The sequence below is a fragment of the Leuresthes tenuis genome, unplaced genomic scaffold (genome assembly GCF_036924035.1).
Source record: "Leuresthes tenuis unplaced genomic scaffold, fLeuTen1.0.hap1 SCAF_23, whole genome shotgun sequence".
NCBI lineage: Eukaryota > Metazoa > Chordata > Actinopteri > Atheriniformes > Atherinopsidae > Leuresthes > Leuresthes tenuis.
This window is the reverse complement of record NW_027325377.1, coordinates 24904307-25046078: the sequence shown is the minus strand read 5'-3', so window position 1 is coordinate 25046078 and position 141772 is coordinate 24904307. Positions and strand designations below refer to the sequence as shown.

The following is a 141772-nucleotide window of genomic DNA, read 5'->3' as shown; positions in this document are numbered from 1 at the left end:
GCAAGATAATCGCACTCAGTGCAGTTTATTTATGGTAAAACTGTTCCCTCGCTGTAAGATAATCACACTCGGTACAGTTTATTTATGGTAAAACTGTTCCCACGCTGTAAGATAATCCCACTCGGTACAGTCTATTTATGGTAAAACTGTTCCCTCGCTGTCAAATAATCCCACTCGGTACAGTTTATTTATGGTAAAACTGTTCCCTCGCTGTCAAATAATCCCACTCGGTACAGTTAATTTATGGTAAAACTGTTCCCTCGCTGTCAAATAATCCCACTCGGTACAGTTTATTTATGGTAAAACTGTTCCATCGCTGTAAAATAATCACACTCGGTACAGTTTATTTATGGTAAAACTGTTCCCTCGCTGTAAGATAATCCCACTCGGTACAGTTTATTTATGGTAAAACTGTTCCCTCGCTTTCAAATAATCCCACTCGGTACAGTTTATTTATGGTAAAACTGTTCCCTCGGAGTAAGATAATTGCACTCAGTACAGTTTATTTATGGTAAAACTGTTCCCTCGCTGTCAAATAATCCCACTCGGTACAGTTTATTTATGGTAAAACTGTTCTCTCGCAGTAAGATAATCGCACTCAATACAGTTTATTTATGGTAAAACTGTTCCCTCGCTGTCAAATAATCCCACTCGGTACAGTTTATTTATGGTAAAACTGTTCCCTCGCTGTCAAATAATCCCACTCGGTACAGTTTATTTATGGTAAAACTGTTCCCTCGCTGTCAAATAATCCCACTCGGTACAGTTTATTTATGGTAAAACTGTTCCCTCGCTGTCAAATAATCCCACTCGGTACAGTTTATTTATGGTAAAACTGTTCCCTCGCTGTCAAATAATCCCACTCGGTACAGTCTATTTATGGTGAAACTGTTCCCTCACTGTAAAATAATCCCACTCGGTACAGTTTATTTATGGTAAAACTGTTCCCTCGCAGTAAGATAATCCCACTCGGTACAGTTTATTTATGGTAAAACTGTTCCCTCGCTTTCAAATAATCCCACTCGGTACAGTTTATTTATGGTAAAACTGTTCCCTCGGAGTAAGATAATCGCACTCAGTACAGTTTATTTATGGTAAAACTGTTCCCTCGCTGTCAAATGATCCCACTCGGTACAGTTTATTTATGGTAAAACTGTTCCCTCGCAGTAAGATAATCGCACTCAATACAGTTTATTTATGGTAAAACTGTTCCCTCGCTGTCAAATAATCCCACTCGGTACAGTTTATTTATGGTAAAACTGTTCCCTCGCTGTCAAATAATCCCACTCGGTACAGTTTATTTATGGTAAAACTGTTCCCTCGCTGTCAAATAATCCCACTCGGTACACTTTATTTATGGTAAAACTGTTCCCTCACTGTAAAATAATCACACTCGGTGCAGTTTATTTATGCTAAAACTATTACCACGCTGTAAAATAATCCCACTCGGTACAGTTTATTTATGGTAAAACTGTTCCCTCGCTGTCAAATAATCCCACTCGGTACAATTTATTTATGGTAAAACTGTTCCATCACTGTAAAATAATCACACTCGGTACAGTTTATTTATGGTAAAACTGTTCCCTCGCTGTCAGATAATCGCACTCAGTGCAGTTTATTTATGGTAAAACTGTTCCCTCGCTGTAAGATAATCCCACTCGGTACAGTCTATTTATGGTAAAACTGTTCCCTCGCTGTCAAATAATCCCACTCGGTACAGTTTATTTATGGTAAAACTGTTCCCTCGCTGTCAAATAATCCCACTCGGTACAGTTAATTTATGGTAAAACTGTTCCCTCGCTGTCAAATAATCCCACTCGGTACAGTTTATTTATGGTAAAACTGTTCCCTCGCTGTAAGATAATCCCACTCGGTACAGTTTATTTATGGTAAAACTGTTCCCTTGCTGTAAGATAATCCCACTCGGTACAATTTATTTATGGTAAAACTATTCCCTCGTTGTAAAATAATCCCACTCGGTACAGTTTATTTATGGTAAAACTGTTCCCTCGCTTTCAAATAATCCCACTCGGTACAGTTTATTTATGGTAAAACTGTTCCCTCGCTGTCAAATAATCCCACTCGGTACAGTTTATTTATGGTAAAACTGTTCCCTCGCTGTCAAATAATCCCACTCGGTACAGTTTATTTATGGTAAAACTGTTCCCTCGCAGTAAGATAATCGCACTCTATACAGTTTATTTATGGTAAAACTGTTCCCTCGCTTTCAAATAATCCCACTCGGTACAGTTTATTTATGGTAAAACTGTTCCCTCGGAGTAAGATAATCGCACTCAGTACAGTTTATTTATGGTAAAACTGTTCCCTCGCTGTCAAATAATCCCACTCGGTACAGTTTATTTATGGTAAAACTGTTCCCTCGCTGTCAAATAATCCCACTCGGTACAGTTTATTTATGGTAAAACTGTTCCCTCGCTGTCAAATAATCCCACTCGGTACAGTTTATTTATGGTAAAACTGTTCCCTCGCTGTAAGATAATCCCACTCGGTACAGTTTATTTATGGTAAAACTGTTCCCTTGCTGTAAAATAATCCCACTCGGTACAATTTATTTATGGTAAAACTATTCCCTCGCTGTAAAATAATCCCACTCGGTACAGTTTATTTATGGTAAAACTGTTCCCTCGCTTTCAAATAATCCCACTCGGTACAGTTTATTTATGGTAAAACTGTTCCCTCGGAGTAAGATAATCGCACTCAGTACAGTTTATTTATGGTAAAACTGTTCCCTCGCTGTCAAATAATCCCACTCGGTACAGTTTATTTATGGTAAAACTGTTCCCTCGCTTTCAAATAATCCCACTCGGTACAGTTTATTTATGGTAAAACTGTTCCCTCGGAGTAAGATAATCGCACTCAGTACAGTTTATTTATGGTAAAACTGTTCCCTCGCTGTCAAATAATCCCACTCGGTACAGTCTATTTATGGTAAAACTGTTCCCTCGCTGTAAAATAATCCCACTCGGTACAATTTATTTATGGTAAAACTATTCCCTCGCTGTCAAATAATCCCACTCGGTACAGTTTATTTATGGTAAAACTGTTCCCTCGCTGTCAACTAATCCCACTCGGTACAGTTTATTTATGGTAAAACTGTTCCCTCGCAGTAAGATAATCGCACTCAATACAGTTTATTTATGGTAAAACTGTTCCCTCGCTTTCAAATAATCCCACTCGGTACAGTTTATTTATGGTAAAACTGTTCCCTCGCTGTAAAATAATCCCACTCGGTACAATTTATTTATGGTAAAACTGTTCCCTCGCTGTCAAATAATCCCACTCGGTACAGTTTATTTATGGTAAAACTGTTCCCTCGCTGTCAAATAATCCCACTCGGTACAGTTTATTTATGGTAAAACTGTTCCCTCGCTTTCAAATAATCCCACTCGGTACAGTTTATTTATGGTAAAACTGTTCCCTCGCTGTAAAATAATCCCACTCGGTACAGTCTATTTATGGTAAAACTGTTCCCTCGCTGTCAAATAATCCCACTCGGTACAGTTTATTTATGGTAAAACTGTTCCCTCGCTGTCAAATAATCCCACTCGGTACAGTTAATTTATGGTAAAACTGTTCCCTCGCTGTCAAATAATCCCACTCGGTACAGTTTATTTATGGTAAAACTGTTCCATCGCTGTAAAATAATCACACTCGGTACAGTTTATTTATGGTAAAACTGTTCCCTCGCTGTAAGATAATCCCACTCGGTACAGTTTATTTATGGTAAAACTGTTCCCTTGCTGTAAGATAATCCCACTCGGTACAATTTATTTATGGTAAAACTATTCCCTCGCTGTAAAATAATCCCACTCGGTACAGTTTATTTATGGTAAAACTGTTCCCTCGCTTTCAAATAATCCCACTCGGTACAGTTTATTTATGGTAAAACTGTTCCCTCGGAGCAAGATAATCGCACTCAGTACAGTTTATTTATGGTAAAACTGTTCCCTCGCTGTCAAATAATCCCACTCGGTACAGTTAATTTATGGTAAAACTGTTCCCTCGCAGTAAGATAATCGCACTCAATACAGTTTATTTATGGTAAAACTGTTCCCTCGCTGTCAAATAATCCCACTCGGTACAGTTTATTTATGGTAAAACTGTTCCCTCGCTGTCAAATAATCCCACTCGGTACAGTTTATTTATGGTAAAACTGTTCCCTCGCTGTCAAATAATCCCACTCGGTACAGTTTATTTATGGTAAAACTGTTCCCTCGCTGTCAAATAATCCCACTCGGTACAGTTTATTTATGGTAAAACTGTTCCCTCGCTGTCAAATAATCCCACTCGGTACAGTCTATTTATGGTAAAACTGTTCCCTCACTGTAAAATAATCCCACTCGGTACAGTTTATTTATGGTAAAACTGTTCCCTCGCTTTCAAATAATCCCACTCGGTACAGTTTATTTATGGTAAAACTGTTCCCTCGGAGTAAGATAATCGCACTCAGTACAGTTTATTTATGGTAAAACTGTTCCCTCGCTGTCAAATAATCCCACTCGGTACAGTTTATTTATGGTAAAACTGTTCCCTCGCAGTAAGATAATCGCACTCAATACAGTTTATTTATGGTAAAACTGTTCCCTCGCTGTCAAATAATCCCACTCGGTACAGTTTATTTATGGTAAAACTGTTCCCTCGCTGTCAAATAATCCCACTCGGTACAGTTTATTTATGGTAAAACTGTTCCCTCGCTGTCAAATAATCCCACTCGGTACAGTTTATTTATGGTAAAACTGTTCCCTCGCTGTCAAATAATCCCACTCGGTACACTTTATATATGGTAAAACTGTTCCCTCACTGTAAAATAATCACACTCGGTGCAGTTTATTTATGCTAAAACTGTTCCCACGCTGTAAAATAATCCCACTCGGTACAGTTTATTTATGGTAAAACTGTTCCCTCGCTGTCAAATAATCCCACTCGGTACAATTTATTTATGGTAAAACTGTTCCATCACTGTAAAATAATCACACTCGGTACAGTTTATTTATGGTAAAACTGTTCCCTCGCTGTCAGATAATCGCACTCAGTGCAGTTTATTTATGGTAAAACTGTTCCCTCGCTGTAAGATGATCCCACTCGGTACAGTCTATTTATGGTAAAACTGTTCCCTCGCTGTCAAATAATCCCACTCGGTACAGTTTATTTATGGTAAAACTGTTCCCTCGCTGTCAAATAATCCCACTCGGTACAGTTTATTTATGGTAAAACTGTTCCATCGCTGTAAAATAATCACACTCGGTACAGTTTATTTATGGTAAAACTGTTCCCTCGCTGTAAGATAATCCCACTCGGTACAGTTTATTTATGGTAAAACTGTTCCCTTGCTGTAAAATAATCCCACTCGGTACAATTTATTTATGGTAAAACTATTCCCTCGCTGTAAAATAATCCCACTCGGTACAGTTTATTTATGGTAAAACTGTTCCCTCGCTGTAAGATAATCACACTCGGTGTAGTTTATTTATGGTAAAACTGTTCCCTCGCTGTAAAATAATCCCACTCGGTACAATTTATTTATGGTAAAACTGTTCCCTCGCTGTCAAATAATCCCACTCGGTACAGTTTATTTATGGTAAAACTGTTCCCTCGCTGTCAAATAATCCCACTCGGTACAGTTTATTTATGGTAAAACTGTTCCCTCGCTTTCAAATAATCCCACTCGGTACAGTTTATTTATGGTAAAACTGTTCCCTCGCTGTAAGATAATCCCACTCGGTACAGTCTATTTATGGTAAAACTGTTCCCTCGCTGTAGAATAATCCCACTCGGTACAGTTTATTTATGGTAAAACTGTTCCCTCGCTGTCAAATAATCCCACTCGGTACAGTTTATTTATGGTAAAACTGTTCCCTCGCTGTCAAATGATCCCACTCGGTACAGTTTATTTATGGTAAAACTGTTCCCTCGCAGTAAGATAATCGCACTCAATACAGTTTATTTATGGTAAAACTGTTCCCTCGCTGTCAAATAATCCCACTCGGTACAGTTTATTTATGGTAAAACTGTTCCCTCGCTGTCAAATAATCCCACTCGGTACAGTTTATTTATGGTAAAACTGTTCCCTCGCTGTCAAATAATCCCACTCGGTACACTTTATTTATGGTAAAACTGTTCCCTCACTGTAAAATAATCACACTCGGTGCAGTTTATTTATGCTAAAACTATTACCACGCTGTAAAATAATCCCACTCGGTACAGTTTATTTATGGTAAAACTGTTCCCTCGCTGTCAAATAATCCCACTCGGTACAATTTATTTATGGTAAAACTGTTCCATCACTGTAAAATAATCACACTCGGTACAGTTTATTTATGGTAAAACTGTTCCCTCGCTGTCAGATAATCGCACTCAGTGCAGTTTATTTATGGTAAAACTGTTCCCTCGCTGTAAGATAATCCCACTCGGTACAGTCTATTTATGGTAAAACTGTTCCCTCGCTGTCAAATAATCCCACTCGGTACAGTTTATTTATGGTAAAACTGTTCCCTCGCTGTCAAATAATCCCACTCGGTACAGTTAATTTATGGTAAAACTGTTCCCTCGCTGTCAAATAATCCCACTCGGTACAGTTTATTTATGGTAAAACTGTTCCCTCGCTGTAAGATAATCCCACTCGGTACAGTTTATTTATGGTAAAACTGTTCCCTTGCTGTAAGATAATCCCACTCGGTACAATTTATTTATGGTAAAACTATTCCCTCGTTGTAAAATAATCCCACTCGGTACAGTTTATTTATGGTAAAACTGTTCCCTCGCTTTCAAATAATCCCACTCGGTACAGTTTATTTATGGTAAAACTGTTCCCTCGCTGTCAAATAATCCCACTCGGTACAGTTTATTTATGGTAAAACTGTTCCCTCGCTGTCAAATAATCCCACTCGGTACAGTTTATTTATGGTAAAACTGTTCCCTCGCAGTAAGATAATCGCACTCTATACAGTTTATTTATGGTAAAACTGTTCCCTCGCTTTCAAATAATCCCACTCGGTACAGTTTATTTATGGTAAAACTGTTCCCTCGGAGTAAGATAATCGCACTCAGTACAGTTTATTTATGGTAAAACTGTTCCCTCGCTGTCAAATAATCCCACTCGGTACAGTTTATTTATGGTAAAACTGTTCCCTCGCTGTCAAATAATCCCACTCGGTACAGTTTATTTATGGTAAAACTGTTCCCTCGCTGTCAAATAATCCCACTCGGTACAGTTTATTTATGGTAAAACTGTTCCCTCGCTGTAAGATAATCCCACTCGGTACAGTTTATTTATGGTAAAACTGTTCCCTTGCTGTAAAATAATCCCACTCGGTACAATTTATTTATGGTAAAACTATTCCCTCGCTGTAAAATAATCCCACTCGGTACAGTTTATTTATGGTAAAACTGTTCCCTCGCTTTCAAATAATCCCACTCGGTACAGTTTATTTATGGTAAAACTGTTCCCTCGGAGTAAGATAATCGCACTCAGTACAGTTTATTTATGGTAAAACTGTTCCCTCGCTGTCAAATAATCCCACTCGGTACAGTTTATTTATGGTAAAACTGTTCCCTCGCTTTCAAATAATCCCACTCGGTACAGTTTATTTATGGTAAAACTGTTCCCTCGGAGTAAGATAATCGCACTCAGTACAGTTTATTTATGGTAAAACTGTTCCCTCGCTGTCAAATAATCCCACTCGGTACAGTCTATTTATGGTAAAACTGTTCCCTCGCTGTAAAATAATCCCACTCGGTACAATTTATTTATGGTAAAACTATTCCCTCGCTGTCAAATAATCCCACTCGGTACAGTTTATTTATGGTAAAACTGTTCCCTCGCTGTCAACTAATCCCACTCGGTACAGTTTATTTATGGTAAAACTGTTCCCTCGCAGTAAGATAATCGCACTCAATACAGTTTATTTATGGTAAAACTGTTCCCTCGCTTTCAAATAATCCCACTCGGTACAGTTTATTTATGGTAAAACTGTTCCCTCGCTGTCAAATAATCCCACTCGGTACAGTTTATTTATGGTAAAACTGTTCCCTCGCTTTCAAATAATCCCACTCGGTACAGTTTATTTATGGTAAAACTGTTCCCTCGCTGTAAAATAATCCCACTCGGTACAGTCTATTTATGGTAAAACTGTTCCCTCGCTGTCAAATAATCCCACTCGGTACAGTTTATTTATGGTAAAACTGTTCCCTCGCTGTCAAATAATCCCACTCGGTACAGTTAATTTATGGTAAAACTGTTCCCTCGCTGTCAAATAATCCCACTCGGTACAGTTTATTTATGGTAAAACTGTTCCATCGCTGTAAAATAATCACACTCGGTACAGTTTATTTATGGTAAAACTGTTCCCTCGCTGTAAGATAATCCCACTCGGTACAGTTTATTTATGGTAAAACTGTTCCCTTGCTGTAAGATAATCCCACTCGGTACAATTTATTTATGGTAAAACTATTCCCTCGCTGTAAAATAATCCCACTCGGTACAGTTTATTTATGGTAAAACTGTTCCCTCGCTTTCAAATAATCCCACTCGGTACAGTTTATTTATGGTAAAACTGTTCCCTCGGAGCAAGATAATCGCACTCAGTACAGTTTATTTATGGTAAAACTGTTCCCTCGCTGTCAAATAATCCCACTCGGTACAGTTAATTTATGGTAAAACTGTTCCCTCGCAGTAAGATAATCGCACTCAATACAGTTTATTTATGGTAAAACTGTTCCCTCGCTGTCAAATAATCCCACTCGGTACAGTTTATTTATGGTAAAACTGTTCCCTCGCTGTCAAATAATCCCACTCGGTACAGTTTATTTATGGTAAAACTGTTCCCTCGCTGTCAAATAATCCCACTCGGTACAGTTTATTTATGGTAAAACTGTTCCCTCGCTGTCAAATAATCCCACTCGGTACAGTTTATTTATGGTAAAACTGTTCCCTCGCTGTCAAATAATCCCACTCGGTACAGTCTATTTATGGTAAAACTGTTCCCTCACTGTAAAATAATCCCACTCGGTACAGTTTATTTATGGTAAAACTGTTCCCTCGCTTTCAAATAATCCCACTCGGTACAGTTTATTTATGGTAAAACTGTTCCCTCGGAGTAAGATAATCGCACTCAGTACAGTTTATTTATGGTAAAACTGTTCCCTCGCTGTCAAATAATCCCACTCGGTACAGTTTATTTATGGTAAAACTGTTCCCTCGCAGTAAGATAATCGCACTCAATACAGTTTATTTATGGTAAAACTGTTCCCTCGCTGTCAAATAATCCCACTCGGTACAGTTTATTTATGGTAAAACTGTTCCCTCGCTGTCAAATAATCCCACTCGGTACAGTTTATTTATGGTAAAACTGTTCCCTCGCTGTCAAATAATCCCACTCGGTACAGTTTATTTATGGTAAAACTGTTCCCTCGCTGTCAAATAATCCCACTCGGTACACTTTATATATGGTAAAACTGTTCCCTCACTGTAAAATAATCACACTCGGTGCAGTTTATTTATGCTAAAACTGTTCCCACGCTGTAAAATAATCCCACTCGGTACAGTTTATTTATGGTAAAACTGTTCCCTCGCTGTCAAATAATCCCACTCGGTACAATTTATTTATGGTAAAACTGTTCCATCACTGTAAAATAATCACACTCGGTACAGTTTATTTATGGTAAAACTGTTCCCTCGCTGTCAGATAATCGCACTCAGTGCAGTTTATTTATGGTAAAACTGTTCCCTCGCTGTAAGATGATCCCACTCGGTACAGTCTATTTATGGTAAAACTGTTCCCTCGCTGTCAAATAATCCCACTCGGTACAGTTTATTTATGGTAAAACTGTTCCCTCGCTGTCAAATAATCCCACTCGGTACAGTTTATTTATGGTAAAACTGTTCCATCGCTGTAAAATAATCACACTCGGTACAGTTTATTTATGGTAAAACTGTTCCCTCGCTGTAAGATAATCCCACTCGGTACAGTTTATTTATGGTAAAACTGTTCCCTTGCTGTAAAATAATCCCACTCGGTACAATTTATTTATGGTAAAACTATTCCCTCGCTGTAAAATAATCCCACTCGGTACAGTTTATTTATGGTAAAACTGTTCCCTCGCTGTCAAATAATCCCACTCGGTACAGTTTATTTATGGTAAAACTGTTCCCTCGCTTTCAAATAATCCCACTCGGTACAGTTTATTTATGGTAAAACTGTTCCCTCGCTGTAAGATAATCCCACTCGGTACAGTCTATTTATGGTAAAACTGTTCCCTCGCTGTAGAATAATCCCACTCGGTACAGTTTATTTATGGTAAAACTGTTCCCTCGCTGTCAAATAATCCCACTCGGTACAGTTAATTTATGGTAAAACTGTTCCCTCGCTGTCAAATAATCCCACTCGGTACAGTTTATTTATGGTAAAACTGTTCCATCGCTGTAAAATAATCACACTCGGTACAGTTTATTTATGGTAAAACTGTTCCCTCGCTGTAAGATAATCCCACTCGGTACAGTTTATTTATGGTAAAACTGTTCCCTTGCTGTAAAATAATCCCACTCGGTACAGTTTATTTATGGTAAAACTGTTCCCTCGCTTTCAAATAATCCCACTCGGTACAGTTTATTTATGGTAAAACTGTTCCCTCGGAGTAAGATAATCGCACTCAGTACAGTTTATTTATGGTAAAACTGTTCCCTCGCTGTCAAATAATCCCACTCGGTACAGTTTATTTATGGTAAAACTGTTCCCTCGCAGTAAGATAATCGCACTCAATACAGTTTATTTATGGTAAAACTGTTCCCTCGCTTTCAAATAATCCCACTCGGTACAGTTTATTTATGGTAAAACTGTTCCCTCGCTGTAAAATAATCCCACTCGGTACAATTTATTTATGGTAAAACTGTTCCCTCGCTGTCAAATAATCCCACTCGGTACAGTTTATTTATGGTAAAACTGTTCCCTCGCTTTCAAATAATCCCACTCGGTACAGTTTATTTATGGTAAAACTGTTCCCTCGCTGTAGAATAATCCCACTCGGTACAGTTTATTTATGGTAAAACTGTTCCCTCGCTGTCAAATAATCCCACTCGGTACAGATAATTTATGGTAAAACTGTTCCCTCGCTGTCAAATAATCCCACTCGGTACAGTTTATTTATGGTAAAACTGTTCCATCGCTGTAAAATAATCACACTCGGTACAGTTTATTTATGGTAAAACTGTTCCCTCGCTGTAAGATAATCCCACTCGGTACAGTTTATTTATGGTAAAACTGTTCCCTTGCTGTAAGATAATCCCACTCGGTACAGTTTATTTATGGTAAAACTGTTCCCTCGCTTTCAAATAATCCCACTCGGTACAGTTTATTTATGGTAAAACTGTTCCCTCGGAGTAAGATAATCGCACTCAGTACAGTTTATTTATGGTAAAACTGTTCCCTCGCTGTCAAATAATCCCACTCGGTACAGTTTATTTATGGTAAAACTGTTCCCTCGCAGTAAGATAATCGCACTCAATACAGTTTATTTATGGTAAAACTGTTCCCTCGCTTTCAAATAATCCCACTCGGTACAGTTTATTTATGGTAAAACTGTTCCCTCGCTGTAAAATAATCCCACTCGGTACAATTTATTTATGGTAAAACTGTTCCCTCGCTGTCAAATAATCCCACTCGGTACAGTTTATTTATGGTAAAACTGTTCCCTCGCAGTAAGATAATCGCACTCAGTACAGTTTATTTATGGTAAAACTGTTCCCTCGCTGTCAAATAATCCCACTTGGTACAGTTTATTTATGGTAAAACTGTTCCCTCGCTGTCAGATAATCCCACTCGGTACAGTTTATTTATGGTAAAACTGTTCCCTCGCTGTCAAATAATCCCACTCGGTACAGTTTATTTATGGTGAAACTGTTCCCTCGCTGTCAAATAATCCCACTTGGTACAGTTTATTTATGGTAAAACTGTTCCCTCGCTGTAAAATAATCCCACTCGGTACAGTTTATTTATGGTGAAACTGTTCCCTCGCAGTAAGATAATCCCACTCGGTACAATTTATTTATGGTAAAACTGTTCCCTCGCTGTAAAATAATCCCACTCGGTACAGTTTATTTATGGTAAAACTGTTCCCTCGCTGTAAAATAATCACACTCAGTGCAGTTTATTTATGGTAAAACTATTCCCTCGTTGTAAAATAATCCCACTCTATACAGTTTATTTATGGTAAAACTGTTCCCTCGCTGTCAAATAATCCTACTCGGTACAGTTTATTTATGGTAAAACTGTTCCCTCGCAGTAAGATAATCGCACTCGGTACAGTTTATTTATGGTAAAGCTGTTCCCTCGCTGTAAAATAATCCCACTCGGTACAGTTTATTTATGGTGAAACTGTTCCCTCGCAGTAAGATAATCCCACTCGGTACAATTTATTTATGGTAAAACTGTTCCCTCGCTGTGAAATAATCCCACTCGGTACAGTTTATTTATGGTAAAACTGTTCCCTCGCTGTAAAATAATCACACTCAGTGCAGTTTATTTATGGTAAAACTATTCCCTCGCTGTAAAATAATCCCACTCTATACAGTTTATTTATGGTAAAACTATTCCCTCGCTGTCAAATAATCCCACTCGGTACAGTTTATTTATGGTAAAACTGTTCCCTCGCTGTCAAATAATCCCACTCGGTACAGTTTATTTATGGTAAAACTGTTCCCTCGCAGTAAGATAATCGCACTCAGTACAGTTTATTTATGGTAAAACTGTTCCCTCGCTGTCAAATAATCCCACTTGGTACAGTTTATTTATGGTAAAACTGTTCCCTCGCTGTCAGATAATCCCACTCGGTACAGTTTATTTATGGTAAAACTGTTCCCTCGCTGTCAAATAATCCCACTCGGTACAGTTTATTTATGGTGAAACTGTTCCCTCGCTGTCAAATAATCCCACTTGGTACAGTTTATTTATGGTAAAACTGTTCCCTCGCTGTAAAATAATCCCACTCGGTACAGTTTATTTATGGTGAAACTGTTCCCTCGCAGTAAGATAATCCCACTCGGTACAATTTATTTATGGTAAAACTGTTCCCTCGCTGTAAAATAATCCCACTCGGTACAGTTTATTTATGGTAAAACTGTTCCCTCGCTGTAAAATAATCACACTCAGTGCAGTTTATTTATGGTAAAACTATTCCCTCGTTGTAAAATAATCCCACTCTATACAGTTTATTTATGGTAAAACTGTTCCCTCGCTGTCAAATAATCCTACTCGGTACAGTTTATTTATGGTAAAACTGTTCCCTCGCAGTAAGATAATCGCACTCGGTACAGTTTATTTATGGTAAAGCTGTTCCCTCGCTGTAAAATAATCCCACTCGGTGCAGTTTATTTATGGTAAAACTATTCCCTCGCTGTAAAATAATCCCACTCTATACAGTTTATTTATGGTAAAACTATTCCCTCACTGTAAAATAATCCCACTCGGTACAGTTTATTTATGGTGAAACTGTTCCCTCGCAGTAAGATAATCGCACTCGGTACAGTTTATTTATGGTAAAGCTGTTCCCTCGCTGTAAAATAATCCCACTCGGTACAGTTTATTTATGGTGAAACTGTTCCCTCGCAGTAAGATAATCCCACTCGGTACAATTTATTTATGGTAAAACTGTTCCCTCGCTGTAAAATAATCCCACTCGGTACAGTTTATTTATGGTAAAACTGTTCCCTCGCTGTAAAATAATCACACTCAGTGCAGTTTATTTATGGTAAAACTATTCCCTCGCTGTAAAATAATCCCACTCTATACAGTTTATTTATGGTAAAACTGTTCCCTCGCTGTCAAATAATCCTACTCGGTACAGTTTATTTATGGTAAAACTGTTCCCTCGCAGTAAGATAATCGCACTCGGTACAGTTTATTTATGGTAAAGCTGTTCCCTCGCTGTAAAATAATCCCACTCGGTACAGTTTATTTATGGTAAAACTGTTCCCTCGCTGTCAAATAATCCCACTCGGTACAGTTTATGTTAAAACTGTTCCCTCGCTGTCAAATAATCCCACTCGGTACAGTTTATTTATGGTGAAACTGTTCCCTCGCTGTCAAATAATCCCACTTGGTACAGTTTATTTATGGTAAAACTGTTCCCTCGCTGTACGATAATCACACTCCGTTCAGTTTATTTATGGTAAAACTGTTCCCTCGCTGTCAAATAATCCCACTCGGTACAGTTTATTTATGGTAAAACTGTTCCCTCGCTGTCAAATAATCCCACTCGGTACAGTTTATTTATGGTAAAACTGTTCCCTTGCTGTAAGATAATCCCACTCGGTACAATTTATTTATGGTAAAACTGTTCCCTCGCTGTAAAATAATCCCACTCGGTACAGTTTATTTATGGTAAAACTGTTCCCTCGCTGTAAAATAATCACACTCAGTGCAGTTTATTTATGGTAAAACTATTCCCTCGCTGTAAAATAATCCCACTCTATACAGTTTATTTATGGTAAAACTATTCCCTCGCTGTAAAATAATCCCACTCGGTACAGTTTATTTATGGTGAAACTGTTCCCTCGCAGTAAGATAATCGCACTCGGTACAGTTTATTTATGGTAAAGCTGTTCCCTCGCTGTAAAATAATCCCACTCAGTACAGTTTATTTATGGTGAAACTGTTCCCTCGCAGTAAGATAATCGCACTCGGTACAGTTTATTTATGGTAAAGCTGTTCCCTCGCTGTAAAATAATCCCACTCGGTACAGTTTATTTATGGTGAAACTGTTCCCTCGCAGTAAGATAATCCCACTCGGTACAATTTATTTATGGTAAAACTGTTCCCTCGCTGTGAAATAATCCCACTCGGTACAGTTTATTTATGGTAAAACTGTTCCCTCGCTGTAAAATAATCACACTCAGTGCAGTTTATTTATGGTAAAACTATTCCCTCGCTGTAAAATAATCCCACTCTATACAGTTTATTTATGGTAAAACTGTTCCCTCGCTGTCAAATAATCCTACTCGGTACAGTTAATTTATGGTAAAACTGTTCCCTCGCAGTAAGATAATCGCACTCGGTACAGTTTATTTATGGTAAAGCTGTTCCCTCGCTGTAAAATAATCCCACTCGGTACAGTTTATTTATGGTAAAACTGTTCCCTCGCTGTCAAATAATCCCACTCGGTACAGTTTATGTTAAAACTGTTCCCTCGCTGTCAAATAATCCCACTCGGTACAGTTTATTTATGGTGAAACTGTTCCTTCGCTGTCAAATAATCCCACTTGGTACAGTTTATTTATGGTAAAACTGTTCCCTCGCTGTACGATAATCACACTCAGTTCAGTTTATTTATGGTAAAACTGTTCCCTCGCTGTCAAATAATCCCACTCGGTACAGTTTATTTATGGTAAAACTGTTCCCTCGCTGTCAAATAATCCCACTCGGTACAGTTTATTTATGGTAAAACTGTTCCCTTGCTGTAAGATAATCCCACTCGGTACAATTTATTTATGGTAAAACTGTTCCCTCACAGTAAGATAATCGCACTCAGTACAGTTTATTTATGGTAAAACTGTTCCCTCGCTGTCAAATAATCCCACTCGGTACAGTTTATTTATGGTAAAACTGTTCCCTCGCAGTAAGATAATCGCACTCAGTACAGTTTATTTATGGTAAAACTGTTCCCTCGCTGTCAAATAATCCCACTTGGTACAGTTTATTTATGGTAAAACTGTTCCCTCGCTGTCAGATAATCCCACTCGGTACAGTTTATTTATGGTAAAACTGTTCCCTCGCTGTCAAATAATCCCACTCGGTACAGTTTATTTATGGTGAAACTGTTCCCTCGCTGTAAAATAATCCCACTCGGTACAGTTTATTTATGGTGAAACTGTTCCCTCGCAGTAAAATAATCCCACTCGGTACAATTTATTTATGGTAAAACTGTTCCCTCGCTGTAAAATAATCCCACTCGGTACAGTTTATTTATGGTAAAACTGTTCCCTCGCTGTAAAATAATCACACTCAGTGCAGTTTATTTATGGTAAAACTATTCCCTCGCTGTAAAATAATCCCACTCTATACAGTTTATTTATGGTAAAACTATTCCCTCGCTGTAAAATAATCCCACTCTGTACAGTTTATTTATGGTGAAACTGTTCCCTCGCAGTAAGATAATCGCACTCGGTACAGTTTATTTATGGTAAAGCTGTTCCCTCGCTGTAAAATAATCCCACTCGGTACAGTTTATTTATGGTAAAACTGTTCCCTCGCTGTAAAATAATCACACTCAGTGCAGTTTATTTATGGTAAAACTATTCCCTCGCTGTAAAATAATCCCACTCTATACAGTTTATTTATGGTAAAACTATTCCCTCGCTGTAAAATAATCCCACTCGGTACAGTTTATTTATGGTGAAACTGTTCCCTCGCAGTAAGATAATCGCACTCGGTACAGTTTATTTATGGTAAAGCTGTTCCCTCGCTGTAAAATAATCCCACTCGGTACAGTTTATTTATGGTGAAACTGTTCCCTCGCAGTAAGATAATCGCACTCGGTACAGTTTATTTATGGTAAAGCTGTTCCCTCGCTGTAAAATAATCCCACTCGGTACAGTTTATTTATGGTGAAACTGTTCCCTCGCAGTAAGATAATCCCACTCGGTACAATTTATTTATGGTAAAACTGTTCCCTCGCTGTGAAATAATCCCACTCGGTACAGTTTATTTATGGTAAAACTGTTCCCTCGCTGTAAAATAATCACACTCAGTGCAGTTTATTTATGGTAAAACTATTCCCTCGCTGTAAAATAATCCCACTCTATACAGTTTATTTATGGTAAAACTGTTCCCTCGCTGTCAAATAATCCTACTCGGTACAGTTTATTTATGGTAAAACTGTTCCCTCGCAGTAAGATAATCGCACTCGGTACAGTTTATTTATGGTAAAGCTGTTCCCTCGCTGTAAAATAATCCCATTCGGTACAGTTTATTTATGGTAAAACTGTTCCCTCGCTGTCAAATAATCCCACTCGGTACAGTTTATGTTAAAACTGTTCCCTCGCTGTCAAATAATCCCACTCGGTACAGTTTATTTATGGTGAAACTGTTCCTTCGCTGTCAAATAATCCCACTTGGTACAGTTTATTTATGGTAAAACTGTTCCCTCGCTGTACGATAATCACACTCAGTTCAGTTTATTTATGGTAAAACTGTTCCCTCGCTGTCAAATAATCCCACTCGGTACAGTTTATTTATGGTAAAACTGTTCCCTCGCTGTCAAATAATCCCACTCGGTACAGTTTATTTATGGTAAAACTGTTCCCTTGCTGTAAGATAATCCCACTCGGTACAATTTATTTATGGTAAAACTGTTCCCTCGCTGTCAAATAATCCCACTCGGTACAGTTTATTTATGGTAAAACTGTTCCCTCGCTGTAAAATAATCCCACTCGGTACAGTTTATTTATGGTAAAACTGTTCCCTCGCTGTAAAATAATCACACTCAGTGCAGTTTATTTATGGTAAAACTGTTCCCTCGCTGTAAGATAATCTCACTCGGTACAGTCTATTTATGGTAAAACTGTTCCCTCGCTGTCAAATAATCCCACTCGGTACAGTTTATTTATGGTAAAACTGTTCCCTCGCTGTCAAATAATCCCACTCGGTACAGTTTATTTATGGTAAAACTGTTCCCTCACAGTAAGATAATCGCACTCAGTACAGTTTATTTATGGTAAAACTGTTCCCTCGCTGTCAAATAATCCCACTCGGTACAGTTTATTTATGGTAAAACTGTTCCCTCGCTGTCAAATAATCCCACTCGGTACAGTTTATTTATGGTAAAACTGTTCCCTCGCAGTAAGATAATCGCACTCAGTACAGTTTATTTATGGTAAAACTGTTCCCTCGCTGTCAAATAATCCCACTTGGTACAGTTTATTTATGGTAAAACTGTTCCCTCGCTGTCAGATAATCCCACTCGGTACAGTTTATTTATGGTAAAACTGTTCCCTCGCTGTCAAATAATCCCACTCGGTACAGTTTATTTATGGTGAAACTGTTCCCTCGCTGTCAAATAATCCCACTTGGTACAGTTTATTTATGGTAAAACTGTTCCCTCGCTGTAAAATAATCCCACTCGGTACAGTTTATTTATGGTGAAACTGTTCCCTCGCAGTAAAATAATCCCACTCGGTACAATTTATTTATGGTAAAACTGTTCCCTCGCTGTAAAATAATCCCACTCGGTACAGTTTATTTATGGTAAAACTGTTCCCTCGCTGTAAAATAATCACACTCAGTGCAGTTTATTTATGGTAAAACTATTCCCTCGCTGTAAAATAATCCCACTCTATACAGTTTATTTATGGTAAAACTATTCCCTCGCTGTAAAATAATCCCACTCGGTACAGTTTATTTATGGTGAAACTGTTCCCTCGCAGTAAGATAATCGCACTCGGTACAGTTTATTTATGGTAAAGCTGTTCCCTTGCTGTAAAATAATCCCACTCGGTACAGTTTATTTATGGTAAAACTGTTCCCTCGCTGTAAAATAATCACACTCAGTGCAGTTTATTTATGGTAAAACTATTCCCTCGCTGTAAAATAATCCCACTCTATACAGTTTATTTATGGTAAAACTATTCCCTCGCTGTAAAATAATCCCACTCGGTACAGTTTATTTATGGTGAAACTGTTCCCTCGCAGTAAGATAATCGCACTCGGTACAGTTTATTTATGGTAAAGCTGTTCCCTCGCTGTAAAATAATCCCACTCGGTACAGTTTATTTATGGTGAAACTGTTCCCTCGCAGTAAGATAATCGCACTCGGTACAGTTTATTTATGGTAAAGCTGTTCCCTCGCTGTAAAATAATCCCACTCGGTACAGTTTATTTATGGTGAAACTGTTCCCTCGCAGTAAGATAATCCCACTCGGTACAATTTATTTATGGTAAAACTGTTCCCTCGCTGTGAAATAATCCCACTCGGTACAGTTTATTTATGGTAAAACTGTTCCTTCGCTGTAAAATAATCACACTCAGTGCAGTTTATTTATGGTAAAACTATTCCCTCGCTGTAAAATAATCCCACTCTATACAGTTTATTTATGGTAAAACTGTTCCCTCGCTGTCAAATAATCCTACTCGGTACAGTTTATTTATGGTAAAACTGTTCCCTCGCAGTAAGATAATCGCACTCGGTACAGTTTATTTATGGTAAAGCTGTTCCCTCGCTGTAAAATAATCCCACTCGGTACAGTTTATTTATGGTAAAACTGTTCCCTCGCTGTCAAATAATCCCACTCGGTACAGTTTATGTTAAAACTGTTCCCTCGCTGTCAAATAATCCCACTCGGTACAGTTTATTTATGGTGAAACTGTTCCTTCGCTGTCAAATAATCCCACTCGGTACAGTTTATTTATGGTAAAACTGTTCCCTCGCTGTACGATAATCACACTCAGTTCAGTTTATTTATGGTAAAACTGTTCCCTCGCTGTCAAATAATCCCACTCGGTACAGTTTATTTATGGTAAAACTGTTCCCTCGCTGTCAAATAATCCCACTCGGTACAGTTTATTTATGGTAAAACTGTTCCCTTGCTGTAAGATAATCCCACTCGGTACAATTTATTTATGGTAAAACTGTTCCCTCGCTGTCAAATAATCCCACTCGGTACAGTTTATTTATGGTAAAACTGTTCCCTCGCTGTAAAATAATCCCACTCGGTACAGTTTATTTATGGTAAAACTGTTCCCTCGCTGTCAAATAATCCCACTCGGTACAGTTTATTTATGGTAAAACTGTTCCCTCGCTGTAAAATAATCCCACTCGGTACAGTTTATTTATGGTAAAACTGTTCCCTCGCTGTAAAATAATCACACTCAGTGCAGTTTATTTATGGTAAAACTGTTCCCTCGCTGTAAGATAATCTCACTCGGTACAGTCTATTTATGGTAAAACTGTTCCCTCGCTGTCAAATAATCCCACTCGGTACAGTTTATTTATGGTAAAACTGTTCCCTCGCTGTCAAATAATCCCACTCGGTACAGTTTATTTATGGTAAAACTGTTCCCTCACAGTAAGATAATCGCACTCAGTACAGTTTATTTATGGTAAAACTGTTCCCTCGCTGTCAAATAATCCCACTCGGTACAGTTTATTTATGGTAAAACTGTTCCCTCGCTGTCAAATAATCCCACTCGGTACAGTTTATTTATGGTAAAACTGTTCCCTCGCAGTAAGATAATCGCACTCAGTACAGTTTATTTATGGTAAAACTGTTCCCTCGCTGTCAAATAATCCCACTTGGTACAGTTTATTTATGGTAAAACTGTTCCCTCGCTGTCAGATAATCCCACTCGGTACAGTTTATTTATGGTAAAACTGTTCCCTCGCTGTCAAATAATCCCACTCGGTACAGTTTATTTATGGTGAAACTGTTCCCTCGCTGTCAAATAATCCCACTTGGTACAGTTTATTTATGGTAAAACTGTTCCCTCGCTGTAAAATAATCCCACTCGGTACAGTTTATTTATGGTGAAACTGTTCCCTCGCAGTAAGATAATCCCACTCGGTACAATTTATTTATGGTAAAACTGTTCCCTCGCTGTAAAATAATCCCACTCGGTACAGTTTATTTATGGTAAAACTGTTCCCTCGCTGTAAAATAATCACACTCAGTGCAGTTTATTTATGGTAAAACTATTCCCTCGTTGTAAAATAATCCCACTCTATACAGTTTATTTATGGTAAAACTGTTCCCTCGCTGTCAAATAATCCTACTCGGTACAGTTTATTTATGGTAAAACTGTTCCCTCGCAGTAAGATAATCGCACTCGGTACAGTTTATTTATGGTAAAGCTGTTCCCTCGCTGTAAAATAATCCCACTCGGTGCAGTTTATTTATGGTAAAACTATTCCCTCGCTGTAAAATAATCCCACTCTATACAGTTTATTTATGGTAAAACTATTCCCTCACTGTAAAATAATCCCACTCGGTACAGTTTATTTATGGTGAAACTGTTCCCTCGCAGTAAGATAATCGCACTCGGTACAGTTTATTTATGGTAAAGCTGTTCCCTCGCTGTAAAATAATCCCACTCGGTACAGTTTATTTATGGTGAAACTGTTCCCTCGCAGTAAGATAATCCCACTCGGTACAATTTATTTATGGTAAAACTGTTCCCTCGCTGTAAAATAATCCCACTCGGTACAGTTTATTTATGGTAAAACTGTTCCCTCGCTGTAAAATAATCACACTCAGTGCAGTTTATTTATGGTAAAACTATTCCCTCGCTGTAAAATAATCCCACTCTATACAGTTTATTTATGGTAAAACTGTTCCCTCGCTGTCAAATAATCCTACTCGGTACAGTTTATTTATGGTAAAACTGTTCCCTCGCAGTAAGATAATCGCACTCGGTACAGTTTATTTATGGTAAAGCTGTTCCCTCGCTGTAAAATAATCCCACTCGGTACAGTTTATTTATGGTAAAACTGTTCCCTCGCTGTCAAATAATCCCACTCGGTACAGTTTATTTATGGTGAAACTGTTCCCTCGCTGTCAAATAATCCCACTTGGTACAGTTTATTTATGGTAAAGCTGTTCCCTCGCTGTAAAATAATCCCACTCGGTACAGTTTATTTATGGTGAAACTGTTCCCTCGCAGTAAGATAATCCCACTCGGTACAATTTATTTATGGTAAAACTGTTCCCTCGCTGTAAAATAATCCCACTCGGTACAGTTTATTTATGGTAAAACTGTTCCCTCGCTGTAAAATAATCACACTCGGTACAGTTTATTTATGGTAAAACTGTTCCCTCGCTGTAAAATAATCACACTCAGTGCAGTTTATTTATGGTAAAACTATTCCCTCGCTGTAAAATAATCCCACTCTATACAGTTTATTTATGGTAAAACTATTCCCTCACTGTAAAATAATCCCACTCGGTACAGTTTATTTATGGTGAAACTGTTCCCTCGCAGTAAGATAATCGCACTCGGTACAGTTTATTTATGGTAAAGCTGTTCCCTCGCTGTAAAATAATCCCACTCGGTACAGTTTATTTATGGTGAAACTGTTCCCTCGCAGTAAGATAATCCCACTCGGTACAATTTATTTATGGTAAAACTGTTCCCTCGCTGTAAAATAATCCCACTCGGTACAGTTTATTTATGGTAAAACTGTTCCCTCGCTGTAAAATAATCACACTCAGTGCAGTTTATTTATGGTAAAACTATTCCCTCGCTGTAAAATAATCCCACTCTATACAGTTTATTTATGGTAAAACTGTTCCCTCGCTGTCAAATAATCCTACTCGGTACAGTTTATTTATGGTAAAACTGTTCCCTCGCAGTAAGATAATCGCACTCGGTACAGTTTATTTATGGTAAAGCTGTTCCCTCGCTGTAAAATAATCCCACTCGGTACAGTTTATTTATGGTAAAACTGTTCCCTCGCTGTCAAATAATCCCACTCGGTACAGTTTATGTTAAAACTGTTCCCTCGCTGTCAAATAATCCCACTCGGTACAGTTTATTTATGGTGAAACTGTTCCCTCGCTGTCAAATAATCCCACTTGGTACAGTTTATTTATGGTAAAACTGTTCCCTCGCTGTACGATAATCACACTCAGTTCAGTTTATTTATGGTAAAACTGTTCCCTCGCTGTCAAATAATCCCACTCGGTACAGTTTATTTATGGTAAAACTGTTCCCTCGCTGTCAAATAATCCCACTCGGTACAGTTTATTTATGGTAAAACTGTTCCCTTGCTGTAAGATAATCCCACTCGGTACAATTTATTTATGGTAAAACTGTTCCCTCGCTGTAAAATAATCCCACTCGGTACAGTTTATTTATGGTAAAACTGTTCCCTCGCTGTAAAATAATCACACTCAGTGCAGTTTATTTATGGTAAAACTATTCCCTCGCTGTAAAATAATCCCACTCGGTACAGTTTATTTATGGTGAAACTGTTCCCTCGCTGTAAAATAATCCCACTCGGTACAGTTTATTTATGGTAAAACTGTTCCCTCGCTGTAAAATAATCACACTCAGTGCAGTTTATTTATGGTAAAACTATTCCCTCGCTGTAAAATAATCCCACTCTATACAGTTTATTTATGGTAAAACTGTTCCCTCGCTGTCAAATAATCCTACTCGGTACAGTTTATTTATGGTAAAACTGTTCCCTCGCAGTAAGATAATCGCACTCGGTACAGTTTATTTATGGTAAAGCTGTTCCCTCGCTGTAAAATAATCCCACTCGGTACAGTTTATTTATGGTAAAACTGTTCCCTCGCTGTCAAATAATCCCACTCGGTACAGTTTATTTATGGTGAAACTGTTCCCTCGCTGTCAAATAATCCCACTTGGTACAGTTTATTTATGGTAAAGCTGTTCCCTCGCTGTAAAATAATCCCACTCGGTACAGTTTATTTATGGTGAAACTGTTCCCTCGCAGTAAGATAATCCCACTCGGTACAATTTATTTATGGTAAAACTGTTCCCTCGCTGTAAAATAATCCCACTCGGTACAGTTTATTTATGGTAAAACTGTTCCCTCGCTGTAAAATAATCACACTCGGTACAGTTTATTTATGGTAAAACTGTTCCCTCGCTGTAAAATAATCACACTCAGTGCAGTTTATTTATGGTAAAACTATTCCCTCGCTGTAAAATAATCCCACTCTATACAGTTTATTTATGGTAAAACTATTCCCTCACTGTAAAATAATCCCACTCGGTACAGTTTATTTATGGTGAAACTGTTCCCTCGCAGTAAGATAATCGCACTCGGTACAGTTTATTTATGGTAAAGCTGTTCCCTCGCTGTAAAATAATCCCACTCGGTACAGTTTATTTATGGTGAAACTGTTCCCTCGCAGTAAGATAATCCCACTCGGTACAATTTATTTATGGTAAAACTGTTCCCTCGCTGTAAAATAATCCCACTCGGTACAGTTTATTTATGGTAAAACTGTTCCCTCGCTGTAAAATAATCACACTCAGTGCAGTTTATTTATGCTAAAACTATTCCCTCGCTGTAAAATAATCCCACTCTATACAGTTTATTTATGGTAAAACTGTTCCCTCGCTGTCAAATAATCCTACTCGGTACAGTTTATTTATGGTAAAACTGTTCCCTCGCAGTAAGATAATCGCACTCGGTACAGTTTATTTATGGTAAAGCTGTTCCCTCGCTGTAAAATAATCCCACTCGGTACAGTTTATTTATGGTAAAACTGTTCCCTCGCTGTCAAATAATCCCACTCGGTACAGTTTATGTTAAAACTGTTCCCTCGCTGTCAAATAATCCCACTCGGTACAGTTTATTTATGGTGAAACTGTTCCCTCGCTGTCAAATAATCCCACTTGGTACAGTTTATTTATGGTAAAACTGTTCCCTCGCTGTACGATAATCACACTCAGTTCAGTTTATTTATGGTAAAACTGTTCCCTCGCTGTCAAATAATCCCACTCGGTACAGTTTATTTATGGTAAAACTGTTCCCTCGCTGTCAAATAATCCCACTCGGTACAGTTTATTTATGGTAAAACTGTTCCCTTGCTGTAAGATAATCCCACTCGGTACAATTTATTTATGGTAAAACTGTTCCCTCGCTGTAAAATAATCCCACTCGGTACAGTTTATTTATGGTAAAACTGTTCCCTCGCTGTAAAATAATCACACTCAGTGCAGTTTATTTATGGTAAAACTATTCCCTCGCTGTAAAATAATCCCACTCTATACAGTTTATTTATGGTAAAACTATTCCCTCGCTGTAAAATAATCCCACTCGGTACAGTTTATTTATGGTGAAACTGTTCCCTCGCAGTAAGATAATCGCACTCGGTACAGTTTATTTATGGTAAAGCTGTTCCCTCGCTGTAAAATAATCCCACTCGGTACAGTTTATTTATGGTGAAACTGTTCCCTCGCAGTAAGATAATCGCACTCGGTACAGTTTATTTATGGTAAAGCTGTTCCCTCGCTGTAAAATAATCCCACTCGGTACAGTTTATTTATGGTGAAACTGTTCCCTCGCAGTAAGATAATCCCACTCGGTACAATTTATTTATGGTAAAACTGTTCCCTCGCTGTGAAATAATCCCACTCGGTACAGTTTATTTATGGTAAAACTGTTCCCTCGCTGTAAAATAATCACACTCAGTGCAGTTTATTTATGGTAAAACTGTTCCCTCGCAGTAAGATAATCGCACTCGGTACAGTTTATTTATGGTAAAGCTGTTCCCTCGCTGTAAAATAATCCCACTCGGTACAGTTTATTTATGGTAAAACTGTTCCCTCGCAGTAAGATAATCGCACTCGGTACAGTTTATTTATGGTAAAGCTGTTCCCTCGCTGTAAAATAATCCCACTCGGTACAGTTTATTTATGGTAAAACTGTTCCCTCGCTGTAAAATAATCACACTCAGTGCAGTTTATTTATGGTAAAACTATTCCCTCACTGTAAAATAATCCCACTCGGTACAGTTTATTTATGGTGAAACTGTTCCCTCGCAGTAAGATAATCGCACTCGGTACAGTTTATTTATGGTAAAGCTGTTCCCTCGCTGTAAAATAATCCCACTCGGTACAGTTTATTTATGGTGAAACTGTTCCCTCGCAGTAAGATAATCCCACTCGGTACGATTTATTTATGGTAAAACTGTTCCCTCGCTGTAAAATAATCCCACTCGGTACAGTTTATTTATGGTAAAACTGTTCCCTCGCTGTAAAATAATCACACTCAGTGCAGTTTATTTATGGTAAAACTGTTCCCTCGCTGTCAAATAATCCTACTCAGTACAGTTTATTTATGGTAAAACTGTTCCCTCGCAGTAAGATAATCGCACTCGGTAGTTTATTTATGGTAAAGCTGTTCCCTCGCTGTAAAATAATCCCACTCGGTACAGTTTATTTATGGTAAAACTGTTCCCTCGCTGTCAAATAATCACACTCGGTGCAGTTTATTTATGCTAAAACTGTTCCCTCGCTGTAAAATAATCCCACTCGGTACAGTTTATTTATGGTAAGACGTTTTATTCAAAAGTTGTATCAACATGGCAGCAGCACATTTACGGAAGCAAGTACAGATGGAAAAAAGACAAAAACAATTAGATATCATGGTGTTTCACAGAGTCCAAGATGAACAAAGAGGTTTAAAGCTCAGACATTTTAAGCATGATAACTGGGCTGATTTCATTTCGGACAGATTCAGAGCAGAAAGTCTAGACTTTTCTGGAAGAACGAGTCGTTATCCCAAAAAAGTCAAAGTGAAAAGTTCTCAGCTGCTACAGAAAGTTTCCACCGAGCAGGAAAAGTGCCCAAACTTTCACTTCTGTCCTTTCTTTTCCTCTTTTATCACAATGAAACTGGGGAAAAGGAGGATTAATGTGAAAAGGTGTCAAAAAGAAGTCACTTTAATGATCAAAAATCAAGCGTGAAGCATAAACTGAAAGGTCTGATCAGATTTTCCTGTTTTTTGGAGGAAAGTCGCAGCATCACTGATAACATGAGCACAAACAGGCACAAAACAGTCACTTCGTACAAAAACAACCTACTTTTTTACAAATAAAAGCCTCTAAATTAACATGGTAGGTATCTCCAGTGGATTCTTATGGCTTCGTCAAAGTAAAAGAAAGAAAAAGGTAGAAACCAGGAACATTTAAATCGTCAAACTGTTCATAATAAAGTTATGGTCCACGTCTCCAGCAGTTCACACTGAAAAAAAAAACTAATTACTGTGTCAGTTTGACCAAAACTGGACGTAAACACGTTTAATCCGACTGAAATCGAAGCTCTGCGCTCTCTGGATGGGCTCCAGCTTCCTTCTGTATTAAAACAGCCTGAATCCCAACAAAGCTGCTCTTTATACATTCTTAATTTCTTCTTCAAATTCTGCCTGAAAACCAGCTCCGAAGACTCTGTTCAGATCATTTAAAACAGACAGAACACTCATAATCACAAAAGGTCTGATGTTTACAGTCATTTTTGGTCTCTTTATTCGTATTTACAGCTTTATTCAGCAACTAGTTCTTCAAACTGTGTCTCAAAGTGATTGATTTTTACATCTATGGTAAGAAAAACTAGCTGTGTCACACTGCGTGTCCTTCAGAGTTAGAAACCTCGTTTTTCTGATACCATCACTGGCACTTTCTGAATAAAGGGACTATTTTACTGTAGTTATGAACCGACTCCCTGGAAACAGGCAGGACTGTGTTTGCAGTTTGAGGGCAAAACCCGAAAAATATTGATTTTCTCAATCCAACACTGCGAAAACGACACGGACACGCTGTAAAAACATGGCTGAACGGACTCCTCACCACATGAACCTCTGCGTGGCCGTGCTGTCTGGCCACTGGAAGGTCTTGGCGATGAAGACGTAAACGGTGGCAGCGTTTACAGCCGAGTACAGCAGGAACTCCACCATGAGCCTCGGAAGAGAGGGCAGAGGCATGTGCAGCCGGTACATCAGATACGGAACAATGAAGTACCTGAACTCCAGCAGCTTCTGGGGCACTGTGGCGGCCAGGAGACACGCCAAGTAGGCCAGGCTCCAGAAGAGCGAGCGCGACTTGAAGGAGTCCAGGAAATTCCAGCCGGCGAAGACGTAAGCGGGAACGAAGAAGAAGCGCACGAGCTCGTGCCTCTGGAAGAGTTTTTTCCAAACGTAGAAGGGGAAGTGGCGGTTGTCTGCCAGAAGGTACTTGTGGACAAACGTAAACTTCCACACCAGGAGCAAAGAGACGGCTGTGACGAAGAGGAAGAAGAAGGGCTGTTTTTTCAGGGCCTGCAGGAAGCGAAGGACGCGGTGGTAGCACAGCGAGACGGGAGCCGAGAAAAACAGGGCGAAGGAGAAGAAGTAGAAGAGCTGAGGGAAGTTCAGGCAGGCCTCGTGGCTCGTCCTGTCGCCGACCACGATGCCGTCATTCAACACCACGAACACCAGGAAACCTACGCCAACCGCCGCGTAAGGCCACGCCACCAGGAGCACGGCCTTCACCTGACTGGGCGAGGTGAGGAACTCCAGAGAGAAAAGCATCACCTTCTTCGCGCCGCTAAAGGACAGAGGGACCTGGGAGGGCGGGGACTTCTCATCCCTCTTCTTCGTGTGCTCCACCCTCCAGGCCTCGTCCATTTTGGCGGCAACGAGAGTGCCGGCGCAAAAGGCCACCCAGATGATGTTGGTCTGGCGGAAGAGCACAGAGCAGACGCCGAGGAGCGCCGAGGCCTTGTGGCAGCCGTAGAGCGTCATGAGGTAGGTGAAGAGGATGAAGAAAGTAGATCCGGCGTCGGTGTAGTAGAGGAAGTTGAAGAAGTAGAGCACGGGGAAGGTGGACAGAGACAGCGCCGACAGGACTCGGCGGGAGGCGGTTCGTGTCTGGAACAGAAGCAACATGGCGTCAGACCACAACAAACCCAAACACGCTGCCTCATCATCCTCTGCGCTTACCTTCTCCCTGAGGTGCAGCTTGCACATGAGCAGGTAGATCAGGTAGAGGTTGCCGCAGTTGAAAAGCAGGTTGATGAAGCGCAGCATGGCCGTGGAACACACCACGGCGCCCGTCAGGTCGGCGAGCCACACCACGGGCTTAATGACGCCCACGGAGACCAGGTAAAGGCCCGGGAGGGTGGTGATCATTGGGTCCCACTGCACGAATAAAACACAGCGTCACCGGGTTAGAAGTTCTGTTCTGCAGAGACTTATTTAAGACGTGATCCAGCTGAACTTCATCATTCCCGAGTCTTCATGGCTCTTTTGCTCCTTTTCAGGGTCTTTTTATCAATATTTCTCATATTTTCTGTGTATTTGTCGTCTTTTGGGCCTGAATATATCCAGTTATATGTAATATGATTAATGTGCACAGTTTTAACAGTGAAATCCAGCTGATATAGATCAGTTAGTCAAACTTTATTGTTAATGTAGTCAGTCAGGGTTTAAAAAAGGTCTTTTAGGCTCCACTTTACTGGAAACCTTCCTGGTAAAAACTGAGCTACTGGAAAAGTGAAATACATTTAGCCAGACAGCCCCCGCTAATCCCGCTATATATGTCCGACATAGAGATTAAAACCTCGACAAGCTGCCACATCATTTTAGTTAAATGAGTAAAGCCCCGCTGCAGGCTAACCTTAATCCGCCTCACAATGGCAAAAACCCACTTTCATGGCAACAATTACAGCGAGAAACCGGGTTTACCTCGTTGAACTTTCCGTGGCAGTATTTCTGAGCAAGTGGAACATGAAAAATCTCGTCCATGTACGGCTCCCTTTGCTCCCGTGTGATTCTGGAGAACAGCAGGCATGATATCAAGAAGTTGGTGCTGCAGAGGGCGGTGAAAATGTAGCCTTCAAATTTCTCCATTTCCGACGAGGAAGCACCGCGTTAAAAGTAAATTCGGAGCTAAACTAACTGTTAAATTGTCTGATAAAACACATAGTGACGATATCTGAGAATTTAAACCGCAAAAACAACCTCAGCTCGGAGTTTTATGGGATGAAATGCATTTAGTGTCGATAAACGGAAGAGTTTTGATATTTGACTGCTGGAGGTCCGCCTCAGAAATTAGCTCGATCGCAAAACGCTTATGATTATTTGTTCCTACCTTACGGTAAAAATGCAGTATCGGAAATGTTTTAAAAGGTAGTTGGCATAAAATGCATATTATATATTTATTTAAAGATAAGGTAACTCCATTTCTTATTTTTTATTGTTACTGTATCCTCAAAGGTGGATGTTTCCTCTCCAGCGGTGTCACAGTATTATGGTTCCGTCGGCGTGCGGACCGTTTTCACGTGAAACACGATGATAATTGTCAATTGCTAGAAACTTCGCTCAAATTCGCTCAAACATGCACCATACCCAGGAGTTAGAGCTATTCCCGGACTACAGGGTGACTCAGATGCTTTTTAAAGAAGTAAAAAATGCGGCAGAGTTGAGACAAAATGCTGTGGAGGGAAAAATAAACGCAGCTTTGATCAACCCGACGATGGTGAGGCTAATATTCGTTGGTTTTAGCAACATTGAGTCCAAGTTTAATGTACTTATGTGTATACATTTAATGTAGCATATTTACTAGTTAAAAGTGGCGCCACACATTGATATTCAAGATATGATTAATTATCATTTCCAGCTGGTGAATCATTTCCAAGTGCTGGTGGCCGCCAACAAAGCTCTTCATTTACAGATCATTGGAAAAATGAAAACAAGATCTTTAAACTCGGAGATAATCTTCAACCTGTCACCTGCTAATAAAGTGAGTTATATGACCTTTCTATGTCAGTAAAAGGGATGAATTGTTTCATCATGTGAGTGAAAACATTTCTGATGCAGATCTCAGAGGCCTTTAAGAGTTTTGGGATCTCAGGAGCCGATGACTCTGTCCTGGTGGTCGTGGTTCACAACAAAGACGAGACGCAGCTTCTGTCGGACATCACAGCCAAAGTGGACGGACGACAGGTTCCAGTGGACGATATCTCCTCCTTATCAGATACTGCAAAGATCAAAAAGGTTTCCTAAAGCTTTACGTGTTCTAACTTACTGTGTGGATGAAGAATATTAAAGAAGAGAGAGGAGAGGTGCATCATGGGAGCTCCCCCAGCAGGCTGGGCCTGTAGCAGCAGAACTATGGGATGTTTCAGGCTCACCTGAGCCATCCCTAACTATAAGCTTTATCAGAAAGGAAAGTTTCAGCCTGATCTTAAAGGTAGAGAGGGTGTCTGCTTCCTGAAGCCAAACTGGCAGCTGGTTCCACAGAGAGGGGCCTGATAACTGAAGGCTCTGCCTCCCATTCTGCTTTTAGGGGCCTGATAACTGAAGGCTCTGCCTCCCATTCTGCTTTTAGGGGCCTGATAACCGAAGGCTCTGCCTCCCATTCTGCTTTTAGGGGCCTGATAACTGAAGGCTCTGCCTCCCATTCTGCTTTTAGGGGCCTGATAACTGAAGGCTCTGCCTCCCATTCTGCTTTTAGGGGCCTGATAACTGAAGGCTCTGCCTCCCATTCTGCTTTTAGGGGCCTGATAACTGAAGGCTCTGCCTCCCATTCTGCTTTTAGGGGCCTGATAACTGAAGGCTCTGCCTCCCATTCTGCTTTTAGGGGCCTGATAACTGAAGGCTCTGCCTCCCATTCTGCTGTTAGGGGCCTGATAACTGAAGGCTCTGCCTCCCATTCTGCTTTTAGGGGCCTGATAACTGAAGGCTCTGCCTCCCATTCTGCTTTTAGGGGCCTGATAACTGAAGGCTCTGCCTCCCATTCTGCTTTTAGGGGCCTGATAACTGAAGGCTCTGCCTCCCATTCTGCTTTTAGAAACTCTGGGAACCACAAGGAAACCTGCAGCCTGAGAGCAAAGTGCTCTGTTGGGGAAATATCCAACTATGAGATCTTTAAGATGTGATGGAGCTCGGTCATTAAGAGCTTTATATGTGAGGAGAAGAATCTTAAATTCTATTCTGAATTTAACAGGGAGCCAATGAAGAGAAGCTAAAACTGGAGAAACATGATCTCTGCTGTTAGATCTCAGCAGAACTCTGGCTGCAGGGTTTTGGATCAGCTGGAGGCTTTTCAGAGAATCTGTGGGACAGAACAATAATAAGGAATTACAGTAGTTCAGTCCTGAAGGAACAGATGCATGGAGCAGTTTCTCTGCATCATTCTGTCCTCATATTTAAGTCTTAAGGTTACAAATGACAGCAGATGTTTATTAAAAACTGCTTCTAAGTCATTTAAAACTTAATTTAGTGAAATGACATAAACACGCTGTGTTGGACATGAAAGGAACAAGGCTGAAAACAGCGACATCTTCAGCTCTCTCTGTGGATTTCACCGTATGTCAAACTGTGGTCAGGGAGCTGAAGTCCAAACTCCAGATATTATCTGATGCATTCGCTTGTTGATGGTTTGTTGATTTAATAAGAAGCATTAATGCACACGAGTTCTTCATTCTGTCGCGTTACATTTAGCCTCACAGGCTAACATCAGAAGGCTAAACGATGCTAAAGCACATTTTTAGTCGGTGGAACAAAACATGAAAAGATTGTGACGTTAAACTGAAATCGAACATCCAACATCTCACTTTGGAGCGAAACATTGACAGAGTTGTTAAAATAAGATGATGCAGGACCTTTCCAGAACATTTTGATCCATTTAGACCTAAATGAAGGATTGAAATGATTTGCATTCAGCAGATTTTTGCACCTTTAACACGTTTTGACCCGACTGTTGTCACATCCTGATGGATTTCTGTTGCATTTTATCACTAATATTCTTGTTTTTTTCCTTCCAGCTGTACAAAATCACTCCTCAGGAGGAGAAGTGTCTGCTTGATGCTGTCGTCTGCAGAATGGCCACCAAGGACGTGATGTAGCTACAGGACACGGTTATTAACTGGGTTTATTTCTGTCATTTGAGATGTTAAAAAGGCTTTCAGCTGCAGAAGAGTCTCACTGAACCATAAACTATAAAGTCTTTCAAAGGTGGTGTCTTTATTCCAGCTCTCTGGATCTGTTGTGTGTCGTGCAGTGAAACCGGCAGCAGCCACTTCTTTCTCCTCTGAGGTCCTTTGAACCTGAAGGTGGACTCAGCAGGAGACAGAAACCTGTTGAATAATGGATCCAAAGCGCTGTGAGCTGTGACTCAAATATCAGCCTCTGGAGGATTTAGATAAAAAACTGCAGATCTGCAGCTCCAACATGAAAGAGTTAAAACTCTCGGCCTGAGAGTCAAATCAAAACACGCATCAGCTGGATTTTTTTTATTTAAATACTTCTCAGGAGAATTTGCTCAAAGGAAACCATTTATTTATTCATTTTAACCGACTATCAGGACGATAAAGACGAGCTTTCAGTCTGGAAAGTTGGCGAGCTCGTCCTTTCCCATGTTCCCTCCGCTGAGGATGCACACGACGCTCCTCCCCTCCAGGTCGGGTATCTTGTTGTTAACGATGGCGGCGAACGCAGCGGCGCCCGACGGTTCCACCACCAGCCCGGCCCTGTACAGCGTGGACACCGCCGCTTTGATCTCCCCGTCGCTCACCAGGACGATGCCCTCAACGTAGCGCCGGCACAGCTCGAACGGGAGCCGACCTGAGCCAAAGAGAAGGATTCTTTCTTTTGATTGGTCGACAGGAGGAAGGCGGCAGTTAAAAACCAGAAGTGAGAAAATGGCCGACCTGCAGAAGGAGGCGCCAGCCCAGAGGCGACGCTCTTGGTGTCCATCCCCACCGGCTTGTTTTCAATCAAGCTTCTGTACATGGTGCAGGCTGAGAGACACACACACACACACACACACACACACACACACACACACACACACACACACAGAGACACACACACACACACTCAGGCTCAAATCCAACCTCTGCTGCTTCAGCAGGCGACACATTTCTCAGCCTTTACCTCCCTCTGGTTCCACGCCGTAGATCCTGCTCTTATCACAGCCCGACAGTTTGATGGCGGCGGCCACTCCGGCCAGCAGGCCTCCTCCCCCGCAGCACACCACCACCACGTCGGGCCGGGGCAGCACCTCCAGCACCTCCAGGCCCAGGCTGCACACACACAGGTCAGCGTGACTGAAAATGAGACGTGGAAAGCTGCAGCGGGCTGTCAGCCCACCTGGCGTGTCCAGCGATCAGATCCAGGTCGTCGTAGGAGTGCAGGAAGGTCATGTTGTCCTCCTGCACGCAGCGGTTGACCACGGTCATCAGACAGGATGTAGGAACCCGCTCCACCTCCACGCCAAAACTCTGAGGACGAGACGCAGAAGCACCGCCAAAGCTGCTTATTTCCAAAAACAAGTGATCTGTCCCACTTTATCTCACTGTCAGCTGCGCTCTGACCTGGATGAGGAGGGACCGGGACTCCGGGGCCGTCTCCGGCATGACCACCTTTCCCTTCGTCCCATAATGCTTTGAGGCGAATGCGAAAGACTTCCCGTAGTTCCCTGCAGACATTGTGACAAAATGGCCACCCGCCTGTCTCCTGGCAAACTGATTGGCCACGCCCCTGATCTTAAAGGATCCTGTTAATAACAACAAGGTAAGAATCAGCAAATCAGCGCAGACGTGCACGAAAACACTGACCGGTTGTCTGCATGTTTTCCAGTTTGATTTGGATCCTGCAGCTGGCGCTCGGGGGCAGAGTTGTCTGGCACCAGGGGATCATGGGAGTGTTGATGACCCCCAGAGGGCTGCTCCTCACCGTCTCTCTGGCCTCTCTCAGGAGATCCAAAGTGACGGAGTCTGCAGACGCCTGATCCATCTGAGACAGTGACACACAAATATGGAAACTCTGGATTATTAAGACTGCCTCAGTGAAATTAGAGTTTAAGGCTCTAAAGAGCGTGAAAACAGCGTGGGTTCAAGGATTAAAACGATCATAAAGTTTCTTTATGAGGCCTTAAGAAGCGAGAGTCAAACTAATGGGAGCAGCTGCAGCCTCTGAAATGAGTAGTTTGGTGTTTTCTGCTTCCTCTAAAGTCAGCCGGAGCCAGATAGAAGCAGGTGAGAGGGGACAAAACTGAAAGAAAACATCTCATGCTGTGCTTATCAACTTGATTTCAGCATCAGTTTCTGCATTTCAGGCCTACAACATGTTCCACAAAGGTTGGGATGGGGGATGAGGTCTTATTTGGTAGAAAAGCAGCATCCATGAGAGGTTCAGTCTTTGATTTGTCCACAAATGTGAAGGAAAGACTGGAAGGGACCTGCATATTTCTGCCTCTACAGAGCAGAATATCATTAAAGCATCCAAGGAATCTGGAGGAGTTTCAGTGGAAAGCCTAAGCTGGACCCCGTGACCTCTGACCCCTCAGACGCTGCATCAAGAACCGTCATTCATCAGCAGCTGATAGAAGCACATGGACAAGGGATTACTGTGGAAACCTTTGTCAAGCACCACAATACAGAGTTCCATCCACAAGCTTTACTGTGCAGGAAAGAAGCCTGATGTTAACCTCGTCCACTTCTCTGGGCTCGGAGGCGTCTGGGATGGACCGTCACACGGTGGAAACGTGGGCTGTGGTCAGACCCATCAGTATTCCACATCTTTGTTGGAAGAAATGGAGCAAAGAGCAAAAGCAGCATCCAGCCTGCTGTCAGCAACCAGTCCCTGCAGCCAGGCTCTGTGATGGTATGGGGTTGGATCAGGGGGCAAAGCTCATTTCCACTTCTGTGACGGCAGCATTAATGCAGAAAAGTTCACTGAGATTTTACAGCAACATATGCTGCCTTCAAGGCCACATCTTTTCCTGGGACGTCCCAGCATTGTTCAAGCAGACCATGGAAAACCACATTCTGCCACATTCCAAAGGCCTGGCTGAGGAAGAAGAGGTACGGGTGCTGGACTGGCTGCCTGCAGTCCTGACCTGTCCCCAGCAGAGAAACAACCACCCCCCCGCCCTGCTGCACACCTTAAGACCTGTTTAAGGAAGAATGGGACAAAATAACAGCTGGAACTCTGCATCACCTGGTTTCCTCAGAGTCAGAGCGGCTTTAAGTGTTGGCAGAAGGACACAAAGTGGGAAAAGGTTCACTGACTTTATGGGATGTTGCAGGTCTGGGGTGTAAAAATTGAGTAAAGTCAAAGTAAATGTAAGAATCTGTGAATTCTTCTTTATTTTTCTCATTTGTAGCAGTAAAAAAATAAATAATGCAAGCTATATAACCCTCGAAAATAATAATGATGATTAAAAAGAAAAGATGTCTCAAATCCTGATGGGCTTCATGGATCCTGGAAGTCTGACGAATCTTATCTTTAATGAATTCATCTGTAACTTCTCATTCAAATATTTGTCGTTTTATTATCTAAAAATTATGAAAAAGAAAGAAAAATATCTTAAATCCGTTTTTAATTCATAATTCTGCATGATAAAAGCACCTTTTAATCAGTTACTTAAGTCGTTTTTCTGGATTTTCTGATCTTTACCTTCAACGCTTCAGTTAGTTTTCAGAAGAAGAAGAAGAGTTCTGCTGAGTTGAAGCTGAAATATGTCAGTGATGCTGGTGGAAACTGTGCATTTCTCTGGAAAAGCTGCTGGAGGCTGAATAACAAACCGCACTTTTGATGAGAAAACCCTTAAATTGACCACAGAAATCCCGTGTAGCGGCTCACATTCGCTCCTACCTTCATGTCTGTGCTCCCTCGGCAGCTGACCGGTGTTACACTTCCACCGTCTGCTCGATGTTTCCGGCTCAGAACGTGTTTCAGGTCGGACACATTTGCGTCCGGGACCTTTAAACATGGCGGCTCCCGAAAGCGGCGGAGAGGCGCAGTTCGCTGCATTTTTATAGTTACGCAAGCAATAAATGAGTTTTTTGACCGCGTTTGGAGGGGAAACGACATGGGGATGTTAAGACACGTCGTGTGCGCCATGTCCGGCGGAGTGGACAGCTCTGTGGCGGCTTTATTACTGAAGAGGAGAGGTGAGGAAAGACGTTAAATACCCCAGAAACACGCTGAACGGGGATGAATGTATGTTGGTTCGGCTCCGGTTGAAGCCACTTTGCTCTCTGCTGTGTGAAGGCTACAAGGTGACGGGGGTTTTCATGAAGAACTGGGACTCTCTGGATGAGAAGGGGGTCTGTGCCTCAGAGAAAGACTGCGAGGACGCCTACAGAGTCTGCCAGATCCTGGACATCCCCTTCCACCAAGTGTCCTATGTCAAGGAGTACTGGCACGATGTGTTCAGGTAACGCGCCTGCCGTCGGAAACGCGTCTTTCTAAATGTTCTCATTGCTGTTTTAATGTCCTCTCCATTCATTTGCAGCAACCTTCTGAAGGAGTATGAGAAGGGCAGGACCCCCAACCCTGATATACTCTGCAACAAGTACATCAAGTTCAACCATTTCCACAAATACGCCCTCAACACTCTGGGTATGTGCTGGTGTTCTCCACCTCGCTTAAACGCCCCAAATAGACCTTTTGATGCATTTTGTTGGATGTTTAGTTTAGTTTGACCTGCAGGTGAAAATAAATCGAAGATTAAAACCATCTCTGCATGAAAATGTGGAGATTTGGCTTCACTTTGGTCAAAGATGGTTATTTTCACTTCATTTTCTCAGCCTAAAACCATAATTTTTCAGATTTGAGCCTCCTCTGATCCCCCAAACTTCCCGAGACCGACTGCTGTCTGCAGACTTCATGTCAGGACTCTAAATTTAAGATAAAACCGCATGTGGAAGCAGTCCAGCTGCATCGGGCCACCTGATGTCTTTCGTTCCCAAAGAGAAGAAGAAGAAAGCAACGGGGCTCGTTCAGCTGTGAAATGTGTGATGAAGGCAGTCCTGGTTCATAAAACTCTGTGTTTTAGGTGCTGATGCCATGGCAACGGGTCACTACGCCAGGACGTCGCAGGAGGACGAAGAGGTTTTCCAGCAGTCGCACGTGGCGCCGAACACGACGCTTTTCAGAGATCGCTTTGAGATCAGAAATCGTAAGTGTTCGATCAGACCTGCAGAAAAAAAGTGAACGCTGCCTCTCTGTGTTCGCTTCTGCCTCAGGGAGCAGCGAGCAGGCGGGATCCTGGCGGCCTAAAGGTCAAAGGTAAAGATCAGGAAGCAGTCAGAGCTTCGGAGACTGACAGCGGCACTTTAAAGTCAGGTTTATGCAGACAGGAAGTAGAGATCTGACCCACTTTCTGTGAGTTCTGATGGACAGAAGTCAGATAAATCCGCTGAGACGTCAGTCCTTTAAAGCTCGGTGTGTTCTGTAGGGATAAAAGTCACTTTTTCTAGCTGAATGCAGACTTTTAATCTGGATTATTTCACTTTTGACTGAAGGAAATTCTGCTCCTTCCAGTCCTGGTGGAACTTTGGGGAACTTTAGCTCGCTCAGACATGTATTCCGACACAAAGTAGTCCCTGTCAAACCAGTTCAAACTGCCCTCCAGCTGATTTTCCAGTTGATCTCTGGCCTCCTGGTGTGTCTGTTTCACTGGAAGTTAAACGCTGTTCTGTTTCTCCCGCAGCCGTCCGCCTGTTCAAAGGAGCCGACCTCATCAAAGACCAGACCTTCTTCCTCAGTCAGATCTCTCAGGATGCTGTGAGGCAAACCATGTTCCCGCTCGCTGGGCTCACCAAAGACTTTGTGAAGAAGATGGCCGCTGAGGCGGGCTTCCAGCATGTGCTGAAGAAGAAAGAGGTGCTGGGCAGGGAGTAGAGGTGTGGCACAGCTGGGTGTGTTTAGACTGTGTGACTGAACGCTGTGTGTCGTTGTTCCGGCAGAGCATGGGCATCTGCTTCATCGGGGAGAGGAACTTTGAGCAGTTTATTCTGGAGGTGAGGAGAGCTTCTTTTCTTTCAGCTTTGCAGCTGAAACTCCAGGTAAACGTCTCCGATTTGCTTCCTTTTCAGTATCTGGAGCCCAAACCAGGAAACTTGGTGTCCATCGAGGACGGGAGCGTCATGGGAACGCACAGAGGTCTGTTTCCTGCTCTATGGACGCATTCTGGCTCGGTTCGGGTCCAATTAAACGTTTTCTCTGCATCCATCCAGGCTGGTTCACGCTGACGCTGGGCCAGAGGGCGAGAATCGGCGGGCTGAGGGACGCCTGGTTCGTGGTGGACAAAGACATCGCCACTGGAGACGTGTTTGTGGTCAGAAAAGCTCTTTTTAAACTCTTTATTTGGAGATGGTTTTAGTTCAGGAAGGTTTAGTTTTTCACCTTTTTGGAGTGGAAGCACCAACAGAAAAGCTCTCTTAGATCAGACCGGAGCTGCTTACTTCAGCTCCAGCTCGTCTTTATCTGTTTGACTTCTCTGTGAAATGCTAACGATCCGACCCAGAACTCCCTGGAGGGAACAGAACTTGTGTGTTGCTCGCTGAAAACACGCCTGCCTTCATGCCTGAAACCCCTCCTGTCGCAGGCTCCCACCACCAACCATTCGTCCCTCTTCCGTGACACGGTGCGGACCGACCGCTTCCACTGGGTGGCGGCTGACCCGCCCGCTGAGCTCGCCAGAACCCAGATGTTAGAATGCCAGTTCCGCTTCATCCACCAGATGCCGCTCGGTGAGTTCTGTGTGTTCTGTGAGGACGGAGGAGGTGAAACGGACCTTAACTCGGCTGACTCTGTGCTCTGCAGTTCCCTGCACGGTGACCCTGAACATGGACGGTTCTGTTTGGATCTCGCTGTCGCAGCCCGTCAGGGCGCTGACGCCGGGGCAGGTAACAGCTGACACCATGCCGTCCCGAGCTCAGGCGTGTGCACGTGCAGCTGCTAACGTCTGTGCTCCTCTGTGCTCCAGTTCGCAGTTCTCTACAAAGGCGACGAGTGTCTGGGCAGCGGGAAGATCGTGCAGCTCGGCCCCAGCGAGTTCACGCTGCAGAAGGGCCGCGAGCGCTTCGTCGCAGGCGTGCAGAAGAAAGAGCCGCCTGAAGCGGGCCGGCCCGCCCCCGAGCCGGCCGCCCCGGAGCCGGCCGCCTGAAGCGGGCCGCCTGAAACCGCCCCGGTGGAAACGCAGGCCGCCTGAAACGGACCGGTTGACACGGGCCGGTTTCCCGGTGGAAACGCAGGCCGCCTGAAACGGACCGGTTGACACGGGCCGGTTTCCCGGTGGAAACGCAGGCCGCCTGAAACGGACCGGTTGACACGGGCCGGTTTCCCGGTGGAAACGCAGGCCGCCGCGGGTTGCAAATGTTTTTAAAAGCTGTCTTTGATCCTTTTTCAAAGCTAAAGTTTGCTGCTACGCGCTCCGTTAAACCGCCGCAGGACAGACGGACAGACGGACCGCAGATCTGCAGCTGAGCTGCTGAAACCAACAGAACACGTTCTGATTAAAGCCCATTTAACTCGGGGGGAACAGCTTCCATTTCTTTTATGACTTTCTGCAGTGAAACCAGCAGCAGTGGTGGAGAAATCCAGTGAAACGGATCTTTTCTTCCCATTCGGGCTGCGGTTCTGTCCCTGTGGCCTCTGAGGCTTTTTATTGGAACAATCCAGCTGTTTTCACCAGGATCCGCTGTCTGTATTCACACCAGCTCCTCCTTTGGGTGTTTGGAGCGTCTCCTGAGGCAGAAATGACTCCCTCCGATGTTCTGAGACTTTGGACCGGCTGGAATATCTAAAGTTTGGGTTCTCAGGTGGAGAAATGCACTAATCTTTTTATCCTTATCTGTGTAAAAGTGTCTGATCACTGCTTCCTTTGTCATGTTAAAGACTTTGTCTCCTTTTCCCGTCACTTCTGTGTTTAAGGTACAGATTCATCAGCTCTGCCTGATCTAAGTTAAAAGGAAACTTCCCTCATTCTGCCTTTATTTAACTTTTACAGACCATTAAACACTCGTTAGATGCAGAAACTGGACCTGATCTCATAGGAAAAGTGTTTAAAACTGACTTTTAAAGATGAAATGAGTGCCTTTTTATTTCTGGATTAAAGGGATAAACTCTGCTGCTTTTCCTGAACTGTGAACTGAAGACTAAATAAACCCAATGATTGCTGTGTGAACTTCCTGTTTTCATCTTTATTTCTGCGCTCATCTGACCACGCGGTGGCGCTGTTACACAGTTTGAGCTGAAAGGTGAACCTGCTGCTGAGCACGAGCCTCCACCAACAATAAAAACTGTTCACTGATCAGATCCACTTTAAACAAAGCAACTCAAACATGTTTCCTGTCACTTTGAGACTGAAATAAAACGAATTTATTCGGAAAAAACTGAACATTTCTCTGAAAGCACCGAAAATAATGTGATTATTGACTGAAAATATTCCAAAAACTAATCTGCTGAGGAGGAGAAACTGTTGGATGTGACATTTACTTTAGATTTAGTTTATTTTTTTATAACTTATCTGTAAAAAGTGGTTATTTTGCGTCAAACTTCGATTTAAATGACGCAAAAACCCTTGAAAGGGTCACTTTGAAGCACATAATGATCCGTTTTTACAGCTGGGATGTTTGAACGTCTTTGTGGAAGTTATTCAAACGCAATAAAAGTTACTCAGCTCGACCTTTTATGACATTTGCAGAGGACAGAACCAGTGAGACGGTTTGGAAACGCGTCGTATTCCCAAACTGCGCTCTTCGGATGTTATTCAACTCGTTTTGTTTCCAGCCTCTGAACTCAAAGAGAAGCGACTTTCACGCACTCCTCGGGAATTTTCCCCAACTGTCGCTGCATTGTAATGACAATGCACTTGCGCGCACTGCGCACCCGGCCAGTGGCATCTCCATAAGAAGAAAAAAAGCCCACTCCACCCTCGCGAAGGCGTCCCAGAGGGGGAACACAGCAGGTTTATGGAAATAAGCCTCCAAGGAGGAGGAGGAGGAGAGTCGCGGAGCCATTTTGTACTCATTTTAAACTCAGTGTGGGTCCGTGCAGCCGCCGCGCGCCGTGGACACGGACACGATGGATCCCGCGCGTCTTTTCCCACGTTAAAACCCCACGATGAAGGACAAAAGTGAAGCGCGCTGCCGGGAGAGGGAGAGTTAATGAGCGCGTGAGTTTGGGTGGAATCCGGCAGGTTTACAAGCATGGAGTCAGCGATGTGTTGGGTTCGGCTCTGGGTCCTGCTCGCCGTGCCGCTCGCGGGATGTTTGGATTTGCACCTTTCGGACACTTTGCAGCCCGGGAGCCTGTTGGCGAACCTGTCGCTCGGACCCGGATGGACTCACAGAATTGACAGGACTTTATCTCCCAAATTTCTTCAGAGCTTTTTCCAAGTGGAGCGGCACGACGGCGCGATCCGCCTGTCCCACAGAGTGAGGTGTGCGCGCACACCGAGGAACCCGGCGCCCGTGTATTTCCGAACAGGTTCCTCCGTGTCTGGAGACGTTGTTCTCACGCATTTTAACGTGTTTGTTCACGGCCAGGACTGCTTCATTAAATACAGGAGAAAGGAGGCGGCGGGTAAGCCAGACATCCACATTAAACACGCTTTAAAACTGGAAGCGACTTCCTGCTTCCCCGCAGGGAAACTCCTGCTGAATGTAACAGAACTTTTGCCGGCGCTCGCGCGCGACGCTGCGCTTTTGGACGCGGAATGTGTTGGAAAAGACTCGTTGGCCCTGTTCAGACACGGGGATCTGTTCCTGCTCAGCGACTGGTGTCTGGAGCCCGGAGCGCAGCCCGGGGTGACGCTGCGCTGCGCCCTGCGCAGCTCCCGGAGCGGCCGACTCTCTCTGCAGCTGAGCCTCACTCTGCCAAAAGTGTTGGAGCGACGCGGATCAGAAGCCACCCAGAAGCTGGTTTACAGGGCAAAGCGGCAGACAAACACGTCTCCACAGTTCCAGCTGCCCAACTACCAGGTGTCTGTGCCGGAGAACGAGCCCGCGGGAACCAGGGTCATCACCCTGAAAGCAAATGACTCTGATGATGGGGAGGCGGGCAGGCTGGAGTACAGCATCGAGGCGTTGTTTGACAAGAGGTCGGATGACTTTTTTGCGATTGACACGCAGACGGGGAGCATCACAACCACCCAGGCGCTGGACAGAGAGGTCAAGGACACCCATGTCTTCAAAGTGACTGTGACGGACAACGGGAACCCCAAAAGATCCGCCACCTCCTACCTCACCGTCACCGTGAGCGACACCAACGACCACACGCCGGTTTTTGAGCAAAACGATTACCGCGTCAGCATCAGGGAGAACATGGAAGTCGGCTTTGAGGTGATGACCATCCGCGCCACCGACGGCGACGCGCCCTCCAACGCCAACATGGTTTATAAGATCGTGCACGACGGTGAAATCAACAACGTGTTTGAAATCGACCCGCGGAACGGGCTGGTGAGGATCGGAGAGCGGCCCGACCGGGAGACCCGGGCCAGGTACAAGCTGACCGTGGAGGCCAACGACCAGGGCAGGGACCCGGGGCCCCGCACCGCCACCGCCACCGTGCACATCTCTGTGGAGGACGAAAACGACAACTACCCCCAGTTCAGCGAGAAGAGGTACGTTGTGCAGATCCCCGAGAACGTGGCAGTCAACACCAAAGTCATCCAGGTGGAGGCGACCGACAGAGATGCGGGAAACAACGCCAAGGTGCACTTCAGCATCATCAGTGGCAACGTGAAAGGCCAGTTCTACATCCACTCCCCCACGGGCGTGATCGACGTCATCAACCCGCTGGACTACGAGATGATCCGGGAGTACAACCTGCGGATTAAGGCTCAGGATGGGGGCAGGCCCCCCCTGATAAACGGCACCGGGATGGTGGTGGTGCAGGTGGTGGATGTCAATGACAACGCCCCCATGTTCGTCAGCACGCCCTTCCAGGCCACCGTGCTGGAGAACGTGGCCCTCGGTTACTCTGTGATCCACATCCAGGCCATAGATGGCGACTCGGGGGAGAACGCGCGGCTGGAGTATCGGCTCACCGACACCTCGCCCGGTTTCCCGTTCACCATCAACAACAGCACCGGCTGGATCACGGTGAGCGTGGAGCTGGACAGAGAAACCACGGATTTCTACTCGTTTGGCGTGGAGGCGCGAGACCACGGGATCCCGGCCATGTCCTCCTCGGCCAGCGTCAGCATCACGGTGCTGGACGTCAACGACAACGTGCCCACCTTCACGGAGAAGACCTACTCCCTGAAGATCAACGAGGACGCTGTGGTGGGCACCAGCGTGCTCACGGTGACGGCCGTGGACAGGGACGTCAACAGCGTGGTGACGTACCAGATCTCCAGCGGCAACACCAGGAACCGCTTCGCCATCACGAGCCAGAGCGGCGGCGGCCTCATCACCCTGGCCCTGCCGCTGGACTACAAGCAGGAGCGCCAGTACGTGCTGACGGTCACCGCGAGCGACGGCACGCGCTACGACTCGGCGCAGGTGTTCATCAACGTGACTGACGCCAACACCCACCGGCCCGTCTTCCAGAGCTCCAACTACCAGACCACCCTCAGCGAGGAGAAGCCCGTGGGCCACACGGTGATGGTGATCAGCGCCACGGACGAGGACACGGGGGAGAACGCGCGCATCACCTACGTGATGGAGGACAACGTGCCCCAGTTTAAAATCGACCCGGACACGGGCGCCATCACCACGCAGATGGAGATCGACTACGAGGACCTGGCGTCCTACACTCTGGCCATCGTCGCCAGAGACAACGGCATCCCGCAGAAGTCTGACACCACCTACGTGGAGATCATCATCATGGACGCCAATGACAACACCCCCCACTTCCTCCGGGACATGTACCAGGGCTCCGTGCTGGAGGACGCGCCGCTCTACACCAGCGTGCTGCAGATCTCCGCCTCGGACAGGGACTCCGGCTCCAACGGCCGGGTCAGCTACACCTTCCAGGGTGGAGATGACGGGGAGGGGGACTTCCAGATAGAGCCCTACTCTGGCATCATCAGAACTGCTCGCAAACTGGACCGGGAGAACGTTCCGGTGTACAACCTCCGGGCCTTCGCGGTGGACAGGGGGGTCCCTCCGCTGAAAGCGGCCGTGTCCGTGCACGTCGTGGTCCAAGACATAAACGACAACGCCCCCGTGTTCGAGAGGGACGAGCTGTTCATCGACGTGGAGGAGAACCGCCCGGTGGGGTCCGTAGTGGCCCACATCACCGCCACCGACCCGGACGAGGGCACCAACGCGCAGATCATGTACCAGATAGTGGAGGGGAATGTTCCGGAGGTCTTCCAGCTGGACATCTTCAACGGCGAGCTCACCGCGCTCACGGACCTGGACTACGAGGCCAGGACCAAGTACGTCATAGTGGTCCAGGCCACGTCGGCGCCGCTCGTGAGCCGGGCCACCGTGCACATCCGCCTCGTGGACATGAACGACAACGAACCGGTGCTGCAGAACTTTGAGATTATCTTCAACAACTACGTCACCAACAAGTCCAACAGCTTCCCGTCGGGAGTCATAGGGAGGGTTCCGGCGCGCGACCCGGACGTGTCGGATAGGCTGCAGTACAAGTTCGAGTCTGGGAACGAGCTCAGTCTGCTGCTGCTGAACGAGGACAGCGGGGAGCTGCGGCTGAGCAGGGACCTGGACAACAACCGGCCCCTGGAGGCCCCCATGACCATCTCCGTCTCAGGTGAGCGCACTTCCGCCTTCTCCACGCGCCCCACAGCAGCTGGTGAAGGTGGGGGCCTGGAGTTTGTGTTGAGCTCAGGGTTGGCTGCAGGCTGAGTGCAGGAGCCGGTTGGGCCGCTTTTGGCTGCTAAATGTATTGTGTGCAAGTGGTTGGTTTGGGTAATAAAACGGTGCTTTTAGCGGGGAACCTTCACTACTTTGGCTTTCTGTGAACAGAAGAAACTTATTTCTTGTCCCCAGTTTGTGGCGAACTGCAGGAAGGCTGATGGACATCGGGTGGATGTTTCCATTAGATTTTGGCTGAAATAGAGCTTTGGTGTCTTTGGTTCTGGAGCCATTTGTGCTGAAAGAATCTGTTTTTCTCCCCAAGACAGAGGCAGACTTTGTTCTTTAAAGTTAAAGATTAGTCAGGTTCAAACATTCTCACTTTAACTGCAGGATGACGGCGGCTCCAGGCCAACGTGCACGCTCACTGTGCACGAAAACCCTTTGATATGCCGATAAATCTAACTCCCCAGCAGAGTAACTGCCCTCTCACCTATTGAAAGCTGGTTTGTTCGGTTTCCTCTGGCTTTCTTTCCGATTTTCTCGCCCTTTTTCTGTTTTTTTTTTTAATCTCACAGAGTAAATTCAGCTCTAAAATGGGCAAAGACCTGTTGGTGTCTCTTCCCGTCATGTCTCCCAGCTCAGGAATGTGAGCATATGACACAAACCGAGCCCCAGATCAGGCTGAAACCAGCATTTTTAGCCCTTTTTTTTGTCTGTTAGATGATTTCAGTCTTCAAGGCCTTCTCTCCAGGTCCTGAGCTGCACTTTTGTCTTCCTCCTGCATAAAAAGGCATAAAAACCCCCCCTCCTCACCAGGTAATGGGCCCTGTTGCCCTCAGTAATGGCTGACAGGATGAAGGTTGTCAAGGATACACAAAAACCTAATTATCAGCGGCCTCTTGAATCTGGAAGCATGGGCTCGTGCACAGTTTGATGAAGAAACCCCCCCCCCCTCCTGTTTTCAGGGTTCAGCCTGGTGTCAGGTGTTTGGTAACCAGCACCTGGGGTCCTGACCTCTTGACATTGGGCTCCAGGGAGAGGAAGGACCGAGGGGATTGGCAGCAATCAGCTCCTTAACAAGCACCCAGAGACACTGATTGTGTCTCAGAGTCTCCCCTCTGGCGACCCTGGTCAAGTATTTTGCCTTTTCGTGTGGTTATTGTTCTGACCTTTCCTCCCTCGCTGTCTGCTGCAGAAACACCGATCTGAGCTCACCGTGTTCCACTTTCTTCTCCCGCCTGTTTGACCTATTTTCCGCCTACTTTTAAAGGCACAATCTGAGGTCAGAATCTCGCTCGATCAGCGGAACAAACGTTCATTGATTGTTGAATTAAAATGAGAATTGATTTGTTCCAGCAGCATCTGTCACAAGGAATTTTACTCTCTCTCTTCATCCTCCTTTCTCCAAACTCTCCTTAAAGCAGGAAGTGGTGCTTTTATTGCTTTGGACAGAAGCTCTGAGTGAGTCGAGCTGAAACACAAGATAACTCCAGTTGTTTCACACATCTGTCCTGCCTCTGTGGCTCAGGAGCTGAGGGCTGTGTGGAAGAGCTCCGATAAACAGGAGAATCTCTCATCTGCAGAAGGTTTTTTATGTAAAATATGGATGTAAAAGCAGCGTTTGAACCCTCTGAGACCAGCTTTCTGTCATTTCTTTAAGGAGTCTTCAGGAATAGTTCTCCAGGCTTCTTGAAGGACATCCCAAAGCTCTTCTTTGGATGTGGGCTGCCTTTTGTTCCGTTCTCTGTCAGATGATCCCACACTGCTTCAATAATGTTGAGGTCCGGGCTCTGGGAAGGATTCATCCCTCCATAAGACCTGTTGCCACTGATTTTCAGTCCACTTCTTGTGTCATTTGGCACAGCTCAGCCTTTTCTCCCTGTTTCCCTTCCTTAAGAACGGCTTCTTGACAGCCACCCTTCCATGGAGACCATTTCTGATGAGGCTTGGGCCAACAGTAGATGGATCAGCTGAAGGTCCAGATGCATCTCTCAGGTCCTGTCAGGTCACAGCTGGATTTTTTCCTCTTTCTTAAGGACATCACTTTCAGATCCTGTTCATCTGCTGGAGATAGTTTTTTAGGCCTGACACTTCTTCTTTTGTCCTCCACTTGTCCAGTTTCCTCAAATGTTTTAAGGACACACTGCACACCATGCTGAGATATGCCAAGTTTTCAGCTAATAGCTCTTTGGGAATCACCTTGTTGCTGCAGAAATCCTATTTTCTGTCTGTCAAACTGTGTTTTCTTTGCTGTTTTTCATAGATGCAGCTAAAGAAATGGGAACAAATGATGTGTCTTTGTGACAAAGTGCCTAAAGATCCAGTTTAAAATGGCTTCTTTGCTAAGTTGTCTGTTCTGTGTCGACACAACACTGGTTCATCCCTTGAGTTAGGAGCCTTTTTTCTGCCTGAATGCTTCAATAGCTCAGAGTTAAGTGGCTGAACAAAGAAAAAACTGGACTGAAAATGAGAGAAAAAGCAGAAAATGTCCAAAGAAAAACTCAGAAAGAGCTTCAGAAAGCTGGAGAACACTTTAAAGATGAAAGAAAGTCTGGCTGCTTGGAGGGAAAATGTGAAGAAATGAGTTGTGGAAGTTTTTCAGCTCGTTGCTCTTCAGATTTTAAGTGTAAATAACAAGTGCTTCTCATGAAGTGTTTTTGTAGCGGCTGAAATAGAAGTTAATCTGAACTTTGACCTCTGCAGGAATCTCAGTTTCTGTGGCAGCGAGTCGCCTCCTTTCAGGTTCCTCCCAGCTTGCTGCTTCCTGATAAAGCACCAAACAGCTTCTGTTTCTAACGTGCACGCGCACGGCTTCTGTTTCTAACGTGCACGCGCACGGCTTTCTGTTGGAACGTGCACGCGCACGGCTTCTGTTGGAACGTGCACGCGCACGGCTTCTGTTTCTAACGTGCACGCGCACGGCTTCTGTTGGAACGTGCACGCGCACGGCTTCTGTTGGAACGTGCACACGCACGGCTTCTGTTGGAACGTGCACGCGCACGGCTTCTGTTGGAACGTGCACAGCTTCTGTTGGAACGTGCACGCGCACGGCTTCTGTTTCTACCGTGCACGCGCACGGCTTCTGTTGGAACGTGCACGCGCACTGCTTCTGTTGGAACGTGCATACGCACGGCTTCTGTTGGAACGTGCACACGCACGGCTTCTGTTGGAACGTGCACACGCACGGCTTCTGTTGGAACGTGCACGCGCACAGCTTCTGTTGGAACGTGCACAGCTTCTGTTGGAACGTGCACACGCACGGCTTCTGTTTCTAACGTGCACGCGCACGGCTTCTGTTGGAACGTGCACACGCACGGCTTCTGTTGGAACGTGCACACGCACGGCTTCTGTTGGAACGTGCACACGCACGGCTTCTGTTGGAACGTGCACGCGCACAGCTTCTGTTGGAACGTGCACACGCACGGCTTCTGTTGGAACGTGCACACGCACGGCTTCTGTTGGAACGTGCACGCGCACAGCTTCTGTTGGAACGTGCACAGCTTCTGTTGGAACGTGCACGCGCACGGCTTCTGTTTCTAACGTGCACGCGCACGGCTTCTGTTGGAACGTGCACGCGCACGGCTTCTGTTGGAACATGCACACGCACGGCTTCTGTTGGAACGTGCACACGCACGGCTTCTGTTGGAACGTGCACAGCTTCTGTTGGAACGTGCACAGCTTCTGTTGGAACGTGCACAGCTTCTGTTGGAACGTGCACAGCTTCTGTTGGAACGTGCACGGCTTCTGTTGGAACGTGCACAGCTTCTGTTGGAACGTGCACAGCTTCTGTTGGAACGTGCACACGCACGGCTTCTGTTGGAACGTGCACACGCACGGCTTCTGTTGGAACGTGCACAGCTTCTGTTGGAACGTGCACAGCTTCTGTTGGAACGTGCACGCGCACGGCTTCTGTTGGAACATGCACACGCACGGCTTCTGTTGGAACGTGCACAGCTTCTGTTGGAACGTGCACAGCTTCTGTTGGAACGTGCACAGCTTCTGTTGGAACGTGCACAGCTTCTGTTGGAACGTGCACAGCTTCTGTTGGAACGTGCACGGCTTCTGTTGGAACGTGCACGGCTTCTGTTGGAACGTGCACAGCTTCTGTTGGAACGTGCACACGCACGGCTTCTGTTGGAACGTGCACACGCACGGCTTCTGTTGGAACGTGCACAGCTTCTGTTGGAACGTGCACAGCTTCTGTTGGAACGTGCACACGCACGGCTTCTGTTGGAACGTGCACAGGCTGCAGGTGGAGCTTCATTAATCTGCAGCACAGCAGATTGTTACTTAAACGATTAGGAATGATTGATGCCACATCGTCCTTTTCCACCCGAGTTCTGCTCTCCTGCCTCCATGAGTGAGATGGCATGACGCTACATGCACTCCCTCCCCTCCCTCGTCCTTCCTCCCCCCTCTTTCTTCCCCATGGGGCTTTTGCTGAGCTTCCCTGCATTGGGTTCGGCCCTTAATCCCATTGGAGGAGTTGCATAGCTCAGCTTTTTCACATTTCTGCTCCCGCCCCCCCCTCCAAGGCACTTTCTCCACTTTCTCTCGGCCCCCTTCGTCTCATGTGCATAATTAGATTTTTCACAGGAACTTCAGCTTCGAGCTTATTTAATCCCAAAGGACAGACGAGTGCAATAAGGCTCGTTCATGTCATGCAAACTCTGTGCAGTTTGGAAGGTTTAGTCTATGATCAGCTGTTATAAAAGTGGTTATAAATGTCCTCTCTGGTGGTTTCACAGCTTGAATCCACTTTGTCATTGAATTCAAATGATAAAAGGGTGTATTTGGTGCTGAATTATCACCTGAAAACACTGAAAACAACCCTCTCACTTTGCTTTTCTGCACATTATGCTGCATTCACTGCAAAGCTCTCATCTGGAGTTGCACCAAACGCTGAAGAATCGAGTCCTGAGGGAGCAGAGCTGTGGGCTGAGCTCAGAAAAGCTTTAACTTCGACTCTGACGCCAGAATACGTCCGAGTTCGTGGGCGCAGGCGACTGCAGCCTGACTGCAGGTGACTGCAGCCTGACTGCAGGCGACTGCAGCCTGACTGCAGGTGACTGCAGGTGACTGCAGCCTGACTGCAGCCTGACTGCAGCCTGACTGCAGGTGACTGCAGCCTGACTGCAGCCTGACTGCAGGTGACTGCAGCCTGACTGCAGCCTGACTGCAGGTGACTGCAGCCTGACTGCAGCCTGACTGCAGGTGACTGCAGCCTGACTGCAGCCTGACTGCAGGTGACTGCAGCCTGACTGCAGCCTGACTGCAGGTGACTGCAGCCTGACTGCAGCCTGACTGCAGGTGACTGCAGCCTGACTGCAGGTGACTGCAGCCTGACTGCAGCCTGACTGCAGGTGACTGCAGCCTGACTGCAGCCTGACTGCAGCCTGACTGCAGCCTGACTGCAGGTGACTGCAGGTGACTGACTGCAGCCTGACTGCAGCCTGACTGCAGGTGACTGCAGCCTGACTGCAGCCTGACTGCAGGTGACTGCAGCCTGACTGCAGCCTGACTGCAGGTGACTGCAGCCTGACTGCAGCCTGACTGCAGGTGACTGCAGCCTGACTGCAGGTGACTGCAGCCTGACTGCAGCCTGACTGCAGCCTGACTGCAGCCTGACTGCAGCCTGACTGCAGGTGACTGCAGGTGACTGACTGCAGCCTGACTGCAGCCTGACTGCAGGGGACTGCAGGAGGCTGCAGCCTGACTGCAGCCTGACTGCAGCCTGACTGCAGGAGGCTGCAGCCTGACTGCAGGTGACTGCAGCCTGACTGCAGGAGGCTGCAGCCTGACTGCAGGAGACTGCAGGCTGACTGCAGGCGACTGACTGCAGGAGGCTGCAGCCTGACTGCAGCCTGACTGCAGCCTGACTGCAGGAGGCTGCAGCCTGACTGCAGGAGACTGCAGGCTGACTGCAGGCGACTGACTGCAGGAGGCTGCAGGTGACTGCAGGCGGCTGCATGGAGGAAACAGCTGGAGCCATGAAACCAAAGTAGAGCAACAAACTGAAACAAAGCTCTGATAGTTGTGGTTATGTTGGCACTTTGGGGATGACCTTTTGACCTTTGGCTCCACTGATGCTGGGAAACCTTCTCTTTGCTTAGATATCTCTCTTCCCGTCTCCATCTGAGTCGCTGCCCTTCCCTCTCGGCCTTATTCGCCTCCCAGCTCGCTCTCTCCTGTCTTAAAAGCGTTTTCTCTTTGCTTTGTCTCATGTATTTGTCTCCTGCCGCCTGGCTGCTGAGGCTAAATCTGTCCAGAGTGGTTAGAAATACTTCTGAAATTACTCCCGACGCTTCTCTTGTCAGAGCTTCTGTCGGTTAGTTTGTGTTTGGCCAAAAAAGCCGAAATGGTGACGTTGTCAGGTGACTCTGTGGTAATAAAATCAGGCTTTCATCTGGGAAACAGCCGCCTTTAATGGACGGATTCTCCGACAAAGGAAATGAGAACAGCTTTATTGGGAATTCAGCTGCATAAACTGCACATAAACCGCTGTTTTTACTGTAAATGCATAAAGTGAGTTCAGCATTTACAGGTGGAGGTAAATCAAACCACATCTGGATTATCTGGGCACGTTAGTCTGGTTTGGAGAAGTAAATGTGGTCAGATGAGCGTGTTTCTATGTACTCTGAAGTCTTGGTTTGAGTTGGACTGACACAGCTCAAAAAGTCCACTTTAAAATCTTTATTTTTGAGTGTTTCTATGATTCTTACAGCTCCTTAACTTCCTATTTTAAGTGTTTTGTTGAAACACCAGAAAAGAAGACTAATAGCCATTTATTTTTCCAATTTTGCCTTTCAGATCACGATAAAATACTTATTTTCACTGCTTTTGGCATATAATCCTGACTGAAATCAGCTGTAATAACTGCCATAGTTCATATTTTGTAGAAATACATGAGCTCGTGTCCACGTTTCTCCCAGTTTGAACTTATTTAAGCCCAGTTTTCCTCTAAGAATGAGTCCTTGGTGAAGCTTTTGTTAAATAAAGTTCTGTAAACCTCTTTAAGTCCAAGTCGTACAGGATTATTAACACCTTTTAAAGGTGGATCTGACTCTCTTCTGCCTGTTTATTTGCTCAGTGAGTGAGAAAAGGATCTAATCTCTGCTCCGTGCTTTAACACGTGCACGTATTTGTGTGTGTTTGTTCTGTAAATCGAGCATGAGGGCGTCTCCAGGCTGCAGTCTGGAGTTTGAAGTGTAAATACCAGGATGAAGACTGCTCACTCATGTCTGAACGCTCACTTTCAGGCCAAAGACAGTTTGGGGTGTTTCAGGACCTGAGATTGAGTGGGAAGCTCCCAGTTTTACTGAAGCCAAGCCTGACCTTTGGCTTGTGATTAAATATGACAGAAAAGTCACTTAAAGGCTCATTTTATCCTCAGAAACGTCTGTTTTCCTGGAGAACTCTTGCAGTTTGGTAACCTGCCGTCTTCCTCCCGCTCACTGCTCAGAGTTTCGTCTCCAGCAGGAAATCTCTGGAAGCGGGACGCTGGTTTCTGTCGCTGTCTTCCCAGCATGCAACAGTGTTTGCTCTGGAGGTTTCAAAGAGGGGTTGTTTGTTTGCAAACACCTCTGCCCGGGGGGGCTGGGGTGAGTGGCTTTGTTATTCTGAGTGGTGTGTGATGCTACTTTGGCTGATTTCTGTAACTTTGTGTGCTTTAAAGTTCATCCAATCATATCCTCCGTTACAAACCCACATTATCTCTTATTTACATGCTGCAGGACAGTGGGGGGGGGTCGTCCCTGATTGTAACCGGACACACCTCTGAGTCTTTCCTCCTTTTTCTTTCTCTCTCACTCAGACGACACAATGCTCGTCTTTGTCTCTCTCACCGGGGGGCAAGGCGAGCTTCGCAGCTCGCCAACGGCTCACGAGTGTGACATTACATGCGTCACAATGTCCAGGGACCAGCTGCTGGAATGTTAAGTGGTGCTGATGGGTGGGGGGTCCAGGGTGGAGATACAGTAGAGCTTCACCTTGGCCAGTTTTCAGCCTGCAGGGCTTCTTGCTCGGTTGCTAATTCTGGCTCATGTGCCGTTTTTGTGGGATAAAAACTCTGAATGGTGTGATAATGAAAGCCATTTGGCTTTATCTTTTGTGTCTTTTATCCGGCACCGATCACCTGAACGGTGCAAACCACCAAAACGTCCTGCAGCCTTCTTTATCAGTTGGTTCAGTTGGAGTTGATGTTGCTGTCCCATCAGATCTGATGGAAGATGTGCTGCAAACACTGAAGGACCTGAACATCTGAAAGAACATCTGCTCTGTCCATTTCTGAGTGAACACCCAAGTATCTGCTGTCCTCCATCAGCTCCACCTCTTATCTCAGGACAGAAATAGCCTTTGGCTTATTCCTGCTTCTCTTACAATCCACGTCCATCTCCCTTCTCTTATCTGCATTTAAAACAAGACGATTGGTTCCACAAAGTGGTCGAAAGTTCCCTGAACTCAGCCTGTCGTCCGTCACTGATCCAGCCAACAACTGCAGAGTCCTCTGAGCATTTCTGGAGTTTACAGGACTCTGAGTTGAACTGGAAATCTGAGACTGAAGCTGGCACCCTGTGGTGCTCCGGTGCTGCTCACCTTCTCAGACCCAGAGCCTCGATAATCGGGGAGTTGTAGAGGCACCAACCTCTATTTTCTTGAGTTTCTCACATGACGGTGCAGGTAGTTGTGGATAGATCCCACATGCCTTTTAAGCCGGGCCTGATAGGCTTTCTTTATATTTCCTGTGTGAAAGTACAGAGGCAGCATGGAGGTTTGAAGCTGATTTGCCTCTAAACTGTGGCGGGCAGTCGGTTTCGCTTCTGTCTGACGTGTGAATTACCAAAGAGGAGCAGCTGTCTTTTCTTTGCTGTTAAACCACAATCAATAACTGAAAAGAGCTCAAAGAACATGATCCTCACGGTCCAGATGACAGAGGGTCCAGCCCAGGACGATAAACAAACTGCAGTAGGTCCTGCAAAGTGTTCACTGACCTGCTGAGATGAATAGTCTCTACAGGACTTTCATCATATGGTAGCTGGTTTATTGTCGTTTTTTAGGGACCAGAACAGGGCAGGATGTCTTCTGCGGTGCTGGAAGTTTCTCCTGACTTAGACCAAGGTTGAAGAGGTGCTTTTGAATCCCACAAAGCTTTTCTGAACAGGCTTTCAGGACCCTGGTGATCTGTGGAGATCCACGACTGAGGTGCAGGATGAAAATGTAGAGGATACAGAAGCCCAGTTTTCATCTGCAGTGTCTCTACAATCATGAAAAAGCTTAGCTTTAGCCTGAGGAGCTAAAGCCATTTAACCTGCTGAGTGCCTCTTGAAAACCACAACTTGACATACTTAAAGCCAACAAAAGACAGAGTTCAGGAGCTGTTTTCCCTTCCTGAATCGATCATACATGCACAAAACAATGCTTTTATGCTACATTTTTTAATGTTCAGTAGCAAAGTTAATCATTTATTTACATTTTTAACTGACTTTATAGCTTTAGCTTGATAGCTTAACTGTAAAGTCATGATGTGGTTGTAAGTAAATCCACTAAATATTCAAGATGAAAGGGTAGTTTAATGCATAAAACCTGCCATGAAATGATTTCACACTTTCAGCTTGTTGTTTTTAAGGTTCACCAGAATAGCTTTAGATGCTTCACGGTACAAAACAACAGTTGTTTTCAACTTGTTGCTAAATTTGGCTGCTTTACAGACACCTTCAGCTACTTTTTGGACAAACCTCGACGGATTCTGAGCGACTTTTAAGCTGACCTAAGGCATTAAAAACCGTGTGCAACACAGAGAAAAAGCAAAGCCACTTGTTGTCAGATGTTGAGCTGAGATTTAATTTAAGTTTTCTGTTGAAGAGAATTTAAAGAGAGTTTTTACAACAACCTGCACAATACTTTGCTGCTAATTCTTCTATTTTCTGAACCTGCATCCTGAACCTATTTCTATTTCCCACTTAGTGTTACTTCATATCTTGGCCATTACTAAGGAACATCTCCAGCTGCCTTTGTTGTGGTCCTACAGGCAGTGCAGTTGGCTGTCGGTGTCGGTAAGACTTGGCATCAGCACTGACAATACAGGTATTAGGATGAAATGTCAAACGGCTTAAATGGATTGAGTTCACTGGCACCAACAGACCAATATCTGCCTCATTGCTTAATTCAGGGATAAACTAAAACATACTATTATGCTGAAATCCAATCCACTAGTATATGATATAACTAACCAAGTATAGAGAATATCCTCTTATTAAATAGATTAAACGAGAGCTTGTTTGATGAGAACATTCCACACATCAGCCTGAAAACTGACACCTTCCCACAACAGTTTGGGAGAAAAAATCATTGATTTGGACTTAATACTAATCCTGAGTGTTGATATTGGACTCCACAGAAAGACTTAATGCCAGTTTGTGTTCATAGAGGTGTCAGTTTTAGTCATTTCCCTCTCGAATGAGCAGATGACGGGCGTAATCTTGACAGGAAAGCTTGTGTGTTAGCTTGTTGACGCAGGTTTGACACCTAAATTGTTGTAAAGTGCAATCTAACTCGACAGTAATTTTATTCGGCTTACTGTCTGTCAGATCGTACCTGAATTTGAAAGGTTTCCCAAAATGATTGTTGGGTTTAAGAGATGTAGATAATTTTTTTCTGCCTACATATATATCTGACAGTTGGCTACTTCAGCAATATAGCTTTAAGCTACATTACTACACATGTTAATGTCCCAATCAGTTAGCTTTAGCTACTATATTTAGCCAAAGGACATGTTAAACACACCTGCCCTAAACCAGCTAGCATGTTTTTTAGCTAACACTTAGCTCACAGCTCAGCTAGCTTTAAAGTCTCACATGGCTGCTAGCATTTCTGTAGATGTTTCTTGCCCTTTCAACTTGAAAAAGTCCATACACCATACCGATGTTTGCAAGTTTTGCATCATATTTGTACGTTTTAGCATGTTGCGCTGGGCCCATAATGCAGAAGTACATTCATGCCTTGTCCAGAACAATCAAAATGAGCTAATTTAGCCTGCAGTTCAAGCACGTTAGCTAACTATCGGCTAATAGCATTTCCACCAAAATAAGACCGCTAATCTTTATACATCGTGTCTTATACATCGTCAAAAACTACTTTGCTTGCTGCACAGCTTTATGAGAACCAAAAGATAGGAGTAAGCCCCCCCCCCCCCCCCCCCCCCATCACAAAAACCTTTATTCTTGCAGCTTTTCTCATAGTATAACTATCTAATTTTTATAACATTTCTGTCCTGTTTATGCTATGAATAAAAAAAAAAAGGACGAAACATTGTAAAAACTCTTCATCTGGTACAAATATCATTTTAAACCTTTAACATTAAAATCTTCCACTGATCGCACAGGAGCGAAAAACCCATTTATTGTATTTACGGGAAAATTCTCTTATGTCACCATTTCCACCTGACGACCAACCGCTTAATCACTCACTCAGTGTCAAAGGTCGCATTCAGGGTCAAAGGTCACACTCAGTGTCAAAGGTCGCACAGTTGATTTAGATGAATAGTGATGAAAATATCTGATTAATAAACATATTAAATGGCTATTTAATGGAAAAAAATGAAAAATAAGAGTAAATTAAATCAATAATAATGGATTAGTAAATGAATGAGTAAAAAAAACAATTAGAATTAATGAAATAAATGAATAATGAGTGAATAAATTAGAGTTATTGCAGCTCTTCCAGTCCAGTTTGGTCCCTGGTTTTGCAGTCGTCTGTTTCTGGCTTCAGTCCGGTTGGGTCTGGAACTGCGAACCTGTCTTTGAAGAAGAGATTTCGAACACTTCACTTCCAGGAAGCTCAGCTCAGCCTCTGCTATAAAGCTTTGATGAACCTTTTGCAACATGCGGATATTTGCACCATCCTGATGGAGATGTTTTGTGAAGAAACGTACGATATTCTCACTAATCTGAGTCATTAGGATTCGCTTTGTGCTGCTTTTTAAAGTGATATTTGCACTTTATGGGCCCTCAGATTAACATCTTGCTCTCAGACCCTTCAGCGGCCCGGATGGAGACCGTAACGAGGGGAGCTGAACCCTGACTCCAGCCTTGTGCTGTCAGTTCTGGTGTCACCTGTCCACCTTTCCATGGCTGGTACATCAGCTCTTTCCTGTCAAGGTGAAGCAGAGAAAGCCAGTGGAAGTGGAGCATTCGTAGCACACCTCACACCCAGGCTTTGCTCTTCCAGGCGGAGCAGCTCAGGCCTCTGTAAGCATTTCAAAGGAAACTCTAAGACGGGCGGCTTTCCTCCAGCCCCTCAGGCGCTGTCTTTTAACTGAGAGATGAAGACAGAAGGAGCTCCGAGGTATGCTGGGTTTTCTTTGCCTTTTGAGAGCTTGTCAGGATCCTTTGAACTGAGACGTCCTCCTGTTACATTCTGGATAAGGTGACCCGGAACATATCTGTAAACTGTATATTTAGACGCTGGTTTCTGCCTTGATCCAGATCACTCAGCAGCTTGCTGAGCAGCTACAGCCAAGCTGTCCTCCTCCAGCGTTCGGGCCAAGTTTCACACAAAGATCGCTTCCACCGTTCCTGCAGCACAAAGCTTCCTCAGCAGCACAAATGTCTTCGGTTACCTCGTATCAGAGGGAAGCTTGTTCTACAAATCACACGTTAGCTTTGAAGGAAAACCGGCCAAAGTTTCCAGTGAATGTTTCGTTTCAGGTGTGAAATATTCTGGATATTTTCTGCTGTGCAGGGCAGTGGGAGCTTTTTATTTAAATAAATCCCCGTCATTAGATGAAGTCTAAATGCAGCTGGTTACAGATCAGCACACATAAGGATGAGTTAAAAGTGCTAAAGTTGTTCAAATCAAAAGAAAACAGCTTCAGAAGCAACAGGAGTGAGAAACTAAGTGAACCCCTGATCCAGCAGCTTCAGCAGCAGTGAGTGTAAAACTAAGTGAACCCCTGATCCAGCAGCTTCAGCAGCAGTGAGTAAAACTAAGTGAACCCCTGATCCAGCAGCTTCAGCAGCAGTGAGTGTAAAACTAAGTGAACCCCTGATCCAGCAGCTTCAGCAGCAGTGAGCTGCAGTGATGGTTTCCTGTGGGACGTTATCAGTCTCTCTCCTGGTTCTGGAGGAATATCGGCCCTCTTCTCTCCAGCGCTGCTTCAGCTCTTTGAGGTTTGCAGCTTTGGTTTCTGCACAGCTCTCTTAAGGTCCCACCACAGCATTTCAGTCAGGCTGAGGTCTGGACTCTGACTGGACCATTGCAACACCTTGATTCTCTTCTTTTTCCCACATTCTGCTGTAGATCTGCTGCTGTGTTTGGGATCTTTGTCCTGTTGATGAGCCAGTTTCAGCCCAGCTTTAGCTGTGGGACAGATGGCCTCACATCTGACTCTAGAATACTTTGGTATCCAGAGGAGTTCATGGTGGACTCAATGACTGCAAGGTGCCCAGGTCCTGTGGCTGCAGAACCAGCCCAGATCATCAGCCCTCCACCACCGTGCTTGACAGCTGGTATGAGGTGTTTGTGCTGATATGCTGTGTTTGGTTTCCTCCAAACGTGCTGCTGTGCATTAGGACCAAACATCTCCACGTTGCTCTGGTCTGTCCAAAGGACATTGTTCCAGAAGTCTTGAGCTTTGTTCAGATGCAGCTTTGCAAACCTAAGCTGTGCTGCCATATTCTTTTTAGAGAGAAGAGGCTTTCTCCTGCAGCCCTTCCAAACAAGCCATCCTTGTTCAGTCTTTTTCTAACTGTGCTGTCATGACCTTTAACCTTTAACATGCTGACTGAGGCCTGTAGAGTCTGAGATGTATGACCTTTAACCTTTAACTGAGGCCTGTAGAGTCTGAGATGTAGCTCTGGGCTTCTTCACCTTGGGGTGAACTTGCTGGGACGTCCACTCCTGGGAATGTTTTTCTAATTATGTCCAGACATATAAAACTGAGGTTTTACTCTTAAAACTTTCCTCCATTCTTTCATAATGTACCCAAAGGTACAATATTTGCCATGAAATTTCGCCAGTTTCTCATATTTAGGAGCCGCTGCTCACAGGTGACCATGGAAGTGATGCCTTTCTTATGAAATGAGTATTAGATTTGCAGCATTCCTGGCTTCCATGTGGCGACGCAGAACAAGAAACCACAAAGCCTCTCTGTGTCTGTCCTGGCCCCATGTGATGGTAGAAAATAACATACATGCTGCTGTCTACCTTCAGCGCCTCCTTATCAAATTACAGCTCGGGTTACAGTGAGGAGTTGTGTGTTTGTCAGAGGGTGGGTGATCAGAAAAGGGCTGTTAATGCACAGAATTACCTCTGACTTGTTCCTTATGTGTCTGAAGTGAGAAGAAGTCTGAGATGGAAAGGTTTTAAATGAGAGCAGCAACTTAAAGTCTGGCCTCCTGCCAACGCTTCCCTCTCTCTGTGAGACTCTGACCTCAGATGCTCATCTCCACGAAGCCTTAACCCAATTGATTTTCCAACTCATTGTGGTGTTTTGATTGAAGCCATTCCCTAAGAAGGGCTTCTTGACAGCCACCCTCGTCTCTCTGCGTCTGACACAATCTTCGCCCAAAAACTTGAGAAATGATTCTCCGTATTGAAGGCAAACAGTGTTGCTTTTGAAGGAATGACTCATCGTTTTTACTGCATTTCCTCACTGTGTTTCTGAGCTTTTTCTTCCTGCTGCTCGTTTCAGCCGAGCGACAGATTCTGACCGACTGGAGGCATCGTATCTGTTGTCCAGGGAAGACTTATTTGGTCGAAATAAAATGAATTCAGCAGCTTGTAATATGGAATTCCGGCAGTGACTTGATAATGTAATACAGCAGGAAGAGTAATATTGGTGAGATATCCCTCATTTCTTTATGAACTGCCAAGGAAATTGAAAATAGCTGCAATGTGCAAACACACACATGGAAATACGGTGAATAAGGCAGAGCTTTAAAGTGAATCTCTGGTCTGAGCTCCTTTATTCTCCAACTCAGCCTGAACCCTCTGAGACAAGCTTTCTGTCATTTCTTTAAGGAGTCTTCAGGAATAGTTCTCCAGGCTTCTTGAAGGACATCCCAAAGCTCTTCTTTGGATGTGGGCTGCCTTTTGTTCCGTTCTCTGTCAGATGATCCCACACTGCTTCAATAATGTTGAGGTCCGGGCTCTGGGGAGGATTCATCCCTCCATAAGACCTGTTGCCACTGATTTTCAGTCCACTTCTTGTGTCATTTGGCACAGCTCAGCCTTTTCTCCCTGTTTCCCTTCCTTAAGAACGGCTTCTTGACAGCCACCCTTCCATGGAGACCATTTCTGATGAGGCTTGGGCCAACAGTAGATGGATCAGCTGAAGGTCCAGATGCATCTCTCAGGTCCTGTCAGGTCACAGCTGGATTTTTTCCTCTTTCTTAAGGACATCACTTTCAGATCCTGTTCATCTGCTGTAGATAGTTTTTTAGGCCTGACACTTCTTCTTTTGTCCTCCACTTGTCCAGTTTCCTCAAATGTTTTAAGGACACACTGCACACCATGCTGAGATATGCCAAGTTTTCAGCTAATAGCTCTTTGGGAATCACCTTGTTGCTGCAGAAATCCTATTTTCTGTCTGTCAAACTGTGTTTTCTTTGCTGTTTTTCATTGTGTTTGATTGAAAAGCAGCGCAGTCGGAGGATAAAACGCAGAAAGAGCAGCGGGTGAAATGCAGGCCTCGCTCATGTTTGCTCTGTGCTTGGCGCCTGCTTTCTGTCAGGCTTTCAAACGACCCGATGAGGCGGCATTCTTGACCTCGGTTATGGTCGGGTTCAGGTCCGCTGCTGCTGCAGCTCGGGGCTCCAGAGGCTCGTCTTATCTGAGCAGACTTGCTGCAGGGTCACCTGGACGCCGGCTTCTCCCTCTGTGCGTCACAGAAGGTGTCGGGTTTCTTTTGGGATGCTCAGAAAACGAAAGAATTCTTTTCAGAGCAACAAGCTGCTCATCACGGAGCTCACCAAACCAGTTAATGGTTAGACCGATATAATTACACATCAGAATAATGATGTACAGGCCTGTGTCTCGCGTGTGAGGGAATTCAGGCCGTTTTTATCTGAGATCTGTACCAGATAAAGACTGTGAAGCCAAGCCAGGTAGCGCCCAAAGCTTCAGACGAAACAAAAGATCCCAGAGCCGCGATTCCAGAGTCTGACCTTCAGATTTCAGAGGAAACAGCGTCTTCTTGGCCCAAAGTGTGGCTGTGAGTGCCTTTAAATGTCCTGAACCCAGGAGCATTGTTTTCTACGTGTGAAGCGTCAGAAGTCACGCTTCCTGTGGTGGAATCACAAGGTTTGCATTTGAATAGGAGAGCTTCAATGGCCGCCTGCTTTTTGTCTTCCAAAGGGATCGGGTTGTCCTCAGATGCTCTTTTTTAAATCTGCGCTGAGGTGACTTTCAGGGAGCGTTTTCTCAGCTCAGGGAGATTGAAACGAACATTCAGCTGAATCTTTCCACTCGTGATGCTGAGAGTTTGCTGAAGATGTCACAGAAATGCTCAAAAAAGGCAGTTTTCACCACCTCTGCTGGTGCTTTCCCTCAGGCGTGGCCGTGCCACTTTCTCCGGTTTATGACGAAAACCGTGGCTTTTAGGAGGTTTTCTGGGTTCTCATTAAGCTCTGAGGGTTACGAGGGCCGGGGATGTCCCCCGAAAGACAAAATAACAGCTTCTGGCTGCAGAAACGACTCATAGAGCAGAGTTTTTCAGAGTTTTTGGGGGCTAACTTGAAGAAGTGGGATCAGATGAAGTTCTTTGGATGTAAAAGCTTCATGAATTCCACGGATGGTGTTTCAGGTCGTCCTCAGCTGTCCATCTGATCCCACACGAGCGTTTTCTGGACCACGCTGAGGAGATAAAGCTGAGGAACCCGAACAGAAGAGCCCTCAGCTATGTGAATGATGTGAGGAATGAGTTTCCTCTGTGAAGGTTCGGGCCGACAGCTGCCTGCTGAAGCTGCTCCTGATGGGCAAAACAGGCTTTATGTCGCTTAAAAAGTGGGATTTGAGAGGTTAAACTACAGGTTATGAAGTTGAGCAGTGTCTTTATTCTGACTTCTTTTTAAAGGCTCCTCCAAGTCTGAAAGGGAGCAACACGGCAGCCTTTTAAGCTTGAATTCTCCTCATTATAATGAATCTTCATTAACTGATGAAGTGGCTTTGATGGGCCTTCTTCTCTTAATTCTCAGAGTTTCTGGATTGCAGCTGTCAAAATGCTCCAGTCTTGAGTGGATGAAGTTTTATGAGGCTTATAAGTATGTAAATAATCATGTTTTCTGTCATTATTCAGCTCCACTGTGCAGAAATCTGCGTTTTCTACGGTTTGTGTTCAGTTCTTCTTCTGAAGCTGAAAGCTGAAAGTTACGAGGCCACAGGGTGCATGTTGGGGCAAACCTACACCTGAGCATTTCCTCCACCTTCCTGACACATGCACAGCGAGCACAAGGCCGTCTGTGTGTTTACGACGCATGCCCCCCCCCCCCCACATGATGTAATCTGAAGAGGCTGTGACTCAGTCTCCTGAGACGGTTTCCATAAAATGACAGAGGAGAGCTGTGGTTAGTTGTTGTGGTTTTGCTTCGGGGGGGAATCTGGTTTGCAGCTGCGCAGATCATCATTTGCCACACACACTCACTCACATGCACACACTCACGTGCACAGATGAGGGGTCCAGAAGGCTGGGGGGCTGATAAAGTGGAAATAGGCTGTTATTACTGCAGCGATGACAGCAGCTGTGGGCAGGTATCACTCCGGCATACCTTTGGATGAGAGTAAGCTCTGACTCCACATCAGTCACAGTTGGACGGAAAGTCTTTAATCCAAACATGTCTCCTCTTTGTGTTCATTCATTAAGCTGAAACTTCTGATTCCTGTGGCAGGAGGGGGACATATTAACCCAGAATCTGAGGCAGAACCAGAGTTTTTTATCAGTTCTGAGCAGCTTTAAAGTGAATCTCTGGTCTGAGCTCCTTTATTCTCCAACACAGCCTGAACCCTCTGAGACGAGCTTTCTGTCATTTCTTTAAGGAGTCTTCAGGAATAGTTCTCCAGGCTTCTTGAAGGACATCCCAAAGCTCTTCTTTGGATGTGGGCTGCCTTTTGTTCCGTTCTCTGTCAGATGATCCCACACTGCTTCAATAATGTTGAGGTCCGGGCTCTGGGGAGGATTCATCCCTCCATAAGACCTGTTGCCACTGATTTTCAGTCCACTTCTTGTGTCATTTGGCACAGCTCAGCCTTTTCTCCCTGTTTCCCTTCCTTAAGAACGGCTTCTTGACAGCCACCCTTCCATGGAGACCATTTCTGATGAGGCTTGGGCCAACAGTAGATGGATCAGCTGAAGGTCCAGATGCATCTCTCAGGTCCTGTCAGGTCACAGCTGGATTTTTTCCTCTTTCTTAAGGACATCACTTTCAGATCCTGTTCATCTGCTGTAGATAGTTTTTTAGGCCTGACACTTCTTCTTTTGTCCTCCACTTGTCCAGTTTCCTCAAATGTTTTAAGGACACACTGCACACCATGCTGAGAAAAGCCAAGTTTTCAGCTAATAGCTCTTTGGGAATCACCTTGTTGCTGCAGAAATCCTATTTTCTGTCTGTCAAACTGTGTTTTCTTTGCTGTTTTTCATAGATGCAGCTAAAGAAATGGGAACAAATGATGTGTCTTTGTGACAGGCTGCTGGTAACAAAGAGCCTAAAGATCCAGTTTAAAATGGCTTCTTTGCTAAGTTGTCTGTTCTGTGTCGACACAACACTGGTTCATCCCTTGAGTTAGGAGCCTTTTTCCTGCCTGAATGGGTCAAAGGTCAGAGTTAAGTGGCTGAACAAAGAAAAAACTGGACTGAAAATGAGAGAAAAAGCAGAAAATGTCCAAAGAAAAACTCTGAAAGACCTTCAGAAAGCTGGAGAACACTTTAAAGATGAAAGAAAGTCTGTCTGCTTGGAGGGAAAATGCAAAGAAACGCCTCAGAAACTCAGCATCATGTCTTTGTCTTTAAACCTGCTGGGTTAAGGATGTGTATCTGTGTACGAATAAGTGAAAAATATGTCTGAGTCTGAGAGTCCTCCACAGTTAAAGTATCCAAAAACACATCATGGCTGCGGTTTTTCTTCTTCTTCTCCAGAAAAGTGCCACACGTGGAGGATTAATACCACATCCTGGCACATTTGTTTGTCTCGTTCAGAGTTGTGTTTTGGAGTTTTTAATGGCGTCAGCATTCCAGCGTGGACCACAGGAATGACTTCACCTGACAGCAGAAACACGAAGAATCCTCATCATTTCCCTGAGAGCTGCTTGTGTGTGCGTGTGCAGTCACGCTCCTCTGGTTGGCCGAGCTCCGGATGAAAGATCCTCAAATATGCGCTCATACATTCATAAAACTATGGCCAATAAATCGTCTGAGGCGCCTCAGACGTTCCCATCCTCCTCTTCTTATCAGCAGCTTTAACACTTATTCACCGATGTGCAGAACCAGAAGAACCTGGGGTCCTTGCTTTTATTGCCGTGACCAGACTCCACAGTCGGTTCCCCACGACTTCTTAGATCATCAAACATGTAGCGGCACAACCCAAAAATCCCTCTAACCTTCGTTTCTCCGGGGGTGCTGATGTTCTGGGACAATTGCGGGGGAGTGTTGAAACCATAATTCATCCCACGATTGAAATTTGTCTCTTTGGGGGTCGACAGATTTGCTCTCTGATGTTGGGGCGTTTCCCTGCAGGTGCAGCCAAAGTCATAATTCACCGTTTCCAGCTTTTAGAATTAAAAGCTTCGATTCCAGGAGACTCTGGCAGAGGATAAAGAGGGAGAGAAAGTATCTAACGGGGACAGTTGCTCGCAATCTGATCTTAACAGGAACTTTCAACGCTGATTTGCAGACTTTCTGATGTCAGCTGCTGAGGACAAAGTCGACTCAACCTTAAAACTAAATGCTGTGTCTTTAGTTGTTTTGTATTTTCAGGGGAAAGAGCAACAGTTTGGAAGTTCCTGTTCACAGAAGCTTGTCACAGCTTGAGGTTTTCTACTCCTCATTTAATTTCAATTCAATTTTAGTTAAGTTTTATTTATGTAAAATCACAATAAATGTCACCTCAAGGCACTTACAATCCAGTTAATTAAATTCAACATTAGTATAATTCATACTCCTTTGCTCCTCTACTATCCCTGTAATGCTAGCTTAGCTTAGCTTAGCTTAGCTATTCCAGCAAATATGCTAATTACTCATATGTCTACTTAAAAAAATAAAAGAATAACCAAAAGAAGCGACATCTTTTGCAAAAATTACCAAAAAAAATGCTTAAAATTGAAACAGAAGTAGAGATCGTAGCGTTAAATTCGTGTCCTTCCTCTGGAGCGCTTCCTGTTGTGTGAAGGGGTCGTTTTCTCAGTAGTGACACCTGCTGTTCAGGACTGGGACTGCATCGAGTTAAATCCGCCCCTGATGGGAACGGTTATTAGGGCTGCCACAAACGATTATTTTAATAGACGACTAATAGGATCATACGTATATTGAATGTAAAACATGCATCTTATCGCACCAGGATGCAGCTGCTCTTATATAACCATCATTAGCTTTCAGCTTGGAGTGTTTAAGGTAGATGCTAACTAAAAGACAATTAATATCATAGTTCATTAACCCTTTAATGAAATATGCAGCTTGTTGCAACAAACAATTATTTAACTGTGTAGCAAACACACAAAAATAAATGCTTAAGGCTTTTGGGTTTTTAAGGTTTTTCTTTCCTTCATTTGTCTCTGGCCTCAAACATATATAGCATATTTATATATATATATACATTATAAACAAATATAGCTGCATTTAAATCAAACGAGGCAGGCTGAAACTAAGGAATTATTCACAAAACGTTTTGGTCTCACTGACTCAACACCACCATGTTCAGTTTGGACTCTGTCAGGACATTTTCTTGCTGAGGTGTGCATGTAGCTAGCTTTGAAACAAAGCCGTCCACTGAAGATGAGCGTACTTTTTTAGCTTTAGAAAACATTAGCGTTCCTATTCAAACACATCGCTGTTATAACGTTACAGAAAACACATGAAATATGTGTGCTAAGGCTAATTAATCACATCGTCATCGCTAATGTTAACGTTTACAGCTATTAATATGAGTAAGCAGCAAGCTAACTCTCTGTTTACGCTAATTTTAGCCGCTAACTAGCCTGTTAGCTTACCAAGACGACGGTCCCTCTTTACAATCAGCCACAACAACATGCTTCCTTTTCAGGTGCTCTGCATCATCGTTGTGCTGCCGTGGAAACCAAGCTCTGCCTTACAGATATAGCATTGCACACATTTGTCTTTAGTTTTCTTAAAATGCTCCCACACCTTTGAGCCATGATACCAGATCCCATCTGGTTTAACTTCCTGTGACATCACGGCTGAGCCCCGGTTACCACTACTGTGCATGTGTGTCAGGGACAGAAAGCTTTGAGAGAAAAACAAAGTTTGAAAACAACGCATCGACTGTTAAATTAGTCGTTAATAAATTTAATAGCCCTAATGGTTATCGCGTTACAATAAACCGTGAAGAAGAAAAGTTAATTAATGCAGCTTCTGTCAACAAATGGGACAAAATTCAGTGTTTAGACTGCCTCCATCACACTTCATCCATGTGCTGCTTCTCACCAAAACTAACAGTAATAACCACAACTAATGAGTGTTTTCAGTGGCAAAAGCTTGATGCTGACGCCTCCTGTGGTGTGAAACCTGTGAAAGTCCAAGAGCAGGGAAGCTTCACTGATGAAAGCGTTCGATGGTCAGAAACTGATACACCTTTCTGCCTCCCCTTCTCCTCTTTCTTCAGACTGAGTCATTATCAGGCAACATTCTTGTCATCCGTGTCACCAGGAACAATGCAGTGACATTTAACCGACCCTGTGAAGGAGCAGACGAGGGGGAAAGGAGGGCAAGGAGGGAAGGAAACATGGGAGAAGGAGGGGAGTTACACCTCTGAAAGGAGCTGAAGGGAGGAGAGAGAAAAAAGGAGGGTGTTGGGTTGGGGTCCAGTCGCTCTTTTTTCTACCCTCACATTCTCTGCTTTTCTTACATCAAAGAAACTCCCGGTGAGAAGGAATTATTCCCCTCCGCTCAACCGTGGGGCTTTGTAGCCGACGTCCTCTGCAACCCCCCAATGACCACGTTTTCTTATTGCCTCCACCAACAATAGTGATGTAAATGTGATGTTAAGAACCTTATTGAGAAGCTTCTGGAGGCTTCTATAGCCGATGTATTGAGGGTTTTCTCCTTCGTCCACCGCGCTGCTGCTTGTTTTCTCTCTGGGCTCGAAGGCTGAGATTTCGACCATTTATTTGGATTTCTTTGTCTTAAATTTCCACTCAGAGGATTAGCCGGGTCGTGATGAAGAGCCTGACATGTGGAGCAGCCTGTGGGCCAGAAGGTGCATGAAACGTCTTCATGAAAGGCTCTTAAATAAAGATGTGAGGTGTTCCAGATGTGGCTTGTTCTGGCCCCGGAGGATAGAAGCACCAAGCTGGGAGCCAAGCGGCACCGGGACATGTCGGCCTGCTGGCTGGGGTTCTCCATGACCAACTGATTGACTGAATGCTTGAACGAATCAGTGAATTTGACCGCTTCACTAGCTGCCTGCTGACGCTGAGTTCATGCACCACCGACTCATTGATTGAGCGAAATGTTTGGCTCGGACAGCAGCTGGCCGGTGACATCCGAACAGCTGATGTGTGACATGTTAATCCCAGTCGGGGCAGTTAGGCAAACGGACTCTTTACAGTCAGGGCTGGATTTGCATTTTGGTTTCCAGTTAAGAAGCCTTGAAATGTATGTAAATCTGACAGCTCAAGACTTGCAGAGCAGTGTTGGGATAATTGTTGGCTTTCAGCTTTTCTCTGACGGCCTCAAAGATCCGGCTAATGCATTAACAGTTTACAGCGTTGCTCTAGACTTCCTGAAGTTGACAGCAGGTCTGTAAGCCAGCCTCCAGGCCTTGAATACTCCACAGGAGCACAGAAGGTGAGGCAAGTGGGGGAGTTTTGCCGTGGCTAATTAGGAATGGAAGCCAACAATTACTATGTGAACCACTTTATTCTTTTGCTTTTTCTAGGTTGACGGCAGACATAAAATGAGGAATGGAAGGTATTCTTTTAATTCCTGTAACAAGCTGGGGGGTGTGTCTGTGTAGTTGGTGACAAAGGGGGAGGTCATGTCTGTTATCGAGTGGTTTCAGTCGTACGGTTTGAATCAAAGCCTTTTAACTTTGCTGCTTCAAAGGCGTATTATCAGTGGAATTTTAATTAAGGGAAGTTACAGTTGGAAAACTAAGATCCTTACTTTAAAACTGATATCAAAGGAGTTATTTCAAATGTTTCGTTGGACATGTACAGTCTAAGGGAGGAGTTTTTAAAGCAGGGGGGAGACGTGGAGCACCAACGGTGGAATAATCCATCCGATTGTGGCCGGAAGCAGGATAAGATAGAGGTCCAAAGGCCGAATTGGGATCTTCTTGTTCCTAACTGTCCTTTAAGTTATTAAGCTTGTGTTTGAAAGGGGGCGGAGCCTGGCAGAGACCCACTTAAATGTCAGCAGGGGTGGAGGCGGGATGGAGGGGGGTGCACAGCAGGCATTCAGCAGGTGGCGATGGGGCGTTCAGGGGCGTCAGATGGGTCACTGTCTCTGTACACGACAACGCACTTGAACACACACAAATCCCTCAAACATTTGCCCTATTTACATGGACACAAGTCCGAGGGTTTCCCAAGGCGACCCCCTCCTCTTTCTCTTCTTTGTTGAAAAGAGCCAATCGTGCGTCAGCTGGTAACTAGGCACCCTATTTATCAGTAACCAGCACCAACAATAAGTGCAACCCGACACCTCCTCTGAGGGAAACAGCCGGTGGAAAGCAGAGTTGGAATGAGACGAAGTGAAAAGGAAGCAGAAAGGGAGGAATTTCCAAAAATATAGAGCCAAAAAAGTCAAAAACACCCCTTTTATTTCTTTTTTTGGTTCATGCTTTTGGTTATATTTTAATACAACCTGTTGCTCTTTTTAACCAGTTCAAAGTGTTGGATTTTTACCAAAAACAGCGTTCGTAATCGAAGAAAAAATGATTTAAAAGTGCAGAAAGAGAGCAGAGACGAGGCTGCGACTAACGACAGAGGCAGGGAGAAAGATCTAGTGTCGGGTAATGGATACTCGGGCTCTATTAGGCCATTCATGGCTGGTTAGCTCTTAAGAGGATGGTGCGGGCCGACCTGTGAGGAGGCTTTTGATCAGCGTCCACCCTCCTCCAAACCAACTATTTGTCCACAGTTAGCTTATCAAATGCGATCAATGCCAGATTAGAGCAGAGAAGGAGAAGCTTTGTGCCTGCCTGACTGTAAATATGTGTGTTTAAGTGGATGTTAGAGGACATGATGGGTGAACTGAAACGTGACAGCTTGTGTTTGGGTATTGTTCGACCAGCTGTTGATGACCACGTTGCATTGAGATAATGTGTGTGAGCATTCCTGGTTATAGTTGAGTGAGTCCTGCCTCCAAAGCAGAGAAAGACCCGTTTGACTCTTCACCCGACTGATCAGTTCAATTCAGACTGAGTGATGATCTAAAACTGCTAATAGCACAAACAGCAGCTGAGAGGACTCCCACGGTGACTTCTTTTAGAGCAGGGATGTCAAACTCTGGTCCTCGGGGGCCGTTTTCCTGCAGGTTTTAGATGTTTTCCTGCTCCAACACACCTGATTCAGATCAATGCCTCATTAGCTGGTTTGTGCAGAATGTAACAATCTTTAATTTGATCCATTTAATCTGAATCAGGTGCGTTAAAGCAGGGAAACGTCTAAAACCTGCAGGACAGCGGCCCTCCTAAATCCCTGATTTAGGTGCACATTTCTGTATATTTCTACCTTCAACCCCCAACATCTGCAGTTTAAGTTGCTTGAAGCTTTATTTAACAAACACAAGTCCAACAAAGCTGGGAAAGAGGCTCGTTTCAGACTCCTCAGAGGGATAGAGGCTCCTAAACTGTCACCTCTAAGTCACACTGACTCAGAGATGCGACCCACACATTGTTTTACTGTCGTGATGCCTTCACTGACACGTTTACTGACGTGTTTTTAAACCCCTTTATCTGCCAACACGTGCAGAAAATACCTCCTGGAACCCTTGAATTGAGAGAATTATCGGTATGTTTAACCCAACTTAACTTTGAATGGTCTTGCTGGTCCATCTTGGCCTCTTCTCTCTCTCTGTGATTGGTTAGCAATCGGTGAGTTAAACCGAGCATCGCCATTGGTTACTCAGCAGGAGGGTGCTGCCCGAGGGCCTGAAGGTTTCAGTCCTCTAACGTTGGTTTCCAGAGAATCTTTTTGGAACTTATTGATGGTTCTCAGAGTTTGGAACAACCAAACCTTGTTGGAAAGACTAAAAGATGCTCCTTTTATGCCCAATCCTGACACCCTCACCTGTCACCAGGTAATCCTCTGATTGGACAATCCTCCTGGACGCTGTTCTCTATCAGTTTGATCAGTCAACACACTAAAGTTATTTATTAAATAAAGGTTAAAACGTAACAACAAACAACAGATTTAAGCTTCTTTTCTTCCTCAGTAACTGTATTTTGTTGCCTTCACACTTGCAAGACGAGGACAAAAAAAGGATTTTGGGATCTCAGAGCCCTCTTAGGATGAAATTAGTCACTGCAGTGAACTTTGACCAGAGCTAACTTAGTTGTGTTTTCTCAAGTCTCTGCTCTGACAAGCCGTAATGATGCTCATTATGGTTTTTACACGATGTCAGGAGCTACCGACTGGAGGTAAATTACAGTCGTGTTTGGACTTGTGCGTTGAGGTCGTCTCCAGCTCATGTGATCCAAGCCAAGTTTGTCTAAGTTACTTCTTTTTATACTTTATGTCAAGAGAAAATATGCCAATAATGGTTAAACCAAAAAGTTACCTATAATTACAGGCATCCTGTAAAGTCGCATAGTTTAACTTTACTGTGTAACTCATTTAATGTTTGAAAAACACACAATGAGTTCAAGTTTTTGCATCAGATCCTCACAGATGGACATGAAAGCTTTCTTTTAAGGTTCAGGTGAGGGAGTAAGATCCAAATCTGACAGCATTTATCACAGAAAATAACTTAAGAGGCGCAGAGGGGAGAGATTTTAAGGTTTAATTGTAAGATTTGACTTTGGTTCCCTTCGTTTTTAGTATTTTATGCTTCCAAAGAGCTGAAACTAAAAGGTGAATCTGGCGCGTTTTTATCGGTTTGAACTAGTTTGAAGTGAGTTAGCTGGATAGTATAGCGCACTATAGAGGGTGGCGGTCCAGGCTGCGGTTCAGGTCCAGGCTGCGGTTCAGGCCCAGGCTGCGGTTCAGGCTGTGGTCCAGGCTGTGGTTCAGGTCCAGGCTGCGGTTCAGGCTGTGGTCCAGGCTGTGGTTCAGGTCCAGGCTGTGGTTCAGGTCCAGGCTGCGGTTCAGGCTGTGGTTCAGGTCCAGGCTGCGGTTCAGGTCCAGGCTGCGGTTCAGGCTGTGGTCCAGGCTGCGGTTCAGGTTGTGGTTCAGGTCCAGGCTGCGGTTCAGGCTGTGGTTCAGGTCCAGGCTGCGGTTCAGGCCCAGGCTGCGGTTCAGGCTGTGGTTCAGGTCCAGGCTGCGGTTCAGGCCCAGGCTGCGGTTCAGGCTGTGGTTCAGGCTGCGGTTCAGGTCCAGGCTGCGGTTCAGGCTGTGGTCCAGGCTGTGGTTCAGGTCCAGGCTGCGGTTCAGGCTGCGGTTCAGGTCCAGGCTGTGGTTCAGGTCCAGGCTGCGGTTCAGGTCCAGGCTGCGGTCCAGGCTGTGGTTCAGGTCCAGGCTGCGGTTCAGGCCCAGGCTGCGGTTCAGGCTGTGGTCCAGGCTGTGGTTCAGGTCCAGGCTGCGGTTCAGGTTCAGGCTGCGGTTCAGGTTGTGGTTCAGGTCCAGGCTGCGGTTCAGGCTGCGGTTCAGGTCCAGGCTGTGGTTCAGGTCCAGGCTGCGGTTCAGGTCCAGGCTGTGGTTCAGGTCCAGGCTGCGGTTCAGGTTCAGGCTGCAGTTCAGGCTGTGGTTCAGGTCCAGGCTGCGGTTCAGGTCCAGGCTGCGGTTCAGGTCCAGGCTGCGGTTCAGGTCCAGGCTGCGGTTCAGGTCCAGGCTGCGGTTCAGATTCAGGCTGTGGTTCAGGTCCAGGCTGCGGTTCAGGTCCAGGCTGTGGTTCAGGTCCAGGCTGCGGTTCAGGTCCAGGCTGCGGTTCAGGTCCAGGCTGCGGTTCAGGCCCAGGCTGCGGTTCAGATTCAGGCTGTGGTTCAGGTCCAGGCTGCGGTTCAGGTCCAGGCTGCGGTTCAGGTCCAGGCTGCGGTCCAGGCTGTGGTTCAGGTCCAGGCTGCGGTTCAGGCCCAGGCTGCGGTTCAGGCTGTGGTCCAGGCTGTGGTTCAGGTCCAGGCTGCGGTTCAGGTTCAGGCTGCGGTTCAGGTTGTGGTTCAGGTCCAGGCTGCGGTTCAGGCTGCGGTTCAGGTCCAGGCTGTGGTTCAGGTCCAGGCTGCGGTTCAGGTCCAGGCTGTGGTTCAGGTCCAGGCTGCGGTTCAGGTTCAGGCTGCAGTTCAGGCTGTGGTTCAGGTCCAGGCTGCGGTTCAGGTCCAGGCTGCGGTTCAGGTCCAGGCTGCGGTTCAGGTCCAGGCTGCGGTTCAGATTCAGGCTGTGGTTCAGGTCCAGGCTGCGGTTCAGGTCCAGGCTGTGGTTCAGGTCCAGGCTGCGGTTCAGGTCCAGGCTGTGGTGCTCGTGGTTCTATGTCAGTAGAAATATTTGACATAATCAGAAACAGAACTTGAGGTAAAACAAACCAAGCTTGTGAACTCCTTTTTTACTCTTAATATTTCTGTCTAGTTTTTCTTTTTCTCTAAATGGGGAAAATACAGGCGTCTGACTTCCATCTTTATCGTGTTCTGGCACCGATGTGTTTTAAACTGTTACCGTGTTGTTTTCAGGTTGATTTCTTTCATTGATCAACAGCTGCTGGTTAAACTGTCTCTGGAGTTGGTTCCCACAGCGTTTGTCAGTCTGGTTTATTTAAAAATGCCCAGCGCCGTCTCCTGAAGGCTTTTCTGTTGGCCGCTGTGTCACCTTGTGAAAACCAGCCCCTGTGACACCTGGAAACTGTGAACTCTGACCCATTAATAAGAGGAAGCGGAGGGTTTTGTGTGAACGGGACACTGGGATCTGAAAAGTGTTCCAGTGAAACTGCTAAGTGGATTTAACAGCGTTTAAAATCAGTTTGGAAAGAACAGCTGCAGTCGGAGGGATCTGATGGTGCCTTTGATTGGCTCCATGTTCAGCGAGCTAATGGTGCTCTCAGGCCTGATGTTGTGCAACACCAGCGGTGTTTTGCTCTGAAATGTTCTAATTGAGTTTGTGTGAGTCCATTAAACCAAGCGTCGCATGACACTCGCCTAATTTAGAAGACAAAGAATGTATTCCTCATTGATTTGCACAGGATGCTTTAATTTGTTTTCCCACAAAGTTCCCCTTTCTCTTGCTTTTTCTGCCCAAACCGTGTTTTCTCCATCACAAACTGCAGCTGATGTTTTCCTGCTTTCACTTTGATTAACTGCTGCAAACATGGTGCAGAAATGCCAGTCAACCGATGGGCACCGAAGGAGCCGTTCCACATTGTCTGGCCTCCCCATCCGGGCCCGGTTAGTATTGTCTGAGCAGGAACAGTGCCTCCATTCTTCCACCGCGCTCTCAGGGATCCTAAATGGGACGTAGATATTCAAGCTGGGTCGGTTTTGGCCGGGCACTCGATGCCCCTGAGTGCTCTGCTTAAGTACAGCCACTAAGGATACTTGTGGAAGGCCTGTGAAAGTCCTTTCTGTTTCAGGGTGAGGGTGGAGGAGAAGTCGAGGTTTGATTCCTCGTGTGCCAAGTGGAATCAAACTGCTGTGTCACAGTGCAGGGAGGGTCGCTTTAGCCGTACAGCTGTGTGCAAAACTGCCAAAATCTGGCTCTTTAAAAGCCTCTTTATCTGAAAAGTTCAGCCAATTCAGCTGAAATCTGCAGCCAGCAGGGAGGAATCCTCCGGGTTCATGATCTGAAATATAAATAAATGTGTTTGATTTGATGTTTGCTGCTTCAAGCTATTTTCCACACGCTTTTCACTGACTTTGGGAGTTAATAAGAACGGTTTATTCACGGAGTGTGAGCTGCCGCCGCTGTGCAGATGCTGTGCAGATGCTTACAGATGCTTACAGATGCTGTGCAGATGCTTACAGATGCTGTGCAGATGCTTGCAGATGCTGTGCAGATGCTTGCAGATGCTTACAGATGCTTACAGATGCTTACAGATGCTTACAGATGCTGTGCAGATGCTTACAGATGCTTACAGATGCTTACAGATGCTGTGCAGATGCTTGCAGATGCTTACAGATGCTTACAGATGCTTACAGATGCTTACAGATGCTGTGCAGATGCTTACAGATGCTTACAGATGCTTACAGATGCTTACAGATGCTGTGCAGATGCTTACAGATGCTGTGCAGATGCTTGCAGATGCTTACAGATGCTTACAGATGCTTACAGATGCTGTGCAGATGCTTACAGATGCTTACAGATGCTTTACAGATGCTTTACAGATGCTTTACAGATGCTTACAGATGCTGTGCAGATGCTTACAGATGCTGTGCAGATGCTTACAGATGCTGTGCAGATGCTTACAGATGCTTACAGATGCTGTGCAGATGCTTACAGATGCTGTGCAGATGCTTACAGATGCTTACAGATGCTTACAGATGCTTACAGATGCTGTGCAGATGCTTACAGATGCTGTGCAGATGCTTACAGATGCTGTGCAGATGCTTACAGATGCTGTGCAGATGCTTACAGATGCTTACAGATGCTGTGCTGATGCTTTACAGATGCTTACAGATGCTGTGCAGATGCTTACAGATGCTAACAGATGCTTACAGATGCTGTGCAGATGCTTACAGATGCTCAGCGTCTTCTCTTTGTGTCTCCCACTCAGTCTCAGAGCCGCTGGATGAGGCACTGTGGTTGGTAACCGTGTTTCTTTAAAGGAAACGTCGTCTGTGGCCACTTTTCAAGCCCTGAGCGTTCCTGTTAACATCTGTCGCAGCTGGATGCAGATCGAACCATTTCACCTAAAAGCCAAATGTTAGCAGGTTTAAGAAGGTTTTGACTAGTTTACTGGACCTTCCTTCCATTCTGAAGTTCAGATTTTCAGCTGTCAGACCTCAGAAACTTTGGAGAATCGAGTTTGAGCAATAAGACGGTGACCTGGATGTTGCTATGCAGACATCCTGCTGTTTAGAAACTGTCGTGACAAAGAAAAGTGTAAAAATCCACCACATATCTCTCACTTCAACTGAAAGGTTTGAGGTTTCGGTTGTTTTAAATGGTTCCCTCTGATTAGCCTTTAGCTTAGCTCGTCCATCTGGATTCGGTTCTGAAACAGAAGCTGAAAGAAAAGTCTGAAACAGAAGCTGGGATCGAGTCGTTGGTGTCGAAGTGGCGTTTTGAACAGTTTGAACAGACCCGAAAACAAAGTTTTGAATGTGAAGATAATTCCTCACTGATGGGAGGATGTATTTAGGGTTTATGGCGTTCATCACAAGCATTTCCTGGGTTTTTAATCTTGGAGAGAGAGAGAGAGAGCCAGACAGCTTCTTTCTGTCTCTCGCAGGAAAGAAGCTCTAATTTAAGATGTCTACATTTGTGTTTTGCAGCCCTAAAGTTGAGGCTCGGTGGGCTGCCGTCCCACCTGTTAGCGCCGCTGTTTGATTGGCTCGTTGACTGCTCCTGGTTCAGTCGGCGGGCCTGTGTGTAATCCCACCTGTTCTCCGGCTGTGGTCGGGATGTTATCCGTCTGACAGCCGCCCAGCGCCCCCCCGCCCTCACCCTCACCCCTCTTTACCTCTCAGTCCTGAGGAGAAAGAAATCTTTTGTGCTCCTTCTCCAACTTTTTCATCTTCGAAAGCTTAAAGGGAAAATGGGAAAAGGGGGAGCTAATCCTGCCGGTGTGGTCACTGCAGCGAGTGGAGGTCGAGGAGAAAAAGAAAAGAAGCGGGGGAGAAAAGCTGCTTTGGCCTCCCTGAGAGCTGCAGGTGTTGGTGGGAAATTAGCCTGCAACAGCTGAGTGTCTGAGTCACGGCTCGATGACAAACGGTCTCACACTCTGCAGCTTTTCCTGGTTATTTGTTGCTGTTTTCAGCCTCTTATTGGGAGGCTTTCCTCCCATTTCTAAGATTTAACCACAATCTGACTCCCCGCCGGTCTGCATGTGTGTCAACTTTATCTCCACGTGAGCGTTCAAAGCCCTCCGTCCTCAACTCTTTGATCAGACGGTGAGATGGGCGTACCTGAGAAAAAATATGGCCGACAGCTTGTGGAGGGAGATGAGTGGGGCTTTCGCTGAGTGCTTCCAGATATGTGCTCGCACACAAATGCATAATCAGGCAAGTGACTGCAGAAAGAAGCTCTTGGGTCCAGAGTGTAATCTAACAGGTCGCAGTCGGTGTTTTAAACTGTGATGTCAGCAGGAGAAAGGTGTCCTTGGCTATAACTGTGCAAAGTGCTGGCTGAAAATGTTAGTTTTATACGTCATAAAATGAAGCAGAGTGGGAGTTTTGCCTCACAGTTTCCTTTCTGAGAACCCATAAATCCTGCCTCTCTGTTTGAGTCTGTAAACCTGCCATCTCTGGCATTCCTGTGGTTAACCATCTACTCCTGAGGAGCCCACGTCTGCATCTGAACCTCCACAGAGTAATGATTAAAGCCAGAAAATGAATGATGTTTTCCTTCAAACATAACCGATAACCTATTCAGGCATGTGGACTTGCAACAATAAGTGTTTAAAAGTATGCATTGTTTGGGAAATTGGCTCATTTACATCAGAGTTTCCTGAAAAAAAGATTAAATATCTTTCCAGTAAGTGACTATTTTGCTCTGATCAGATATAATGATAATATGTGTTTTCAAGCATATATTTGACGTTACAGCCAATAAAAGAACCCTTCAATTGTCAGTTTTTGGTGTCTGATGTGCTATGATGCTATGCTAGTTTGGACTCTGGCGTTTCATCTTTGCAAACATAAATAATAAATAAATAATGTCTGTATCTGTCTGCATAAATATCTGGAACGTGAGATACAATCATAAGCAGTGATTCAAGACAGGTGAAGAGGTGGGAAGTGCTGCACAGAAGCCATACAGTTAGCAGCCTGTTAGCTTCTTTAGCTTAACATGTTAGCTGTGAGCAAAAGTTAGCAAAAACAAGTAGATACGGTTGTTGTTTGTTTCCATTTTTCACTGTTTGTTTGGATTAAAGGTCTTTAGATAGAATATGAACCTACCTCAGGTTTATAAGAGCTGGTTGGCTGGTTTGTTTTATACTAAAAAAGATCAAGAGAGCTGTTTTCCCCATTTCTTCTCTTTATGCTAACTTGTCTGTAGCTAATTTTGACATTTTTCCAAATAAATATACAGTTTATTTGACACATTTTCGCCAACGAGGACGTTTTGTTGCCAGATTTAAATCCTTTTACCAACTTTTTTTCTTTAAAAAGCTACTAGCAACAGATCTAGCTAATTTTAGGGCAGACATCCTCGGCGTTGCTCCTGAAGTGCTCAAATGTCTCTGAGCTGCCTGCACAGTTTTGTCCTTGTGTGGACTTCAGAGAGATCATTGTTCATGTAAATGGAGCCAAAATCACCGAACAGACGTTAACTTTAACTAAAGTAAAAGCTTCGATGATGACTGCAGGCTGACACCTCGTCTAGCAACATTCAGAGACTTTAGCTTTGGCTACATTCAAATCTTTGACTGGAATCAGTCTTCTCACTCGAAGGAAAATTAATAAAATTATTTTGAAATTGTGAACTGCTTCCTCAGAACCATAAGAAACATATTTTTACTGTTTTTACTGCCACTGAAAGAAGCTAACAGCTCGTAGCTCTGGTGGTTCGAATTAGCTCGTAGCTGTTAGCTTCGGGGCTTACCAGCTAACACCCCATAGCTTTGGAAAGTTCCTGTCAGTGAATCACTTCAACATTCTCACTTTTGCTCTGCTGCTTTCCATTTCCAGAGAAATTTCTCTCCCATTTCCTGTCCACCTTTTATTTTTGCCGAGCTGGCTTTACATCTTTTGATTGACGATGTCTTGACTGAGTTACTATCGGTGGGATTTCTTTCTCGGGATGATTTCCCTCTGCATTCAGCAAACAGGATGTCTGCAGCCTGCTGATATATGATATGATGATGGTGCTGGATGGCATGAGAGGGAAGCTGGGGAAAGGAGATGGAAAAACATGGGTGTTAGGGGGGTTTCGTGGGTTAGAGAGAAGAGAAGAACAAATGTTGTCATTAAACAGTCTTCAGGTGTGTCCAAAAGGAGGAGGGTCTGTCATTTGATTTCCTGCTCTGTGATTGGCTGGAAGCCTCTCTGGTGTTGATTCAAATATTCAAAACTTCAAAGGAGGAGGCGGAGAGAGTTTCCTTTACCTGAAGGACCTGAGGGGACTTTTCATGGACTGCTCCGCTGTAAAACTTTAACTGAGCTGTAAAAATGGCCGGCAACATTTCTAAGCTCTCATTACTGTTGTCGTAAGTCATTCTAAATGTCAGCAGGATGACGTCCGTTTCACCTTCAGCAGAGAGAGATGTGCTGTGTTTTCCAGTCTGAGGTGAACGCTCTGGTTGGATTTTAGACTTCAGGAATGAAACCTGCTGCTGAGGCTACAGGTGCCCCGTTTGGCTTTTGTTGTTTGACTAAACAAGGTTGATTTGACCTTGATGAGCTTCAGGGGGGGTCGCCACCAGAGTAGAAACTGACTGAAACTCTTCCATTATCAGTTGTATTTCAGCCGTGTTGTGGCTGGTGATAATAGCGCAGCTTTCCTCTGATTCCCTGCAGCTTTCAGCCCATGTGGCGGCCGTAAAGCCTCCCTTTAGCGCACACTTTGTCCATCTGTGTTGTGCATGTTTGTGGGCTGTTAGAATCTGTGTGTGCTTGTCACCCTCAGTGACAGCTGGCAGCAGTGTGTCAGCGCTCTGCCTTAAACTCCACATCGACACATTTATTAGCTTTTTGTGTGTCCTGTGGTCACTTGTCCTGAAACGCAAACACAAGCGTGTCATCGGAGCTTCACCTCTGCTGCCCTCACCGCCTGCAAGCCAAGGCCTCACCATGTGTGGCCCCTTGATATCTCCACTTTTGTCCTTATTTCAAGCTAATTCGAACCACCAGAGTGAGGAAATCCCTCACTTTGAGCTGGCTAATTCCAACTGAAGTGCTTACAATAAGTCTACCACCAGTGCAGCATAGCATGGGGATGTTTGATGCCCACAGCCTGGTTTTAATTATTACTCTCTAAAGTTTTGAGTCCTGTTAAACCCGTGTGTTTGCGTCTGTTTGTCAGCGGCTGTGCGTATTTGTGTGGAGGCATGCTTAAACACACAGGACGCTGTTTTCCGTGGCGTCTGCCCCTGACACACCCTTTCCAGGACCCGGCCCATCCTCTACACGTGTGTGTGTGATCCCATGCTAGCAGCTGGTGGGCTCTATAAATACTGTGGGTTGGGATGCCCTGAAAAGAGAGGGGAAAAAGACACAAATATCTAGACTGGACTATAATATGTATTCAGAAAGCCTGTTATGCCTCATAAATCCTACTTAATCATTGTTCTGACAACTCTGGAGGCTCTGGCAGCGTTTCCAGGTCCACGGAGACCAAGTCAGAGAGCTAAATCAATCCTGTGAAAGGAAGTTTGTTCAGTTTAAAAGACACAGAACACAATCTGGATGTAATATATCTGAAGATGTGCTGACTTTATTGGTTAATTCTCACCTCTGAGGTGTTCAGAAGCAGATTTTAGTGGATGATTGAGGAGAAAGAAGAGATTTATTAGGTATTTTCCTCATAAAATGGTTGTTAAGCGCAGTTCATAAAGTGGAAGCCGAATACTCAAACCTGATTGGCTTGAAGAAGCTAAAAAAGTAGATAAAATGATATAAAAATGGTATTCCAGAAATCAATTTTGTGGTTTTTATTTGTATATTTCCTCATTTATCTCCTTTTTATTCTGTTTATGTTTATGCATTTGGCAGAAATGCATTCAGAAACATCTAAAAGCTTATTTATGTCCTCTTCTTCTTCAGTTTTATTCCGTAGAACTGTCCTGGGAGCTTTGGCGAGCTGGTAACAGATTGTTGCAGGACCTACTTGGTTACATAGCAATTAGATTAGGCCGTTACAGTGTTTTGACTTGGCACAGAGAGCGTGCATGTGTCCATATGTGCGCGAAACATCAAGCCATCGAGGTGCAATTCGACTTCCTGACGGAGTCCGTGCAGGATGTGTGTCTTAAAGAGCGCCAGGTGATGGATCCCTGGCGGTAAGTGGGATAACGTTGGATCCCCAGGCACACAGAAGGAGACAGGTGTGGGCCGCTCTGCAGCCAGGAGATATTCTGTCTGTGAGCGCCACATTACAGCGGCTCAGAGTCCCAGCTGCTGCTTAATGTCACCGTGCTGCAGAGGGACTTCTTCATGAGAAGCGAACTGACATCAGGCTGCTTTATTCTGAGGAGTTATTTCTCCAAACTTGAGTTATGGGGTTCGGAGAAGTGATCTCATCTATGATGTTGGCCGAGCCTCAACCCAGACGCACACATGACACACTCATGTGCGGGAAAGCTGTGCAGCTTGACCCTTCTCCCCATGTCGCTTCAACAGTATCACCCCCCCCCCTGTGAATCTCATCTGGCCTCACCACCTGTCATCAGCTGTATGTCACTCTGCAGCTAAACCAGAAGTGGGTGTGAGAACAGACACAAGAACCCTGAAGAATTCAGTTCTACAGCGATCTGATTACTCCCTCTCCAGGCTCCAATCAGATTAAATCCACTTAATTCAGGAAAGCTGCCGTCCCACCTTTTTATTTCATGTTTTTAAAGCAATAGAAGGAAGTCACGAGAAACCTTGACATGAAATATCAACCAGCTGAGACCGGCTAATGATTGCTTCTTAAATCTGTCCATCGTTTTACTTTATGAAAGCTTTATTGTTCCAGAAATTATCATAAATTCAGAGGTTTTTCAAGTAAAAAAAAGACTTTTCAACATTTGAAGTTGAAAAGTTATCTGATTTAATCTTATTTAAGATTCGGTTTCACATACAGAGGAAGTATTTATGCAGCCTTTTATCACGCAGAGTGTCTAAGAAAGCCCTGAATTTGACTTGTCTGCCTTTTGATGGCTCGTTTTCATTAAATTTTTGGAAAACTGATTTGTTTTTGCTATCCGAACGCTTACTTTTGCTTCAGTTGCCGCTGTTTTACCGGCACTTATTCACACCCCGTGTCCTGTGTTTCTCCCAGATGGCGTCCATCGTTTTAGTTTATGAAAGCTTTATTGTTCCAGAAATGATCATAAATCTAGAGGTTTTTCGAGTAGAAAAAAGACTTTTCAACACTTGAAGTTTGAGGTAAAATGAATGGGTGTAGATTTTTGATTTAATCTTATTTAAGATTCGGTTTCACATACAGAGGAAGTATTTATGCAGCCTTTTATCACACAGAGTGTCTAAGAAAGCCCTGAATTTGACTTGTCTTCCTTTGATGGTTCTTTTCCATAAAACTTTTGGAAAATTGATTTGTTTTTGCTGTCCGAACGCTTACTTTTGCTTCAGTTGCCGCTGTTTTACCGGCACTTATTCACACCCCGTGTCCTGTGTTTCTCCCAGATGGCGTCCATCGTGTGGTCGCGCTCTGCACGCTGCGTGTCACCATCATCACTGACGACATGTTGACCAACAGCATCACAGTACGGCTGGAGAACATGTCCCAGGAGCGCTTCCTCTCTCCCTTCCTCAGCCTCTTCCTGGAGGGCGTGGCGGCTGTGCTGTCCACCAGGCGGGAGGCGGTGTTTGTGTTCAACATCCAAAACGACACCGATGTGCAGGGCTCCATCCTGAACGTCACCTTTTCGGCGCTGCAGCCCGGCGCCATTCAGGGTAAAGGGACGTTTTTCCCTTCCGAGGAGCTGCAGGAGCAGATCTACCTCAACAGGACGCTGCTCAGGCTGATATCTTCTCAAGAGGTGAAAACTCAAATTAGCACTTTAAATTAGCACTTTAAAACTACATTATTTTAAAGGTGACATATTATGCCCTTTTACAAATAGTTTAGCAGTGCTCAGCTGAAGCGAGGGGTGTGTTATTGTGTTTCCCTGCGTTACCTGTCATCAGCACCTGGACACCTGCTGTGATTTAATGCAGAAACACAGACAGAATGAAGCTGTTCCTCCAGTCAGAAACACTCCAGCTCTGTATGTAGATACAGATAGTTACTGTATGGATCCCAGAGGGAAACAGGTTAGCAGTTAGCTGTAAGTTAGCAGTTAGCTGTAAGTTAGCAGTTAGCTGTAAGTTAGCAGCAGATGCTAGCAAACAATGCTTTCTCATCAACAGTAATGGACCAAGCCGGAGATTTGGGTTTCAGGTTGAGTCACAGAACAGAATCGTTCAACCAGAAAGCTTCAGCTAACAAAGTAATGTGGGAACAATAATGTTCATCTTTCAGAAAGGAACAGCAGTAACTCCTTAGAAGTTGGTGTACGTCATCTTCATTAGCTAAGCTGTTAGCGTTAGCTGCTGCTAAAGGAAGAAATAAATCTGTAAATAAACCATGAGGAGTTATTTCATTAGCTAAGCTGTTAGCGTTAGCTGCTGCTAAAGGAAGAAATAAATCAGTAAATAAACCATGTGGAGTTATTTCATTAGCTAAGCTGTTAGCGTTAGCTGCTGCTAAAGGAAGAAATAAATCAATAAATAAACCATGAGGAGTTATTTCTCAGATGCTTCCATTTCCCTGCTCTGAAGTTCAGGCTCTGAGAGTTGGAACTGATCCTCTTTGTGGCTCAGTTCCTTCAGTCCAGCGTTGAACTGGACCAAGTTGTTAAAACAGTGGGATGAAAAGTGTTTGCTGCACATTCAGTCTTTAGCCAACTCTGCTGGAACATTAGCCTCAGATATAGTTTATCCACTGGGCTCTTATATCCTCTGAGGCTGCTGCTGGATGGAAGATGCATGCTCCTCAGTGCAGCTGACAGCAGAACATTTCCACCAGAAGCTGGCTTCATCCGTCCAGCAGGGTGGATGTGAGTGGGCGGGGCTTAGCAGAGGAGGCGGAGCCAATCAGAACAGCTAATATAACACTAATATATGCTCCCAGGAACAGAAAAAGGGGATTTTGGGTTGTGTTTTGGGGAGTTTTACAGCTGCTGGTGACTTCAGACGCCCTGATATCGGTTCCCAGGAGCAGGAAGAAGAGATTTTACCCAATATGTCATCTTTAATGTGAAGTTAATCTTCTCTCCAGGTGTTGCCGTTTGATGACAACATCTGCCTGCGGGAGCCCTGTGAGAACTATATGAAGTGTGTGTCGGTGCTGAAGTTTGACAGCTCCCCTCCCTTCATCGCCTCTGACACGGTTCTGTTCCGGCCCATCCACCCCATCAACGGGCTGCGGTGCCGCTGTCCGGTCGGTTTCACCGGGGACAACTGCGAGACCGAGATCGACCTCTGCTATTCGGGGCCCTGCAAGAACAACGGCAGGTGCCGCAGCCGAGAGGGCGGATACATCTGCGAGTGCCTGGAAGACTTCACAGGTGAGTGAGTTCAAATCAAACCCATTAGATTTAGAAATGGTCACTTTACAAAATCACTTCATCGTCATTCGGTTGAAATGAATGAGGTCCAGTCATTGAAGCCACTGTCAGAATAAGACAGTGGCTTCAATGACTGGAACAAAGCTGATGTGTTATAAAAGCCTTCACCACCTGCAGCAGATTCCTTCCTGTAATTCACATTTAACCCATTTAATGAAACCACATTATGCTTGAAGTTCATGACCATTTGTAACACAGTGTTCTGCCTTCAGAAACACTTTGATTTAGCATGTGGTTCTGATGGAGGCTCATTACGTATGCGTGCCCTGGTCCAAGCTGTTTTAGATGTACCTTTACACCTGTAGCTCCCCCCCGACTCCAACATGCTAACAATTAGCATGTAGCGGGTTAGCGAGTAATGTGCTGCTAACCCATTACAACAGGGGAGTCAAACTCAAATACACAGTAGGCCAAAATTTTAAACTGAACAAAGCCGAGGTTGAACAAATGAACCTTTTAATATGGAACCCAACAAGTTTAGATTTAACAATGAATACTGAACAAGGCTTATATAACTTTAAAGTCCAGGGGTGCGAAATTGAGTTGCTAATAATAATAATAAAAACATATCAATGGCATATTAAATTAAATTTAAATAAAAATGCCTCCTTTCTGTTTGCAGCCTTCTGATTTATGTCAAAATTAGCTTCTTACACAGGCTAATAAATGTGAAAATAAAATAACATAAACCTCTTTTCATCTCCTTTACTTTCTGGCTCCTTTGAGCTGAGTCCAGGTCCTTATATTTGTCCAGGTGTTTCGTTTCATTGTGTCGTCTGATATTGTCCTCCTTAGTTACTCCTTAGTTACTCCTTAGTTACTCCTTAGTTACTGACGCGTTGGCTCCACAAACAAGACAAACAGGTCTGTCTTTTACATAAACAGATATTCTGTCTCCCACCTGTCCAGAAAAGTTCTATTTTCTGCCTTTCTTTTGGCCATTTTTTGGTAGGTAACAGTGACAGCTGTGGTTTGAGGTCTGGGGGAGAGGCGGGGTGCACAAGAAGACCGCTAGCATAGATGCTACTGACACAGAGGAGGGGCGTGTCTGCCTCTGTCCTAATTGACGCGCCAAAACAATAGCAGAGCATTATGGGATTAGTAGTATAAGCAGTGAATGCGCTGCCGCCGTATAATACTGGCGGGCCAGCTCTAATATTAATTTGAAATTGCCTCTGGCCAAATATAATTACACTGCGGGCCAAATCTGGCCCACGGGCCAGAGTTTGACACCTATGCTTTACAAGCTCTTACCAGCTAGCTTAATTAGCTCATGCTACGTCCTCACACCCGTAAAACCCCGACCCGGTCGTGTTAACTGGGTTTAAAACTCGATGATTTAAGAAAAAGGAAAGATTAACCCTGATTTTGGCCTGGAAGCTGCCAGTTATAGTTACTCACGTGGCAGATGAGCTGTGGGAAGCTTTCGTTGTTCCCACTGAAATCACTTTTTGAGATATTTCCCGATGTCACTGATCTTCCTCCCATATCCCCCCCCCCCGTATATCTGATACCTGCCTGTCTGGCCCTAATAGAGCCCAGTGGGACTGCGACCGCCCTCATGCCTCCTCTCCATCCGTCTCTTCCAACACTCTCCTGTCTTTCTCTTCCTCTGCCTTATCTGATGTAATTACCTGATTATACCTGCCTTTGTCGCTCTCAGGGCTTCTCGCCTCCACCGACCATGTCCATCTTTTCTGCTCACCCATCATATTTCCCTTCCCTGCATCTCAGTGTCCCCTCTTTGAAGGTCACAGTTCAACTCTAGATAGTCATGGCCCATCAGGGACCATTATGTCCCTGATGACAGCCGGGGCCCATTCTGTCCTCCTTGGGTTTCCTACATTACAGGGAAATAGATCCTTATAATTCCCCCTCGGAAAAAAGGATTATGTCGAGGAGAGAAGGGCCATTAGCTGGTTCCAAGCTGTGATGTTGGGGGTCTATCTGTGCCCTGGATTGAGAAATCTTGTCTGGATTGTAGGTTGACACACAACCCTGCACGGGACACAGAGGCACCTATAGCAATGTCAGAAAAAGCTCTGAGGAATTTGAATAAGCTGGAAGTTGATTTTGGACACATCTACATCCACACGGTCATTAAAGAGGAATTTTTCATGCCGAGACCCACTGCTGACAGGAAAGCAAATGAAATAATGTAATATAATACAACCCCAGCTCCAGAGAAGATGGGAACCTGTGCGAAATGCAAAGACGATTGAATTTACTCACAATTTAACATAGAAAACATCAAATTTACTCAATTAGCTTATTTAGAATTTGAATTTCCAGGAAAACGTCTCAAAAAAGTTTGGATGACAGCAGCAAAGGCAGGAAAAGAGACTAAAAAGAAGAACATGTTGCAGCCGTCGGGGATAAATTGTCACCTTAAAGAGGTAGAAACTCTCAGAAATAAAGATGCTGCTTCTACAAATGTTGGAGCAATTTCAGAACAATGTTCCTTTAGAATATTAAACATGTTGACCAGGTTTCATCCACCAGGATTGGGTTTAGCTTTGAAATCCCAGTGATTTCTGTGATTTTTGCATGATTTAAAGAGTCTTTCATATTTACAGCTGTTTATGTGATGTAAACATGAAGCGATGAGGGCTAAAAGTCTGAATTTAGCCGAAGACACTCACGGATATGAGGGAGTTGCACCTAAAGCCATCAGCAGAATCACATTCACAGCTTCCTGGGAAGTTGGGTGTTATTCTGGATAATGGTGGCTGAAACCCTGGCTACTTGAGGCAGATGTAGAAGTGTGTGAGGTGAGGTGGGTTCAGGTTAAGTCAAAACTAATCAGAAATAAATGTAGGAATTTCGTTTATTCATTGAAGTCAGGAGTGATACTAAGAGGTTTTATCAGCTCAAGCTCAGCCATGGACTCGACTTAATGCAGGAATGTTTGAGCCTGTTTCATTGCTTTTCTTTCTTTCTCATCCCATCTCTCCATTTATGGTCAAGTCACTTTGTGGTTAGGATCCACTCCCCTTAAAAGGCCTATAAACAGGCTTTTGTTAGTGTTGCAAATGTTTAAATGGAGATAAGTCTTTGTTCTTTTGTTTTGAGAAGAACCTCGGAAGCAGACGGCCTATGTTTAATCTGCAGAAGCAGCAGGAGAAGGCATGAAATAGTTGTATAAATCAGCTCAGAAACATCTTATTTGAACAACTGAATTCCTGACATATGAAGTCTGCATTTCAGTCAGCTGAGGACCACATGCATCACAGATTAGCTGCAATATTTAGCTAATTTAGGACTTTAATTTCACTGCTGTTAGCGAGCTACACATCAGCTTGCTATATGGATCATAGTAATATGGTGTTGTGCTTGTATTGTTAAAAATAACTTAGGACCTTTAGCCTGAGTTGTATGTTAGTTTCATTTCATAGCTATTTAGTTCATTTTAAGGAGCTTTTTATCAGGTTTTTATTTTTAAGTAGGTTGGAAACAATAAAAAGTTTTCAGTCATTGAGCTTAAATGAGCTTATTTAACAGCCGTTAGCAAGGAAGTTCAAAATTAGCTCAAGCTATTAGCTGCAATATTTAGCTAACTTAGGACTTTTAGCCTGAGTTGTATGTTAGTTTCATTTCATAGCTATTTAATTCCTTTTAAAGAGCTTTTTATCAATTATTTAGTCCTTAAAATTAGCTCAAGCTACTAGCTGCAATATTTAGCTAACTTAGGTAATTTCTTGTTAAAACTAAACTTTGTGTACATTTTTAAGTCCCAAAAGGCTTTTCGAGTCTGTAGAAATCTTTGTCCTTAGCTATAAATAGCTAACTTAGTCTGAGCTGTATGTTAGTATAATTACATGGCTATCCAGTTTCTTTTTAATTGCCTTTTATTAAGTGTTTAGTTTTAAGTAATTTGGAAACATTAAGAGCGAAGCAGAGAGAGATAATATTAGCTCATTCAATTACTGTTAACAAGCTACTTTAATTTGACACTTTATTAGGTGTACCTGTTCAATTGCTTGTTAAAGGATATATCTAATTAGCCAATAAAATGGCAAAGACTGAGTGCATTTCAGTGTTCTGACACGTTTAAGCTACAGAATGACAAAGAAAGAGAATTGATAATAGTTCAAAATGTGTCTTGAATGTTGATGCCAGACAGACTGGTTTGATTATTTAAGGCTAATTTATTCTGATTTTTATCTCTACAGATTACAAAGTGTGGTTAAAACAAAAAACATTCATTGAGGGGCGATCCTCTAGGCACAACTGCTCTGAAACTGTTCAACTCTCCTTTTCTTCTCCTTGCAGGCGAGCATTGTGAGGTGAATGCATCTTCAGGCCGGTGTGTTCCCGGCGTCTGTAAAAATGGCGGCAAGTGCGTCAACCGGCTTGCTGGTGGTTTCATGTGCCAGTGTCCACCGGGGGAGTTCGACAAGCCCTTCTGTGAGATGACCACCCGCAGCTTCCCTGGACAGTCGTTCATCACCTTCAGAGGCCTGCGGCAAAGGTTCCACTTCACCGTCTCACTCATGTAAGCAGTTTCTCTTCTTCCCTTCTGGTTTATTGTGTGAAAAGTACTGATATGAAGCTCAGATTTCCTCCTCATATGTAAAGTGTGTCCTTGTGAACAGACTAAGGTGGACAGAAGCAGCATATAGAGTGCATACGTTGGTTGTAAAGAGTGTTTGAGTGACCACTTCCTTTCTATCGGCTCAAACAAGTCTGGCTATTGTTCTCTGATCTCTGCCATCAATCATTCTTTCCTGCCCAGAGGATCGCCCCTCAATGAATGTTTTTTTTTAACCACACTTTGTAATCTGTGGAGATAAAAATCAGAGTAAATTAGCCTCTGTTTGGCATCAACATTCAAGACACATTTTGAACTATTATCAATTCTCTTTCTTTGTCATTCTGTAGCTTAAACGTGTCAGAACACTGAAATGCACTCAGTCTTTGCCATTTTATTGGCTAATTAGATATATCCTTTAACAAGCAATTGAACAGGTACACCTAATAAAGTGTCAAATTAAAGTAGCTTGTTAACAGTAATTGAATGAGCTAATATTATCTCAATGGCTGAAAACATCTCTGCTTCGCTCTTAATGTTTCCAAATTACTTAAAACTAAACACTTAATAAAAGGCTATTAAAAAGAAACTGGATAGCCATGTAATTATACTAACATACAGCTCAGACTAAGTTAGCTATTTATAGCTAAGGACAAAGGTTTCTACAGACTTGAAAAGCCTTTTGGGACTCGTATAACGTGTGCTGTTTTAAAAATGTGCACAAAGTTTAGTTTTAACAAAAAATTACCTAAATTAGCTAAATATTGCAGCTAATAGCTTGAGCTAATTTTAAAGACTAAATAATTGATAAAAAGCTATTTTAAAAGGAACTAAATAGCTATGAAATGAAACTAACATACAACTCAGGCTAAAAGTCCTAAGTTAGCTAAATATTGCAGCTAATAGCTTGAGCTAATTTTGAACTGGCTTGCTAACGACTGTTAAATAAGCTAATTTAAGCTCAATGACTCAAACTTTTTATTGTTTCCAACCTACTTAAAAATAAAAACTTGATTTAAAAGCTCTTTAAAAGTAACTAAATAGCTATGAAATGATACTAACATACATCTCGAGCTAAAAGTCTTGAGTTAGCTAAATATTGCAGCTAACATCTTGACCTAATAGTTGAACTTCCTTGCTAACGGCAGTTACATAAGCTAACTTAAGCTCAATGGATGAAAACTTTTTGTTGTTTCCAACAAACTCAAAACAAAACTCTTGAAGAAAGCCTTTAAAAGCCTTTTAAAGAGGGGCTATAGAGATACAAACGTGATATTAACATGTGACTCAGACTAAAATTAGCTAACTTCTTTAACATGCTAATTACTGCAGCTAAGACATGCTAAAGAGTAACTTCTGGAGGCAGTTTAAAGTGTATCACTACTGAGAATGGAGTAGCTTTTGGGACTTTATTACTCACATGAAGGGTATATTTTTTACTTAATACAGTTTTAATTCTTGCAACAGGAACATGACACTATTGCTGTGACACGTGCAGTGAAATGTGATTTAAACACAGTTGAGTTCAGTGAGCTAAAGTGTGTCAGCTGGGGCGTGCCGAGACATGTTCACACTTTCCCATTGTGTCTCTGTTCCCTCCTTTCAATAGAAGAAGAACACTCACACAACAGCGCATGTTCGAGCACATTTTCAAGAGAAAACTTTAATTGCATTTAAAAAAAAAAAGTCTGGCGAACAAAATCATCAACAGCATGACGGTGAGAAAGGATTGCGGTGAGGTGAAAACAGGAAAGGCTGTGTGATGAGTATCCCTTATCAGTGTTTGGATACAGCCATCCTGACTTCCTGCCTTCCTGGCCTCACTGGCATCTGTCGGCTGACTCTGATGCCCTCACCTTACACTCAGTGGCACAAGCAGCCACTCATCTGAGCTTTGTCTTATGTGTGTTATGAGTCTTATGTGAAACATAATGAGGTAGGTAGGCTCAGAAAGTGTTTCTCATGCATCTTTTAAGGCAGCGAAATGGTTTCCTACATCCTTTCCACTCTTTCCTTGGCAGGAGCTCTTCAGTCTTGTATCATAAAGCTATCTGCGAGGTCCTCGACCTTTTGCTCACGGCCTGTTTGAGTTGGAAATGTGGCAGGAAACGTGCGCTCAGAGCAGGGAAAAACACACGAAGTTCGCTCAACATCTGAATGTTTGCGTGTTCAAGCGTCTTTTATCGATTTAAAATGTCTGTAATCCGTGTGTTTCTGCAGGTTTGCCACCAGAGAAAGAAACGCTCTGCTTCTCTACAACGGCAGATTCAACGAGAAGCACGACTTCGTTGCCTTGGAGATTGTCGATGAACAAATTCAGCTCACCTTCTCTGGAGGTTAGGCCCGTAAATGTGCCTTTGAAGTGATTGTTGTTGGTCCGCCTCATTGTACGCAGATTACTCCAGGTGTGAATGCACTTTAGATAAAGAGCTGGTTTCTTATCAGTGTTTGCTTTCTTTTGACCAGGGTGTGTTTTTGTGTGTTTGTAGGCATCCAAATGTGTGTGTAAACAGTCATTAGAATAAGGTTTTTTAGGTTTTATCTATCAGAACATTCAAGAAAAAATATCCCAGGTTGGGTTTTTGTAACTCTAATAGCCGGTTTCATTATTTTTCACTTTGTATTTCTGTGTTCTGGAAGCAGCTGTAAGTAAAACAGACAAATATGTGGCCGAAAAACCCTCGACGACACACAAAAAGCTGGAGATTTTACATCCACAGGAGATCAAACACACATTCGTTGGGCTGGCTACTGTTGTTTTCAGACTCGGCCCGTTTTCCCATGGCACCATGCAGGGAGGAATCCAGTTTGATGTGATTATGTTGGGTGAGGCTGGTTTGGGAGGGAGGCCAACTCCTTGTGCCCCACTTCAAAACCGTTAAAAGGCTAAATATTAAATGCATGAATCATCCAAAGCCGCAGCCTCTTTGCATGCAGCCTTTATATTTTGTTGCTATTCTTGTGCGAAGTTGCAAGTCAGCACTCTGTGATTTAAAATAGCAGCCAATGTTTCAGCTGTGTTTAATCGTTGTTTCAGGGGCGTTTCAGCGGAATTTCAGCTGTGTTTCAGTGGAGTTTTAGGGTTGTTTCAGGGGTGTTTCAGCAGGGTTTTAGGGGTGTTTCAGCAGGGTTTTAGTGGTGTTTTAGGGTTATTTCAGCAGGGTTTCAGGGGTGTTTTAGGGGTGTTTCAGCAGGGTTTCAGGGGCGTTTCAGCGGAATTTCAGCTGTGTTTCAGTGGAGTTTCAGGGGTGTTTTAGGGGTGTTTCAGCAGGGTTTTAGGGGTGTTTCAGCAGGATTTTAGTGGTGTTTTAGGGTTATTTCAGCAGGGTTTCAGGGGTGTTTCAGCAGGGTTTTAGGGTTGTTTCAGCAGGGTTTTAGTGGTGTTTTAGGGTTGTTTCAGCTGTGTTTCAGCAGGGTTTCAGGGGTGTTTCAGCAGGGTTTCAGTGGAGTTTTAGGGTTATTTCAGCAGGGTTTCAGGGGTGTTTCAGCAGGGTTTCAGCAGGGTTTTAGGGTTGTTTCAGCAGGGTTTTAGTGGTGTTTTAGGGTTGTTTCAGCTGTGTTTCAGCAGGGTTTCAGCAGGGTTTCAGGGGTGTTTCAGCAGGGTTTCAGCAGGGTTTTAGGGTTGTTTCAGCTGTGTTTCAGCAGGGTTTCAGGAGTGTTTCAGCAGGGTTTCAGCAGGGTTTTAGGGTTGTTTCACCAGGGTTTTAGTGGTGTTTTAGGGTTGTTTCAGCTGTGTTTCAGCAGGGTTTCAGGGGTGTTTCAGTGGAGTTTTAGGGTTGTTTCAGCAGGGTTTTAGTGGTGTTTTAGGGTTGTTTCAGTTGTGTTTCAGCAGGGTTTTAGTGGTGTTTTAGGGTTGTTTCAGTTGTGTTTCAGCAGGGTTTCAGGGATGTTTCAGTGGTGTTTAATCGTTGTTTCAGGGGCGTTTCAGCAGAATTTCAGCCGTGTTTCAGTGGACTTTTTGGGTTGTTTCAGCAGGGTTTCAGTGGAGTTTTAGGGTTGTTTCAGCTGTATTTAAGCAGGGTTTCAGGATTGTTTCAGCAGGGTTTCAGCTGTGTTTCAGTGGAGTTTTAGGGTCGTGTCAGCAGAGTTTTAGTGGTGTTTTAGGGTTGTTTCAGAAGGGTTTCGGCAGTGTTTAATCGTTGTTTCACCGGTGCTTCAGCTGTGTTTCAGCAGGGTTTCAGGGGTGTTTCAGTGGTGTTTGCTGGTTTCCAGTGCAGTGGAGCCGCTCCTGCCCTTGACAAACAAAGTTAAACCTTCAGTAAATCTGACGCCGCTGTGCTCTACTGTCTTTTTCCTGGAGCTGTTGATGCCACAGATTATTCTCGGCCTTCTCAACAGTTGATTCATGATCTTTGTCAAGATAATTTGTCTTTAAAGGTAACTCATTCATAACCTGTTCAATATCTTTTAAAATTCCTCAGCATCCGTCCTCATTCTTACTCTAACAAACGAAAAGTTTCTGCTTGCTGTTCCTTTAATTTCAGACACCCCTAACCCGCCGTAATGGACCGTGATTATAAACTGGTAGTTTTATTCCCCTACTGGGATGAACCTGACGCTCTGCTTCCCTTCTGCTACCCATTTGTTCGCCAATTTAAGAATATACAACCACAAAGCTGTGACATACAGACTTAAAATGGCAGGTTTGGGCAAAGGTTTAGGTCCTAAATGTCCGTAAAGATCGACAAAGAATATATTTTTGCTGCATTTGATTTGAAAGCTGAACAATTTTCTCCAAAGACTGCTTGTTTTCCAAACCGTTAAGACAGCACCAAGGTCTCAGCGCTCTCCCTTTCTTTCTTTCTCTGTCCTTTCTTGTCGTCCAGGTGAGCGAAAGACCAAGGTGTCGCCCTACGTCCCAGGCGGGGTCAGTGATGGCCAGTGGCACTCTGTTCAGCTCCATTACTACAACAAGGTGAGCAACCAAACCTCCCAACCCACCGGTGCTGCTCCACCTCTTTCCTCTGCTGAAGATGGGTTCAAACACAACATGCTGACTCAAAAGAAGCTTGCAATGTGAAAAAGATCCAGCTGCATTCATCAGAGGGTCACATCCGGCATCATTTAGCGTTCAGGGTGGATGAGTAAGGAGCAGTAATGTGGGAGTGTGTGAAGTGGCTGACCTTGACTCAGATTATCTTAAAAGTGCAGGTTTGACTCTGCCTCAGTCAATTAGCACAACGTCTCTGAAAGAAGCAGGCGGGTCTGTAACCTCCCCACAGAGAGCTGAAAGTACAGCACTGATAGGCAGCCTGGATCAGAGGCTTCATTAACGGTGTCTAACGTGAGTTTAAGATGTTCCCACGACGATCTTCTCGCTGCTTTATCAAATCAGAAAAGAGACCGATCGTTTCAAACGTGGCTAATGTATCAGTTGGTATTATATTATACAGGCTCACATTGTTTCCTGACAAACTTCCACAGCCTGCGGCTGTTGTTCTTGGAACTGGAAATAAGATGAGACGGGCTCTGAGGATGCACAAGCTGCTGTTTGTTGTATTATTCAGTGATCAGAACGCTGTGAGTTTTACGCCCTCACCAGCATTTTACAGTCTTTTAAAGGGGAACTCCGCTATTTTTAAACCTGGACCTTATTTCTGCCCCGTTCTTTCCCGTTATATGGATCTCCAGTTATCTAAATATCAACAGTCCCAAAGTATGATCGATGAAGTGGTCCCAGTAGAGTGCCTGTGTAGAAATCCCTCCGTTAGCTCTCCTATAGCCACATGACAGCAGCTATGAGCTAACAGAGCTATAGCACACGTTCATTCATTCATTCAGCATTTTATCACCTCAATGAACGAAATAAATCTATTTTTTAACCATTTTGTCCCCATAGAAATGTGATATTTCAGGGTTAAAACTCTGTTTGAAGGTTGGGGTTTGAATTAGGATACGTTTAGGTTTAGGATGAGAGGATGTGGACTGTTCACATGTCCCCAAGATCAATATAAACCAGAAGTGTGTTTAAGTTTGAATTAGAGTTTTACATTTGTTTTACAGTCGCTTCAACAGTCCCAAAGTATGATCGATGAAGTGGTCCCAGTAGAGTGCCTGTGTAGAAATCCCTCCGTTAGCTCTCCTATAGCTGCAAGTAGCCACATAACAGCAGCTATGAGCTAACAGCAGCTATGAGCTAACAGAGCTATAGCACACGTTCATTCATTCATTCTTCTTAAAGTATTGGTGAAATAAAGACAGATAATGCCTTATTTAGAGGCTGCATCCTCTAAGCCCCGTTCACTCCGTTATATGGATCTCCAGTTATCTAAATATCTTCAGAAGGACGCCAACTTTCACCAAACTGTTCTCAGTGAGCAGATGAACGTATTTCATGCCAGAAATAAGGTTTAAAAACACCGGAGTTCCCCTTTAAAGCTGATTTTAAAGCAGTTGTGCGTGTGCTTTGCTGCTTTTCCTCTCTGCATCCCTTCTCTGCCCGGCTTCATGTCTCAGAGCGCTTCGCCGCTCTGACCCCAGACATTCAGCACCCTGTTTTGCAGCTTGTTAAAGGGAGGACTCGTATTCTCGGCCTGACACTCGCCGACAATGCTCGCCTTCTCACGTTTCACAGGTTGCTCGCCTCTTTCTTGTGTTCCTCAGCCGCAGAGCCCTTAGCACACTCCTGACAGGGAAGTATTCTTCAAAGGTGACGAATTGGGACAGCTGTACTTTACCATGTTAGCTGCAGGGTCACATCTGTATCTATTGTTTGAGGTTTATTTAGGCTCCGTGTCCCCCTCTTGAACTTCTGAGCTGCATAATGATGATAACAATAGCTCCAGCTTGCTTTAGTGCTGCTGCACTGCCACTTATTTTCAGATACAGCCCGCTGGAACTGAAAGCTTCAGCGTTGTTTGTATGAACGTCACCCAGGAAACGAGAGTATTTATTTAGCTGGACTGATCCTATAGGCTTACTTTTTGCTGCTGTGACATGCAGACACAAGAAGTCTTTACACTTTCTTACAGCAGCATTGTCAGCGCAGCCCGGTGTGGGTGGGAGCTCGATACGAGCCGCTGCCACATTCCATGAAATTAGCCCAAGGCCGACTGTAGCGCTGACATGGGGTCAGCCTTTCTGAACCATCAGAAGTCAGATTGACTGATGGTAATGTAATCCTGCATCAGTTGCTGGAGGGATTAGTGGAAACGTATCCGGCAGAAAGCCGTTGTGTTCTCACAGGGAACGAGGTGAGCTGACATGTGAAAGCATGGACGTGAGTTAAGGGACATGTATGTTTGCGGTGGAAGACAAATGTCTGCAGGCAGGGTTGCTTTCATAGCCTGGAGAGACGAGCCAGAAGATCACAGCCCTGTTCTGCAGGTATGATGTCATCCAGGCGCATCTCATGCAAACTGGGAGATTTAAAGTTGCTAAGCAGGTTAAAAAGAAAGATTTTATAGGACAGATTGTTTAAAGCGTGATGGTGGAGAGAAGAGGAGGCAGGAGGAAACTCCAGGAACCAAACTGTGAAAATAAAAGACGAAGCGAGGAGAATGAACCCTGAAGCTGAGGACCAAACGATTAAAGCAGCAAACTCAGAACACCGAGAACCCAGACAAGAAAAAGCTAAATCCACAGACCCGAGCAGGTCAGACTGTTGGCGACTTACAGATGTGTGCATCCTCACCAAATCACGTCTTTTCTGCCAGAATGAAGAAAGAATTCATGTGAGTTTGAGTTTGAGTCCAGCTTTAATGTCCTTTAATGTCCTTTAATGTCCTCTCAGTCCGTCTGTGCAGCCTCATCCTGGGCCGATGGGCCCCAACTGTCGTTTAACGGTCCCAACGGCGCTCGTGCACGCTCACGCTCGCTCGTGCACGCTCACACAGACGAGATTTATTGTGGCAGATGATTAGAAGCCATGCGGGGTTTTAAACGTGCCCCGCTTTTAAATATCAGGGCGCCTCTGTTGGAAGGCAGAGGTCGAAGGTCAGGGGATGGTTGTCATGACAACCGACAGGGACAGAGTCGGTTGGAAAGCTGTGTGTGTGTGTGGGGGGGTGTCACTGGTATTGAAGATGCTGCTAAATGGAAATGGAAGGAGGACATGTTTGAAATTCCAGCTTTTCTCAAGGACAGTTAACCGTGTCAGCAAAGCAAATCCAAACAGGAAGTGCGGCGTGTCGAGGGGGTGTGTGTGTGTGTTGGGGGGGGATGTGTGGGTGTGTGTGTGTGTGTGGGGGGGGGGGTAATTCCAGGAGCCGCGGGAGGGTTTTGTCTTGGGTTTTGATGTGTCCACTACAGGAAGTTACAGCTGCCGTTGCAGGAAATGATGACGCAGGGCAGGAAGCCTGCTGTATCGTAGCGGTCTGCTGTCCCCGTGCACGTCTCCGTGCACGTCCCCTCGGTGCAGCTCAGCGTGACCTGGAAAGTTTTCTGTCGACCTTCACCTTCACAGCTGAGAGACGGCCCGTAACTCAAGGTTTTATCTGTTAGTTTCAAACTAACAACAGCCTCGGTTTGTCGGTGAGAGCTGAAGGTTGCAGCCGCAGTGGATCACGGCACCAGGAGATCCTGAGACTTTTCAACCAACTTTATTCATAAAGCGCCTTTAAAACAGCAGATTTCAGCCAAAGAGTCGAACGCTAAAAGCCAAAAAAGCAAGAGGAGAACCAGACATGAGCCGAAGAACTCAAACAGGAAGTGAAGCAGCCTGGCGGCCTAAAGTCAGGTGATCAGGTGACATCAGCGACCGATGGCGAGCGTTCTTTTAACATCAGTTTGGTGAGCTCTGATTAGGAGGCTTAAACAAAATAACTTCCTTCTTCCAGTGAAAACCTTTTACATTTGTCACCTGGAGGCTTTTTAATGATGATAAAACCCAGAATAATGCAAGAGAAGAAGAGAAAGGAGGCGTTTAGCTCAAGTTCTCTGATTTGTTGTGGAAATGGTTTGAAACTGATTCAGTTTTCTTCTAAACGAATGAAACTTAATCCAAGTATTTGACATTCGCTGTAATCTTGACTTGCTGTTTGATGTAAAAGTGGTGATTTGATGGATTTTTGTCAGCTTTTTTGCATTAAAAAGCAGATTTAACTCCACTGAAATGTCGCCCTGGAGTAAAAATACGAATTCCACCATGAGAGCCGACCTGTACACATGAAGAAGAAGTGCTTAGAAAACATTACATGATACATGAGCCACCGCCTGGAGCTCACAGATACAGACAACCTTTATTAAATTCAGAGAAGAAGAGCTGCAAACCGCTTGCATGTGTCTCTGCTGCCTTTCCATACGCTGCTTTTAAGGCTTGACGTGTTGAATGTGTCGTTCTGGACTCTGTGATATTTGCAGCGAGGGTGTGTAGACGGCATTCCCAGACAGGCTTAGCTGGCTCTTATCACCAGCAAGTACCAAAGGTTCACTCGTTTCTGCTCCTGCTGTTCCTCCCTCTGGCCTCTCTGCTGCTGCTTACACGGCACAGCTTTCATCATCAGAACCTAAGTGCAAATTGTCTCGCAGCATAGTGCGACATGCTTTTTAATCTACTGATGGGGGTATTTTTGCATTCCACCTCTGTAACCCAACCGGTTACAATCAGGTCGTGACAGGTGGCTGAAGCGCCTGAAGTTTGACCTTTGTCTGGATTAGCTGCAGAAGCACAAAGTTAAAGTGTTTCTGAGTGTTTACACAGACCACACGACATTTAAAAAAGAGTTTTCCTCCATAAAACTTTATTTAAACACACAAAAAGGGACATGAAGTCTTTGAATGGACGCTGAAGCCTTTGGATGGACGCCGAAGCCTTTGGGTGGACGCTGAAGCCTTTGGATGGACGCTGAAGCTTTTGGGTGGACGCCGAAGCCTTTGGATGAGCTCTGAAGCCTTTGGGTGGACGCCGAAGCCTTTGGATGAGCGCTGAAGCCTTTGGATGGACGCTGAAGCCTTTGGGTGGACGCTGAAGCCTTTGGGTGGACGCTGAAGCCTTTGGATGAGCGCTGAAGTCTTTGAATGGACGCTGAAGCCTTTAGATGGACGCCGAAGCCTTTGGATGGACGCTGAAGCCTTTGGATGGACGCTGAAGCCTTTGGATGGACGTTGAAGCCTTTGGATGGACGCTGAAGCCTTTGGATGGACGCTGAAGCCTTTGGTTGAGCTCTGAAGCCTTTGGGTGGACGCTGAAGCCTTTGGGTGGACGCCGAAGCCTTTGGATGAGCGCTGAAGCCTTTGGATGGACGCTGAAGCCTTTGGGTGGACGCTGAAGCCTTTGGGTGGACGCTGAAGCCTTTGGATGAGCGCTGAAGTCTTTGAATGGACGCTGAAGCTTTTGGATGGACGCCGAAGCCTTTGGGTGGACGCCGAAGCCTTTGGATGGACGCTGAAGCCTTTGGATGGACGCTGAAGCCTTTGGGTGGACGCCGAAGCCTTTGGGTGGACGCCGAAGCCATTGGATGGACGCCGAAGCCTTTGGATGAGCGCTAAAGCCTTTGGATGAGCGCTAAAGCCTTTGGATGGACGCTGAAGCCTTTGGATGAGCTCTGAAGCCTTTGGATGGAAGCTGAAGCCTTTGGGTGGACGCTGAAGCCTTTGGATGGACGCTGAAGCCTTTGGGTGGACGCCGAAGCCTTTGGGTGGACAATGAAGCCTTTGGGTGGACGCTGAAGCCTTTGGATGAGCTCTGAAGCCTTTGGGTGGACAATGAAGCCTTTGGGTGGACGCTGAAGCCTTTGGATGGACGCTGAAGCCTTTGGATGGACGCTGAAGCCTTTGGGTGGACGCTGAAGCCTTTGGGTGGACGCTGAAGCCTTTGGGTGGAAGCTGAAGCCTTTGGATGAGCGCTAAAGCCTTTGGATGAGCTCTGAAGCCTTTGGGTGGACGCTGAAGCCTTTGGGTGGACGCTGAAGCCTTTGGGTGAAGTTTCGGGGCTTCATCAGCAGTAATGAGGGCGCTGTTCCGGTCTGTTGTGGTGAAGAGGGGGCTGAGCCGGAAGGAGAAGCTTTTAGTTTCACTCCCAGTTCACGGCAGAGCTGCAGTCGCACACACTTTCCCTGCTGGATGACCGCAGCACGATGCGTTCCTGCGTGTTTTCCCTTCCGAGGGCCTTGCAGAAGGTTAAGTGGTTACTTCTTGGAGGTGAAGCCCCAGACTCTGCATTCCCCGGTCGGGTGTGTTTTCAGAGGTCAGGTCATCCTTTGTTCTTCCGGACGTGTTTCCACTCACCTCAGACAGCTAAGCTTATCTCTACGTAAACAAAGACGGCACTTTCAACCAGACTGTTAAACAGCTCGTGTCTGAGGACCAAACCCGGCTTTGGCGTGCTTGTGCCGCCCTGTTGTTTGACTTGTGGCCTCTTGGTGAGATTCTGTCGTTTTCGGGGCTTTTGTCAGCACACATAAAGGTTTCTGTGAATGTGCTGCTGCTGCTTTTTGGGAGTAAACGCTGGAATAGACACGCAAACCTCGATAGAACCGCAGGTAGGTTTGTGCACATCCAGACTTTAGCGATGACATGTTGATGATGTGGCTTGGTTGTGGGCTGCAGGTCTAACGCGGTGTCTCTCTCTCTCACGGTGTCTCTCTCTCTCACGGTGTCTCTCTCCCAGGACGGGGGGAGTCTGGTGGACTCCAGTGGGGGTCTGCGTGTCCCGCTTTATACCGCCTGGCTGGAGCTCGATCAGAAGGAGGTAACCTCTGACCTCTAGCCTAGTCACTGGTGCTTTTCCCGCCTGGGTCTGTCTAGTGCCGTCTTTTAGATTTACAACCGTACATGCAGACACTCAAAGGCCACTCGGCCTGTTGGGTGTTAGTGATCGGAAAGTCTGGCTCTGGTGGAGTCTGGCAGACTGTGTGGTGTTGGCATGTTGGTTTGGCTGTAGAGGGTTTCTTCTGCCTCTTCTTCTCTGGTTCTTCGTGAAGTTGGGCTATCATGCGCCACTTTTGGCCCTGGTTCCCCAAAACCCTCACACATCACGACAGTTTCAGTACTGAAAGGTGCTCTTTTGCAATTAAAGCTGACAGATAGAAGAAGGAGCTGACCTGCACGGCTCTGAAAATAAGTTTCTCAGGTGGAAAGTGACGATGCTGAATCAGAAATGACTCCATTTTAAAGTTTAGATGTGAAATGTGATGAAGCAGGTGAGATTCACAGTATTTACGTCACTTTATGCTTCTCCAGTTTGTACATTCACACCCAAACCTAAACTTATTAAAGTCCAGAGAGACAGTCGGTTGAATTTTAGGGGAAAGAAGATCCCAAAGAAGTGTAGAAATGAAGCTCGAGGTGTGGAAACATGCAGCTTTGCAGTGAAGTGTTCCTCTGCTGCCTCTCCGTTTCATCCTTCTTCTCTCTGGTCATTTCCCCGCTGATGTCTCTCATCTCTGAGCTGATCCTGATCAGCTGTGGCTTTATTGGGCCACTTTACTCCCAAACTTTACTGATTTACAGCAACTTATTTCTTCTTGAAGCAGGAGTTTTGTTCTGACTCCAGGGAGAGGAGGAGCCTCAGGGTTGCAGCTCTGCTTTCTGCAGATGATGTGGTTCTGTTGACCTTCAGCTGCTCTGCAGCGGTTCAGCTGAGTATGAAGCAGCTCCTCCAGATCTGAGGCTGTGGTTCTGAACCTCCGGGTCGGGATGAGTCTCTGCCTCAGCTGGAGCAGTTTCAGCATCTCTGGACCTGGTTCTCAGTGATGGTGAGTTGGATCAGAGATGGACAGACGGATCGGGGCTTCGTCAGCAGTAATGAGGGCGCTGCTCCGGTCCGTTTGGTGAAGCTGAGCCGGAAGGAGAAGCTTTCAGGTTCCTGCTCCATCTTTGTTCCAACCCTCACCTGAGCTCACAGATCTGGGTTCTGACCCAAAGAATGAGGAGCTGGATACAAGCGGCTGAAATGAGTTTCCTTCAGAGGGGGGCGGGGCTCAGCCTGAGAGATAGGGGGAGGAGCTCCACCATCTGGTGGGAGGAGCTCCACCATCTGGGGGAGGAGCTCCACCATCCGGAGGGAGGAGCTCTACCATCTGGGGGAGGAGCTCCACCATCCGGAGGGAGGAGCTCTACCATCTGGTGGGAGGAGCTCCATCATCCGGTGGGAGGAGCTCCACCATCTGGGGGGAGGGGCTCCATCATCCCGAGGGAGGAGCTCCACCATCAGGGGGAGGAGCTCGGAGTCGAGCCGCTGCTCCTCCACATAGAAAAGAGTCAGCTGAGGTGGTTCCTCTGGTTAGTATGCCTCCTGGGAGGAGGCTCCGGGTCAGAACCAGAACTCACTGGAGGGATATTATATCCCATCTGACCTGGGAACACCTCAGGATCCTCCAGGAGGAGCTGGGGAGTGTTGTTTGGGTTTAACTCCTGGACCTGTTGGTTCTGACCCGACCTCAGATAAGAGGAAGTTGGCAGATGGACATTTTCTTGCTGTGGCTGCCAACATGTGTTGAAGTTCTCTAAATGATTCAGGTTAATCCCACGGTTCTGTGAAGTTTCTCAGATTAATTTAGCAAAATGAGTCATAAAATACCTGCAGCGTGTGATTTAACAAGCATCCATCAGAGGCTCATTCCTGATGTCAGGATGCAGGCGGGACTTTTCCAGAAAGGATACAGTTACTCTGACCTCACTCGGTGTGTCGGCCACACTTTTGTTTCGCCGTTTGAAACGTTGTTGCTACGCTGAGGGAAGCGTGGTGAGATGACGGGTTTGAACGCCAGCGTAAGGCCTCCAGGATCCGTGTGAGAGAAACTCACACTTCTAGGTTTACACGGCCAGAGGCCAGGTGAAGTCATGTGGACATGAAAGAAAAGGTGGGACATGACGGGGCAGAAAACCATCCCGAAGCACACAAACAGCAGGAAAACTCGTGTTTCACAGCCTGCTTAATGATTAAAGCAGGTTTGATCCCTAAAAGCAGTTCACGGCCCTCATCCCGTGAGATTCTCACCCCACACTCGGAGCAACAATGGCACTTCCTCAGGCGAAGGCAGATAAAGTCAAAGACTGTGCGCCCGCCTTCCTTTATGGTCAAAATGAACCGTGTGGCCGTCTGCAGCGCCGCTCGCTGCTTCCTGCATCAGGCACACCTTCACTCATCATGCCCCCTTAAACCTGCTCTGCACACATCCTGCCCTCAATAACTCTGAGGAAATACCATTTAGAGTAAGACTATAACCAGAGATCTGTCCAAAGCAACTCTAACCAGATGAGTGTGTGTGTGGTCCTCTGTCCTGCCTCCGCTGCGTGTTGCCATGGATGCAGCCGCCCCGTCGCCCCTGGAGACGACACCTCAGAGAGAGGGGAATCTTCAGCGGCCCCAAGACGAAAAAAGAGACTCCCGTGGGGCCCCTCAACGTTTGGACCAGTTCTACCACCCAGTTTATCTGCATTTTGAAGCAGTTTCAAAGCAACTTTAGGGAACAATTGGACCGGGGGGCTCTCTGTGCTCCGTGTTTGACCATCTGTGGCCGGCTCGATACGTTTCGCCTCCAAAAAACAGCCGTAATAGATGTAAAATCATACGAAATAGACTGGCTTTGTCTCTGTGTCCAGACTGGCGCTTAGAAATGAGAAAGAAACTAAATGCTGGCCTGGTTTTGCTCCTGAACTCGCAGCCAGTCTGGTTTCTTCGATGTTTTAAACTTAAAGTAACTTTAAAAAAAGATAATTAAACAGGACGTGTGCAACAAACTGACCTGTCAGCACAAGTGAAAGTAAGGCAACATGGATTATTTACCGTAAATCTGCTTAAACACGACCCTCCAACGTTATACTGGACGTACTTTGTTATCAATGACTTCTTTGTGGACATAAAAGAGCTTTTTGTGTTGCTTATCTGCATGGAAAAGCATTAAAAAGGCCCTCGTTTGTGCATGTAACTGCTTTAATGCTCTTTTATCACCGCAGTCATCATCACACTATCATTTTCAGAGGGTTTCTCTTTCCTTTTGTTCTGTTTCTCTTTAAAATATTCGACTGTTTTCTTCTTTTCCCGCCTGAGCCGCAGTCAGATCTGTTCACAGCACAGATTCAGAAAGCTCCAGATGAGAGTTGTGCGGGCAGATATTATCCGGAGGATTTTCTCCTTTTTACCCGTTTAATCTGATTTAGGAGGAATTTGATCTTTCTGCCACAGTAATACACTTATGTTGTCCACTTCTAACTTGTGTTTCTGGGCTGGAAACGACCCTTTCTCTGCTCTCTGCTCCAAGTTTGTTTTTCTTTGGTCTTTGCTGATTTTTTCTGCCCCTTTTGCCTTTAAAATCTGTTGCTTTTTCTATTTATTGTCTGATTATTATGATTTATTTTTACATTTTACATTACTATTATTACATTTTATTGTGTAATGTCTGTGGTTACCGTGGGAATGTTAGGAGGCGGGGCTTAGATGACATAATTACAGGTTATTGACATGTGGAGCCCCACGTCACCGTATTTAGAAAAGAAAATGATGCATTCTCAGTCTCTGTGAGTGGATAAAACTATAAAAAATACAATGTAGATGATGTAAAACTGTTGGTATCTTATACCCATGATGCATTGCTCCTTGGCTTTTGTTCCCTTTTAGGTTTCCTTTTACCTTCAGCTTTTAGGACGGTCCGAATGAGATTAGATATGAAAGAGAGCAAACAGCGGAGTTCTTCTTCCTGTTCGCCTCATGGAAAGTGTGAAAGCGGTTTGTTTTTGGGGAGAATTCGTGGAAACGAGGCGAGCTGCAGGGAGTGGCAGGAAAAACTACAATAAAACTCCCTGTGGGTTAGAAAGTATGCCCGGCCCGGAGCCCACCTGGGCCAGAACAGAAGACAGTGCATCCCTCTGTTGCCTGCCTGCCTGCCACTTTCTCTCTGCTGCTCCTTTCTGTTTTTTCCTCCTTTGTTTGCCCCACCGGTGTCTTATTACTCTAATCCTATTTGTGTGGGAGATAAACACGAACACACACACATTGTTTCCCTCTCCACGCTCTTCTTCTTCTTCTTCTTCTTCTTCTTCTTCTTTTCGTTGCTGTCTCACAAACCTGAACCCTAAATTCAGTTTCAGCTGAAGGAAAGGATTTTTGGAGCTGTGTTGACTTGCTGCCTGTCAGCCTTAAACCGCTCAGGTGCTTTTTTACCGTTGGAAGCATTTCTCTTGTGCAGGAAACGCTCCATCGAACTTCTCCTGTTGAGTAAAAAGCGATTTGGTGGCCTGATTTTCTCAGCTGAGCCACATTTTCTCTGATCAACATTGGCCGGTCCCGGGCCTTGATGAGGGGAATTAGCCTACTTTGTGATTATTAGCTGCGAGCTAACGCACAATGGCTTATTTAGTATTTAGTCCCAGGCCAAACGCGACCCGCTCACCGGCTGAAGTCAGTTTGAGGAGCGCTGATCCAGCCAACTTTCTCACACTGCACCAAAAGAAACAAAGAAAGAAACCAAGCATGAAACATTTCAACCAAACAGTGTAAAAAAAGGTCGTTTTGACTTTAACTCACATGTCATTTCCTGTGTTTCACAGCCCAACATCGGCCGTCTGGGCATCCCTGATGGACCCTCTGCAGAGAAAGTGGCAGTGGTTGCCGTGGACGACTGTGACATCTCCATGGCTGTTCGCTTTGGGAAGCAGATCGGGAACTACTCCTGCGCCGCCCAGGGCACTCAGACCGGCCAGAAGAAGTAAGAACTCTTCAGTTTTCCTCTCTTCAGGCCAGCCGTCGCCCCCGGAGACGCTCGTCAGGGAATTTGTTGCACCTTGGGGGCGACTTTAAGTCGTCTTCATTACACCTGACATAACTTAGGTTCTCAGTCCTCTCCTCATCTTTTAATCTCTGCGCTCATCCTGGAGCATTTCTGCTGCCAGACCTCCTTAAACAACCAGAAGCTCATCTCAGCTCAGGTTTTAGAGGACTTACCTCACACTAATCAGCCTTCAGGAGTCTGTCGGAGAGGCAGCGTGCTGAGGCACATTTACTCTCAGGAGGGGGGGGGGGGACTGAGGAGGATGCTTTGAATGTGTCATACTGGAATATATGCTGTTTTTACCAGATATTTAACCCTTTCACAGCCTCATTTTAACCATAAAAGTGCCACAAAATATCCGTTTTTTTTAATTTACTGGATGTTAAGAGTTTATTTGCAGCTTAAAATGAAGGAAAAATAGTTTTATTGAGTTAAAAACACCGTAGTTGTACATGAACGACAGATTTGGTCAGTTTAAAACAGGTTTACAATCACATTTTTTCGTCTAAATGTGCGAAAACAGGCCAAAAAATGTTTTTTCCCAGCTGGGTCCTCTGTGGCTGCACATCTTCATCCTCACACTTCTCTCATACAAAGATCAGAGCAAATGGCTCGAAATCTCACATGGAACATGGTTTCCATGTGCTAAAAGTCTCTAATCTTCGGCAGGTGTACGCCTTTGTCCCTTACTCCAGGTTTCTGGCTTCTTTCTTCAATCCGAGTGAAATTACCGTCAGAACCGTCGGATAGCACAAACCGTTGTGTAGTTACGGTCATGCAAACAGTGTTAAACTCTGTGTTTTAGGGTTTAATCGGTCCTTAGCCCGGTCCAACCATCATCCCCATCCCAAAAAAGACCACCGTCAGCAGCCTTAATGGCGTCCGACCCGAACCAGTTAGCAAACAGGAGCAGCAGCTCCATGTAACCCAGCAGAGAGGAGGCTCCGTCAGACCTCCACCTTCAGGTTTCTGGGTCTACACCTGGAGGACAAACAGCTGATAAAGCTGCTGGTGTCCTTCTGCAGGTGTTTCATTATTTTGTAGGTCTTAAATGCTCGGTTTTGGACTGCAGCAGAAGTGACACTAAAAGAAATCTGAAGGGTAAATCTGCTGATTTCTGTTCATTTATCAATCCTACGAGATTCTGATTGAGTTCTGCACGCTCCCTGCGGTGTTTGTGCACATCTTACACATTCAGTGGGTATTTTTGTGCAGAATTGCACCACATTAAGTCTCTTTAAGCCATTTAGTGTTTGATGTTGAGTGTTTTAGAGGCTCTGGGTGTAAGCAGCTTCCTACATGACTGAGTGTGTTATTAAACCTGATTTAGTCCCGCGGATCCAAGCAGGTCCTGCAGCCTTGTGAAAGCTCCAAACCTTTTACACAGTAACCTTATTTTCACAAATGTCATTCGTGCTCAGGCTTAACTCGGCCACTCTGGGGTAAAACTGGGGACATTGCTTACAAGCAATCCTGGATTTATTGACCTAATTAAACTCAGATGTGACCTCAGACTCGAAACATGGGTCATATCGTGTGTATCTATGAGCAAAAATAAGCTTAAAAGGAAGTTAAAGGTTTGGGTTTTACTCTGATTCGTGTCCTTTTCCTTCTGCAGGTCGCTGGACTTAACCGGACCGCTGCTGCTCGGTGGCGTTCCCAACCTACCCGAGGACTTCCCGGTCAGGAACAGAAACTTCGTGGGCTGCATGAGAAACCTGAGCATCGACAACAAACCTATCGACATGGCCAGCTTCATCGCCAACAACGGCACCACCGCAGGTGAGGATCTTCCTCAGGAGCCACATCGAAGTCATGGTCATGATGCGTCATCATCGTCTTCTGTGTTCAGGTTGTCCTGCAAAGAAGAACTTTTGCACCAGTGACGTGTGTCTAAACGGAGGAGTGTGCGTCAACAAGTGGAAGACGTATGGCTGCGACTGCCCCACGGGCTACGGCGGCAAAAACTGCGAACAAGGTGAGAAAACGCGTCCAGCTCTTCGGCGAGCGTCTGCACGGACACGTTCTGTTTACCTGCGACATGTGCGGCGAGCAGCCTTCCAGGAAGCCGTGCTGAGGAGATCAAATGGGATAAGGAGCGCGGCTGAGTCAGCGTTACTCATGCCGCGGTCACGGTGGAAAGCCTCGGCGAACGTGGCCTCGGGTTTGGAGTTTTACGACAGACTAAACTCCGGCTCTGACTCACTTATCAAAAACTTAGACTGAAAGAATTCAAGCTGATAAACGGCTTGTTTTACAGCACATTTACCTGTGTTTAGATTGCCAGGTAAATACGGAAAGCTAAGGTATTTCCACAAAGATCTTAACTCCTCTCGTGTTCTTCCGTGGTAAGCAGGGATCTTTGATGTCTTCCTTCAGGGCGAATTTCCAAACAATGTGTGAAGGTGTGAGCTCCCCTCCTCGCCCATTCGTCTATGAGACAGTGCCAGGCCCCAGTATCCAGTATCTGAACTGGGCTGGGATCACAGCATGCTGGGAGGAGGTTTTGGCCGCTCTGCTGCTTGTTGACACCTTTGGTCTGATGCTGAACACACACTGGAGCTACATAAGAAACAGGAGATTTGGTTTAGAGTATTTCACACCGCCAAAACCATCCAGGCTGGACGGGCATAAAAAGACACCCACCCGGCTTTTTTTTGTCTCCTGGGTCTGTTAGATCAGATCTCAGATGACAGATTGTTCTGAAAGAAGAATGAACAACAGGTTATGGGATAAATATAAGCCTATGATACCACGGAAAACATCTACATGCTATGACCGACCGTGGTTTGTGGAGTAGTTCTTAAGGCTGTGTCTCTGGAGGGATGTTGGCCAAGCTGTCAACACACCTCGTTAACCTGTTCAAGGTGTGACTGTCCCTCCTGAACTGTTCAGTTTATCGTACAAAGAGCTGTGTGAACCTCGGCGAGTCATGCAGAATGTGCCAGGATCATGATCTCAGTCTTGAATAAAATGGTAATCTAACAACTCTGAGGCTTAGAAATGCTAAAAAGGAGGTGGAATACTTTTACAGGATGTAGTTTAAAGCCACCTTCCAGAGTAAGTCCAGGTGTGTTTCCGTCTGTTACCTGTCATCAACACCTGGACACCTGCTGTGATTTAATGCAGGAACACAGACATAATGAAGCTGTTCCTGCAGTCAGAAACACTCCAGCTCTATATGTAGATACAGATAGTTACTGTATTGATCCCAGAGGGAAACAGTTTAGCAGTTAGATGTAAGTTAGCAGTTAGCTGTAAGTTAGCAGCAGATGCTAGCAAACAATGCTTTCTCGTCAACAGTAATGGACCAAGCCGGAGATTTGGGTTTCAGGTTGTCTGAGTTACAGAACGGAACCGTTCAACTAGAAAGCTTCAGCTAACAAAGTAATGTGGGAACAATAATGTTCATCTTTCAGAAAGGAACAGCAAGAAGTTGGTGTACGTCATCTTCCTTAGCTAAGCTGTTAGCGTTAGCTGTTAGCGTTAGCTGCTGCTAAAGGAAGAAATAAATCAATAAATAAACCATGAGGAGTTATTTCTCAGATGCTTCCATTTCCCTGCTCTGAAGTTCAGGCTCTGAGAGTTGGATCTGATCCTCTTTGTGGCTCAGTTCCTTCAGTCCAGCGTTGAACTGGACCAAGTTGTTAAAACAGTTGTTGGGGGATGCTATCAGGATGTCACAGAGCTGCTAGCATAGCATGGTAGTGCACTTTATGAGCTATTGCTTTGTTTAAAAAAGCTTATTTCTCAGCCTTTAAATGAACAGAGCAGAAATAAAAACAATTTAAGAGGTTAAAGCTACCAGTTTCTGTAAATAATTCATTATATTTTTCAACATTTATATGAGTTAATGCCTCCTGAAGATGCTGATGTGATGTGCATCGCTGCAGGCTTGAAAGGTAAAAGCCTGCATGTCACATCAGGACATGAGTTATGAGATGCTTTCTCATGACTAGGGAGTGGCTGTTTTTGTCTGTTGGTCGATTTTTTTTATTATTTTTTTATTTTTTTACTTCATGGACATACTAAGCTTTAGTAAAGTACAGCCTAAACCCACTATCGTTGAACAAATATGTGTTCAGGCTCTTAATTACAGATTGTATCTGAGTAAATTTGTAAATGCTTTGGTTGGAAAAACGTGCCCCAGGGAGCAGGGAACATTTAGAGTTAATGCTGTGGATTATACAGAGAAAAACACCGACGGGATGAACCTTTACAGACAGAAACTGGATGTTTGACTGGATATTTTCTGCAGAGTTCTGATCCGTCTCTTGGATTGTTTAACCAAACGTTTCTCGAGTTTTGACCCGTTTTCTTTCTCCTGTCTTGTGTAATTGCAGAGATGCCCTCTCCTCAGTTCTTTGACGGCCAGGCCTTGGTGTCCTGGAGCGAGCCGGACATTACGGTTGCAGTTCCCTGGTACATGGGCCTCATGTTCCGGACCAGGCAGCCTGCTGGGACCCTGATGCAGGTCAATGCTGGACCCTCCTCTTCGATCAACCTCATGGTGAGATCCTCGTCTCAGCGTGGCAAACACTCTTTGGTCAGAAAGACTAACCCGAGGCTGCAGTTTGATGAGATTTCGTGTTTTCTCGCCCTCAGGTGAGCGAACAACAGGTCCATATGGAAGTACTGCTGCGGCAGCAGCTGTTGGCGTCGCTGAGTTTCCCACAAGTTCGTGTCAATGACGGCGAGTGGCACCACTTGCTGGTGGAACTGAAAAGCATCAAAGATGGCAAAGACATCAAATACATGGCTGCCGTGTCTCTGGATTACGGCATGTACCAGGTACAGGAGGCGCGATTTGGGCTCGAAAAGTTCAGATTTACTGGGGAAAACGTTCAAACTTTAAACCGTGTTTTCAAGCAGAAGTCGGTGGAGATCGGGAATGACCTCCCAGGTCTGAAGCTGCGGACTCTTCACGTCGGGGGTCTTCCAGGAGAGGGAAACCGCGTCACCAAAGGATTTGTTGGCTGCATACAGGTGGGCGTGTTGGATGTTACTCGTGTCTGTAACGGGTCCCCGAGCGCTATGGCGTAACCACGCATTCTTTGGGGGGTCGTGCCCCCCCCAACATTGAGAAAATACCAACCCCCCCCCCCCCCCCCCAATATACAGAAGAAAATATGTAAAATGCATGTTCTCCTTTTATGAACCCTGTCAAGGGATCGGTCTCTTGTTAGGTCTTATTTATTTTCAACTTATTTCCGTGTGTTGCCGTGGTAACGGCTGCGCCGCGGTCGCCGTTGTTGATGCTAACACTCTAGCCAATGAGAGTGACCCACCGGGCGCGCCGCCGTCTCAGCAGCGGCTCTCCTTATCTTTACGTTGGACTTCTACTTTTGACGGAGCAGATTGTACCAGAACAGGAAATCCAACACAGAATCAACAAAATAAACTTCCGCCCCCTTTCAAAATAAAACAACTTAAAACAAAAATAACATTAGACAATTAGACTTTTCATTGTTAATGCACATTTTGAGACATTGACACAATAGAAATGAACCTGGACTTAAAGGTCCTCGGCACATTTTTTGTTAAAGGAAAAGTCTGTAATTTGTTACATCATTAGTTGTCCTTATTAAAATATTTCCATAAACATGCTTTGGGTATTTGGTCGTTTTCCATTGGAAGCTGTCTTATTTGCTACAGAACTACTGGAAGAGCATAATTGTAATTGGTAGGTGTGTTTAAGGTCAGTAAACAGGAAGCAACTAACCAAAACAAAGTGGGGGGGCAGTCACTGTCTCGGAGAAATTACACTATTCCTTTAGATGTGAATTTACATGGTCAATGTAGTCCTCTAAACTATGTTCTAAATGTCCAAGTTTTCATATAGAAATAAAGAATTGTAGATAATGCACTCAACAGTTTTGTTTTTCTTGGACCCCCCCAATGTCTAAACCATGGTTACGCCCTTGCCCGAGCGTCTTCCTCATCAGTGTGTGCTCTCTCATCAGGGCGTGCGAATGGGCGAGACGTCGACCAACGTGGCCAACGTGAACATGGCTCAGGGCCTGAAGATCCGCGTGGAGGACGGCTGCGACCTGGCCGACCCCTGCGACTCCAACATCTGCCCCGAGAACAGCCACTGCAGCGACGACTGGAGCACACACACCTGCATCTGCGACCCAGGTGACGCACGCACACACGAACGCGCTCTGCACGCGCTCGGTTCACTCGGCACAATTTGGGCGTGACTTCTTCTTCGCTGTCTGCCTGGCAGGTTACTTTGGGAAGGAGTGTGTGGACGCGTGTCAGCTCAATCCGTGCGAACACGTTTCCACGTGTGTTCGCAAGCCAAGCTCCTCCCACGGATACACCTGCGAATGCGGGCAGAACTACTACGGCCAGTACTGTGAAAACAAGTGAGCTGTCTCCCACTTTACTGACGTTAAAACGTTGCTCAGAAATGAAACGGAACCAAGGTTTGTAGCTCTGTAATCGGAGCTTGAAAGAGAAAGATCAGAACAGCGGTTGAGGGGAAATAGCCCCCCATGACACGCATCACTTCCTGTCTAAAGCAGGATGTCGGAGTTCCCCTCGATGCATGACTGATCCTCCAAAGGTGTTTGGTCTTTGCGGCCCTCATACTGCCACATGTCCCCTATCAGATGGCTCAGCATCGTGGTGTTTCTGAAGTGCAGAGGAAGTTTATTCTGGAGATAAACTGAGCAGATAATCAGCTGTTTACAAAGCTTTTTAACCCTTACTGTGGCTGTGGTTCATGACAGGGTGGAGAAGCCATGTCCTCAGGGCTGGTGGGGCAGTCCCATGTGTGGGCCCTGCAACTGTGACACAAGCAGAGGATTTCATAAGGACTGCAACAAAACCACGGGAGAGTGCCGCTGCAAGGTGAGTGCTGGACCAAGTTGTTAAAACAGTTGTTGGGGGATGCTATCAGGATGTCACAGAGCTGCTAGCATAGCATGGTAGTGCACTTTATGAGCTATTGCTTTGTTTAAAAAAGCTTATTTCTCAGCCTTTAAATGAACAGAGCAGAAATAAAAACAATTTAAGAGGTTAAAGCTACCAGTTTCTGTAAATAATTCATTATATTTTTCAACATTTATATGAGTTAATGCCTCCTGAAGATGCTGATGTGATGTGCATCGCTGCAGGCTTGAAAGGTAAAAGCCTGCATGTCACATCAGGACATACTGAGTAGGTTGAAAGTGTCAAAATATGGTGCATGTGAATGCCAGGAAGCCGGTTTTCCCCGCAGAACACGATAAGTGTTCCTCACTTTAGCTGTCAGCGATACGAACCCGTCGAGACCTCAGGCGACATAGACACACAGAACCTTTGATATCCAGATGTTGCAGCTGGTCCTTCTGGGTTCATGTTATGGCTGGTTCTCTATCAGTGGAAAGTTTTCTTCTTTACCTCCCAGGTGTTTTTATTTAATGAGCCGCCCCCTTTTCAGCAGCTTTTCAGATGAGACTGCGTGAAACATCTTGTTTTCTGGGTCATTTTTACCCAGAAAGCAACAAGAATGAATGTTTTTCTCCTGTGAATGTGTTAAAAAGTGAACAAACCCTGATGCAGATGTTCGTCTGTTTGGGATTTAATCATCGTTGCTCGCTGTTCAGGACAGATACTTTCTTTGAGAATTGATTGTCAAGTCATCTGGTTCCTGCAGGACAACCACTTTCGACCGGAGGGCGAGGACACCTGCTACCCCTGTGAGTGTTTCTCCGTCGGCTCGGAGACTCGAACCTGCGACCCCGTCACCGGGCAGTGCCCCTGCAAGGGAGGGGTCATTGGTCGCCAGTGTAACCGCTGTGATTCCCCCTTTGCTGAGGTCACACCCACCGGATGTGAAGGTATGTAAATGAAGAATGTAGAAAATACTGGTGGCTTCCAGGTGTGTTTCTCTGCTTCATCGGTGCAGCGATGAGAGTCTGAAGCTGTTCAACATGAGGAGAGAAGCTGGAAAACCAGAATAAAGCATCAGAGACATGAGTCAAAACTCAGGATCACCAGCATCAGCTGTCTGGAAGATCATGAAGAAGAAAGAATGCTCTGGTAGGCCGAGGAAGACAGAAGAATCCTCACTGTGGGAAAGAAACATCCTCAAAGGCCCGTCCAACGGATCAGAACCATCTTCAGGAGGCAGGTGTGTCTCTGTCAGAGACGACTGTCCACAGAAGACTTCATGAACAGAAGCACAGAGGCTACACTGCTACATGCTAACCGCTAGTTAGCCACTGCTACATGCTAACCGCTAGTTAGCCACAGAAACAGGATGGACACGTCACAGTTTGGCAAAAAGTCCTTAAAGGAGCTGCAGAGTTCTGGGAAAAGGTGTTCTGGACAGACCGGACCCAGATGAACCTGCATCAGAGTGATGGCAGGAAGAAAGTGTGGAGACCAACAGGAACCAAGATCCACAGCATAGCAGCTGCTCTGCTGAACACGGTGGGGGGGGGGTGTGATGGCGTGGGCATGTCTGGCTGCAACAGGTTCTGGTGCCACAGGTTCTGCTGCCACAGGTTCAGCTGCCACAGGTTCTGCTGCCACAGGTTCTGCTGCCACAGGTTCTGGCTGCCACAGGTTCTGCTGCCACAGGTTCTGCTGCCACAGGTTCTGGCTGCCACAGGTTCTGCTGCCACAGGTTCTGCTCACTTATCTTCACTGATGATGGAGCTGCTCCATCAACTCTGAGCTGGATAGAAACATCTGATCTGCTCCAGTTCCAGTAAAAGCCTCCAAAGCTTCATCCTGCAACAAGAGAATGATCCAAACATCCTGCTGAGCAGCACCAGAGTTTCTCAGAGCTGAAACATGGCCGAGCCCGTCAGCTGGTTCAGATCCAGCTGAGCTTCTATCTGCTGAAGGAGAGACTTAAAGGGACAAACTGAGGGCTGAACATGGCTGCTTTAATGCAGCCTCCATCACTCTGTCCCACACACTATGGAGGACTCAGAGTTTAGATGATTTTAATGAATTAAAGGGATGATGATTAGAAATATAATATCTAAAGTGGGATGTATTGTTTATCCGAATGTTCCGGGTTCACAAACTTGGCCTGGATGAATCGCCGAAGTGTCAGAAGAAAACAAACGCTGTCGCTCACATCCGCTGGTGCTGCAGTTGAGCTAACTCCGCATCTTTGTCACCAGCCAGTCAAGCAGAAGAGGCGAGTCTGGCTGGTTAGCTAAGTTGGCAGCAGCACTGCACACACACAATGATGAAAGACAAAGCGACTGTCAGAGTGCTGCTTACTGTTTGACCCGACATGAAGCTCCTCGGAGCCCGAGAACGTGTTCAGACTTTGAATAGATGCAGAATCCTCAGCAAAGTTTGTCCGAAGTGTTTATTTGTATCTGTTTTTGTCCGTTTAAATGATAGATTCAAACAGATTGTGATGCAGGGGAGGAGTGAGGTTATTTGGTTTTGTTCCGCAGGTCACTGAGATGTGACCCCCCCCCACAGCTGGTAAACTTACAGCTGTTTCCCTTTTTTAGACCAAATAACCCTAAAAAAGCCACTAAACTCAGACTGAATAAATCCAGAACGAGGAGCTTTAGTGTGACTGTCATGGTTCATGAAACAGTGGATCACAGAGAGCTCCTGTTGCCAGGAATCCACATATTCAACCCCCCGCATTCGGTGGGATTTCCCAAAGAATAAGGAGCCACAAAAAAGTCAGCAAGCATGCAGGTTCCAACCTGGTTCGCCCTGGACTCAGATCTGCTGAAATGAGTTATGTGTCACAGGTTGTGCAACAACAGGATTCATTTGGCTTCGTGCTTCTGTGTGCTTCTTCAGCCAAAGCACACATCTTTCTGGTTCAAGTTTCAGTGCTTTAGCTCCAGTTCGTGGTTTTAAACGGCTGTTTTCTCCCCACAGTGAAGTATGAAGGCTGTCCCAAGGCGTTCGATGCCGGTATCTGGTGGCCCAGGACCAAATTCGGACGTCCTGCGGCCAAGAACTGTCCCAAAGGATCCATCGGTGAGTAGCTTTGTCTTCAAGTCACTTTCAGTGATGCAATACAGTGAGTCAAAAGGCTTAAAGGCAACCAGCCGGCAACAAAAGAAGAAAATAAAGAGCGTCTTTAATCTAATGTGTGACAGAAGAAGAGTTCCATTTCATTACAATCAGCCTCAAATGTGGAGACACCGTCACCTCACATCTTCTTCCCAGCGGGCCTTAAAGGGGAACTCCGGTGTTTTTAAACCTTATTTCCTGCATGAAATACGTTCATCTACTCACAGAGAACAGTTTGGTGAAAGTCGGCGTCCTTCAGAAGATATTTAGATAACTGGAGATCCATATAACGGAGTGAACGGGGCTTAGAGGATGCAGCCTCTAAATAAGGCATCATCTGTCTTTATTTCACCAATACTTTAAGAAGAATGAATGAATGAACGTGTGCTATAGCTCTGTTAGCTCATAGCTGCTGTTATGTGGCTACTTGCAGCTATAGGAGAGCTAACGGAGGGATTTCTACACAGGCACTCTACTGGGACCACTTCATCCACACGCCCCCCTGCAGCACAGTTTATTCACTCCGTGCTCTGTGACAGTCGGCTAACTTCACACGGAGTTTGCTGCTGATAGTTTTGTGCAACATGGCAGGATATTTATCAGATTTTGACAACGTGAACGACGACTTTGAGTAAGATGGACGTTCTTACCGGAGTGAATGAGTGTGTAGAAAGCCCTCTATAAGCCCCCCCGATAGCCACCAATAACAACAACACAGCAGCTATGAGCTAACAGAGCTATAGCACACGTTCATTCATTCATTCTTCTTAAAGTATTGGTGAAATAAAGACAGATAATGCCTTATTTAGAGGCTGCATCCTCTAAGCCCCGTTCACTCCGTTATATGGATCTCCAGTTATCTAAATATCTTCTGAAGGACGCCGACTTTCACCAAACTGTTCTCAGTGAGTAGATGGACGTATTTCAGGCCAGAAATAAGGTTTAAAAATGCCGGAGTTCCCCTTTAAAAGAGAGACATAGATGGAGAAAAGGCTGCAGATATCTGAAGAAATGCGTTGAAAGGATGCAGAAACGTTGTTTGTGCAAATGTGCTGATCCCAAGGTTTGAGCACAAACTCGAGGCTCTGAAACACCCGACCGGGTCACAGATGGGTTTGATTCAGGCGTCTGTGTGAAGCGAAGCTCGCTGGTTTATCGTTTAACAGACAAAACCAGCGAGACTCTGACCTTTTCTTTCAAAAGATTTTATTTGACAAAGAAAACAAACTGAAGAAAGTGGCAGAAAGTTCAGTTATTGTGAAACAGCGAACAGCTAAGCTGAGTTAATGTACTTTAAGGCACATAAACACACTCACTGAAGCTTAAAAAACACAGCAGAGCAGCTCTCTCATTGGTCCGTGAATCCAGCAGAGATTTCAAACTGCTGGAACAGAGGCAGGTATTCCCAGAGCTGACTGTAGCCCTCCTCCTCTTAAAGTCGAATAAAGCAGAGTTCACTGATCTCTTCCCATAAAAACACTGTTTCTTTCCTGGTTACCACCCCCCCTTGGTTACTGCAGTCACCATGGCGACCCCTTTGTTGTGTCCCAGGGCTCCTGGGGGGACGGGTCCCTCTTTCAGCGCCCTCTGGCTGCCGTTTCCTCCTGAGGAGACACGTTTAAAGATGTGAAAGCTTGAAGCTCAGATTTAGATCAGATGGAGGCTCGTGTTTCTTATCCCTAAAGACACGAGAAGTGACGAATAAAAGTGACTTTAAACCACAGAACGGGTTTGGATGAATGCTTTTCCGGCTCAGAATGTAAACTGTGTCGTATTGTGCTGCCTCCCGACGGTCTGTTTGACTTATTTTCTGTTTTGTTGGGTTTTTCAGGTACCGCCATCCGTCACTGCAGTGATGAGAAGGGCTGGCTGTCGCCTGAGCTCTTCAACTGCACCGCCGACACCTTCTCTCATCTGAAGAAACTGGTGGGTGTCACAGTTCAGCTCAGACAACCAACACCAGAGGGAGCAGAGGTGCATCATGGGAGCTCCCCCAGCAGGCTGGGCCTATAGCAGCAGAACTATGGGATGTTTCAGGCTCACCTGAGCCATCCCTAACTATAAGCTTTATCAGAAAGGAAAGTTTCAGCCTGATCTTAAAGGTAGAGAGGGTGTCTGCTTCCTTAAGCCAAACTGGCAGCTGGTTCCACAGAGAGGGGCCTGATAACTGAAGGCTCTGCCTCCTATTCTGCTTTTAGGGGCCTGATAACTGAAGGCTCTGCCTCCCATTCTGCTTTTAGGGGCCTGATAACTGAAGGCTCTGCCTCCCATTCTGCTTTTAGAAACTCTGGGAACCACAAGGAAACCTGCAGCCTGAGAGCAAAGTGCTCTGTTAGGAAAATATCCAACTGTAAGATCTTTAAGATGTGATGGAGCTCGGTCATTAAGAGCTTTATATGTGAGAAGAAGAATCTTAGATTCTCTGGCTGCAGCATTTTGGATTTCAGAGTTTTTCAGAGAATTACAGTCATAACAGATGCATGGAGCAGTTTCTCTGCATCACTCTGAGACAGGAAGTTCCTGATTTTAACTATATTACGAAGGTGAAAGAAGGCAGAAACCCGTTTTAGAGGACAGATCCTGGTTCTTCCCTCTCAGGTGTCCTGCATTTGACCCGTTTCAGCCTCTTTGTGAGCCGTAGTAGTTCTTGTGCGTCACAGATTGTGATTTCTCCTCCGTGCTTTGGTAGATTTAACAAAGTATTTCACCTATTGTGTTTGAAATCTAATACTCGAGGCTTAAACTTCTCAAAGTCTCCATAATCCCAGGATTGCCCGGTTTCTGCTCTTTGCCTTGACCCGCTTATTCTCCTTCTCTTTTCATCCCTCAACCCAGAACGAGGACCTGCATCGAAACACTTCTCGGATGGACAGCGAACACTCCAAGGCCATCGTGCGGTTGCTCCACGGCGCCACAAATAACACGCCGCACTACTTTGGCAACGACATGAAGACGGCGGCGCAGCTGCTGAACCTCGTGCTGCAGTTTGAGAGCCGGCAGGCGGGGTTCGATCTCACCGCCATGAAGGACGCAGAGTTCAACGAGGTAGAGGAGAAACGGGTCGTTCTGGGTGTTTTTCCTGTGGATTTTCACTCATGTTCCCTGTGTGTGTGTTCCTGGGAGCTCTGGTGACACACCGCCCCCTGCTGGTGGATTAGAGAAACACATATTCACCACTTCCACAGTTTCTGATGCATGGTTTCTAAACTCTTGACGTTACTCTGACAGTGCTCGTTTTTGGACGTTTCTTCCAGAATTTGGTGCGAGCGGGCAGCGCCATCCTGGATCCGGACACCAAGAAGCACTGGGAGCAGATCCAGAAGACGGAGGGCGGCACTGCTCACCTGCTCCGAAACTTCGAGGAGTACGCCAACACGCTGGCACAAAACGTCAGGAAGACCTACCTGAAACCGTTCACCATCGTCACCGACAACATGAGTGAGTGGAGCGTCCAGCAGGTGGTGAATAAAGTCTGAATAAAGCTTATCTTTTCCCTCTTGTCTCCTCCTCGCCGTTCCTTTCCCGCTCGTCTGTTCCACAGTTTTAACCGTGGACTACCTGGATGTGTCTGACCCAGAGAGGGCAACGTTACCGCGATTCCAGGACATCCAGGAGCCTGTCGCCAAGGAGCTCCGGTCCTCCGTCCACTTCCCACAGTTTAACCTGCGCGATCAGGTCCAGAACGGTGAGAACGCCGGCCTCAGATACCACCTGAACACCTGAGAGAGACCGTTTAAAAGTCTCAAAGAGGCTCATCGCTAACACATGTAACAGAGAGAAAGTGCAGCTTGGATCACATGAATAAATAACTCTCTGGCATCTGGTGAGATACGAGCACCCAGAGTAAATACATTTAAACAACGATTGGGTCACAAACAGCCGACTCCAAGTTAAAATAACTCTGTTGCAGTGGCTGTAACCCCCATCAGGAGGTTCTGATGCGAGGTGCTGGGGGAAAGGAAAGTTTCAGCCTGATCTTAAAGGTAGAGAGGGTGTCTGCTTCCTGAAGCCAAACTGGCAGCTGGTTCCACAGAGAGGGGCCTGATAACTGAAGGCTCTGCCTCCCATTCTGCTTTTAGGGGCCTGATAACTGAAGGCTCTGCCTCCCATTCTGCTTTTAGGGGCCTGATAACTGAAGGCTCTGCCTCCCATTCTGCTTTTAGGGGCCTGATAACTGAAGGCTCTGCCTCCCATTCTGCTTTTAGGGGCCTGATAACTGAAGGCTATGCCTCCCATTCTGCTTTTAGGGGCCTGATAACTGAAGGCTCTGCCTCCCATTCTGCTTTTAGGGGCCTGATAACTGAAGGCTCTGCCTCCCATTCTGCTTCTAGGGGCCTGATAACTGAAGGCTCTGCCTCCCATTCTGCTTCTAGGGGCCTGATAACTGAAGGCTCTGCCTCCCATTCTGCTTTTAGGGGCCTGATAACTGAAGGCTCTGCCTCCCATTCTGCTTTTAGAAACTCTGGGAACCACAAGGAAACCTGCAGCCTGAGAGCAAAGTGCTCTGTTGGGGAAATATCCAACTGTAAGATCTTTAAGATGTGATGGAGCTCGGTCATTAAGAGCTTTATATGTGAGGAGAAGAATCTTAGATTCTCTGGCTGCAGCATTTTGGATTTCAGAGTTTTTCAGAGAATTACAGTCGTAACAGATGCATGGAGCAGTTTCTCTGCATCACTCTGAGACAGGAAGTTCTCAGGTCCTGGATGAACTTATGATGAATCTGTGTGTAAATGTCTCCTGGACCCGTTCTGTGTCCCTCATTGGACAATAATGCTGCTGTCTGTGCCTCGTTCTGCACTGTAATGGCAGATTGGGTTTGAACTCCACCTTCTCCCCGTCTCTCACAGCAGAACCCACCGCCGCCCCTCCGACCCAAACCGCCGCCCCCCAGGAGGAGGAGCTCACGGCGTCCGACAGGAGGCGCCGCCACCTGGAGCCACCTGCCCCTCTGCCCGTCGCCGTGGTTATCGTCTACAAGTCCCTGGGGCAGCTCCTCCCGGAGAGATATGACCCCGACCGCCGGAGTCTGAGGTAAAAACGTTGACTCTAAACTCCATAAAACTGCATCACATGAACGGACACCAGGACGAATTGGCTGAATGTTTGTCTGTGTTCAGGCTCCCCAACCGTCCAGTTATCAACACCGCCATCGTGAGCGCCACCATCCACAGCGAAGGCCCGCCCCTTCCTCCTACTCTGGACCCCCCGCTGGCGTTGGACTACACCCTGCTGGAGACGGAGGAGCGGACGAAGCCCGTCTGCGTGTTCTGGGATCACTCCATCCCGTGAGTGTTCAGGTTCTGCAGGATGATAATGTTTCTGTTTCTGTATTTATCAGACGCTTTTATCCAAAGCGACTTACAAATGAAGATATAACAGCTTTATAAAAAGCTAACAATAAGCTACATAGAAGGAACCCAGGAGTCCGACTCTGTCAGAGGGGACAGAGTAGAGATAGGGTGCAGGCATAGAAGGAAGTGCAGAAAGATAAAGTGCAGAGATAGAGGGGGGAGGGAAGTACAAGGTAAGTGCTGGGATAGGAGATGCTCTCTGAAGAGCTGGGTTTTCAGGAGCTTCTTGAAGATAGACAGGGACGCCCCTGTTCTGGTAGCGCTCGGTAGGTCATTCCACCATCGTGGGACGACACATGAACAGAGTTTGGATTGTCTTAGGCGTGGTGTAGGAGCTGCTAGACGACAATCCTGGGACCAACGGAGGGACCCAGTTGGGACAGAAGCCTTTGCAAGAGCATTCAAGTAGATGGAGCCGTTCCATTAAGCTCTTTGTAGCTAACATCAGGGACTTGGATCTGATGCAGGCGGCTAAGGGCAGCCAGAGGAGCTCAATGAACAGAGGGGGGACGTGTTCTTTTAGGCTGATCCAAGACCAGACGCACCGCCGCGTTCTGGACCATCTGCAGAGGTTTCACAGGCTGGAGACCAGTTAGGAAACCAGTTAGGAGACCAGTTAGGAGACCAGTTAGGAGACCAGTTAGGAGACCAGTTAGGAAACCAGTTAGGAAACCAGTTAGGAGACCAGTTAGGAAACCAGTTAGGAAACCAGTTAGGAAACCAGTTAGGAAACCAGTTAGGAGACCAGTTAGGAGAGCGTTGCAGGAGTCAAGGTGGGAGATGACAGAAGCCTTTGCAGGAGCATTCAAGTAGATGGAGCCGTTCCATTAAGCTCTTTGTAGCTAACATCAGGGACTTGAACCTGATGCAGGCGGCTAAGGGCAGCCAGAGGAGCTCAAGTTCATAATGAAACAGGTGAATGATTTCTGTTTGGGTGTTTAGGATCGGGGGCACGGGCGGCTGGTCCTCCAAAGGCTGCGAGGTGCTCAACAGGAACAGCAGCCACATCAGCTGTCAGTGCAACCACATGACCAGCTTCGCTGTGCTGATGGACGTGTCCAAGAGAGAGGTACGTCTCATTCTCAGCTCTCACTCTTGTTGCTGCTTCCTGACTCTAACTTTGGGCGTCCCCCCCGCAGCACGGCGACGTCCTGCCCCTGAAGATCGTGACGTACACCACGGTGTCGGCGTCCCTGTTCCTCCTCCTCCTCACCTTCATCCTGCTGTGCGTCCTGCACCGGCTCCGCTCCAACCTCCACTCCATCCACAGGAACCTGGTGGCGACGCTCTTCTTCTCCGAGCTCGTCTTCCTGCTCGGCATCAATCAGACCGACAACATGGTCAGTGTGTGCTCAGACAGCTGGTCTGTCCCAAGCCCGATCCGGTCCGACTTTATGGATAAACCACCTTAGAAACAACCAAAACGAAGTCATTAAAAGACATAAAACATGTGTAGAAATTGCTTCCTAAAATGGAGGTAAATACAAATAGAGTCTGAAGGTGTAGCAGAACATTGAGGGATTTAAGATGTGTGTGCAGCCAGTGGAGTAAGACATGGAGTCCATGACAGCCGAGTCGTGAGAAAGGAAAATCACTGCCCTGATCTGGTTCTGGAGATTAAGATCAGCATCATTTTAACCCCAGTATTTGTGATGGTTGAGCTGATTTTCTGGGCCAAAGAACACAGATCTACGGGTCGAGCCTCTGAAAACCATCACTTCTGTCTTTTCTTCTTTAGAATTCATAAAGTCAAGACCCACGCAGGCCTTTATGTCGTCACAACGCTTAAGGAAGGGTGTATCCTTCCTTTTAAGGGCCACATAAATCTGACCGTCGCCTGCATAACAGTAGATTCAAACGCCTCGTTTTTTTAAATGTAAAATGTAATTTATTTCTACAGCCCTTTACAACGATCCATTTCGGTACCAAAGTGCTTTACAGCAGATAATAAATAAAGAAAAGAATAAGTACAAAACAATAAAATACAGCAAAATTGAATAAGATAATATAAAAGAGTCTCCATACTACTGGGTATTAAAAGCCATCTGAAATAAGTATGTTTTTAGCCTAGATTTAAAGAGGATTTTAAGTTTGAAACCAAGCGGGAGCGAATAGAAACAGAGAAAAGACGAGGGCCAGGAAGTGAGCCCTGTGGGACTCCCCCGCCCCAGAAGAGGGGAGCAGAGGAGGTGCGATCTGCTCCAAAAGGAACAGGAAGGACATTATTTCTATCTTCTTGAGGGTTTTTGACAGAAAAGGTTGTTTATAGGTTAGTTATGTCCACCTCACACCTGTCGTGATGCTCCAGGTGGGTCCATTTGGGCTCATTTCAAACAGGATGTCACTCAAAACGACGGCGTGTGGAATTAGGCCGACTCAAGCTGTTTGTTTGGCTGCTTCGGGTCGACTCCAGTGCGCTGCAAACGGGTTTATATCTCAATCCCAACCCAACGAATCCACACATTCTGTCAGTAAATAGACAACAGCCCCCATCAGTGCTCATTATATCCGCTGGTTTAGTGTTAAATACATTTCAGGAAGCGTGTTTAACTCTTACTTCGTGCATCATTTCATGGGCTTGGATGTGGTGTAAATGTGAATTATAGATGGATTCAGATAAATGTTGGTTGATGCTGTGGCAGCTTTGGTTTCCATGTCTTCAGACATGTTGCTTTTTAGCTTTTTAACAGCTCGAAACTAATGAAAAACAAAAAAAAGCAACTGAAACACGAGCAGACTGAGGACAGATGCTTAGGGTTACCTCATACATCCTAATCCACCCCTGGAACCTCGGTAATACACTCCTGGACCTTCTTCCACGGTGTTTGGGTGCCTGCTTCAGCTTCACATCTCTGATGTGCGTAGCCTGAATAACCGACTTCAATCCCGGAGGAATCAGAGTTTTGAATATTTTGGGATCCAAACGGTTGCTTTCTGCTGGTCGTATACCTCCAGATACCTCCAGAGAGCCACGTGTGACCAGCCTTGATGGCACGGTGCAGCAGGATAAAGGGGCTCATTCTGGTCTTTACCGTATTAGAGTGTAAGAACCTGCCAGACATCCTAAGATATTCATTTGGCCTTCAGGCAGGCCTCTAACGCTGGGTTAATAGAGGCTTTACGAGGCTTAATGGGCCGGGCCTCCCAGGGAGTCTTCCTTTATTTGATTATGTGTTTTGATTTTCAACTAATGACTGTAATTTTTAGGAATGTGCAGGTTCCCAAATTGCCCTGAAATATAACCTCCCGAGTTAATTATTCGCCTGTTGCTGGATGTAACGTTATTATCCCGAGGCTCTTTGATAAAGGCGGTGTCAGGTGCAGCGTGCGTCCTCTTAGAAGCAGGAAACGTAATCTAATTCCACCTTGGGTTGGTCTCAGACTCGCACTCGCATACGTTGAAGGATCAAAAGGGTCACGGGGTTCCTTTGAAGTCTGCTGACACAGATGTTTGGACCCAGACTCACACCTGCACACCCACACCTCTGTGGACGTGTTCGGGCTGGTACCGGTCTGCAGAGGCAGGCCTCGGGGGGGCAGGCCCTGGCAAAGATTTCCCAAAACAGCTTCTTACTTTAAACTTGACAAAGCTGCTGTATGAAAACATAATTAATCTTCTAATTGACAAGAAACGCCGAGGCTTGGAAAGCCGACACACTGAGAGACTGAAGGACAGATTCAGCTCTTAACCCGAGTCGCTTACCTCTGCATGAGCTTATCTTCTGCCTTCTTTAGCAGGTTCAGTGCAGGAAAGTGAGATGTTTGAGATGAGCGTGTCGGCTCTGTCTCGTCTGGCTAAACCAGATGTTTACAGACTGATGCACAGCCTCCAGCTGTTATCCAGATGTAGGAATAAAAGTAAGGTTTCCTGGGCTTTCTGTGCTGCTGCTTCAGTGTTTTTTACTTTATTTAGGATGACTTCACACCTCCAATCAGCCACAAACTTCAAGTGTGGGTCTCATTAAAGTCCCTGAATCCTTCGTGGATAACCTTCAGGTGAGGCTCTGACAGCAGGAAGGTGGGGCTCAGGATCATTCCAGGTTACAGGCACCCGACAAGTTGATAGTTTTGTCTTTCTCTTGTAAAACACTGTGACTCACAGTGAGCTGACAGGGACGAGGTGGACTTGACCGAGCATGTGCTGCGTTATCTGCCTCCGTTCAGGGTTCTGTTGAAGCTATAAGCCAACGAGCCTCAGCAGAGGAGAAAGTCAGATTACGTTTTGTATCCATGCGAGTCGTGCACCCAGAGTTCAGGCGTGTGGAATGCTGTCCGTGTGCGCCCAAGGCCATCTGCAGGATGATTTATCGTGCTGTCAGAGCTGGCTCTGGGTCTCTGAGCTCCACACCGTGCACAGAGACACTCAAATACAGTTTATCAGGAGCGCCGGGGCATTCCCGGACATTCCTCCGGCGTGGCAGCAGACGGGAAAACCATACTACTGGGTATTAAAAGCCATCTGAAATAAGTATGTTTTTAGCCTAGATTTAAAGAGTATTTTAAGTATGAAACCAAGCAGGAGCGAATAGAAACAGAGAAAAGATGAGGGCCAGGAAGTGAGCCCTGTGGGACTCCCCCACCCCAGAAGAGGGGAGCAGAGGAGGTGCGATCTGCTCCAAAAGGAACAGGAAGGACATTATTTCTATCTTCTCGAGGGTTTTTGACAGAAAAGGTCGTTTATAGGTTAGTTATGTCCTCCTCACACCTGTCGTGATGCTCCAGGTGGGTCCATTTGGGCTCATTTCAAACAGGATGTCACTCAAAACGACGGCGTGTTGCTTCTTCATAACATGAGCTGTAATTGGGTTGGAAATAGTTCCTCCATCCCTGAAAATGGCATCGAAATGTAATATTTTCAGTCTGAATGGACGTATTTGACCCTTTCTTGTCCCGTCCCTTCCAGTTTGTGTGCACAGTGATCGCCATCCTCCTGCATTACTTCTACATGTGCACCTTCGCCTGGATGTTCGTGGAGGGGCTGCACATCTACCGCATGCTGACCGAGATGCGCAACATCAACCACGGCCACATGAGGTTTTACTACGCCATGGGCTGGGGCATCCCGGCTATCATCACCGGTGAGAAACGCACGCCAACAGGCTCAGAGGAGCCGGGACTCGTGGGAAGATAACCCTCCAGGATCTGTCATAATGACACGATAAACAGTGACATACGTTTAGTGTGGAAAGAAATGAGCTCCTGTTCCTTGTCAGATTACAGGGTGGATCTGACTGACATGTTTTTGGAATATAATGCCACTCATGTGTTCTGTGTGCAGGCTTGGCAGTCGGCCTTGATCCTCAGGGTTACGGAAACCCTGATTTCTGCTGGCTCTCTGTCCACGACACACTCATCTGGAGCTTCGCAGGCCCCATCTTTGTGGTCGTTTTGGTAGGAGATTTACACATTGTGAACATTTAATTCCATTCATCTCATTTGAAGCTTCTTCCATAATGTTTGGGACAGAGTTCCATCATTTTTGTTTGGGCCAGGTGGCTTCCAGGTGTGTTTCACTGCTTCATCAGTGCAGGGATGAGAGTCTGAAGCTGTTCAACATGAGGAGAGAAGCTGGAAAACCAGAAGAAAGCATCAGAGACATGAGTCAAACCTCAGGATCACCAGCATCAGCTGTCTGGAAGATCATGAAGAAGAAAGAATGCTCTGGTAGGCCGAGGAAGACAGAAGAATCCTCACTGTGGGAAAGAAACATCCTCAAAGGCCCGTCCAACGGATCAGAACCATCTTCAGGAGGCAGGTGTGTCTCTGTCAGAGACGACTGTCCACAGAAGACTTCATGAACAGAAGCACAGAAGCTACACTGCTACATGCTAACCGCTAGTTAGCCACTGCTACATGCTAACCGCTAGTTAGCCACTGCTACATGCTAACCGCTAGTTAGCCACAGAAACAGGATGGACGCGTCACAGTTTGCCAAAAAGTCCTTAAAGGAGCTGCAGAGTTCTGGAAAAAGGTGTTCTGGACAGACCGGACCCAGATGAACCTGCATCAGAGTGATGGCAGGAAGAAAGTGTGGAGACCAACAGGAACCGAGATCCACAGCATAGCAGCTGCTCTGCTGAACACGGTGGGGGGGGGGCATGTCTGGCTGCCACAGGTTCTGCTGCCACAGGTTCTGGCTGCCACAGGTTCTGGCTGCCACAGGTTCTGCTGCCACAGGTTCTGCTGCCACAGGTTCTGGCTGCCACAGGTTCTGCTGCCACAGGTTCTGGCCGCCACAGGTTCTGCTGCCACAGGTTCTGCTGCCACAGGTTCTGCTCACTTATCTTCACTGATGATGGAGCTGCTCCATCAACTCTGAGCTGGATAGAAACATCTGATCTGCTCCAGTTCCACTAAATGCCTCCAAAGCTTCATCCTGCAACAAGATAATGATCCAAACATCCTGCTGAGCAGCACCAGAGTTTCTCAGAGCTGAAACATGGCCGAGCCCGTCAGCTGGTTCTGATCCAGCTGAGCTTCTATCTGCTGAAGGAGAGACTTAAAGGGACAAACTGAGGGCTGAACATGGCTGCTTTAATGCAGCCTCCATCACTCTGTCCCACACTTTATTGTGTAGAATGGAAGAAATCTTCACTTCAGCAGCGTTTAAACGCACCGATGTGATGGATTTCTTTTTATTTGATAGTTTAAAATGCATTTAAAGGCAACAACCTGCACTCAAACTCTAAAGTGGTGCCATGAAAGGAGAAGAAATGATTCTGACCTTTTCCTCCCTGTTTTTAAAGGTGAACATCGTCATCTTCATTTTAGCGGCGAAGGCCTCGTGTGGTCGCAGGCAGAGGGTTGCGGAGAAGTCTGGAGCGATGTGAGTTTCTCAGTTACACCAACGATTCAAATTACAGCCCATCAGTTACTCTTTAATGTCCCGCCACCGTTTCTCTGGGTTCTTTAGTCCTGCGCTGCGCGTGGCGTTCCTCCTCCTGCTCTTCATCAGCGCCACCTGGGTGCTCGGCCTCATGGCGGTCAACAGTGATGTCATGACTTTCCACTACCTGTTCGCCATCTGCAGCTGCCTGCAGGTAACAAAGCGGGACCCTCAGATACTCCATCCTCCTCTCACACTTTGTCAATCTCACGGTTTTTTGCCGCCTCTGCAGGGAGTCGTCATCTTCTTCTTCCACGTGATCTTCAACAAAGAAGTGAGGAAGAACCTGAAGAACGTCATCTCGGGAAAGAAGAGCGTACAAGACGAGTCCAGCACCACGAGGGCCTCGCTGCTCACGGTAAGAACACCTCGGGTCCTTTTTTTAGATCAATAAATGCTCCCCGCTGAAGGAGAGACAGGATCTCAACCAAAAACCCATCGATTGATCAGCTGATCAACTCCAGCTGTCCACAGATTCTTCTTCTGCAACAAGGAATTCATTTTAAAGCAAAATCCTGAATCGTGCATTACTCATTATAAGGAGTTTATTGCTCAAACATGTGTTGTTCTTTCTCATATAAGGTTATAAAAAGAAGTGTATGTTTGAAACCAGCCTAAACATGGATAAATATGAAGGACAAAGCAGTTTTAACTTGGTTTGAGTGAAGCAATTCATTTTATGGCAATATCTGAAATCTTGACTATCTCCTTAAAAGAAAGCGAATTTCGGATTCCAGAAGAACAAGTGTGGTTCTTTCTCATATAAGGTAATATAAAGAAGTTTATACTCGAAACCAGCTTAAACATGGATAAATATGAAGGACAAAGCAGTTTTAACTTGGTTTGAGTGAAGCAATTCATTTTATCGACCTGCACCTGAACCAACTCGCCATTTTTCCTATTCAATCAAACACTTTTGTCGTGTTTTCTCTGGATTTTTGGTTGACATCCTGTCTTTCCATATAAATTCAGAGTTAAATTGATCAGGGGATCAATCACCTTTGTCCCGGTTGGCCTAATAAATGTCTTGTTGACGTGTAAAAGCCACATTTCCATCCTCAGCGCTCTCTGAACTGCAACAACACGTACACGGAGGACGGCCCGCTGTACCGCTCCGCCATCGGCGAGTCCAACGTCTCCCTGGACAGCACGCTCAGGTCAGCAAAGAGCCGCAGCAGCTACCTGGCGTACACGCTCAGGTACAACACGCCCACTGACCGCACGGCTGCTTTACTAAACCGCTGCATGACGAGTCTCTTTCACTTCTGATGCGTCTCACACCTTCTAACCTCCGATTCACACGCCTGTTTCACCTGCCGAAGCTCGGTTTATTCGCTCTATCTGCCGTCAGTGCTCGCCGCCACATGATGGCGCCTGCACTGGCGAGGGATTCTGCTTCTTGTGTGAATGACCATGCTGAGATTTGCTGGTTGCATGGCTCACATACAGGAAAACACATCTGACATAGAGTTAAAGCACCTGAACAGGCTGTTTGTTCAGTTTTTATGAACAAAATGCATCTGTTTCTGGTTCTGATTCACTGAAAGTTACCTGTGGTGTACCACAGGGCTCCGTGTTGGGCCCTGAACTGTTCATATTCTACCTAAATGACAAATGTAACGCGTCTAACATGTTAAAGTTCACTTTATTTTCTGATGACGCTCATTTATATCACTCTAATAAACGTTTTGGAACAGTTTCTGAGTGCAGCATTTAAAGAAATGTAAATATATAGAAATTTAACATAAAATTGAAGACATTTTAATTATTAAACATGCTGTTTTGCTCCCTAATAGTTCCGTACACGAGCTCCTCTGTGGAGTTTTGAGGAAACGCATAAAAAGCAACATTAATCCAGTTTATATGCTAAAGAAGCAGCTGTTTTGGTGAAATCTGGTCAGAAAAGTGTCGTCATTTAGAATCTGTTCATTATAATCAGCTTCAGCCGACACCTTTTTGCTCAATTTCTTCATTTAACTTCTTATTTTTGTTGCTTTGTGGGGAGAAAAATAGTGAAATATCCACTTGTTCCTGAACAAATCAAACTTTAACTCCAGATTTACCAGCTTTACTCGTCATGAACGACTTTCGGTTGTTTTTTTCTTATGCAGTTTGTGTTAAATAGTGTCTGTGAAATGCTGTACAGGCTGAAATGTGATGAAATATATGAATATATATTCATGCTGGTTTTATTTTTGGTTTCTCACTTCATAACATTTCTCTTTAAGCTTCAAAATGACCATAAAACCAGTTTAACTTGCAGCAGAATTTATCCAAAGCAGGTTATGAAGCCGACTCTTTTCAAACCTTTTTGTTTCCTCAAAGTTGAACAAAAAAATCCAGATAAATACACAAATGAGGCATTTCAAACGTGAATGTATTCAGCAGTAAAGAGGTTAATTAAGATGAGATCCAACTGTGGCTTTAATATGTCGCTGAATCCATCATTTTAATCGTTAATATGATAAATTGGCCTGAAATGAACTTTTTTCCCACAATAAACAGTCGAGTCTGTAATGGAGCAGCTGGGAGGAGTAATTCAGTTATTTCCTGCCTGATATGATCATTTTACGGATTTGTGGATATAATAATAAGATTTTAACAGATGTCGGGGGTTAATACAGCCATAAATCATCTTATTATTCTTTTTATCCATGACAGAAAAACTCGTTTGCATCCAGTTTTTAAGATTTTTCCCCCAAATTGAACCGACTGTGTGCCTCAGATCGTAAAGCTGTCGTCTCGGTAATTAGAGCTGACATCAGGGCCAGAGATGTGGGGGGGGGGTGGTACCTGTTGAGGTGGGAGTGTAATGCATAGCTGCTCCCTGCAGCTGTTGGCACATCTTCAGCTGCTTCCAGAAGCTTAGATCAGGCCGGTCAGAGTCTCCAGTTTCAGATTCAGCCTCAGGACCGATTCTCAGTCCAAGCTGGAATAAAAGCTCGACTAGACGGGAAGTTTTGAAACCGTGAACAGACTTCAGCGTAGGAAGGTTTCCTTCACTTTAACCCCACGCCTGAGTCACAGTTTTTGCTCTGAAAGAGGCGATGACTTCTGTTTGAGCGGCTGAAAGCCACGAGTCCAGGCTTGACTTAACCTCCCGCCGCGCTGTGCTTCCTCTCTGAATCTCTCAGGGAGGAGTCGGGCCAGAAGCCCAGCGTCTCCTCGGGAACAGCCAAAGGTCACACGGATCTGGATGGACCTCTGTTCCACAGGAACGGCACCAAAGCAGACGGTGAGCTGTGCTGGTGGAGGTGATGACGCTTGGTGCTGCTTGGTACTCATGCTCCTTGTTTCCATCAGACTCGGACTCGGACAGCGAGCTGTCGGTGGATGAGCACAGCTCCTCGTATGCCTCGTCCCACTCCTCCGACAGCGAGGACGATGACATCGATGTCAAGCCAAAGTGGAACAACGAGAGGCCGGTTCACAGCACCCCGAAAGGTTGGTTCAACCGAAGCGTCGTCTCATGAGCTTTCTCTGTGCTGATTTCCACTTTGTTTGTGCTGATTTCCGCTTTCTCTGTGCTGATTTCCGCTTTCTCTGTGCTGATTTCCACTTTCTTTGTGCTGATTTCCGCTTTCTTTGTGCCGATTTCCACTTTCTTTGTGCTGATTTCCGCTTTCTTTGTGCTGATTTCCACTTTCTTTGTGCTGATTTCCGCTTTCTTTCTTTGTACTGATATCCGCTTTCTTTGTGCTGATTTCCGCTTTCTTTGTGCTGATTTCCACTTTTTCTTTGTGCTGATTTCCGCTTTCTTTGCGCTGATTTCCGCTTTCTTTCTTTGTGCTGATATCCGCTTTCTTTGTGCTGATTTCCGCTTTCTTTGTGCTGATTTCCGCTTTCTTTGTGCTGATATCCGCTTTCTTTGTGCTGATTTCCGCTTTCTTTGCGCTGATTTCCGCTTTCTTTGTGCTGATTTCCGCTTTCTTTGTGCTGATTTCCACTTTCTTTCTTTGTGCTGATTTCCGCTTTCTTTGCGCTGATTTCCGCTTTCTTTGTGCTGATTTCCACTTTCTTTCTTTGTGCTGATTTCCACTTTCTTTCTTTGTGCTGATTTCCGCTGTCTTTGTGCTGATTTCCGCTTTCTTTGTGCTGATTTCCTCTTTCTTTGTGCTGATTTCCACTTTCTTTCTTTGTGCTGATTTGCGCTTTCTTTGCGCTGATTTGCGCTTTCTTTGCGCTGATTTCCGCTTTCTTTGTGCTGATTTCTGCTTTCTTTGTGCTGATTTCCGCTTTCTTTGCGCTGATTTCCGCTTTCTTTGTGCTGATTTCCACTTTCTTTCTTTGTGCTGATTTCCACTTTCTTTCTTTGTGCTGATTTCCGCTGTCTTTGTGCTGATTTCCGCTTTCTTTGCGCTGATTTCCGCTTTCTTTGCGCTGATTTCCACTTTCTTTCTTTGTGCTGATTTGCGCTTTCTTTGCGCTGATTTGCGCTTTCTTTGCGCTGATTTCCGCTTTCTTTGTGCTGAGTTCCGCTTCCTTTGTGCTGATTTCCGCTTTCTTTGCGCTGATTTCCGCTTTCTTTGCGCTGATTTCCGCTTCCTTTGCGCTGATTTCCGCTTTCTTTGCGCTGATTTCCGCTTTCTTTGCGCTGATTTCCGCTTTCTTTGCGCTGATTTCCGCTTTCTTTGCGCTGATTTCCGCTTTCTTTGCGCTGATTTCCGCTTTCTCTGTGCTGATTTCCGCTTTCTCTGTGCTGATTTCCGCTTTCTCTGTGCTGATTTCCGCTTTCTCTGTGCTGATTTCCTCTTTCTTTGTGCTGATTTCCGCTTTCTTTGTGCTGATATCCGCTTTCTTTGTGCTGATTTCCGCTTTCTTTGTGCTGATTTCCGCTTTCTTTGTGCTGATTTCCTCTTTCTTTGTGCTGATTTCCTCTTTCTTTGTGCTGATTTCCGCTTTCTTTGTGCTGATTTCCGCTTTCTTTGCGCTGATATCCGCTTTCTTTGCGCTGATTTCCGCTTTCTTTGCGCTGATTTCCGCTTTCTCTGTGCTGATTTCCGCTTTCTCTGTGCTGATTTCCGCTTTCTCTGTGCTGATTTCCTCTTTCTTTGTGCTGATTTCCACTTTCTTTGTGCTGATATCCGCTTTCTTTGTGCTGATTTCCGCTTTCTTTGTGCTGATTTCCGCTTTCTTTGTGCTGATTTCCTCTTTCTTTTGCTGATTTCCTCTTTCTTTGTGCTGATTTCCGCTTTCTTTGTGCTGATTTCCGCTTTCTTTGTGCTGATTTCCGCTTTCTTTGTGCTGATTTCCGCTTTCTTTGTGCTGATTTCCGCTTCCTTTGTGCCGATTTCCGCTTTCTTTGTGCTGATTTCCGCTTTCTTTGTGCTGATTTCCGCTTTCTTTGTGCTGATTTCCGCTTTCTTTGTGCTGATTTCCGCTTTCTTTGTGCTGATTTCCGCTTACTTTGTGCTGATATCCGCTTACTTTGTGCTGATATCCACTTTGTTTGTGCTGATTTCCGCTTTCTTTGTGCTGATTTCCGCTTTCTTTGTGCCGATTTCCGCTTTCTTTCTTTGTGCCGATTTCCGCTTTCTTTGTGCTGATTTCCGCTTTCTTTGTGCTGATTTCCGCTTTCTTTGTGCTGATTTCCGCTTTGTTTGTGCTGATTTCCGCTTTCTCTGTGCTGATTTCCGCTTTCTCTGTGCTGATTTCCGCTTTCTTTGTGCTGATTTCCGCTTTCTCTGTGCTGATTTCCGCTTTCTCTGTGCTGATTTCCGCTTTCTTTGTGCTGATTTCCGCTTTTTTGTGCTGATTTCCGCTTTCTCTGTGCTGATTTCCGCTTTCTTTGTGCTGATTTCCGCTTTCTTTGTGCTGATTTCCGCTTACTTTGTGCTGATATCCGCTTACTTTGTGCTGATATCCGCTTTGTTTGTGCTGATTTCCGCTTTCTTTGTGCTGATTTCCGCTTTCTTTGTGCCGATTTCCGCTTTCTTTGTGCCGATTTCCGCTTTGTTTGTGCTGATTTCCGCTTTCTTTGTGCTGATTTCCGCTTTGTTTGTGCTGATTTCCGCTTTGTTTGTGCTGATTTCCGCTTTGTTTGTGCTGATTTCCGCTTTCTTTGTGCTGATTTTCGCTTTGTTTGTGCTGATTTTCGCTTTGTTTGTGCTGATTTCCGCTTTCTTTGTGCTGATTTCCGCTTTCTTTGTGCTGATTTCCGCTTTCTTTGTGCTGATTTCCGCTTTCTTAGTGCTGATTTTCGCTTTGTTTGTGCTGATTTCCGCTTTCTTTGTGCTGATTTCCGCTTTGTTTGTGCTGATTTCCGCTTTCTTTGTGCTGATTTTCGCTTTGTTTGTGCTGATTTTCGCTTTCTTTGTGCTGATTTCCGCTTTCTTTGTGCTGATTTCCGCTTTCTTTGTGCTGATTTCCGCTTTCTTTGTGCTGAGTTCTGCTTTCTTTGTGCTGATTTCCGCTTTCTTTGTGCTGATTTCCGCTTTCTTTGTGCTGATTTCCGCTTTCTTTGTGCTGATTTCCGCTTTCTTTGTGCTGATTTCCGCTTTCTTTGTGCTGATTTCCTCTTTCTTTGTGCTGATTTCCGCTTTCTTTGTGCTGATTTCCACTTTGTTTGTGCTGATTTCCACTTTGTTTGTGCTGATTTCCGCTTTGTTTGTGCTGATTTCCGCTTTGTTTGTGCTGATTTTCGCTTTCTTTGTGCTGATTTCCTCTTTCTTTGTGCTGATTTCCTCTTTCTTTGTGCTGATTTCCGCTTTCTTTGTGCTGATTTCCGCTTTGTTTGTGCTGATTTCCGCTTTCTTTGTGCTGATTTCCTCTTTCTTTGTGCTGATTTCCACTTTGTTTGTGCTGATTTCCGCTTTCTTTGTGCTGATTTCCGCTTTCTTTGTGCTGATTTCCACTTTGTTTGTGCTGATTTCCGCTTTCTTTGTGCTGATTTCCTCTTTCTTTGTGCCGATTTCCGCTTTCTTTGTGCTGATTTCTTTGTGCTGAGTTCCGCTTTCTTTGTGCCGATTTACACTTTCTTTGTGCTTATTTCCGCTTTCTTTGTGCCGATTTCCGCTTTCTTTGTGCTGATTTCCGCTTTCTTTGTGCTTATTTCCGCTTTCTTTGTGCCGATTTCCGCTTTCTTTGTGCTGATTTCTTTGTGCCGATTTCCCCTTTCTCTGTGCCGATTTCCTCTCTTCTCTGTGCCGATTTCCTCTCTTGCCTTCTTTGCAGGTGACTCCAACCATGTGAAGCCCTACTGGCCGAGAGATGGCACCACGGCGAGCGACAGCGAGGACCCGAGTGGGGCGGAGAGGCTGAGGGTGGAGACCAAGGTGAACGTGGAGCTGCACCCTGAAAATAAGCTGAACCATGTCGGTGAAAGAGAGAGGGAAGCCCTGCAGGAGAGAGACCGGCAGACACCGAGTGACGCTAAAGACGCAGCCGCCGTCACTCAGTCCAACAGCAACCACCAACCAGAGCAGAGAAAAGGTGAGAAAAGGCGCTTCACACCTGAGTCCGTTTCATCTGAAGGGAGCTGACACGAATCACTTCCACGCAGGTATCCTGAAGAACAAGATCAGCTACCCTCCCCCGCTGACCGACAAGAACATGAAGAACCGCCTGAGGGAGAAGCTGTGCGACTACACCTCCCCCACCATCACGTCCCCGCCCCCCAACAACAACAACACCTCCTCCCCGCCGCCCTCCTCCATCAACATCATGGCGCCTCCGTCCCGGCCGCCTTCGCAGGCCTCCAACGACGGAGGAGGTCGTCTTCCTAACCACGAGAACAACTCCGTCACCAAGCCGCCCATCGCCCCGCGACCTCAGATTCCTGTGGGGGCGCCAGCAGCTGGCGTCTACCGGGAGACCAACGGGGGGGTCGCCATGCACTTGAAGGCGGGGACGGTCAACGGAGGCAACGAGTCCGACTCAGAGTAAGCAGTGAAAACGTGGTTCCAGCTCAGAGAAACTAACTCATGACCTTTAACTATTAATCAATAAATAATGAAGGCTAAGAAGAGCAATAAGACCTGTTTATTAGAGTTAATTTTGCTTTAATGGCAGCAGCCAGAGTTCTGCTCAGGAAGCCAGAACAGAACCCCAGGTCCACGACAGGCAACGACTCGCACAGAAAACGGGTCAAATGCTGAAAATATCAGCTCATCTTGAACTTAATGGCAGCTTCCCTCTGTGTAGCACCCCCTCTTCTTTTAGCAACACCTGTAAACATCTGGAACCGAGGAGACCAGCTGCTGGACCTCTGGTCGTCCCGGTCCGGTCCGATAGAGGATTCCAGCTGCTCAGCAGTCCTGGTTCTTCTTGGGATGAACCAGATGGTGCCTCTCCTCTTTAGTCTGGAGGCTGCAGCATCAGGTTCTGATCCATCTGACCCCAGAACAGTTTCCCACTCTGCCTCAGTCCATTTTAAATGAGCTTTGGTCCTGGATCATGTTCACATGTAGCGTCTTCTTTGCCTGATGGAGCTTTAAGCTGCATCTGATGGAGCTTTAACCTGCATCTGATGGAGCTTTAACCTGCATCTGATGGAGCTTTAAGCTGCATCTGATGGAGCTTTAACCTGCATCTGACGGAGCTTTAACCTGCATCTGATGGAGCTTTAAGCTGCATCTGAAGGAGCTTTAAGCTGCATCTGACGGAGCTTTAACCTGCATCTGATGGAGCTTTAAGCTGCATCTGAAGGAGCTTTAAGCTGCATCTGACGGAGCTTTAACCTGCATCTGATGGAGCTTTAAGCTGCATCTGATGGAGCTTTAACCTGCATCTGATGGAGCTTTAACCTGCATCTGATGGAGCTTTAAGCTGCATCTGACGGAGCTTTAAGCTGCATCTGATGGAGCTTTAACCTGCATCTGATGGAGCTTTAACCTGCATCTGACGGAGCTTTAAGCTGCATCTGACGGAGCTTTAAGCTGCATCTGATGGAGCTTTAACCTGCATCTGATGGAGCTTTAACCTGCATCTGAAGGAGCTTTAAGCTGCATCTGAAGGAGCTTTAAGCTGCATCTGAAGGAGCTTTAAGCTGCATCTGAAGGAGCTTTAAGCTGCATCTGAAGGAGCTTTAAGCTGCATCTGACGGAGCTTTAAGCTGCATCTGAAGGAGCTTTAAGCTGCATCTGATGGAGCTTTAAGCTGCATCTGAAGGAGCTTTAAGCTGCATCTGATGGAGCTTTAAGCTGCATCTGATGGAGCTTTAACCTGCATCTGATGGAGCTTTAACCTGCATTTGATGGAGCTTTAACCTGCATCTGAAGGAGCTTTAAGCTGCATCTGAAGGAGCTTTAAGCTGCATCTGAAGGAGCTTTAAGCTGCATCTGATGGAGCTTTAAGCTGCATCTGATGGAGCTTTAACCTGCATTTGATGGAGCTTTAACCTGCATCTGAAGGAGCTTTAAGCTGCATCTGACGGAGCTTTAAGCTGCATCTGACGGAGCTTTAAGCTGCATCTGAAGGAGCTTTAAGCTGCATCTGACGGAGCTTTAAGCTGCATCTGATGGAGCTTTAAGCTGCATCTGATGGAGCTTTAACCTGCATCTGATGGAGCTTTAACCTGCATCTGAAGGAGCTTTAAGCTGCATCTGACGGAGCTTTAAGCTGCATCTGAAGGAGCTTTAAGCTGCATCTGATGGAGCTTTAAGCTGCATCTGAAGGAGCTTTAAGCTGCATCTGACGAAGCTTTAACCTGCATCTGATGGAGCTTTAAGCTGCATCTGAAGGAGCTTTAAGCTGCATCTGACGAAGCTTTAACCTGCATCTGATGGAGCTTTAAGCTGCATCTGAAGGAGCTTTAACCTGCATCTGATGGAGCTTTAACCTGCATCTGACGGAGCTCTAACCTGCATCTGATGGAGCTTTAAGCTGCATCTGAAGGAGCTTTAAGCTGCATCTGACGAAGCTTTAACCTGCATCTGATGGAGCTTTAAGCTGCATCTGAAGGAGCTTTAAGCTGCATCTGACGGAGCTTTAAGCTGCATCTGATGGAGCTTTAAGCTGCATCTGATGGAGCTTTAACCTGCATCTGATGGAGCTTTAACCTGCATCTGAAGGAGCTTTAAGCTGCATCTGACGGAGCTTTAAGCTGCATCTGAAGGAGCTTTAAGCTGCATCTGATGGAGCTTTAAGCTGCATCTGAAGGAGCTTTAAGCTGCATCTGACGAAGCTTTAACCTGCATCTGATGGAGCTTTAAGCTGCATCTGAAGGAGCTTTAAGCTGCATCTGACGAAGCTTTAACCTGCATCTGATGGAGCTTTAAGCTGCATCTGAAGGAGCTTTAACCTGCATCTGATGGAGCTTTAACCTGCATCTGACGGAGCTCTAACCTGCATCTGATGGAGCTTTAAGCTGCATCTGAAGGAGCTTTAAGCTGCATCTGACGAAGCTTTAACCTGCATCTGATGGAGCTTTAAGCTGCATCTGAAGGAGCTTTAACCTGCATCTGACGGAGCTTTAACCTGCATCTGATGGAGCTTTAACCTGCATCTGACGGAGCTCTAACCTGCATCTGATGGAGCTTTAAGCTGCATCTGAAGGAGCTTTAAGCTGCATCTGACGAAGCTTTAAGCTGCATCTGAAGGAGCTTTAAGCTGCATCTGATGGAGCTTTAAGCTGCATCTGAAGGAGCTTTAAGCTGCATCTGAAGGAGCTTTAAGCTGCATCTGACGGAGCTTTAACCTGCATCTGATGGAGCTTTAAGCTGCATCTGACGAAGCTTTAACCTGCATCTGATGGAGCTTTAAGCTGCATCTGAAGGAGCTTTAAGCTGCATCTGATGGAGCTTTAACCTGCATCTGATGGAGCTTTAAGCTGCATCTGACGGAGCTTTAAGCTGCATCTGACGGAGCTTTAAGCTGCATCTGACGGAGCTTTAAGCTGCATCTGACGGAGCTTTAAGCTGCATCTGATGGAGCTTTAAGCTGCATCTGACGGAGCTTTAACCTGCATCTGATGGAGCTTTAACCTGCATCTGATGGAGCTTTAACCTGCATCTGACGGAGCTCTAACCTGCATCTGATGGAGCTTTAAGCTGCATCTGAAGGAGCTTTAAGCTGCATCTGACGAAGCTTTAACCTGCATCTGACGGAGCTTTAAGCTGCATCTGAAGGAGCTTTAAGCTGCATCTGACGGAGCTTTAACCTGCATCTGATGGAGCTTTAAGCTGCATCTGACCGAGCTTTAACCTGCATCTGACGGAGCTTTAAGCTGCATCTGACGGAGCTTTAAGCTGCATCTGATGGAGCTTTAAGCTGCATCTGAAGGAGCTTTAAGCTGCATCTGAAGGAGCTTTAAGCTGCATCTGAAGGAGCTTTAAGCTGCATCTGAAGGAGCTTTAAGCTGCATCTGAAGGAGCTTTAAGCTGCATCTGAAGGAGCTTTAAGCTGCATCTGAAGGAGCTTTAAGCTGCATCTGATGGAGCTTTAACCTGCATCTGAAGGAGCTTTAACCTGCATTTGATGGAGCTTTAACCTGCATCTGAAGGAGCTTTAAGCTGCATCTGACGGAGCTTTAAGCTGCATCTGAAGGAGCTTTAAGCTGCATCTGATGGAGCTTTAAGCTGCATCTGATGGAGCTTTAAGCTGCATCTGATGGAGCTTTAAGCTGCATCTGATGGAGCTTTAAGCTGCATCTGATGGAGCTTTAAGCTGCATCTGACGGAGCTTTAAGCTGCATCTGATGGAGCTTTAACCTGCATTTGATGGAGCTTTAAGCTGCATCTGAAGGAGCTTTAAGCTGCATCTGACGGAGCTTTAAGCTGCATCTGATGGAGCTTTAACCTGCATTTGATGGAGCTTTAACCTGCATCTGAAGGAGCTTTAAGCTGCATCTGAAGGAGCTTTAAGCTGCATCTGACGGAGCTTTAAGCTGCATCTGAAGGAGCTTTAAGCTGCATCTGAAGGAGCTTTAAGCTGCATCTGATGGAGCTTTAACCTGCATTTGATGGAGCTTTAAGCTGCATATGACGGAGCTTTAAGCTGCATCTGACGGAGCTTTAAGCTGCATCTGACGGAGCTTTAAGCTGCATCTGACGGAGCTTTAAGCTGCATCTGACGGAGCTTTAAGCTGCATCTGATGGAGCTTTAACCTGCATCTGATGGATGTTACGGTGAGACAGTGATTCCTGGAAGTGTTTCTGAGCCCAGGCCGTGATTCCAGGGCAGAATCGGGTTCAGAATCAGTTTTTAATGCAGCTGCCTGGAGGTTTTCAGCTCTTACAGACATGTCTCCAGATTCTCTGAATCTTTCAGTGATTTATTTGTATTACATATGACTGATATTGCTTTCAGGTGCTCTTTTTATCCCCAAACTTGCTGCTGACCGATCAGCTGTAACATTCCTCCAGCTCTTTCTTTTCACCGCTTACCTCCAGCCTTTTGTTGCCCCCGTCCCAACCTTTTTGTATTGCTGCCATCGAATTGAAGATGAGCTCATATTTCTCATGAAAAGGTTAAAGGTTACACTCAATCTGGGCAAAAACCCATGATTATATTTGAGAAAATGCCAGAGTTTTCCTTGAAGTGTAGCATGAAATGATGCGTCTGTCCTCCTTAATGCTGCATGCAGACTCCCTTTTTACCTCGCATGTTCTCATCCTCCCCTCCCTGCATCCTCTCCCTGCTTCTTCTGTCCCCGCTACCTTCTCCTTCTTTAACAGTGGCAGTAACGAGACTTCGATCTGACCTGTTAGGAAAATCCAGACCAGCCTGCCCTTGTGAGAGAAGGAGTCTGCCTGGGGGAGAGAAGAAAGAAAGGAGAGGGTGAAAGACGGATAAAAATTGCAGGATGCCTAAGGTTGGGTGGATAGAAGACGAAGTCGACGCCTGGTCTGCGCATCCTTTCATGTTTCCTCTCACTGGAGAGCAGTATTAATAACAGACTGTGGGACAAGAAAATCAGCAGAGAGACTGGAAAGATGTGAGAAATAGAAAAGGGAACGCTCCGTTGGACTGTAACAGGAGATGTGTGCCAAAAACACCGAAGGAAATGGGATGGAGACGCCCCCAGAATGCTTTGCTGCCGTGATGCTCCTCTGTGGAGGTCATAAAGAGCCCGCCGGGGTTCGTTCTGTTGTACTCAAACTGTAAAGTTATGAAACGACACTGTGGACAGCATCTTTCTCATGGAGAAAGCTGGTACAATGGCATCAGTAGGACTGATCAGATTCTGGACGACACAATCATACACCAAGTGCTCTTTTTTTTATGTTTTGGGCCTCTTCAGCCTCAGTTCAGTGTATTTAGAGTGTAATTAACGTGTAGATATTTTTTTAAAGTGAAAAAGAAATGATCTATTTTGTATTTCAGTTGAAGTAAGGACATGTTTGTCAGCTGAAAAGAATTTGCCAGCTTTACTCTGGGAACGCAGCTGTGAAAATCACTAAATATGCTGGTTTATTTGAGAGCAGAAAGTCTGTTCATGTATCTTCTGTGTCCACGGAGAACAGTTAAATGAGCCTTAAGCACATGGATGGACGAGGAATCCCTCTGTTGTAAAGCTCAGTTTTCCAGTTGGATCACAGTGAACCTGAGGCCTTATTTTCCAGTGTCCGTCCCGTCGGTTTGTCTGATAAAACTCGTCCTGAGATACAGAAAATAAGCAGATTACACTTAAGGGCCGGTTCAGTTTAAGCTCATTTGATTCCAAAATCATTGAAAAATGGACCTTTTTAAATCTTTTTTTTACCATTAAAGTAAAGGTTAATGTTTTTATCATTTAATAACAGACACAAATGCTTTTCTAGATTGTCTGGATACAAATTGCAGCTAATATGTGGCAACTTCCACTGTACAGTCCATTTACCACACTGCTCCCCCCCGAGAGTGTTTCCCTCCTGCAATCATGCCTTTGATGAATGTCCTTGTTTTTGTATGATCTGAGACACTGGAAATGATTTGTAAAATAATGTATATTTATTTTTTATGGTTTTAAGACACTGGAAAAAAGACGATTGTGTTTGTAAAATTAAAAGTGACGTTAATTTTTAACTGTCTCCTGCCTTTTGTGCATCTTATGTACTTAAATTACTTAAATATTTACTTAAAACTCGTGCTGGCGGTAAAATAGGACGTTAAAAAGTCTGTTAAAGTTGTATGAATCCAAATGGAGGTGAAGACATGGTGATGTGTCAAGAAAGCAAGATTTATTAACTATTGTTATAGATAAACATGTAGAAAGTTTAAGTCTCCATCAGTCGGTTGGGAGAAGCCATTTTTATCTCGTGAACTCACATTTCCCATGATGATCAAGGGAAGAAATGGTTCAAACTTCCACCTCCTTTTTCTCCATTTTGTTCCTGCTCTGCATCCTTGTCGCCTCCTCTTCAGCTCATCTTGATTTGGGGTTTTATTCCAGGTATTACTTGGGCTTTGGAAAGCTCAGTTAGCTGCTGTAAACAGATGTAAAAAGAATAGAGTTCCCAGCAGAAGTCCTTCCAGCAGCACAGCATCCAAACCAGCACAGAAAAATTCGTCCCCATTTTCATGTCAAGTGTATGAATTATGTAAATTGTGTATTTAATAACTGCCAGTAGTTGGTTAGCTTAACATAGCCTAGCTTAGCATAAATACTTCAAACAGCGGATGAAAGTAGTTTCTTCCACCAATGATATCATGACTTTAAGAACTATTTGAGCTT

The 141772-nt window shown here is 45.2% G+C and overlaps 5 protein-coding genes across 6 annotated transcripts; 3 read left to right on the top strand and 2 right to left on the bottom strand.

Moving 5' to 3' along the window:
• Positions 1-26041: 26041 nt before the first annotated feature.
• Positions 26042-29551, bottom strand: alg10 (ALG10 alpha-1,2-mannosyltransferase). Its single transcript, XM_072377710.1, has 3 exons — positions 29200-29551; positions 28456-28653; positions 26042-28383 (listed from the first exon to the last, which is right to left on the bottom strand). Exons 1-3 carry the CDS (start codon positions 29362-29364, stop codon positions 27322-27324), a joined length of 1425 nt encoding a protein of 474 aa, XP_072233811.1. The 5' UTR covers positions 29365-29551; the 3' UTR covers positions 26042-27321.
• A 211-nt stretch (positions 29552-29762) lies between these two features.
• Positions 29763-32471, top strand: tprkb (Tp53rk binding protein). Its single transcript, XM_072377421.1, has 4 exons — positions 29763-29992; positions 30134-30256; positions 30334-30510; positions 32283-32471. Exons 1-4 carry the CDS (start codon positions 29852-29854, stop codon positions 32361-32363), a joined length of 522 nt encoding a protein of 173 aa, XP_072233522.1. The 5' UTR covers positions 29763-29851; the 3' UTR covers positions 32364-32471.
• A 315-nt stretch (positions 32472-32786) lies between these two features.
• Positions 32787-36109, bottom strand: srr (serine racemase). The gene is made up of 7 exons (XM_072377420.1): positions 35920-36109; positions 34077-34254; positions 33834-34015; positions 33610-33740; positions 33394-33542; positions 33168-33257; positions 32787-33081 (listed from the first exon to the last, which is right to left on the bottom strand). The coding sequence occupies exons 2-7, from the start codon at positions 34252-34254 to the stop codon at positions 32840-32842; spliced, it is 972 nt and encodes a 323-aa protein (XP_072233521.1). The 5' UTR covers positions 35920-36109; the 3' UTR covers positions 32787-32839.
• On the top strand, positions 36041-40430 carry trmu (tRNA 5-methylaminomethyl-2-thiouridylate methyltransferase). Its single transcript, XM_072377419.1, has 11 exons — positions 36041-36416; positions 36517-36682; positions 36761-36867; positions 37304-37426; positions 37961-38133; positions 38217-38270; positions 38346-38412; positions 38487-38587; positions 38858-39002; positions 39076-39158; positions 39239-40430. The coding sequence occupies exons 1-11, from the start codon at positions 36122-36124 to the stop codon at positions 39416-39418; spliced, it is 1494 nt and encodes a 497-aa protein (XP_072233520.1). The 5' UTR covers positions 36041-36121; the 3' UTR covers positions 39419-40430.
• A 730-nt stretch (positions 40431-41160) lies between these two features.
• Positions 41161-141123, top strand: celsr1a (cadherin EGF LAG seven-pass G-type receptor 1a). Of its 2 annotated transcripts, XM_072377091.1 has the most exons (37): positions 41161-44979; positions 81779-82134; positions 83415-83703; positions 88036-88258; positions 90515-90630; positions 93121-93209; positions 99843-99923; positions 104723-104880; positions 106562-106725; positions 106796-106921; positions 109287-109453; positions 109549-109734; positions 109816-109929; positions 110907-111081; positions 111173-111314; positions 111681-111801; positions 112589-112772; positions 114802-114903; positions 116771-116865; positions 117775-117984; positions 118194-118377; positions 118481-118624; positions 119790-119973; positions 120060-120227; positions 121236-121362; positions 121433-121633; positions 125197-125371; positions 125572-125684; positions 127040-127119; positions 127207-127333; positions 127412-127537; positions 128242-128378; positions 130314-130414; positions 130483-130623; positions 134353-134610; positions 134681-135059; positions 139827-141123. In XM_072377091.1, the coding sequence occupies exons 1-37, from the start codon at positions 41463-41465 to the stop codon at positions 139852-139854; spliced, it is 9288 nt and encodes a 3095-aa protein (XP_072233192.1). In that variant the 5' UTR covers positions 41161-41462; the 3' UTR covers positions 139855-141123. The 2 variants fall into 2 exon arrangements, with proteins under 2 accessions (XP_072233192.1, XP_072233193.1); XM_072377092.1 differs by lacking the exon at positions 99843-99923.
• The last annotated feature ends 649 nt before the right edge of the window (positions 141124-141772 follow it).

Bases quoted from the DNA above. Each gene is read 5' to 3' on its own strand.
- trmu (XM_072377419.1), top strand. From the start codon at position 36,122: ATGTCTGTGCTCCCTCGGCAGCTGACCGGTGTTACACTTCCACCGTCT. The intron at 37,427-37,960 runs GTAAGTGTTCGA...TTTCTCCCGCAG, and splicing joins TCGCTTTGAGATCAGAAATC to CCGTCCGCCTGTTCAAAGGA. The intron at 38,134-38,216 runs GTGCTGGGCAGG...TTGTTCCGGCAG, and splicing joins ATGTGCTGAAGAAGAAAGAG to AGCATGGGCATCTGCTTCAT.
- srr (XM_072377420.1), bottom strand. From the start codon at position 34,254: ATGGATCAGGCGTCTGCAGACTCCGTCACTTTGGATCTCCTGAGAGAG. The intron at 33,741-33,833 runs GTCAGAGCGCAG...TCTCGTCCTCAG, and splicing joins CCCGGTCCCTCCTCATCCAG to AGTTTTGGCGTGGAGGTGGA. The intron at 33,258-33,393 runs GTAAAGGCTGAG...TGTGTCTCTCAG, and splicing joins CGGCGTGGAACCAGAGGGAG to CCTGCACCATGTACAGAAGC.
- tprkb (XM_072377421.1), top strand. From the start codon at position 29,852: ATGCACCATACCCAGGAGTTAGAGCTATTCCCGGACTACAGGGTGACT. The intron at 29,993-30,133 runs GTGAGGCTAATA...TATCATTTCCAG, and splicing joins CTTTGATCAACCCGACGATG to CTGGTGAATCATTTCCAAGT. The intron at 30,511-32,282 runs GTTTCCTAAAGC...TTTTCCTTCCAG, and splicing joins ATACTGCAAAGATCAAAAAG to CTGTACAAAATCACTCCTCA.
- alg10 (XM_072377710.1), bottom strand. From the start codon at position 29,364: ATGGAGAAATTTGAAGGCTACATTTTCACCGCCCTCTGCAGCACCAAC. The intron at 28,654-29,199 runs GTAAACCCGGTT...TTATTCGTGCAG, and splicing joins GCCACGGAAAGTTCAACGAG to TGGGACCCAATGATCACCAC. The intron at 28,384-28,455 runs GTAAGCGCAGAG...CTTCTGTTCCAG, and splicing joins AGCTGCACCTCAGGGAGAAG to ACACGAACCGCCTCCCGCCG.
- celsr1a (XM_072377091.1), top strand. From the start codon at position 41,463: ATGGAGTCAGCGATGTGTTGGGTTCGGCTCTGGGTCCTGCTCGCCGTG. The intron at 93,210-99,842 runs GTGAGCAACCAA...TCTCTCTCCCAG, and splicing joins AGCTCCATTACTACAACAAG to GACGGGGGGAGTCTGGTGGA. The intron at 118,625-119,789 runs GTGAGAACGCCG...CGTCTCTCACAG, and splicing joins GCGCGATCAGGTCCAGAACG to CAGAACCCACCGCCGCCCCT.